General features: G+C 43.4%; 7 protein-coding genes and 2 long non-coding RNA genes across 12 annotated transcripts; 6 read left to right on the top strand and 3 right to left on the bottom strand.

The window, feature by feature from the left end:
* The first annotated feature begins 7,995 nt into the window (after window positions 1–7,995).
* LOC115171589 (calcium-binding mitochondrial carrier protein SCaMC-3-like) lies at window positions 7,996–31,546 on the top strand. Its single transcript, XM_029728564.1, has 10 exons — window positions 7,996–8,878; window positions 24,492–24,615; window positions 25,304–25,391; window positions 25,622–25,733; window positions 26,130–26,288; window positions 26,480–26,632; window positions 27,102–27,215; window positions 27,357–27,524; window positions 28,520–28,670; window positions 31,029–31,546. Exons 1-10 carry the CDS (start codon window positions 8,660–8,662, stop codon window positions 31,208–31,210), a joined length of 1,470 nt encoding a protein of 489 aa, XP_029584424.1. The 5' UTR covers window positions 7,996–8,659; the 3' UTR covers window positions 31,211–31,546.
* On the top strand, window positions 9,890–13,399 carry LOC115171590 (uncharacterized). Its single transcript, XR_003871222.1, has 2 exons — window positions 9,890–10,316; window positions 10,424–13,399. It is a non-coding gene; the product is annotated as an uncharacterized LOC115171590 (long non-coding RNA).
* A 13,456-nt stretch (window positions 31,547–45,002) lies between the features above and the next one.
* On the bottom strand, window positions 45,003–50,025 carry LOC115171588 (uncharacterized). The gene is made up of 2 exons (XR_003871221.1): window positions 49,888–50,025; window positions 45,003–45,309 (listed from the first exon to the last, which is right to left on the bottom strand). It is a non-coding gene; the product is annotated as an uncharacterized LOC115171588 (long non-coding RNA).
* On the top strand, window positions 49,161–65,219 carry LOC115171587 (pyridoxal-dependent decarboxylase domain-containing protein 1). 3 transcript variants are annotated; one of them, XM_029728562.1, is made up of 24 exons: window positions 49,161–49,329; window positions 50,987–51,063; window positions 51,227–51,295; window positions 51,442–51,522; window positions 52,090–52,236; window positions 52,312–52,501; window positions 52,653–52,721; window positions 57,082–57,160; window positions 57,686–57,770; window positions 57,881–57,929; window positions 58,057–58,158; window positions 58,365–58,490; window positions 58,598–58,648; window positions 60,313–60,373; window positions 60,571–60,641; window positions 60,716–60,821; window positions 61,122–61,293; window positions 61,476–61,594; window positions 61,738–61,859; window positions 62,043–62,135; window positions 62,253–62,349; window positions 62,444–62,542; window positions 62,684–62,895; window positions 63,214–65,219. In XM_029728562.1, exons 2-24 carry the CDS (start codon window positions 50,987–50,989, stop codon window positions 63,289–63,291), a joined length of 2,355 nt encoding a protein of 784 aa, XP_029584422.1. In that variant the 5' UTR covers window positions 49,161–49,329; the 3' UTR covers window positions 63,292–65,219. The 3 variants fall into 3 exon arrangements, with proteins under 3 accessions (XP_029584422.1, XP_029584420.1, XP_029584423.1); XM_029728560.1 differs by having other exon boundaries at window positions 52,087–52,236; XM_029728563.1 differs by having other exon boundaries at window positions 52,087–52,236; window positions 62,684–65,219.
* A 1,785-nt stretch (window positions 65,220–67,004) lies between these two features.
* Window positions 67,005–81,584, top strand: LOC115171585 (eukaryotic peptide chain release factor GTP-binding subunit ERF3A-like). The gene is made up of 14 exons (XM_029728558.1): window positions 67,005–67,463; window positions 69,442–69,489; window positions 74,128–74,376; window positions 74,766–74,799; window positions 74,948–75,025; window positions 75,127–75,307; window positions 75,537–75,691; window positions 75,983–76,123; window positions 76,361–76,454; window positions 76,770–76,850; window positions 77,133–77,306; window positions 77,441–77,530; window positions 77,676–77,844; window positions 80,740–81,584. Exons 1-14 carry the CDS (start codon window positions 67,271–67,273, stop codon window positions 80,790–80,792), a joined length of 1,740 nt encoding a protein of 579 aa, XP_029584418.1. The 5' UTR covers window positions 67,005–67,270; the 3' UTR covers window positions 80,793–81,584.
* A 591-nt stretch (window positions 81,585–82,175) lies between these two features.
* Window positions 82,176–84,113, top strand: LOC115171586 (uncharacterized). Its single transcript, XM_029728559.1, has 2 exons — window positions 82,176–82,481; window positions 82,760–84,113. The coding sequence occupies exons 1-2, from the start codon at window positions 82,479–82,481 to the stop codon at window positions 83,168–83,170; spliced, it is 414 nt and encodes a 137-aa protein (XP_029584419.1). The 5' UTR covers window positions 82,176–82,478; the 3' UTR covers window positions 83,171–84,113.
* A 20,276-nt stretch (window positions 84,114–104,389) lies between these two features.
* On the top strand, window positions 104,390–110,842 carry LOC115171583 (zinc-binding protein A33-like). 2 transcript variants are annotated; one of them, XM_029728556.1, is made up of 6 exons: window positions 104,390–104,753; window positions 107,425–107,520; window positions 107,676–107,906; window positions 108,050–108,072; window positions 109,131–109,249; window positions 109,403–110,842. In XM_029728556.1, exons 1-6 carry the CDS (start codon window positions 104,415–104,417, stop codon window positions 109,942–109,944), a joined length of 1,350 nt encoding a protein of 449 aa, XP_029584416.1. In that variant the 5' UTR covers window positions 104,390–104,414; the 3' UTR covers window positions 109,945–110,842. The 2 variants fall into 2 exon arrangements, with proteins under 2 accessions (XP_029584416.1, XP_029584415.1); XM_029728555.1 differs by lacking the exon at window positions 104,390–104,753 and adding an exon at window positions 105,808–106,485.
* slc27a1a (solute carrier family 27 member 1a) lies at window positions 110,836–123,011 on the bottom strand. Its single transcript, XM_029728554.1, has 13 exons — window positions 122,534–123,011; window positions 121,954–122,121; window positions 121,354–121,748; window positions 118,641–118,808; window positions 115,424–115,493; window positions 115,181–115,272; window positions 114,911–115,020; window positions 114,550–114,759; window positions 114,208–114,334; window positions 113,871–114,008; window positions 113,543–113,707; window positions 112,746–112,892; window positions 110,836–112,601 (listed from the first exon to the last, which is right to left on the bottom strand). Exons 2-13 carry the CDS (start codon window positions 122,118–122,120, stop codon window positions 112,444–112,446), a joined length of 1,947 nt encoding a protein of 648 aa, XP_029584414.1. The 5' UTR covers window position 122,121; window positions 122,534–123,011; the 3' UTR covers window positions 110,836–112,443.
* A 1,141-nt stretch (window positions 123,012–124,152) lies between these two features.
* Window positions 124,153–125,587, bottom strand: LOC115170704 (prostaglandin E2 receptor EP1 subtype-like). Its single transcript, XM_029726939.1, has 2 exons — window positions 124,670–125,587; window positions 124,153–124,416 (listed from the first exon to the last, which is right to left on the bottom strand). The coding sequence occupies exons 1-2, from the start codon at window positions 125,585–125,587 to the stop codon at window positions 124,153–124,155; spliced, it is 1,182 nt and encodes a 393-aa protein (XP_029582799.1).
* Between the last annotated feature and the right edge of the window lie 18,161 nt (window positions 125,588–143,748).

Raw genomic sequence — 143,748 nt, 5'->3', positions numbered from 1 at the left:
TAGCAATTTGTGAGTATGTTTTACATTCATGAGCTTGTTTTATAAATCATGAGCATGTTTTATATCAATTCATGCACACGTTTTAGTAATTCATGTGTATTTTTTATAATTCGTGAGTTTGTTTTATAAATATTGACACGTTTTATATCAATGGGGGCATGCTCGGTCCTTCTTTTCCTGTAGTCCACAATCATCTCCTTTGTCTTGATCACGTTGAGGGAGAGGTTGTTGTCCTTGTACCACACTCTCTGTCCTCCCAATAGGCTGTCTCGTCGTTGTCGGTAATCAGGCCTACCACTGTTGTGTCATCGGCAAACTTAATGATGGTGTTGGAGTTGTTTCTGGTCATGCAGTCATGAGTGAGCAGGGAGTAGAGGAGGGGACAGAGTCCCTGAGGGGCCCCCATGTTGAGGATCAGGGTGACAGATGTGTTGTTACCTACCCTTACCACCTTGGGGCAGCCCGTCAGGACGTCCAGGATCCAGTTGCAGAGGGAGGTGTTTAGTCCAAGGGTCCTTAGCTTAGTGATGAGCTTTGAGGGCACTATGGTTTTGAACGCTGAGCTGTAGTCAATGAATAGCATTCTCACATAGGTGTTCCTTTTGTCCAGGTGTGAAAGGGCAGTGTGGACTGCAATAGAGATTGCATCATCTGTGGATCTGTAGGTGCGGTATGCATATTGGAGTGGTTCTTGAGTTTCTGGGATAATGGTGTTGATGTGAGCCACGACCAGCCTTTCAAAGCATTTCATGGCTACAGACGTGAGTGCTACGGGTTGGTAGTCATTTAGGCAGTTTACCTTAGTGTTCTTGGGCACAGGGACTATGGTGGTCTGCTTGAAACATATTGGTATTACAGACTCAGACAGGGAGAGGTTGAAAATGTCAAAGAAGACACTTTCCAGTTGGTCAGCACATGCTCGGAGTACACGTCCTGGTAATCCGTCTGGCCCTGCGGCCTTGTGAATGTTGACCTGTTTAAAGGTCTTACTCACATTGGCTGCGGAGAGCGTGATCACACAGTCGTCCAGAACAGCGGATGCTCTCATGCATGTTTCACTGTTACTTGCCTCGAAGCGAGCATAGAAGTTATTTAGCTCGTCTGGTAGGCTCGTGTCACTGGGCAGCTCTCGGCTGTGCTTCCCTTTGTAGTCTGTAATAATTTATAGCCCGAGTCACTGGTGCTTCCTACTTTAATTTTTGCTTGTAAGCAGGAATCAGGAGGAATGAATTATGGTCAGATTTGCCAAATGGAGGGCAGGGGAGACCTTTGTACACGTCTCTGTGTGTGGAGTGAAGGTGGTCTAGAGTTTTTTTTCCTTCTGGTTGCACATTTAAGATGTTGATAGAAATTAGGTAAAACGGATTTAATTTCCCTGAATTAAAGTCCCTGCCCACTAGGAGTGCCACCTCTGGATGAGCATTTTCCTGTTTGCTTATGGCAAACAGAGTGCGGTTTTAGTGCCAGCCTCGGTCTGTGGTGGTATGTAGACAGCTACGAAAAATACAGATGAAAACTCTCTATGTAGATAGTGTGGTCTACAGGTTATCATTAGATATTCCATCCAAGGCGAGCAAAACCTTGAGACTTCCTTAGATATCGTGCACCAGCTGTTGTTTAGAAATATACATAGGCCGCCGCCCCGTGTCTTACCAGAGGCTGCTGTTCTATCCTGCCGATAGAGTGCATAACCCGCCAGCTGTATGTTAATAATGTCGTCGTTCAGCCGCGACTCGTGAAACATAAGATATTACATCTTTTAAATGTCCCGTTGATAGGATATAAGTACTTTCAGCCCATCCCATTTATTTTCCAGCGATTGAATGTTGGCTAACAGTACTGATGGCAAAGGCAGATTAGCCACTCGTCGCCTGATCCTCACAACGCACCCCAATCTCTTTCCGCTAAATCTCAGTTTCTTTCTCCAATGAATGACGGGGATGAGGGCTTGTTCGGGTGTTTGGAGTATGTCCTTCCAGTCCGACTCATTAAAGAAAAAGTATTCGTCCAATTCAAGGTGAGTAATCGCTGTTCTGATGTCCAGAAACTCTTTTCAGTCATAAGAGAAGGAAGCAGCAACATTATGTACAAAATAAGTTACAAACAATGCAAAACAACTAAAAAATAGCATGGTTGGTTAAGAGCCAATAAAACGGCAGCCATCCTCTCCGGCGCCATCTCATCTCAGGTAATTTACACAATAGGCTACAAACACACACATTCACTATAATGTCCCATGGACAGGCTCTTAAAAAGGACAGATGGCAACTGAATTCACAACAGTGTGACATGCCACGATATGTATATTGAACAAAAATAATAACGCAACATACAACAATTTCATTGATTTAACTGAGTTACAGTTCATATGAGGAAGTCAGTCAATTGAAATAAATGCATTAGGCCCTGCTCTATGGATTTCACATGACTTGGAATACAGATGTGCATCTATTGGTCACAGATACCTTATTTTTGTGCATTCAAATTTCCATCGATAAAATGCAATTGTGTTCGTAGTCCATAGTTTATGCCTGCCCATACCATAAACACACTGCCATCACGGGGAACTCTGTTCACAATGTTGACATCAGCAAACCGCTCACCCACACAACGTCATACAAGTGGTCTGCGGTTGTGAGGTCGGTTGGACGTACTGCCAAATTCTCTAAAACAACATTGGAGGCAGCTTATGGTAGAGAAATGAAAATTGTATTATCTGGCAACATCTCTGGTGGACACAGTTGGACGCTCCCTCAGAACTGGAGACATCTGTGGCATTGTGTTGTGTGACAAAACTGCACATTTTAGAGTGGCTTTTCATTGTCCCCAGCACAAGGTGCACCTGTTGGTTTGATTATCCTGTTTAATCAGCTTCTTGATATGCCACACCTATCAGGTGGATGGATTATCTTAGCAAAGGAGAAATGCTCACTAACAGGGATGTAAAGAAATTTGTGCACAAAGCTTGAGACAAATAAACTTTTTGTGCATTTCTGGGATATTTTATTTCAGCTCATGAATCATGGGACCAACACTTTACATGTTGCATTTATATTTTTGTTCAGTGTAGGTTACGGTTAAACAACTATAGCCCATACGTATAGGGATTTGGTTAAAAATAAATATTAAAATGATGGCAATGTTGACGATTATAATGACAAAAATAATTATAGTGATATTGATGATGACTGCAATAATGTTGGTGGTGATGATTTTGAGTCTGTGTGTCATTGTGTCTGTCTGTTCAGTTGGTAGTAATGTTGATGAATAGCGGTTACCCCTAGGAACCCCAAAATCAACACCACTCACCCTCCTGCTGACAGATGGCCAATCATCTAAAGCACCGTGAGATACCTTTATGTGTATGAACAGGAATGTTCTGTGTATGTGTGTGTGTGTGTCCATCCGCCCGTCTGTCCGTTTGTCTGTGTATACCGGTATGTTTGAATCTGTATTTGTATATGACCACATGCTAGCTGGCCGTTGCTGTAAAGCCCAGTGGGATGGCTTTATATACTATGGACCCAGGAGGTCATTGGAGTGTGGAGAGGTGTGCTGTGATCACACACTGGCTCACACTCTACATAGAAAGACAGAGAGCCATTCACTTTGTGTCCATGACAGCAAGATAAACAGAGAGAATGAATGAGAGGGAGAGGGAGAGAGAAAGCGATGGAAAAAGTAACATAAAAGGGGGAAAATAATAATGGAGACTCAAAAAGAGAAGGAGAGAGCAAGAAAGGGAGAGGAATATAGCAACTAACAATAAACGGAAGAACGTTATAATAAGTTTATAATAAATAAGTACTGTGAAGAAAGTGGACAGAGCAGTCAGAAGAACGAGAAGAGAATATCAGTTAGCATATTGCAGGCTAATCTGAGCAAGAGGAAGTCATAAAACACTACTCTGAGTAAATTAGGCTCAATGTAATAAAGCTAACTGTATTCATTCCATCATCTGCACACTGTTGGTTCTTGGCAGTTTGCCATACTTTAGGGACCCCCAAGAGGATTACAGTTGTAATTGCACTCACTTTCCAATCCAATCTCATTCAAATGCGGTTGCAGGCTGTTTACCAAATTTCTTGGAGCCAGGGAACCATGAAATACACTGAACAAATGTGCCTTGCCACAATTTAATCCTTAGCCACGAAGGATCTAGCCATGACCTGCTGTTTGATATGCAGATCCAAAGCACACTCTCTGCACGCCCACCACACAACCTGCGTGTGTGTGTGTGTGTGTGTGTGTGTGTGTGGGTGTGTGTGTGTGTGTGTGTGCGTGTGTATGTGAAAAAATGCGTGCGTGCGTGTCTGTGTCTGTGCATTTGACCAAACTCACCCCTGACAGCGTACAACAATCCACCTCAATGGCACCAGGGCAACCGAGAAAGCAATCAACGCTTGAGTCCAGTAAACGCCAAATTAAAAAATAGTTAGTTATATCCGCATGCATTGCTGCTCACCGAGGCGTGAGTCTGTTCTTTGGTGCTTCACTTCAGAGCAGCAGTCCTCAGCAGTCCTCACTCCTCATGGTGTAGTCGCGATCGTGGCGAAGCTCTATTCAGGTTTAGGATGAATCTCAACAGGCTAAAGTGGCTGCCTTTCCTCATCTCCTCCCTTTCATTTACACTGAATCTATGGACAGGATTGGTGAAAGCTTCTGTATATAATGGATGTCCACCAGGTATTTTCTCGCACCTGTTATGCACTTTCACCACAGTGCTGAGAAATATGACGAGGAGAGAAAGCCGCTATAGACAATTGAGATGCACAGAGTACATTTTAGTCATTTAGCTGACGCTCTTATCCAGAGCAACTTACAGTAGTGAATGCATACATTTAATTTCATTTCATACATAATTTTTTTTTTTCTGTGCTGGCTCCCGGTGGGAATCGAACCCACAACCCTGGTGTTGCAAACACCATGCTCTACCAACTGAGCTACAGGGAAGGAAAGGAGTTGAGGAGAGAAGGCCACTTGAGACTATTGAGATGTACCCTTGACTCTAGAGGGGGAGAAGGCCTTTGTTGTGGGACTGGAGAGTTGCCTCAGTGATGATGGAACACAACAAGTCAGTGCCAGTAAGGCCGACTGGTTTCCTGCTATCAACACAAGGCTGCTATTCATCACAGTTATCACACTGCTAAAGTATTGCAGTTGGTGAGGTTTCATTTTATTTTATCTGTAAGTCTACAGACTTACTTACATATTAGCTAGATTGTATCTGGTTTTCCTTGTTTCATCTTTTGCTCAGGTACACCAACTTAATACCAGCTGATCTTACAGCCTACACTCCTTGAAAAAAGGGTTCCAAAAGGGTTCTTTGGCTGTCTCCATAGGACAAACCTTTTTAGTTCCAGGTAGAACCTTTTTTGGTTCCGGCTGGAATCTTTTTGGGTTCCATGTCGAACCCTCTGTGAAAAGGGTTCGATATGGAACCCAAAAAGGTTCTAACTGGAACCAAAATGGTTGTACCTGGAATCGAAAGGGGTTCTCCAATGGGTTTTCCTATGGGGACAGCCGACTAACCCTTTCAGGTTCTAAATTGCACCTGTACAATCATAAAGTCTGGGATATTATAATATAGCAATATATGTCCCATACTCTAATACACTACTGTAGGATATAGTGAGACTTCATTTCACAGAGGCCCATGGTTTAATGGCTGTTCTGGTAAGGGAAGAGATCAGACAGGACTATGATAGGTGGCAGCTGCAGACAGTCATATCAAGCTGTTCACAAGGTGATACCCTCTATGCATGTGTGTGGGAGAGAAAGAGAGAGCGAGAGAGAGAGAGAGAGAGAGAGAAAAGGAGAGAGAGACGTAGAGAGAGAGCAGGAGGGAGTAAGAGAGAGACGGGGAGAGAGAGACGTAGAGAGAGAGCAGGAGGGAGCAAGAGAGAGACGGGGAGAGAGAGCAGGAGGGAGTAAGAGAGAGACCGGGAGAGAGAGATGTGGAGAGAGAGCAGGAGGGAGTAAGAGAGAGACGGGGAGAGAGAGCAGGAGGGAGTAAGAGAGAGACGGGGAGAGAGAGCAGGAGAGAGTAAGAGAGAGACGGGGAGAGAGAGCAGGAGGGAGTAAGAGAGAGACGGGGAGAGAGAGCAGGAGGGAGTAAGAGAGAGACGGGGAGAGAGAGACAGGGAGAGAGAGCAGGAGGGAGTAAGAGAGAGACGGGGAGAGAGAGACGGGGAGAGAGAGCAGGAGGGAGTAAGAGAGACACGGGGAGAGAGAGCAGGAGGGAGTAAGAGAGAGACGGGGAGAGAGAGATGTGGAGAGAGAGCAGGAGGGAGTAAGAGAGAGACGGGGAGAGAGAGATGTGGAGAGCAGTGGCGTGTCCAGGGGATGGCCTGAGTGGCCACGCCCCCCCACCTAAAATTTGATTGGCCCCCTCTGAATTGGTCACCTCTGAAAATATTTATACTTTCGATGAAGACGCACACCAACAGCAAGACTTGTCAATCTCACCAGAGAAAGCATTTCGCTACACCTGCAATAACATCTGCTAAACATGCGTATGTTACCAATAAAATTGTATTTGATTTTGAAACAGCGCCCCTCTATCTTAGTGTGTGCCCCATGTATATGATACTGTCTGGCCAAAAAGGGTGTGACAGGTCATATTCTTTTTGGCCCGACAGCATCAGATACATGGGCTACAGATACTATGACAGAGGAGAGCTGTTTGTCTCACCCGGATGCTTTCTCTGGTGAAATAGATTCAGCTTCTTGTGAACTGGTGGTAAATTATGAAACACGGATAGACAAGAATGATTAATAAGACGTTTTTCCCTTTTTTTATTGTTACATTTTTTGGGAATCCTGGCTTCCCTTGGCATCCATGAATACGTGCCCCTTTGTAGGCTGAATGTCATTACACTTATGGCGTTGTAATAATGTCCCTTACCATTCAAATGGCGTGTGCACAGTGCACTGGTCGGATGCTGGACTTATTTTGGAGTAGACTCATGTGAGCAGGTGACCTACTTAACCTGCCTTTTTAAGTGATTTGTTTGACTACATGTACATATTACCTCAATTACCTCAACTAACCGGTGCCCCCGCACATTGACTCTGTACCGGTACCCCCTGTATATAGCCTCGCATGTTATTTTACTGCTGCTGTTGAATTATTTGTATGCTAATACCCTTATATTTTAATGCAAACACTGTAACAATACTTTTGGAATTGATTTATGATTTATTTGAACAAGGAAATGTGCCTAAGCTGAAGTATTTAATGCGTTGAACCATCATAATTATATTGAAAATATCCACCTTGCATCGATTAAGGTTCAAAATGTTATGGCTCCACTAAACTGGGTCTGTGCCCCATCTTTGCCACCCCATTCAAAATATTCTGGACATGCCACTGGGAGGGAGGGAGAGAGGGAGAGGGAGAGGGGGAGAGGGGGAGAGAGAGAGAGAGAGAGAGAGAGAGAGAGAGAGAGAGAGAGAGAGAGAGAGAGAGAATCTTGTAGTCCACTTTGGTTTTATTGAGCTACTACTGGTCCATGTCAACATTTTTAGAACATGACATGAGCCTCCCTCCCACTGTCTCTGCATAATCTCTCATATCCCATGCATGCTGACCGGGCGGTTTCCGTCACAGTGCGCCAGATGCGCGTCACAGCGTGCAAACCCCATTATGTATCTATTAATACCCAATAAGAGCCTATCAATGGGTTCAATGGGGACAGGGCAGCCAACAGCATCCTTTACTTTCACTGTGAAAATGGAGATCACATTCATGTTCCTGCATCACAAATTCAGAATTCATTTGAATGAAATGTCAGTCAGGTGTTTAGGCCTAAGGATACTGTGGTAGGCTGTTGTGTGGTATAGACTAGATTACAATTACAGTTTGAGGGATTTGATGCTGGTGTTCGTGCGTGCGCGCGCGCGCGTGTGTGTCATATGAGCAGCTGAAATAATGATAGCGGCTATGTAATGGACAGAAGGAAGCATCATAATCTTACGAGAGAGGGGGAGGAGAGGATGGACCTGCAGAGGTGAAAGTAGATGATTTTTGTTAGGCTATTACTACTACAGCTACACCTAACCACGCTGTTCTAACATTCGAACCTTTCAAAGTAAAAGGGAACTCTTTCTCTCAGGAACACTCACACTCAAACACCGCATTGAGCGCCGGTATCCTACATGCGTGCACAAAGCTGTAGCTGTGGTAAAATATAACGAACACCGGGAGCTTGGTTCGCTTCGTTGCATGGGGGACTCACTGCATATCCAAAAGGCAGAGCCAGTCCCCTGACCAACAGACTAATTCATTTGAATTAGTTCATGGATTTAATCATCGCCGATGTCACGAGATACGTAACGGATACGGGACGGGGATTAATATTACAGGCACCGAGAGTTTACACCGCGCCCGGTGTACTGACATTCTCGGCAACGACTCGGTATATTAAACCGGTGCCTCGGTAACGAGACCGAGGGAGAACATCAGTTATTTCAGTAAGGCTATCGTGCCATTTCGATATACCATAGTTCCGGGATTTGAATAGGTACGCTATCGTAACGATACCCACTGGGAGTCATTAGAACAAAAAGCGCTCCTTCAATTTTTCCACGCCCGCTTCGCGGCAGCAGGTTGGGATAATAGCCACCACCACCAGGATTGCACAAGTCTCCCATTCACATGGGCGAAGGCAGGGCTCGGTTCTGCTTTGGTTGGACCCGGGCTCGCTGTCAAGACCAAGACAAAGGTGTGTCGGACCCTGGGAGGGAACCGGAAACGCGAGAGAGATGGGCCGAACTGTTCGACCAACTGGACCTCAATAAAGACGGTAAAGTCGACATCAACGAGCTGAGGATAGGACTCGCTGCCCGCGGTTTACTTCGCAGTGACGCGGAGGAGGTGAGAGGAATAGTGATGATGGGGGTATTCCCAATAGACATGTGTATCCCTTGACTTGCATGATACATTAATTGTGTGTGTGTTTGTTTGTTCTTGGCTGAGTAAGGAGTAAGACGATTATGTCCTGTCAAACAACACAAACTGATCATACAGTATGTATGACATAGGCCAGGGGTTCTTAAACTTTTATTTTCTGATAGCAAATTCATCAGGGACCCCCTCAAAATCAGAACACAACTCAGACTTTAGAGTGAGGTAAAACATTTTTTTTAAATAGCATACAATAAGTTTCATGACTGCTGCAGTGCATGCATGGCCAGACTAACCAATACTTCAGCCATGGAAAGCAAAATGTAAACAACAATTGGATGCAATACAATAAGTTTTTAGTTGAAAACTGGATCATTGATGGAGTACTGTGGATCCCTGTGAGCCTCCCAGGCCCTGTTGTGCGTCTAAGGGTATATTGTAGATTAATAATATTGCATTGTATTGTATTGCACCAACTTCTTCCACAGACCCCTTGGCCAAATTTGTGTACATTTGTGTAAACTGTTGGTGTGACAACTGTTCTACATTTCTTAACGTTTAATAAACAACACATTTTTTAAAATAGTTTTTCCGTTAAAGGTCCGGACAGTGAACATCATGTTTTCATAACATTTGAGGATATTTTGATGAAACCAGTGAAAAATTACTGTAGCTGGTACATTAAAGTTGATCATGAAGTTACTGGTCCCCTCCCCCATGTCAAACACTTGAATTCAGGGATTACTTCTGTCTTTATTTAACTAGGCAAGTCAGTTAAGAACATATTCTTATTCACAATGACGGCCTACCGGGGAACAGTGGCTTGTTCAGGAGCAGAACGACAGATGTTTATCTTGTCAGCTCAGGGATTCGATCCAGCAACCTTTCGGTTACTGGCCCAACGCTTTAACCACTATGCAATGTCAAGTAGGGCCGTAAATGTTATACACCAATGGTAGCGTCTTGTAATCTTAACTCATTTAAATATGTAACGCCTTAAAACCGCGATCACCTGTGCGCATCATACGGCTTTGTTTACAAACCATAAATAGCTCAAGTAGAACGTGGCAGAACGATACTGGTAACTTTTCATCTGTGTTGTAACTTATAGCTAGCAAGCTACTTACCATCCTGTCGGAAAAAAACACACTGTGTTGTGACTGGATGCCATAGGGATAATTTAACATTACACTATTTTCTGAAGAACGAAGACATCGGAAAGCAGTGGCTGCTTTTCATTTCTGGTGGACAGGATCATAACACCGGTGTGCAGTGCACAGTTCGAGCGAAGTTGATTTATTAATTGGGGAGAACATTTGATGTGTCTTGCCAGGAAGCTAATCGTGAAGATGGATGCTGAACCATCATTGACAGTGGATTAGTTTGTCTTGCATACACTGACCATAATGTAAGTATGAGTCTGACACGGTGGCTGTAACTGTGGCTACTTTGACGGTATATTTTCTGCAACACAGCTGATAGTCACTATATGGTTTTTGTTCTTCCATCACTAAGCCCCCTACATTGAGTCTGAGAACTGACAGCACACAGCTGATATGAAGGAATGTTGTCCACAAAAGGACTTCTGGTGTGTATAGTATTTGTAATTTACCCCTGAAAATTACATTATGCCATTCAATTATGTGGGTTGTTGTCTTATATTTGCTGTAGCTTGTGTTATTGGGGCTCTAATGATATACATTTTAGAAAATTCAACATCTACTCGGTTTGTACATCTTTCCAGGCAACCATGGCAGCAGGAATGCCATGATACAAAATCAGCTTTCCCAAGGCAAAGGGGGATATGCTGTAAAGCCTGTGAAGACAGACCAAATAAGGGGGATATGCTGTAAAGCCTGTGAAGACAGACCAAATAAGGGGGGATATGCTGTGAAGACAGACCAAATAAGGGGGATATGCTGTGAAGACAGACCAAATAAGGGGGGATATGCTGTAAAGCCTGTGAAGACAGACCAAATAAGGGGGGATATGCTGTGAAGCCTGTGAAGACAGACCAAATAAGGGGGGATATGCTGTGAAGACAGACCAAATAAGGGGGGATATGCTGTGAAGCCTGTGAAGACAGACCAAATAAGGGGGGATATGCTGTGAAGACAGACCAAATAAGGGGGGATATGCTGTGAAGACAGATCAAATAAGGGGGATATGCTGAAAAGCCTGTGAAGACAGACCAAATAAGGGGGGATATGCTGTGAAGCCTGTGAAGACAGACCAAATAAGGGGGGATATGCTGTGAAGACAGACCAAATAAGGGGGGATATGCTGAAAAGCCTGTGAAGACAGACCAAATAAGGGGGGATATGCTGTGAAGCCTGTGAAGACAGACCAAATAAGGGGGGATATGCTGTGAAGACAGATCAAATAAGGGGGGATATGCTGTGAAGACAGATCAAATAAGGGGGATATGCTGTGAAGCCTGTGAAGACAGACCAAATAAGGGGGATATGCTGTGAAGACAGATCAAATAAGGGGGGATATGCTGTGAAGACAGATCAAATAAGGGGGGATATGCTGTGAAGACAGATCAAATAAGGGGGGATATGCTGTGAAGACAGATCAAATAAGGGGGATATGCTGTGAAGACAGATCAAATAAGGGGGGATATGCTGTGAAGACAGATCAAATAAGGGGGGATATGCTGTAAAGCCTGTGAAGACAGACCAAATAAGGGGGGATATGCTGTAAAGCCTGTGAAGACAGACCAAATAAGGGGGGATATGCTGTGAAGACAGACCAAATAAGGGGGATATGCTGTGAAGACAGACCAAATAAGGGGGGATATGCTGTAAAGCCTGTGAAGACAGACCAAATAAGGGGGGATATGCTGTGAAGCCTGTGAAGACAGACCAAATAAGGGGGGATATGCTGTGAAGACAGACCAAATAAGGGGGGATATGCTGTGAAGCCTGTGAAGACAGACCAAATAAGGGGGGATATGCTGTGAAGACAGACCAAATAAGGGGGGATATGCTGTGAAGACAGATCAAATAAGGGGGATATGCTGAAAAGCCTGTGAAGACAGATCAAATAAGGGGGGATATGCTGAAAAGCCTGTGAAGACAGACCAAATAAGGGGGGATATGCTGTGAAGCCTGTGAAGACAGACCAAATAAGGGGGGATATGCTGTGAAGACAGACCAAATAAGGGGGGATATGCTGAAAAGCCTGTGAAGACAGACCAAATAAGGGGGGATATGCTGTGAAGCCTGTGAAGACAGACCAAATAAGGGGGGATATGCTGTGAAGACAGATCAAATAAGGGGGGATATGCTGTGAAGACAGATCAAATAAGGGGGATATGCTGTGAAGCCTGTGAAGACAGACCAAATAAGGGGGATATGCTGTGAAGACAGATCAAATAAGGGGGGATATGCTGTGAAGACAGATCAAATAAGGGGGGATATGCTGTGAAGACAGATCAAATAAGGGGGGATATGCTGTGAAGACAGATCAAATAAGGGGGATATGCTGTGAAGACAGATCAAATAAGGGGGGATATGCTGTGAAGACAGATCAAATAAGGGGGGATATGCTGTGAAGACAGATCAAATAAGGGGGGATATGCTGTGAAGACAGATCAAATAAGGGGGATATGCTGTGAAGCCTGTGAAGACAGACCCAACAATACTGTAAGTCATAATTATTCATTTCAAATCAATTGAGCATTTCAGGCACACACAATTTCCAATTACAAACATTGAAAAGTTCACTAAATATTGCATATTTCAAAATGAGTACTTCAAAAACACCAGAAAACACATTGTAGAATGAGTAGATCACTACATCAACAAAATTATAACTTCATAACTCAGAACAGTGAATAAAATGAAATTAATTTCACTACCCATTTAACAAACATTTCCCTTTTTGAAACACTTACAGGCTACGTAGACAGGTTCCTCTTCAACAAGGTCACCCTTGATCCAGTGCCGTATGTGGGGAAGATGTGTGAGCTGTCCATCCCAGAACTCCTGTCTGCCCAGTGTGAGAGGCCTGACAAGGAGGAGGCCATACCTGGATTTGTCTCCAGCTTCAATCTTCAGGGTGACTGAAGCCAAGTGGGTGACTGAAGCCAAGTGGGTGACTGAAGCCAGCTTGATTGAAGCGGGGTACATGGGTCCCCCACCTCTCCCGATCCCGTCCCATCAGTCTCTGTAGTTGGTTGCATTTCCCAAAGCCTAAGTAATTTACTTTTACATGATATGATATCACATTTTCTTTTATATAGTTTTTCTAACATTTGGACGGGAGATGAGAGTTACAAATTGTAAGAATCAATGGGGTGCTGTACACTGTAGGGCAGCCGGGTGCCTATATTGCGGCTTATGGCTATATATATTTTTTTTATGTCAAATGATGTCTCACCATTATTTCTCACCTTTATTTCTCATGAATGTCCATGTTGATCAATATTTCAGATATGCTTGCCTAATGTAAATGAACAAATAAATGTCTGATCAATACATACAATTCTGAACATATTGTCATTTATAATGCTAATGCAGAGCCACCAATCAATTATCCAGTACACTTATTGTATGCTGTTTTCATGTACATTCCCTTATGTCTTAGCTTCTAAGGGGACTCAGACTTGACTAATTCTGCTGAAGAAGAGTATCAGTGAACAGTATTTAGTTACAAAACAATAGAAATACAATTGTGTATTGCTGCTGTTTGACTGATATCTAACAGTCCATTATCAGCTCTGTTGAGAACATTTTGCAGAGAAAATGGGTTGAGGAATACTATTTAGGCTCAGATTGACATGTGGCCCATTGTTTACCTTGTTACCTGGCAACGACTACAAGGGTGTTTCAAAGAGCTGTCATTCAAGGCCAGCTCATGATATAAGCTCCCCGCCCACTCAGCCTGTTCTTTCAGGCTTCCTGATAGTTAGAGATGGGAGAAAGGGTACAATTTCTTCAATTCTGAGCATTTTAATAGTGTCAAAATATAATGGGTGATGTTTCGGTCATTCAAAGGCATTTTTAATGACGTACAGAGCACTTTATTATTATACATTTTTTAATTGAACCTTTATTTAACTAGGCAAGTCAGTTAAGAACAAACTCTTATTTACAATGACGGCCTACCCCGGCCAAACCCGGACAACGCTGGGCCAATTGTGTGCCACCCTATGGGACTTCCAATCACGGCTGGATGTGATACAGCCTGGATTCGAAACAGGGACTGTAGTAACGCCTCTTGCACTGAGATGCAGTGCCTTAGACCACTTTGCCACTCTGTGGCAAATCATTTGAAAGATGTATATCTCTTACTAACATTACAGAATTGTTGCATTAGGTACAGTATTTGAACAAAATGTTTTTTCCCTTTATGATGATGATCGGGACCTGTTAGTGGTAGTTTTGTAATAACAGCACTGTGATAAAAAAAAATATATAAAATACATTGTTTTTCTGGTAGGGATTTAAAAACAAATATTTATTAAAAAATTATGTAAAAAAAAATGGTTGATCTTGTCACGGACACCTTCAGTACCTAGTGGACTCCAGTTTGAGAAGCACTGACATAGGCAACTGTGTAGTTCCTGTGTTTACTATAAACAAGTATATTTGTTTATAGCCTACTAGTACAATGAACAGGAACTATAACCTGCTTCACTTATTCCGAGTGTATAGGCCTCTCATATCAAGTCTTCAACTGCCTGAGCTATGAGCTATGGTCCAGTCTAGCCGGTGTCTCAGTGCTCTATTTTGGCCCTGTGATGTCACAGGAGAAGCAGGCAGAGTGTTCTACAGGCAGTGAGAGGCATTTTACTACAGATATTAAAAGAGTTCCTTGGAAGAGAGTGCTCATTCAAATGTATTTATAATGCCCTTTTAACATCAGCAGTCGTCACAAAGTGCTTATACAGAAACCAATAGATGACCAGCAGGGTCAAATAATAATCACAGTGGTTATAGAGGGTGCAACAGGTCAGCACCTCAGGCATAAATGTCAGTTGGCTTTTCATAGCAGAGCATTTAGAGATTGAGAGAGAGAGAGAGGTCGAGGAGGGCGGGGGAGGGAGACGAATCAGCAGGTCCGGGACAAGGTAGCGCGTCCAATGAATAGGTCAGGGTTCCATAGCCACAGGCGGAACAGCAGAGATTGGATCAGCAGCACTGGATCAGTGCTCCATTACCCAGACATCTGGGACCTATTTCAAAACTCCACTGCTCTCTCTAACTCAAAACAACACAACATTAACCAGTGCGATTTTCACACATCCCTCCAACTCAAGTTGCCTGTCACCAGTGCTATCTAAAAACTCTATTGCTTCAACACAATACTGATGCATGCTTTTCTGATCTGCTTGTCCCAGTACATGACAGGAAAGCAACACTTTCCTGGATGACCTTAATATCAGTGTCTGGCGCACACGCATACACACACACACACACACACACACACACACACACACACACACACACACACACACACACACACACACACACACATCTTAACCTCAGTCTTCAAATCAAATTTTATTTGTAAAATGCTTTGTAAACAACAGGTGTAGACTAACTGTGAAATGCTTAGTTACAGGTCCTTTTCCAACAATGCAGAGAGAAAGAAAAAGTAGTAATAAATACACAATGAGTAACGATAACTTGGCTATGTACACGGGGTACCAGTACAGAGTCGATGTGCAGGGGTACGAGGTAATTGAAGTAGATGTGTACATATACTGTAACTAGGAATAAAGTGACAGATAATAAACAGAAGCAGCAATGTATGTGATGTGTCAAAAAAGTTAGTGCAAAAAGGGTCAATGCAGATAGTTAAATAGTTAATCAAATAGCTACCCGGACTAACTATTTATGGCTTGTGGGTAGAAGCTGTTCAGGGTCCTGTTGGTTCCAGACTTGGTGCATCGGTACCACTTTCCATGCGGTAGCAGAGAGAACAGTCTATGACGGTTGGCTGGAGTCTTTCTTTTACAGCCCTCCTCTGACACCGGGTATAGAGGTCCTGGATGGCAGGGAGCTCGGCCCCAGTGATGTACTGGGCCATTCGCACTTCCTTCTTTAGCGCCTTGTGGTCAGTTGCTGAGCAGTTGCCATACCAAGCGGTGATACAGCCAGTCAAGATGCTCTAAGTAGTGCAGCTGTCGAAGCTTTTGAGGATCTGACTGCCCATGCCAAATCTTTTCAGCCTCCTGAGGGGGAAGAGGTGTAGTTGTGCCCTCTTCACGACTGTGTTGGTGTGTGTGGATCATGATCCTTAGTGACATGGACACTGAGGAACTTGCAGCTTTCGACTCGCTCCACTACAGCCCTGTCGATGTGAACCGGGCGTGCTCGGCCCTCTGTTTCCTGTAGCCCACGATCAGCTCCTTTGTCTTGCTGACATTGAGGGAGAGTTTGTTGTCCTGGCACCACACTCCCAGGTCTCTGACTATAGGCTGTCTCATCGTCGTTGGGGATCACCGTCATGTCGTCGGGAAACTTAATGAGGGTGTGGGAGTCGTGAGTGGACATGCAGTCGTGGGTGAACAGGGAGTGGTGGATGTGTTGTTACCTACCCTCACCACCTGGGGGCGGCCCTTCAGGAAGTCCAGGATCCAGTTGCAGAGACAGGTGTCCAGTCCCAGGGTCCTTAGCTTAGTGATGAGCTTGGAGTTCACTATGGTGTTGAAGGCTGAGCTGTAGTCAGTTTATAGCATTCTCACATGGGTGTTCTTCTTGTCCAGGTGGGAAAGGGCAGTGTGGAGTGCAATAGAGACTCCCTGAGCTGTGCATCTGTTGGTGCGGTATACGGATTGGAGTGGGTCCAAGGTGTCTGGGATGATGGTGTTGATGTGAGACATGACCAGCCTTTCAAAGCATTTTATGGCTACAGATGTGAGTGCTACAGAGCGATAGTAATTTAGACAGGTTACAATGGCGTTCCTGGGCACAGGGACTATGGGGGTCCACTTGAAACATGTAGGTATTACAGACTGGGTCAGGGAGAGGTTGAAAATGTCAGTGGAGACACTTGCCAGCTGGTCAGCCCATGCTCTGAGTACATGTCCTGGTAATCCGTCTGGCCCTGCAGCCTTGTGAATGTTAACCTGTTTAAAGGTCTTACTCACATCGGCTACAGAGAGTGTGATCACAGTCGTCCGGAACAGCTGGTACACTCATGCATAGTTCAGTGTTGCTTGCCTCGAAGCGAGCATAGTTAGCTAGACTGGTAGGCTTGCGTCACTGGGTTTCGTACTAGGATTCGAACTTATCCCGACCAGAAGCCATGGATTACAGTCAACATCTGCACTGAGCTAAAGGCTAGAGCTGCCGCTTTCAAGGAGCGGGACACTAATCATGATGCTTATAAGAAATCCCGCTACGCCCTCCGATGAACCATCAAACAGGCAAGGCGTCAAAACAGGACTATGTACTTACGGTCACTGTGGGGATAATGTTGTCGATGCACTCATTAATGAAGCCGGTGACTGATGTGGTAAACTCCTCAATGCCATCAAATTAATCTCGGGACATAATTCAGTCTGTGCTAGCGAAACAGTCCTCTAGCTTAAAATGTCATCACCCGGGATTTGGGATACTACTGTGTCACTGCGCGTCTGCACAATGTCATGAGTTCAACTCAGCCTGGCTGGCAGAATGGCTGGATTTATGACTACTGAAGTCATCCCTTTTGCAGGACATTTTCCATTCAGTCCAGATAATATGGTTATGATAGTAGTTGACGATTGGGGATTTCTCTTCACATAAAATTCTATACACCTTGCATCTGTGGTGTGCATAAACCGATTAGAAAAGTCCCCCAGAGCCCAGTAGAGCCACAAAGCTCAGTAGAGCCACAGAGCCCAGTAGAGCCACAGAGCCCAGTAGAGCCACATAGCCCAGTAGAGCCACAGAGCCCAGTAGAGCCACATAGCCCAGTAGAGCCACATAGCCCAGTAGAGCCACATAGCACAGTAGAGCCACAGAGCCCAGTAGAGCCACATAGCCCAGTAGAGCCACATAGCCCAGTAGAGCCACATAGCCCAGTAGAGCCACAGAGCACAGTAGAGCCACAGAGCTCAGTAGAGCCACAGAGCTCAGTAGAGCCACAGAGCCCAGTAGAGCCACAGAGCCCAGTAGAGCCACAGAGCCCAGTAGAGCAAGAGAGCCTCGCCGGATTCAAGGGGTGTTTCTCAAAATGCATACTACCGTGCTCTGAGAACGTAAACTGGAGCACAGGAGGGTCGGCGTATGAGTCCAAATCAAAGTATGCGAAACGAAGCACAGAGGTCACTTCTCGAATACGTACTCTGTTTGTACATAATTTGAAGTATGCATCGATGCAAGCTTCAATGCAAAGTATGCACAGAAATGTGACGCAACCACGTAAAAAATGATGCAACATTTCTTGAAATCAATGGCGGCAGTTATTTGAGCTAAAGAGAGAAAATAAACGTGAACATTTTGTAATTATGTCATGGTGTAATTTTGGCCCAAATATATTTTGGCTGGTAAAAACATTTGAGTGGCTGGTAGATTTTTCCATCTACGCCTGACCCTTTCCTACCACACCGACTGGACTTTCATGGCCGGCAGTGACACATACAGTGCCTTCAGAAAGTATTCACAATCCTTAACTTTGTCTGCATTTTGTTGTGTTACAGCCTGAATTTAAAATGGATGAAATTGAGATTTTGTGTCACTGGCCTACACACAATACCCCATAATGTCAAAGTGGAATCATGTTCTTAGAAATTTTTACCAATTACTTAAAAATGAAAAGCTGAAATGTCTTGAATCAATAACTATTAAACCCGTTTGTTATGTCAAGCCTAAATAAGTTCAGGAGTAAAAATGTGCTTAACAAGTCACATAATAAGTTGCATGGACTTAGTCTGTATGCAAAAATAGTGTTTACATGATTTTTGAATGATTACCGCATCTCTATACCCCACACACACAATTATCTCTAAGGTCCCTCAGTCAAGCAGTGAATTTCAAACATTGATTCAACCACAAGACCAGGGAGGTTTTACAATGCCTCGCAAAGAAGGGCACCTATTGGTAGATGGGTAAAAAAAAGCAGACACTGAATAACCCTTTGAGCATGGTGAAGTTATTAATTACACATTGGATGGTGTATCAATACACACAGTCACTACATAGATACAGGCGTCCTTCCTAACTTAGTTGCTGAGAGGAAGGAAACCGCTCAGGGATTTCACCATGAGGCAAATGGTAAATTAAAAAAAGTTACAGAGTTTAATGGCTGTGACAGGTGTAAACTGAGGATGGATTGTCACGTCCTGACCCTTGTAAGAGGTCATTTGCCATAGTAGAGTGGTCAGGGCGTGACAGGTGGTTGTGTTGGGTGGTTTTGGGTTTTCTGTTTATATGTGGGGGTTTTCTAGTATTCTATTTCTATGTTTTGTTTTCCATGTTTTGGCTGGGTATGGTTTCCAATCAGAGGCAGGTGTCTTTCGTTGTCTCTGATTGGAAGCCATACTTAGGCAGCCTGTTTTCCTTTGGGGTTTGTGGGTAGTTGTTTTCCGTTCTAGTCTAGTGTACCTGACGGGACTGTGTTGGTCGTTTGTTATTTTGTCAAGTGTGTTCATTAAAGAGTTTGAAAATGAGCACTATCCACGCTGCGTCTTGGTCTCCATTTTACGACCCCTGTGACATGGATCAATAACATTGTAGTTACTCTACAATACTAACCTAAATGACAGAGTGAAAAGAAGGAAGCCTGTACAGAATAAAAATATAACAAAACATGCATCCTTTTTGAAATAAGGCACTAAAGTAAAACTGCAAAGAAATTGGCAAAGATATCAACTTTATGCCCTGAATACAAAGCATTAGGTTTGGCACAAATCCAACACAACACATAACTGAGTAGCACTCTTCACATTTTCAAGCATGGTGGTGGCTGCATTATGTTATGGGAATGCTTGTCATCGGCAAGGACTAGGGAGTTCTGAAATGGAATAGAGCCCTCACAAATACACATCGACTGGGATATTCTGTAATGATGTCAGTGATCACTGTGCAATTGCTTGTGTTAGAATTACAAAAATGACCAAAGCCAAACCCCGTTATATTTTTAAAATACATTTTAGACAGTTTGATAAGCAAGCGATCTTACATGATCTGTACCATAATATTGACAGAGTAAGTCTGATTCTGTCACGACTTCTGCCAAAGTCGATGCCTCTCCTTGTTCAGGCGGTGTTCGGCGGTCGACGTCACCGGTCTTCTAGCCATCATTGATCCATTTTTCATTTTCCATTGGTTTTGTCTTGTCTTCCTACACACCTGGTTCCAATCCCATTCATTACATGTTGTGTATTTAACCCTCTGTTTCCCCTCATGTCCTTGTCAGAGATTGTTTGTTCGAATTGCTCGTGTTTTACAGTGGGGGAAAAAAGTATTTGATCCCCTGCTGATTTTGTACATTTGCCCACTTACAAAGAAATGATCAGTCTATTATTTTAATAGTAATTTTATTTGAACAGTGAGAGACAGAATAACAACAAAAAAATCCAGAAAAAACGCATGTCAAAAATGTTATGAAATGATTTGCATTTTAATGAGGAAAATAAGTATTTGACCCCCTCTCAATCAGAAAGATTTGTTATAAGAAGTTTAGAATCAGTGGAAGGGACAGTCCCTGGTTTTCAGATAACTTGGCAGAATTAATTAGAAAGAGAAACATCACTTGGGCTCAAGCTAGACATACAATTGCTCCTGTTGACTGGGCCTCCTTCAGGACGCTAAGAAACAAATACACAGGATTGATCAGGAAGTCCAAATCATATTTCTATTTAAATGTAGTCACAGAGAACCTAAACAAACCTACCAAGTTCTGGATGCTAATCAAATCAGTGTCAGGTTCTAGTGTATCCTCTGACCTTCCTGACCATTTAATGATGGATTCTAATGAAGTGAAGGATAAAGCCCATATTGTAGGGGCTTTTAACAAGCACTTCATATCTGCTTGTTGAGTTTTTGATAATGGTGGTGCCCAGGCCTATAATGTAAGCTCTGTTACAGTCAACTATGATATAGGCCCTCATGTGAACCATTTTAACTTTGAGCCTGTTTCTTATACTGAGGTCTATAAAGCACTAAAGGCAATAGACATTACAAAGTCTGCAGGTCCAGACAACCTGGACCCCTACCTCTTAAAGATAGCAGCTGGTATTATTACTGAACCTGTGGCTCACATTTTCAACTTGAGTCTCTTGACCAATTACATACGCAGCATTTGGAAATCAGCTTATGTCCTCCCACTGCTAACGGGTGGAGATCCCTCAGATGCTAATAACTATCGTCCTATCTCTAAACTCTCTATCCTGGCCAAAGTCTATGAATCCCTAGTAAACTCACAGTTAAAAAACGTCTTAATTGAAAAGAACATACTGAGCGGGGTTCAGTCTGGCTTTAGATTGGGGCACAGCACCACAACTGCAGCTATGGCAGTGGCAAATGACATCATTAATGGACTTGATAAAAAGCAACATTGTGCTGCTCTGTTTGTGGATTTATCAAAGGCCTTTGATTCAGTTGACCATGAATTGTTGCTAGCTAGACTCAGAAACATTGGTCTCAGTGAAGGGGCAGTAAATTGGTTTAGGAACTATCTTTCTGACAGAACACAATGTGTATATACTGACAATCACAAGTCTAGCTTTCTTGAGATTAATAGAGGTGTGCCCCAGGGTTCCATTTTAGCTCCTGTGTTGTTCTCAATTTGTATTAATAATTTGGGAAATTGGATGCAACCAGCAAAGTTCCATCTATATGCAGATGTTACAGTCATATATTAATGTGCTCCTTCTCTGGTTCAGGCTGTTGAAGAGCTCCAGACTGCTTTTCAGTCACTGCAGGCCTCCCTTTATGGTCTCAAACTGGTCTTGAATATACAAAAAACTAAATTCATCACCTTTACCAGAGCTAGAACTCGGCCAGAGAACATTAGCATAGTCACATCTGGTGGCTTATCCATTGAAATTTGTTATCCTACAAATACCTAGGTATTTGGTTGGATGACAAGTTGTCCTTTAAAGTTCATGTGGATAATCTTGTGACAAAGCTTAAATTGAAATTGTGTTTTTATTTTCGTAAATGCTTGCTTCCCGCTTATGGCTAGAAAGAAGCTTGTTCACGCCACTTTTCTCTCTGTAATTGATTATGGTGACTTGTTGTATATGCATGCAACCTCCTCCGAGACTGGACTCTGTTTATCATGCATCCTTGCGCTTTATTACAAATGCCAAGTCACTCATCCACCATTGCACATTGTACCAAATGGTAGGTTGGACCTCACTTTATATGCGCAGAAAGATACATTTGTATGTGTTCATCTACAAAGCCCTTTTGGGTAAACTCCCTCTTTACCTCTGTAGTCTGGTCTCCTTCACCACCAGCAGTTACCATACCCGGTCTGCTAGGTGGTTGTTACTTAAAGTCCCCAGGACATTCACAGTATTAGACAAGACTGCCTTCTCTTCTTGTGCACCAGGTGCATGGAATAATCTACAATCCATGCTTCATCTAGATATGTTAGTGCCACTGAATGAATTTAAAATATTGATGGGATGTTACGGAGGAGTGTAAATGCTTTTATTAGGCTGGATCATGTTGTTGTATTGTTGTATGTTTTAATTCTTTAATGTATTGATTGTTTCTGCCTTCTTGGCCAAGTCTCCCTTGAAAAAGAGACTCTTGGTCTCAATGGGCTTTTCCTGGTTAAATAAAGGTTAAATAAAATTGAAAAAAGAGCTAAGCACAGGCAGAATCCTAAAGGAAAACCTGGTTCAGTCTACTTTCAAACAGACACTGGGAGGCAAATTCACTTTTCAGCGGGACAATAACCTAAAACACAAAGCCAAATATACACTGGAGTTGCAACATTGAATGTTTGTGAGTGGCTTAGTTACAGTTTTGACTTAAATTGGCGTGAAAATCTATTGCAAATATTGTACAATCCAGGTGTACCCAGAAAGACTCACAGCTGTAATCGCTGCCAAAGGTGATTCTAATATGAATTGATTCAGGGGTGTGTTTTTACTTTGTCATTATGGGGTATTGTATGTAGATATGTGAGAGAAAACAATCAATTTTATCAGTTTTGAATTCAGGCTGTAACACAACCAAATAAGTCAAAGGGTATGAATACTTTCTGAAGGCACTGTAGGTGATAGTGCACTTGCTTTAAGTAACACTCACACAGAAGCACACAGATAGCACTCCCCAGGTTACATCTAATCAGTCATTTAGGTTAGCATAAAGGAAATTAGCTTAGGAGATCACTCCACCAAACTCAGTAGTTTAGCTTAGCATCACTCCTTTCACATAGCATCATCCCTCCCCAGCCATGCAGCAGATTAGTTTAACATTATCTCCACACTCAAATAGTAGGCTAGTTTAGCTAAGCGTCATCACCCACAGCTGTGCTTGTCCTTCAAATCTCCTCTGGGAGTTTTCAGACACCACAGGCAATATCACTCTAGACCAGAATGTATTTGTCTGGGAATGCTTAAATAGACTTTGCTCTGATTATATTTGTGTCATGGAGGAGGGGGCCAATTCAAAGGCATACTTAAAGTTATACTTGTCATGTGTTATACAGACAGCTTCCATCAGCTACACTTGGAGTTACAATTCAAGCATTTATACCTGACAGAAAGTTGAAATGGTGAGGATAAGTGGCAGGATAAGTAGGATAGTCTCATTTGAATTTCATGAGAATATGCAAATCCTCCCCGCTATCTCATTAACAATGTCAAGGATTTTGTGGATTCTTGAACTGCTTATTCATCGTGGATGTATTCATTAAAAATACAAGACGGACAGACTCAGAAAGAACCCCTTGATAGGCTTAGACAAGATTCTGAAAACGTTGCTGCCAAGATTGAGCAAATCTCTCCTTTCCGTGTGATGTGTGTGTGTGTGTGTGTGTGTGTGTGTGTGTGTGTGTGTGTGTGTGTGTGTGTGTGTGTGTGTGTGTGTGTGTGTATTGGTCAAGTGCATTGGTTCAGGTCAGATTCCAGTATCACGTGATTGTTACTAAAGATTAACTGGACACTGGGCACAGGAGTGAAGCGGATTATGACGAGGTCAGAGTAGGGGTTTTCTCACTCTCGCTCTCTTGCTCTCTCTCTATACTATTCTCTCGCTCATTCTTTCTCACTCTTGTTCTCACTCTATTTTCTCTTTCTCTCTCTCTCTCTCTCTTTCTTCCCTTCTTCCTCTCCTTGTTTGAGGAAGCACTAGAGAGGATGAATATAGAACAGTTCTGCTGATTGTTTTATGTTTGCAGGTTATGACGAACCTTTTAAAGGTAATAACGATAGGCTTTGTTGTCATTTCTCACGCACTCCTTCCTGCTTCTTCCCTTCACTCCCTCCATTTATCTCTCACCCCCTCAAACTATCACCTTACCCTAAATCTCACCCCTGGCCCCAACCCACCCCACACTTTTTCACCTTGTCACATCCCCCTCAACCTCTCTCTCACCCCCTGTCCCCTACACTGTTTGACCCTTCACCCCCTCCCTATCTGCTATTTTTACCCCTCCTCTCACCCCAATCCTACTCCTGCAGATAGTGCGTGAGAGTGACACCAACCATGATGGCTTGCTGGACTTTGAGGAGTTCTCTCAGTACCTGTGGGCCCACGAGAAGGAACTGCGGCTCATGTTCCACACACTGGACCGCAACCATGACGGTCGGCATGGCCACCTCACTCACACACGCACATGCACACACATTTACATTTGACATTTTAGTCATTTAGCAGACATTCTTATCCAGAGCGACTTACAGTTAATGCATTCACACACAGAAAATAAGTATTTAAATAACATAAACTGGGTGGTTCGAGGCCTGAATGCTGATTGGCTGACAGCCGTGGTATATCAGACTGTATACCACGGGTATGACAAAACATATATTTTTACTGCTGTAATTAAGTTGGTAACCAGTTTAAAATATCCAGGCACTCCACGTTGTGTCGTGCTTAAGAACAGCCCTTAGCCGTGGTATATTGGCCATATACCACACCCCCTCGGGTCTTATTGCTTAAATAATCATGTATTTGAACCCAAGTCTGATCTAAACACACATAAGTAGACACATGTAGGAGGGCCATTTGGATACAATGTCCTTTCACTCACAAAACACTGTTTAAATTGTTCATACATGCACAGAGCATTCTATGTCACATTGCACTGGTATGGTAATTTATCCGAATGTGTGGTATGACTGCATGAATGGTATTTAGTATCATACCATATTAATGCATGTAGTTTACAGAGTAGCCACACACACACACATCACTGTGCTCTAACTGTACTGTATGCCTGTAGGTACATATTACATATTGTGGGCACTGATGGGATTCACTGTTTATGCAGGGCGCATTGATGTCGGGGAGATTCAACAATCACTGCACAACCTGGGACTGGAGGTGTCCACAGAACACGCCATCAAAATACTACAGAGGTGTGTGTGTGTTTATAAGCTTGTCTGTGTGTCTTTGTGTCTATGTGTGTGTGTGTGTGTGTGTGTGTGTGTGTGTGTGTGTGTGTGTGTGTGTGTGTGTGTGTGTGTGTGTGTGTGTGTGTGTGTGTGTGTGTGTGTGTGTGTGTGTGTGTGTGTGTGTGTGTGTGTGTGTGTGTCTGTCTGTGTGGGTGTATGTGGGTGTGTTGACACTGCTCTGTGTGTTCTCTCAGTATGGACAGGGACGGCACCATGACTATCAACTGGAATGAGTGGCGAGATCACTTCCTGTTTAACCCTCTTCACAACATGGAGGGCATCGCCCACTACTGGAAACACTCTCTGGTCAGTCGGTACTGCCTATCTATGCCTTCTATCTCTACACTCTCTGGTTTAGATCTTTGCTTGATATGAAGTAGCACAGATAGCATTACATGGAATTTTCAATTATTGATGTAATAAAATGTAATTACATAGTAACTGTAGAAACTAATAATTTAGCCAGTATCCTTTCATTACAAGTGTGGCCATTTTCTCAATCTATGTTTCTATAGTTACTCTTTAATTACATTTCATGTTATAGTTTACATAGTTTCAATTGTTTCTGATGCTTTATCCAGGAATTTTAGTTTGGAAACCTTAGAGAAGGGATCATGTAATTTACATTTGGTGAATACATTTGGTGAATATAGTTCTGGATGCCAATCAAGTTTATTGATTGGCATCTCTGTGATTTCTCAGATGTTTGACATCGGAGAGCACATGACAGTGCCGCCAGAGTTTTCCCAACAAGAGCGCCAGTCGGGGGTAGTGTGGAGGCAGCTGGTTGCCGGGGCGATGGCAGGGGCGGTGTCACGTACAGGAACCGCCCCCCTCGACCGTCTTAAGGTCTTCCTACAGGTGAAGGGTTACTGTTGTGTTTACTACAGGCTCAGAGGTTAGAGGTCAGTGCAGTGCTGATTAGTAGAATTAGGTGTGCTAGAGCAGGGCTGGAACAAAAGCCTGCACATCCAGTAGCTCTCCAGGAGGAGGGTTAGCCACCCCTGATGTACAGGATGTTATTAGAGTTACCGACCCTGCTGTCTCTCTAGGTGCATGGCTCCAGCTCTAGGGGGATCAATCTGTGGACAGGGCTGAGGGGGATGGTCCAGGAGGGGGGTGTACGAGCCCTCTGGAGGGGCAACGGCATCAACGTCCTCAAAATAGCCCCAGAGTCTGCCATCAAGTTCATGGCCTACGAACAGGTGAGGGAAGAGGACTGTACACACCTGTATACAAATGTGGATGTAAGAGGCACCAGAGGTTGATTTGGATTTATTACGGACCAATGTAAGGAGAACACTGATACACACATCTGTAAACAAGTTCTGGTGTATGGGGTAGTCATTGGTGAAGCATAGGAATGAAGGAGTCACACACCCACACTGAGGTGTGAAATGTTGCTCACACACACACTCTGTTTCTCACCCTGTCAGACACACCGTGTCTCTACGTGTTGTGTCTCTGACTCTCCTCCTCCACCCCAGTGTGACTCACGTATTCCCCCCTCACCCCCATCTCCCCCAATCTACACCTCCCCCTCACTTTGTATCCCCGCCTCTCCCACCTCCCACAATCTATCCCCCTCACCTCTTAATCCCTGTATATCCCTGCCTCTCTTCCACCTGCCTGTCTCTCCTCTCCCCCCTGTCTCCCCTGACTCCTCCATCTTAGATCAAGTGGTTGATCCGGGGCAGAAATGAAGCGGGTACTCTGCGGGTGCAGGAGAGGTTCATCGCTGGCTCTCTGGCTGGAGCCACCGCACAGACCATCATCTACCCTATGGAGGTGAGCGAGGGGAGACAGACCGACAGAAAGATAGACAGACTTTTAATTGAATAAAGAAACATAGGCCTTTTCTCAAATTTTCCTTCTCTTCCTTGCACACCCTCTCTCTTTCCCCTTTCTCCTCCCTCTCTCGCTCCCCAGGTGCTGAAGACTCGTCTGACCCTGAGGAAGACTGGCCAGTACTCTGGCATTGTAGACTGTGCCCGTCAGATCCTGAGGAAGGAGGGGGTGCGAGCCTTCTACAGGGGCTATGTGCCCAACACACTTGGCATCATACCATATGCTGGCATAGACCTGGCCGTCTATGAGGTGTGTGTGAGAAAGTGTGTGTGTGTGAGAGAGAGAGAGAGAGTAGGGCTGTCCCTGAAAAAAAAAAAAAATCTTGGTTGACCTTCGTTGAAATGTATAAACATATATTTTTCCATATATAGACACACCTTCATATGTTTTAATAAAATCAACTATATGCACTGAGTTTGTCTGATGCTTTAAGCGCACTGCTTGATGAAATAATTAAGACACACAAATGACTCAAGAGGGAGCCAGAGATCAAGATAACCAGAAGAAAAAATCTGTTCTCGACCCTCCTATTCCCGCTGCTGCTAGCCTTTGTAGATTCTGCCGGTACGCTCCTGAAGTTGCCGGTAATAGGATAGAGTGGTGGACTGTGCCATCCCCATGGCCTCCGCAAGTTTTAGTCCACTGAGACAGGCATGAGTCAGACAAGTGTCTCGTCTGACATAAAAAATGTCGACCAACAGCCTATTGACCAAGCAATCGACCAGTCAACTAAATGGGGTCAGCCCTGTGTGTGTGTGTGTGTGTGTGTGTGTGTGTGTGTGTGTGTGTGTGTGTGTGTGTGTGTGTGTGTGTGTGTGTGTGTGTGTGTGTGTGTGTGTGTGTGTGCGCGTGTGCGTGTGCGTGTGCGTGTGCGTGTGTGCCTGCCAGCTGTGTTTGATGTTTTCTGGGAAAGCTAAACCTCATCACTGGCCCTGTCCCTTGTACTCAAGGAAATGCCAGTCAGTATGTATGCTGCTGTTACTGTTGCCCAGCTCTCTCGTAAAAATGACTTTTATGTGTTTAAGTGAACTTTGAGTTTTACTTTTACTAGCAGTCAATGAGCCGTGGTTCTCTCCACTATGTCCTAATTTTTTTAACACAATAAAATATCTGTCAAATTAGCAATGTAGCCTATCTATCCCTTCTCTCCTCTTTCTCCTCTCTCTTTTCTCTCTGTTTATTTTTTCCTTCTCTTTTCTTTCCCCTTCTCTTCTCTCTCTTCCCCCTCCTCCTTTCCATCTCAGACTCTGAAGAATGCCTGGCTCCAGCGGTACAGTAAAGGCTCTGCTGACCCGGGGGTGTTGGTACTGCTGGGCTGTGGTACTGTGTCTAGTACCTGTGGACAACTAGCCTCCTACCCCCTGGCTCTCATTAGAACACGTATGCAGGCCCAGGGTGAGACTGGTGTTCAACTGAACTGCAATTACACCTTTTACCTTACTACATAACATAGATGATATTACATAGATAATATAAATTCTATTATATTCTATAACATAATCTATAACAAATTAATTACTACCTACTATGTCAACCTATTACCCTATATCTACAGTGCCTTCGGAAAGTATTCAGACGCCTTGACTTTATCCACATTTTGTTACTGTCACGTTCTGACCAGTAAAGGGGTCATTTGTTATGGTAGTTTGGTCAGGACGTGGCAGGGGGGTATTTGTTTTATGTGGTTCGGGGTGTGTGTTTATGTAGAGGGGTGTTTGGTTAGAGTTTCCGGAGTTTTGGTCTATGTTCTATGTTAGTGTATTTCTATGTTCAAGTCTAGTCTATCTATTTCTATGTTTAGTTAATTGGGATTGGGCCTTCAATTGGAGGCAGCTGTTCCTCGTTGCCTCTGATTGAAGGTCCTATGTATAAGGGTGTGTTTGTTATGGGAATTGTGGGAGGTTGTTTGTGCACTGCTATGTTTAGCCTGCATTACTGTTTAGCTGTTGTTCGTTTTTTCGTTTTATTGTTTTTGTATAGTGAGCGTCATAAAATAAAGATGAGCATTCACGTACCCACTGCATTTTGGTCCACTTCCTACGACGGCCATTACAGTTACGTTACAGCCTTATTCTAAAATGGATTTAATAAACAATTATCTTCAGCAATCTACACACAGTACCCCATAATGACAAAACAAAAACAGGTTGTTAGACATTTTAGCACATTTATTAAAAATAAGAAAACAGAAATACCTTATTTACATAAGTATTCAGACCCTTTGCTATGAGAATTGATGTTGAACTCAGGGGCATCATGTTTCCATTGATCATCCTTGAGGTGTTTCTACAACTTGATTGGAGCCCACCTGTGGTAAATTCAATTGATTGGACATGATTTGGAAAAGAACACACCTGTCTATATAAGGTCCCACAGTTGACAGTGCATGTCAGAGAAAAAAACAAGCCATGAGGTAGAAGAAATTGTCCGTAGAGCTCCGAGACAGGATTGCTTCGAGGCACAGATCTGGGGAAGGGTACCTAAACATTCCTGCAGCATTGAAGGTCTCCAAGAACACAGTGGCCTCCATCATTCTTAAATGGAAGAAGTTTGGAACCACCAAGACTGTTCCTAGAGCTGGCCGCCCGGCAAAACTGAGCAATCGGGGGAGAAGGGCCTTGGTCAGGAAGGTGACCAAGAACCCGATAGTCACTATGACAGAGCTCCAGAGTTCCTCTGTGGTGATGGGAGAACCTTCCAGAAGGACAACCATCTCTACAGCACTCCACCAATCAGGCCTTTATGGTGGATTGGCCAGATGGAAGCCACTCCTCAGTTAAAGGCACATGACAGCCCACTTGGAGTTTGCCAAAAGGCACCTATAGACTCTCAGACCATGAGAAACAAGATTCTCTAGTCTGATGAAACCAAGATTGAACTCTTTGGCCTGAATGCCAAGCGTCATGCCTGGAGGAAACCTGACACCATCCCTACGGTGAAGCAAGGTGGTGGCAGCATCATGCTGTGGGGATGTTTTTCAGCTGCAGGGATTGGGAGACTAGTCAGGATCGAGGCAAAGATTAACAGAGCCACGTACCGAGAGATCCTTGATGAAAACCTGTTTCAGAACGCTCAGGACCTCAGACTGGGGCTAAGGTTTACCTTCTAACAGGACAATGACCCAAAGCACACAGCCAAAACAATGCAAGTCTCTGAATGTCCTTGAGTGGCCCAGCCAGAGCCCGGACTTGAACCCGATCTAACATCTCTGGAGATACCTGAAAATAGCTGTTTAGCAAAGCTCCCCATCCAACCTGACAGAGCTTGAGAGCATCTGCAGAGAGGAATGGGAGAAACTCCCCAAATACAGGTTTACCAAGCTTGTAGCATCATACGCAAGAAGACACAATGCTGTAATCGCTGCCGAAGGTGCTTCAACAAAGTACTGAGTAAAGGGTCTGAATACTTATGTAAATGTGATATTTCTGTTTTTTATTTGTATAAATTAGCAACAATTTTTAAAAACCTGTTTTTGTTTTGTCATTATGGGGTATTGTGTGTAGATTGAGGAGGGAAAAAAAACAATTTAATCAATTTGAGAATAAGGCTGTAACGTAACAAAATGTGGGAAAAGTCAAGGGGTCTGAATACTTTACGAAGGCACTGTATTACTGTTCGGGCTATCCAAACAGAGTTGAATGCATTCAGTTGTACAACTGACTAGATATCCTCCTTTCCCCTATCTATTAATAGCTATCTAACGGATATAACTGAACAACAGACGTTTTCGCCTTCTTTCCCACTTTCCACCAGCCTCCACTGAGGGCGGGCCCAAGCTGTCCATGGTCGGTCAGTTCAAGCACATCATATCACATGACGGGGTACCTGGGCTCTACCGCGGCATCGCCCCCAACTTCCTGAAGGTCATTCCTGCTGTCAGTATCTCGTACGTGGTATACGAACACATGAAGAAGGCTCTGGGTGTGAAATCGTAGAGAGAGGAAGTGAGAGACAGAAGAAAGAGAGTGCATATCTTGGATTTCAAGATGGAGTGGAAGACAGCGGAGGATTGAGGGATAGAAGACAGATTGTCCACCCTTTTCATACACATTCAGTAAGCTTCCCGTTTACACCTAGCTAGACAGATATACTCACTGTTCGAATCTCTCAGCCCCTCATAACGCTGTACCGTCATTAAGACAGAGGGAAGAGTCTGCTATCAGGCTGAGCTGGTCTGTAAGAAACTGCTGTGTCCGAGACGGATTAGGACGAGGAGGTGTGAGGGGAATGAGAGAGAGAGAGAGAGAGAGAGAGAGAGAGAGAGAGAGAGAGAGAGAGAGAGAGAGAGAGAGAGAGAGAGAGAGAGAGAGAGAGAGTGTGTCTCGGCAGAATCTGGGCCCTTCTTCCTCTTTGTTTATGAGCTGTAAGCCCCATTATAGTCACATCTCCACAATAAGTCTGTGTGTTGCCCTCCAACCAAACACAGTGAAGCACACAGTACAGTTTGTATACCTATATGTAGGCACTTATCTAAAGTCAGTTTCATGTTTTGTGAATATAAAGTGATCTTCCTCCAATGACCTTGACATGTACTGTATATTCGCTCTTTACTACACAGCAGAATATGTGGGGTTGTTCCACAGTGTGCTGTTGCTAGAACACTACCAAGCCAAAGTACCCTACTCTTTATTTCAATATCTCAAAGAAGATTAGAATTGGATTACATGCACTATGTTTGTCTTCAGTTGCTATTCTCAAAAACGTACATTCTAATGGGAGAGTTTCTAAAGTTCTTAAACAAGGAAACTTTTTTGACGTTTACATGATGTACTGTATATTGATACAGTATGTATTTTTGTACATACTGAACACATTTGCAAGAGATACTTATACAGGGTCTTATACAGGGTTGTATACAGAGCTGTTCCTCCGACCTGGTCAATGAATGGCTTTGCACTTTTTAGAAAGGGAATGTTTCTCCCCTATTTCAAGTGGCGCTTATATACATACAGTCAGGTTCAAAATTATTGGCCCCCTTGATAAAGATGAGCAAAAAATACTAAATAATACACATTTTGAGTTATATTGTCTGCTCCAAAAGAATGTATACTAAGACAATTACTCAGAGGAAGAGATTATTTTTAAAGCTAGAATCCTAAAATAACAAAGCAGTCAACCAAACACTTTTTTGGTAAAAAGCTGAGGGAAGGGGCTGGAGAAATGTAGCCACTCTCAAATTCATAGACTGAGCTATGGATGCAAGGACTGACCATCAATGAGATGAAAATGATAGTTTTAACCATGTTTTGAGGCTCTACATTTATATTGTTTACAAACATTGGAGTAAAACAATCTTATATTTTGGGTTCTGATGGGGTACGACAGTTGAACTAAGCTCATGAGGCATTTATAAGTTATATTCTTCAATAATCAATGGATATATATCATTAATTTATAAGTCCAAAACTGGATGTAGCAACTAAGGATACTTGCTTTAACAAGTAAAAAAAACATTAAAAAAGAGGGTCAAATTTACTGCCACCCCTGTTTTCATTACCGTTCAATACCAAACCTTGCGAGGATAACGCCACTGAGCCTTTTTCTCAAATGTTTTGTGAGATTGGAGAACACATTGGGAGGGATCTTAGACCATTCCTCCATACCACTGGTTTTCAATGGGGTTCATGTCTGGAGACTGAGATGGCCATTGCAAAATGTTGATTTTGTGGTCAATTAACCATTTCTTTGTGGGTTATCTTCTTGCTGGAAGATCCACTTGCAGCTAGGTTTCAGCCTCCTGGCAGAGGCAACCACGTTTTTGGCTAAAATGTCCTGTACTGGGTAGAATTCATGATGTCGTTGACCTTAACAAGGGCCCCAGGACCATTGGTAGCAACATTGCCCCATAACATGAAATATCCACCACCATATTTTACAGTGGGTATGGGGTTATTTTCTGCATATGCATTCTTTCTTTCGACTCAAAATCCAGCACTGGTGTGCATGGCTAAAGAGTTATATTTTCATGTCGTCCAACAAATGTAAACGCCTGGAGTTTGTTAAATGGCATTGGCACTTGGATTTGAACCAGTGCTATGGTCAGATGATGTGAAAATAGAGATCTTTGGCCACGCACACCAGTGGTGGGTTTTGCATTGAAAGAAATATGCATATGCAGAAAATAACCCCTACCTACTTTAAAATGTGGTAGTGGGTCTTTCATGTTATGGGGCTATTTTGTTTCTGCTGGTCCTGGGGGATTCACACTTTCTGGCCTCAAGATCAGCATTATTGCCAGTTGTCTTGTCCTGGTAGTTAATAGATCAATTAATGTCAGTAATTGGCCAGAGAACTCACTCACCTGGTTTTCTAGGTCTGAATCAGTCCCTGATTAGCAGTGGTGGAAAAAGTACCCAATTTTCATACTTGAGTAAAAGTAAAGTGAAAGTCACCCAGTAAAATACTACTTGAGTAAAAATCCAAAAGTATTTGGTTTGAAATATACTTAAGTATCAAAAGTAAATGTAATTGCTAAAATATACTTAAGTATCAAAATTAAAGTATAAATAATTTTTTATTCCTTATATAAAGCAAATCAGACGGCGTCATTTTCCTCTTTTTTTATGGACAGCCAGGGGCATGCTCCAACACTCAGACATAATTTCCAAACAAAGCATGTGTTTAGTGAGTCCACCAGATCAGAGGCAGTAGGGATATTCTCTTGATAAGTGTGTGAATTAGACAATTTTCCTGTCCTGCTTTTGTGTTTCAGGGAAAATGTATGGAGTAAAAAGTACATCATTTTCTTTAGGAATGTAGTGAAGTAAAAGTAAAAGTTGTAAAAAATATAAATAGTAAAGTAAAGATACCCAAAAACACTACTTAAGTAGTACTTTCAAGTATTTTTACTTAATTACTTTACACCACTGATGATTAGAAGGACAGTTACCCATCTATGATGGGCTCCCGTGTGGCGCAGCGGTCTAAGGCACTGCATCTCAGTGCTAGAGGTGTTACTACAGACCCTGGTTCGATTCCAACTGGCTGTGATTGGGCGGTGCACAATTCGCCCAGTGTCATCCGGGTTTGGCTGGGGTAGGCCGTCATTGTAAATAAGAAATTGTTCTTAATTGTTCTTGCCTAGTTAAATAAATAAATGGGTGTCATAATCAGGAATTTCCTGCTCTTGGTGGAAGTGAATGTGCTGTAGGTTATCTCCCAGTCTGGAGTGCATGCTTAGTCCATGTTCTGTGTGTAATGGCTCCTGCATCATGTGAGGTAGTTAGATAAAGATCAGAAAGAATGGGCTCAGTTTGAGGCTTGGCCAACCCATTCTGTTGCGGATATTAAGAGAGTATGTTTGTCCTCCATGACACCATTGTGTTGTTTATTTATTTAGTAGGTTTTGCACTACAGTACAGTTTGTTTCCTAGCTAACTAACTCCTCACTATAGTGTGGACCTCATAATAGCGTATACTGAAAGCAGTAGGATGATTCATCCAGGAGGTATCTGACAGTGCCGCAAACCTTTCCATGACACCCTAATACAAACATTGGGGAAACCAATTACTTTATAGGCTGGATGAATGCTCCACAGAGATCTTAATCGGTTCTAGAATTATATGAATAGTAGCCAATTTTATGGGATTTTACATGTATATCTATGAAATGCCCATCATCATCATTATAATTTCATAGCCCAGGCAACATTTACTTTGACCGTAGTTTAATTTAGATTTAGAATGAGAAAGTAATTACCTTTAATTCTATGATAAGTTATGCGATTCATATAATTTTTCTACCCATACTCTGCCCTCGTTGTATTGGGATACAGTAATGGTCTCTATGATGGATGTCAATAGGTTTAAATTAGAGCAGGAAATTGAATAAGCTGCTTAAGTGTTGTTACATACTGATGAGCAAAGACCATAACATAGATTCTATCAGACATTGCTGCTGACATAGATTCACACGTGTCACACGTGTTATTTATCATTTGGAAGCCAATGACTTGCTTTCCCTGATGAGATTTCCACCATCATGTCCATCATGACTATTGAAAGCCATCTATTTGCCTAACTAACTGGTGATTCATTTTGAAATATCTTGTCTAAGCCTTTATATCTTTGCTGGCTCTTTGGCCAGAGTTGTATCACTTTTTAACAGGATGGGAAATACGTGAAAGGGAGGAGTTTTAGATAGTAGTTCCTTGAAATGAAATAGAAAGGGAATGAAAAGGGTAGATGAGAGAGAAGTTATTAAGAGATAACTGTAGACAGATGAGTGATGCATTTACTTGAAAAATACTGAAAGCAACTCCTGTATTTTGGATAAGAAATGAATTGAGCGTAACCTCCATAATAAACAAATGTAATATTGTAAAAAAAATGATATATTGTTAACATCGCAAGCTATGCTTGTGAATGCTTGCTTCATGGATATTGTAAGATCATATTTTCTTTCAAAATACTTTGAATGCTTGCTTGAATGCTTCTTAGTGTTGGGATGCCTTGAATTTGCAGAATATGTCATCGTAGAGCATGATTAGTACATGCTAGTATATTTTAAAAAACAGACTAAAACTGTATTTTATGTATTTAGACTGCTCTGTCTTTCATAATAATTATACTTATTAACACCCTTTATAAAACTGTGCAGTCTAACCCTCTTCTTTATAATATGATAATATACCGGTATGCCATTTATAAAGGCTACTGGTAGAAAACCCTTTCCGTTCAATGACTCGTCAACAGTCATTCCTGTTCAGTAACATCCATTTGTTCTCTCTCTGCACTTTATGAACAGCCATTAAGTAAAATTAGCCTTCACTCTGTTTTTATTGCATGAGTTGTAATTGCTTAATGACAGATAGTCTGTCATTGTTAATGTTCTCTGGAACTCTTGCAGTGATTAAGGCTGCTGCTCTGTTCACAAGTTTTGTGTTTACTTATCTTCCTAAATCTATATTATATTTACTTCATCTACAAACATATACAATATTTGCTGGATATATGTTTTGAATATAGCTGCTACCGCCCCCTACCTGCCTTTTTATTCTAAGTAATAATATTCACTATCTAATCGTCGTCTTCATAACAGACATCGATGCGGGCGTAAAAAATGGGAGACTAGCGAATGCACATTTTATTATTTTTTACATTGCTTGATATTTTGAGGGCTACTGTATTGTATAGAATTCGGGGGGTTGTTGGTTCTGTCTGGTATGAAACCAGCAACTCCCATGCTGGGCATGTACACTACTGTAGCTGCAGTGCCAATAGGACTAGCCCTCTTGGCAGTGGCCGTAGTATGTGTATCACAGGGTGGCTACAATATGTTTATTGAACTCTGCGTTACATATACTCTGCAAGTATTATGATCAGTATTATTTCTAAAATGATCTATTGTGTATGTGTAGAAAATGACACAGAACTGTAGTTATTGTCTATAGAAATGCATTGCCATGGCATAGTTGCTCGTATGGCCCTTTTATTTTCAAGACAATTGCTATTTACCTTGTCTGGTGATTGTGGTGGATTGGGTTGGCCCAAAATGCTATCTCTACAAATAAATACATGATTTCAGGATTTTATTGCATGAGGTGATGCCTGTGCATCTCTGATTGTATATATGCATTATATGTCAATAAGATGTACATACTCTTATTGAGGTACAGATACTGTAATTCTGAAATTGCTACAAATAAAGCTATTTTCAAGTCATTTTTCTTTGCAGTTGTTTTCATTTTCCATTCACTGTCTGTCAAACCTTTCCCACTTATAGGCCTGTATTCTATTGGCGTAATGAGAATGTTTAAACCTGCTGTATGTGCTCACCCACTGGGCAAACCACTTCATTTTTTATTTCACCTTTATTTAACCAGGTAGGCTAGTTGAGAACAAGTTCTCATTTACAACTGTGACCTGGCCAAGATAAAGCAAAGCAGTGCCACACAAACAACAACACAGAGTCATTTCTACGTGGAAAATGTGGGTATTTTTTGGATGAGATGTTGATCAATGAGATTTCAACCTTTATTGACCCACTCAAAAAAGTACATAATGCAAGTGATCAATGCTGTTCGAGATTCTGTGCAGATCAAATCAAATCAAATGTTATTTGTCACATACACATGGTTAGCAGATGTTAATGCTAGTGTAGCTAAATGCTTGTGCTTCTAGTTCCGACAATGCAGTAATATCCAACGAGTAATCTAACCTAACAATTTCACAACAATTACCTTATACACACACGTGTAAAGGAATGAATAAGAATATGTACATAAAATAATATATATGAATGAGTGATGGTCTAGCCTTCCCTGTAGCTCAGTTGGTAGAGCATGGTGTTTGCAACATCAGGGGTTGTGGGTTCGATTCCCACGGGGGGCCAGCACAGGAAAATAATTCTATGAAATGTATGCATTCACTACTGTAAGTCGCTCTGGATAAGAGCGTCTGCTAAATGACTAAAATGTAAATGTAATAGAACGGCATAGGCAAGATGCAGTGGATGGTATAGAGTACAGTATATACATATGAGATGAGTAATGTAGGATATGTAAACATATAAAAGTGCCATTGTTTAAAGTGGCTAGTGATACATTACATCAAGATGGCAAGATGCAGTAGATGATATAGAGCACAGTATATACATATGAGAAGAGTAATGTTGGGTATGTAAACATTATATGAAGTGGCATTGTTTAAAGTGGCTAGTGATACATTTATTACATACATTTTTCCATTATTAAAGTGGCTGGAGTTGAGTCAGTATGTTGGCAGCAGCCAATCAATGTTAGTGATGGCTGTTTAACAGTCTGATGGCCTTGAGATAGAAGCTGTTTTTCAGTCTCTCGGTCCCTGCTTTGATGCACCTGTACTGACCTCGCCTTCTGGATGATAGCGGGGTGAACAGTCAGTGGCTCGGGTGGTTGTTGTCCTTGTTGATCTTTTTGGCCTTCCTGTGACATCGGGTGGTGTAGGTGTCCTGGAGGGCAGGTAGTTTTCCCCCGGTGATGCGTTGTGCAGACCTCACTACCCTCTGGAGAGCCTTACGGTTATGGGCGGAGCAGTTGCCGTACCAGGTGGTGATACAGCCCGACAGGATGCTCTCGATTGTGCATCTGTAAAAGTTTGTGAGTGTTTTTGGTGACAAGCCGAATTTCTTCAGCCTCCTGAGGTTGAAGAGGCGCTGCTGCGCCTTCTTCACCACACTGTCTGTGGGGTTGGACCATTTCAGTTTGTCCGTGATGTGTACGCCGAGGAACTTTAAACTTTCTACCCTCTCCACTACTGTCCCATCGATGTGCATAGGGGGTGCGCCCTCTGCTGTTTCCTGAAGTCCACGATCATCTCCTTTGTTTTGTTGATGTTGAGTGTAAGGTTATTTTCCTGACACCACATTCCGAGGTCCCTTACCTCCTCCCTGTAGGCCGTCTCGTCGTTGTTGGTAATCAAGCCTACTTGATTGAAGATCTCCACCTCCGACCTTTGCCTGCCATCTTGAAATTCTATGATTACATAATAAGACTTTTATAGTTATAGTACCCTCAAAATGTGGCCATGGATGAGTTACTCATTTTAAGGTTGAATTAAAACTGTTACATTAGTCTGTATTACAAAAGTCCTATCGAATTGTGTTAGGTTGACAACGCAACCAAATATCAACCTTTAAAGGAGATGTATCTATGTCACGTTCTGAATCTTCAAATTCCCTGTCATAAAGGAGCCAAGGCGCAGCGGGCCGGTAATTGCACATCTTTATTGAAGGAAACCGAAACCAAAACAATAAACAGGTACGCAGCAAGAAACGTAACGCACTGTGCCGTACACACACAGAAATAACAATAACCCACAAACCCCAAAGGAAAACAGGCTGCCTAAGTATGGCTTCCAATCAGAGACAACGAAAGACACCTGCCTCTGATTGGAAACCATACCGGGCCAAACATGGAAAAACAACACATGGAAATAGAAAACTAGAACACTCCCACATAGAAACATAAAACCCAAAACCACCCAACCCAACCACCTGTCACGCCCTGACCGCTCTACTATGGCAAATTACCTCTTACAAGGGTCAGGACGTGACAATCTAATGCTTGGACAGTTACATATGAGCCACTGCCTTAATTCTAGTCTAATTTTGTAACGCCCTGGCCATAGAGATGGGTTTTTGTTCTTTATTTTGGTTAGGCCAGGGTGTTACATTGGGTGGGCGTTCTATGTTCCTTTCTCTATGTTTTTGTATTTCTTTGTTTTGGGCCGTGTGTGGCTCCCAATCAGGCACAGCTGAAGCTCGTTGTTGCTGATTGGGAGTCACACATAAGGAGCATGTTTTTCCTTTGGGTTTTGTGGGTAATTGTTTTCTGTTTAGTGTGTTCCTAACAGAACTGTTGCTAGTCATTTTTTGGTTTCTTTTGTATAGTGTTCGTTGATCATTAAAACCTTTTATGATGAACACTAACTCCGCTGCACCTTGGTCTCTCTCACACGACAGCCCTTACAAATTTACATTTTTTGTTAAGTTGGAGACGTGAATCCAAAATAATTTGTTAACTTATTGACAAGTTAATAGGCTATTTACTGTATTGAAAAAGTTATATTGTATTGTGTTTATCAACACAACCAAATATCAACATTTGGACTAAATCAAATCAAACTTTAAATGTCCTATTCTTTAACTTAGATATTTGGTTGAAATGGAGACGTGAATATTCATTATTAACTTGAAGATTAAATTTGACATCAACCAAAGCATCAAACACATGTATTGTCTATTTTTTGTTATAACCCTATATATAACCCTGGTTAGAATTGAAACAACAGCTGTTGATGACTTCACAAATTATATATAGGCCTAAATAGTATCATTGATGACTGATAGAGTATGTGTCACAACATCTACTGAAGGTGGCTCCTCTCCCTGTTCGGGTGGCGCACGGCGGTCATCGTTGCCGGCCTACTAGCTACCACCGATCCCCTTTTCATTTTCGTTTGGTTTTGGCTGTCTTGTGTTATCACATGTTTTGAGTTGAGTTCGTTAGTGGAGTATTTAGTCTAGCTTTCTAGGTTTAGGTTTGTGCGGGATTGTTTGTGTTTCCTGTCGTGGGGTTTTGGGGATTGTTCTCTCTTGTACTTTGTTGGAAGGACATTTATCCTGGGCTGTGTCCCGACTCTGTTGAGGTGGATTTTTTGTCTAGTTGGGTTTCCTTGTTCCCTGCCTAGTTATGGCAGTTTTGGACACGGGAAAATAAATACGTTCTACTACGCACCTTTGGTCTCCTGCGCCTGACTTCACCCCTCCCTCACTTCTAGTGCATCTTGACAGAATCCCGCACCAACACTATGGAGTCAGCAGGAGCGGAAGCGGCCCCACTCATCCATGGAGGAACGGGTCGCTCAACACACCACCATCCTACATCGCCTGGGAACAGCAATGGACCAAGTATTGGCGCGAATGGAGAGTTGGGAGAGAAGCGCTCTCCCCACCACACCTGCAGCTGCTCTACAACCTGCGCCCCTACCATCGCCGACTGCGCCCAGCCCCAGCGGGATTAAGCTTGCGCTCCCAAGGGAGAACGATGGGACGGCCGCTGGGTGTAAGGGGTTCCTGCTCCAGTTGGAGCTTTACCTGGCGACCGTCCGCCCTACCCCCTCGGGAGAGGAAAGCGTCAGCGTCCTCGTCTCCTGTCTCACGGGTAAAGCCCTAGAATGGGCCAACGCCATCTGGGAGGGTCCGGACTCTGCAAGGGACCATTACCCGGAGTTCACCCGCCACTTCCGTGCTGTGTTCGATCATCCACCGGAGGGCAAAGCGGCGGGTTAGCGGCTATTCCATTTAAGACAGGAGACGAGAAGTGCACAGGACTTCGCGCTGGAGTTCCGGACCCTGGCCGCTGGAGCGGGGTGGAATGAGAGGGTCCTGATGGATCATTATCGGTGTAGTCTTAGAGAAGACATCCGCAGGGAGCTGGCATGTAGGGACACTACACTGACACTGGACCAACTCATAGATCTGTCCATCAGATTGGACAACTTGCTGGCTGCCCGCGGGCGTCCCGATCAGGCCCTGTTCATTCCACCTCCCAGCACTCCTGCTCCAATGCCCATGGAGATAGGGGGTGCTGCAGCTAGGAAGACTGGAGGGGGGGTCTTCTCCTGCACCCACTGTGGTCGGAGAGGACACACTGCCGACAGGTGCTGGAGAAGCTCATCCGGGAGTCGAGAAGGCAGGCAGAGCACTACTCCGACACCTCAGGTGAGTCAGCACCAGACTCACCCAGAGCCCCCTGTCGGCCACATGCATGTATTGGTTTCTTTCCCTGAGTTTTCCCCTCATTCCCAGCATAAGGCGCTAGTCGATTCAGGCGCGGCTGGGAGTTTTATGGACCGTGGGGTCGCAACTAAGTTAGGGATTCCTTTGGTTCAGTTGGACCAACCCTTCCCCGTGCACGCCTTAGATAGTCGACCACTTGGGTCAGGGCTGGTCAAGGAAGCCACAGTTCTACTGGTCATGGTAACGCGGGTCATGAGGAGCGGATTAGCCTCTTTCTCATTGATTCCCCTGCGTTTCCGGTGGTGCTGGGGATTCCCTGGCTGGCCAATCACAATCCTAAGATTTCGTGGAGACAGAGGGCTCTTAAGGGGTGGTCAGTGGAGTGTTTCGGGCAGATGTGTAGGAGTTTCCATCGGTGCGACTACGGTGGAGAGTCCGGACCAAGTCTCTACCGTGCGCATTCCCTCAGAATATGCCGATTTTGCTATCGCCTTCAGTAAAACGAAAGCGACTCTATTACCACCTCATCGATGAGGAGATTGTGCGATAAACCTCCAGGTTAAAGCTGCACTTCCCAGGAGTCACGTATATCCCCTGTCCCAGGAGGAGACGGTGGCTATGGAGACATATGTCACTGAGTCCTTGAGGCAGGGATACATTCAGCCATCCAAATCACCTGTCTCCTCGAGCTTCTTTTTTGTGAAGAAGAAGAAGGAGGGAGGTTTGCATCCGTGCATTGACTATAGAGGTCTAAATTCCATCACAGTGGGTTTCAGTTACCCGCTACCTCGCATCGCTACGGTGGTAGAGTCATTTCACGGGGCATGCTTCTTCACAAAACTGGATCTCAGGAGCGCGTACAATTTGGTGCATATCCGAGATGGAGACGAGTGGAAGACTGCATTTAGTACCACATCTGGCCATTATGAGTACCTCGTCATGCCGTATGGGTTGAAGAATGCTCCAGCCATCTTCCAATCCTTTGTAGACGAGATTCTCCGAGACCTGCTTGGGAAGGGTGTGGTGGTGCACATCGATGACATTCTGATCTACTCCGCCACACGCGCCGCGCATGTGTCTCTAGTGCGTAAAGTGCTTGGGTGACTGTTGGAGCATGACCTGTACGTCAAGGCCGAGAAATGTGTGTTCTCAAACAAGCCGTCTCTTGTCTGGGGTATCGCATTTCCACATCTGGGGTGGTGATGGAATGTTTTGGCATTTCGGCCGTGCGTAATTGGCTGACTCCGACCACGGTTAAGGAGGTGCAGCGGTTCTGGGTTTGCCAATTACTACCGGAGGTTTATTCGGGGCTTTGGGCAGGTGGCGGCTCCCATTACCTCACTGATGAAGGGGGGGCCGGTGCGGTTGCGGTGATCGGCGGAGGCGGAGAGAGCTTTTGGTTAGCTGAAGACTCTGTTTACCGGTGCTCCTGTGCTGGCGCATCCGGACCCCTCTTTGCCATTCATAATGGAGGTGGACGCGTCCGAGGCTGGGGTTGGAGCCGTGCTGTCACAGTGCTCGGGCGCACCCCCGAATCTTTGCCCCTGTGCTTTCTTTTCTAGGAAGCTTAGTCCGGCGGAGCGTAACTATGATGTGAGGGACAGGGAGTTGCTGGCTGTGGTAAGGGCCCTGAATGTGTGGAGACATTGGCTTGAGGGGGCGCAACACCCTTTTCTCATCTGGACTGACCACCGTAATCTGGAGTACATCCGGGCAGCGAGGAGACTGAACCCTCGTCAAGCTTGATGGGCAATGTTTTTCACTAGATTCCCGTAACACTAAGGCCGACGCACTGTCTCGTCTCTATGATACCGAGGAACGGTCCATCGACCCCACTCCCATACTTCCGGCCTCCTGTCTGGTGGCACCGGTGGTCTGGGAGGTGGACGCGGACATCGAGCGGATGTTACAGTCAGAACCTACTCCACCTCAGTGTTCTGCAGGTCGGAAGTACATCCCGCTCCGTGTCCGCGATCGATTGATCAGATGGTCGCACATGCTACCCTCCTCGGGTCATCCAGGGATTGAGCAGACTGTGCGGGGTCTTAGAGGGAAGTACTGGTGGCCCACATTGGCGAGGGACGTGAGGTTCTATGTCTCCTCCTGTTCGGTATGCGCTCAGTGTAAGGCTCCTAGACACCTGCCTAGAGGGAAGCTACAGCCCCTCCCTGTTCCACAGCGGCCGCGGCCCCACCTGTCGGTGGATTTCCTCACAGATCTCCCTCCGTCTCAGGGGAACACCACGATCCTGGTCGTTGTCGATCGGTTCTCGAAGTCCTGCCGTCTCCTCCCTTTGCCCGGTCTTCCTACGGTCCTACAGACCGCGGAGGCCCTGTTTACTCACGTCTTCCGGCACTACTGGGTGCCTGAGGACATCGTTTCTGATCGGGGTCCTCAGTTTACGTCCCGGGTGTGGAGGGCGTTTATGGAGCGGCTGGGGGTTTCGGTCAGTTTGACCTCAGGTTTTCACCCCGAGAGTAATGGGCAGGTGGAGAGAATTAATCAGGATGTGGGCAGGTTTCTGCGGTCCTATTGCCAGGACCGGCCGGGAGAGTGGGCGAGGTTCGTGCCATGGGCCGAGATGGCTCAGAACTCTCTCCGCCACTCCTCTACTAACCTGTCGCCCTTTCAGTGCGTGTTGGGTTACTAGCCGGTCCTGGTGCCCTGGCATCAGAGCCAGACTGAGGCTCCCGCAGTGGAAGACTGGGTGCAGCGCTCAAAGGAAACCTGGAGAGCCGTCCAGGAATCCCTTAAACGAACTGGTGGACGGCAAAAGAAGAGCGCTGACCGCTGCCGCAGTGAGGCCCCCGTGTTCACACCGGGGGACAGGGTCTGGCTCTCGACCCGGAACCTGCCCCTCCGCCTGCCCTGCCGGAAGTTGGGTCCGCAGTTTGTGGGACCATTTAAAGTCCTGAGGACGATAAACGAGGTGTGTTATAGGTTACAGCTCCCCTCTTATTACCGTATTATCCCCTCGTTTCATGTGTCTCTCCTCAGGCCGGTGGTAGCTGGTCCACTGCAGGACGTTGAGGTGCGGGAGGTCCCTCCGCCCCCCCTGGACATCGGGGTGGCCCCGGCGTACACAGTCCGTTCCATCTTGGACTCTAGGCACCAGGTAGGGGCCTGCAGCACCTCGTGGATTGGGAGGGGTACGGTCCGGAGGAGAGGTGCTGGGTACCGGTGGAGGACATCCTGGACCCATCACTGTTGCGGGAGTTCCACAGCCTCCATCCGGATCGCCCTGTGCCTCGCCCTCCGGGTCGTCCTCGAGGCCAGTGTCGGCGCGCGTCGGGGGGGGGGGGGGGGGTACTGTCACAACGTCTACTGAAGGTGGCATTTCATCATCAAAACAACAGTTTAAGTTGATTACTTTTTGTAAAAAAATATATTTTCCACATAGATTCCACATCACAATATGTTGACAAATTACATTGAAACAATGTTGATTCAACCAGTTTGTGTCCAGTGGGCAGAATCAATACCTGATACATGTGAGGTTGAGAAAAGGTTATACAATACAGCTTTATTGCCCATATGTTACAGCAAACAACGAAAATTTCTGCTCTGTACAAGTATGTGTACATCACCACACATACAATTGAGATGAGCACAGGGTCAAGCTGCAGTGCAGCATCCCTGGATGGAGAGTGGGGTTAAGGACCATGCTCAAGGGCTCCACCGTAAGGGAATAGCTTGAGGATGTGAACCCAGCAACCCTCCAGTTGCCGGATCAATTCTTCCCTTCTTCCAGCACCCGGCCCGGGACACGAACTGAACACTTTTCGGCTACAGGTCCAACTCCCGCTGGGTTACCTATAACAGTTGAATGAACTTTGGTTCAACTGCATTTGCACGTTTTAACGGTGCAGCTATATACACTCCCCTACATATTTATTTGGACAGTGAAGCTAAAACACTTAAATTTTGCTCGAAACTCCAGCATTTTGGATTACAGATCAAATATCCTTTTATTTGAGGGTATTTTCAAACATATCTGTTTTACTGTTTTTACTGAATGCACTTTATGTATCTAGTCCCCTCCATTTGAAGGTGTCATAAGTATTTTGACAAATTCACTGATAATGTAATCAATTTACTCACATGTTTAATATTTGGTCCCATATTAGTAGGACGCAATGACTACATCAAGCTTGTGACTCTACCAACTTGTTCGATGGATTTGTAATTTGTTTTGGTTGTGTTTCAGATTATTTTGTGCCCAATAGAAATTAATGGTAAATAATGTATTGTGTCGTATTGGAGTCACTTTTATTGTAAATAAGAATATTATATGTTTCTGAACACTTCTACATTAATGTGGATGCTGCCATGATTACAGATAATCGGGAACATTGTACACTACCCACACACTCCCACTGACACTCCAACACACATACACACACTAAATACACTCAAAGACACAAACCCCACACGCATATTGACGCCACACATACACACACTACACATACACTGCTTCTACTCTGTTATTATCTATCTTGATTGCCTAGTCACTTTTACCCCAACCTAAATGTACATACACTATAGAGTGCATTCAGAAAGTATTCAGACCCCTTGACTTTTTCCACATTTTGCTACCGTTACAGCCTTATTTTAAAAGAGATGTTTAAAACATGTTTACCTCCTCAATCTACACACAGTACCCCATAATGACAAAGCAAAAACAGTTTTTAATATTTTTTTGCAAATGTATTACAAATAAAAAACTGAAATATCACATTTGCATAAGTATTCAGACCCTTTACTCAGTACTTTGTTGAAGCACTTTTGGCAGTGATTTCAGCCTTAGAGATGGTTGTCCTTCTGGAAGGTTCTCCCATCGCCACAGAGGAACTCTGGAGCTCTGTCAGAGGGACCATCGGGTTCTTGGTCACCTCCCTGACCAAGGCCCTTCTCCCCCAATTGCTCAGTTTGGCCGGGCGGCCAGCTCTAGGAACAGTCTTGGTGGTTCCAAACTTCTTCCATTTAAGAATGATGGAGGCCACTGTGTTCTTGGGGACCTTCACTTCAATGCTTCATACATTTTTTTGGTACCCTTCACCAGATCTGTGCTTCAACACAATCCTGTCTCGGAGCTCTACGGACAATTCCTTCGACCTCATGGCTTTTTTTTTTTCTCTGACATGCACTGTCAACTGTGGGATCTTATATAAATAGGTGTGTGCCTTTCCAAATCAGGTCCAATCAATTGAATTTAACACAGGTGGACTCCAATCAAGTTGTAGAAACATCTCAAGGATGATTCATGGAAACGCACCTGAGCTCAATTTCGAGTCTCATAGCAAAAGGTCTGAATACTTCTGAAAATAAGGTTTTTCTGTTTTTTTATATGTAATGCTTTTTCTAACATTTCAAAAAAATCTGTCATTATGGGGTATTGTGCGTAGATTCATGAAGAAAAATATATATTTTATCCATTTTAGAATAAGGCTGTAATGTAGCAAAATGTGGAAAAAGGTAAGGGGTTTGAATACTTTCCGAATGCACTGTATATACAAATGTATGTGGACACCCCATCAAATTAGTGGATTTGGCTTTTTCAGCCACACAGCCACGCAATCTCCATAGACAATCATTGGCAGTAGAATGGCCTTACTGGTCAGTGACTTTCAACATGGCACAGTCATAAGATGCCACCTTTCCAACAAGTAAGTTCGTAAAATGTCTTCCCTGCTAGAGCTGCTAAGGTCAACTGTAAGTGCTGTTATTGTGAAGTGGAAATGTCTAGGAGCAACAACTGGTCAGCCGTGAAGTGGTAGGCCACACAAGCTCACAGAGCGGGACCAACGAGTGCTGAAGCACGTAGTGCATAAAAATTGTCTGTCCTAAGTTGCAATGCTCACTACCAAGTTCCAAACTGCCTATGGAAGCAATGTCAGCACAATAACTGTTCGTCAGGAACTTCATGAACTGGGTTTCCATGGCCGAGCGGCCGCACACAAGCCTAAGATCACCATGCGCAATGCCAAGCTGGAATGGTGTAAAGCTCGCCGCCATTGTACACTTGAGCAGTGGAGACACATTCTCTGGAGTGATGAATCACGCTTCACCATCTGGCAGTCCAACGGACTAATCTGGGTTTGGCAGATGCCAGGAGAATGCTACCTGCCCGAATGCATAGTGCCAACTGTAAGGTTTGGTGGAGGAGGAATAATGGTCAGGGGCTATTTTTCATGGTTCGGGCTACGCCCCTTAGTTCCAGTGAAGGGGAATCTTAATGCTACAGCATGCAATGACATTCTAGACGATTCTGTGCTTCCAACTTTGTGACAACAGTTTGGGGAAGGCCCTTTCCTGTTTCAGCATGACAATGCCCCCTGGCCGAAAGCAAAGTCCATACAGAAATGGTTTGTCAAGATCGGTGTGGAAGAACTTGACTGGCCTGCACAGAGCCCTGATCTCAACCCCATCGAACATCTTTGGGATGAATTGGAACGCCAACTGTGAGCCAGGCCTAATCGCCCAACATCAGTGCCCGACCTCACTAATGCTCTTGTGGCTGAATGGAAGCAAGTCCCCGCAGCAATGTTCCAACATCTAGTGGAAAGCCTTCCCAGAAGAACGGAGGCTGTTCTTCTGGGAAACAGCAAAGGGGGGACCAACTCCATATTAATGCCCATGATTTTGGAATGAAATGTTTGACGAGCAGGTGTCCACATACTGTTGGTCATGTAGTGTACTTCTGGCACCTTCAAATGGGGGGACTTGACTCACAGTCCTTTCATTTCTAAACGGTAAAACAGATATTTATGAAAAAAACTCAAATAAATGATGACATTCTGTACTGTTGCCTCATGTTAAAATGTTTATCTCAAATTCAAAATGCTGCAGTATAGAGCCAAATTTACAGTCTCAGCATTACTGTCCAAATAATTACATAGTAATATAATTACATACACACATCCATATTCATTATTAGTCATCATCATCATATATTCTAGGGTACTACCATTGAGGTATAATAATAAGAACGTGTACTGCACTCTGGGAGAATCTCAATTGCATTTCTTTGATTCTTCACTTCCCCTCCCCTTTGACCTCATCCAATTGGGAGTGGTTTCCACTAGATAACACAAATCTGCTTTTTGGTCTTAATTTAAGGTTAGGCATAAAGGGTTTCTGTGTGTTTTTTTAATTTAACTAGGCAAGTCAGTTAAGAACAAGTTTTTATTTACAATGACGGCCTACCAGGAAACAGTGGGTTAACCGGCTTGTTCAGGGCAGAACGACAGATTTTTGCCTTGTATCGAATCCCTGAGCTGACAGCAATTTTTCAGTTGCTGGCCCATCACTCTAACCACTAGGCTACCCGCCATGGTTAAGGTTAAGTATAAAATCAGATTTCAAGAATATAAATTGTAAAATATAGCCAATTTTGACTGTTTTCTTCTCCCTCTGTTTGAATACATCCTAACTTCACTGAAATAATCACTTATCTGTCTATGATGGACTGGTGCATTATGCACTAGATGCCTTGCTTTCATCCAAATAGATCATTACTTCAATGAATGGAGGAATTAATTACTATGCTATTTCAAAGTATTACAGGGGCCCAATTTAAAAACCCTGCACGCCACTGTCTGCTAGTCAGCCAATCAAGATACACACAGCACCACATTGGTGGTGTAGCGATACGTCAGCTCTGCCAGCGTGGAATACGGAGCGCCAGTCCAGGAAGTTAAAATTTACAGGACTTAGCGGGATAACGAAGCTGTTCAGCCGTCAATATTATAATATTTCCCACGTCCATACAGAGTGGATAAGCGGCGTACCCTTGTCTCAAGCTTTTCAACTGTCTGAAGCCACCGCGTCAGGGTAAGCACAAACGAGCTGTCAATCTTGGTGTGGTCCAAGCGGTAACGCTAGGCAAACTATGGCTAGCAATGCTAGTTAGGCTAGCAGCACCAACAGCGGTAAACCTGCTGTCATTGCAAAGAATTACGCGGAACTAGATGTATTTCCTTTATTCACGCAATGCAATGCAATGCGGCATTTAACCCTTGCATTTCCTTGTTTTTTCATGGCTTATGTCGTCAATTAAGAAGCTGCCACCTTCCATTCATAAAACAGCTTATCATCGTGATGACGATGCTGCTAATTTGTTATGGGTGGTCACGGATAGCTGACTGACTCGCGCAGTTGCCGCGTTCAAACAACTGGGAACTCTGAAATCTCCGACTTCAGCGCCCCCAAGACAACTGAGAACGCGGGGGGGACAACGAGCTCCGACTGGGGAAATCGTTTTGAACTACAATTCCGATGCTGTGTTTTAACATTTAGAAAGGTCAATAATCATCGCTTTCAAACCGATTTTCGAAACATGCTGATATGTCCCTTTTTCATATCAGCAATAAAATAAAAATATACACTTACTTTTGCAGTTTTGCACATACGCACAAGATGTGTGTGTGCTTCCAGTCGACGAACTACACTTTCCACAGTTACGATTACACACAGATATTTGGAGCATGCTAGATGGCTATTTAGCATAGGTGGCCACCTATGTCTTCCGTAAACAAGTAATGCAACTTGGAGATATGGCTGTGTAGTATTTTCATTTGATATGGAAGATACGTATCTTATGTTTCCAAAACCCTACTGCAAGCGATGCGTGTTATAGAACAAGCGTCAGAGTTCTTAAACTCCCCTGGTCAGAACATACTTCAGTAGACAGTCAGAGTCATCATGCTCAAGTATGTTATTTATTGGTTGAAAGACAAATATTTAGGCAGATCATAAATATATTGAGTGGCATGTTGTAGAAGCAGAAAATCCGGTTTGATGAAATCAGCCAGGTAATCCAACTCTATCACATAACAGGTGTATCCATAACCACACCCATTATCATTTCAAACAGAAATTAGGGCCTTGAGGCACCACTGGTAATGAACAGAAGTTATAGTCAGACTGTATGTAACAGTGTAGGTTCCGTCCCTCTCTTCGCCCCAACCCGGGCTCGAACCAGGGACCCTTGCACACAACTGACACCCCACGAAGCATCGTTACCCATCGCGCCACAAAAGCCGCAAGGGGAAACCCTACTTCGTTGCAAGGGGAAACCCTACTTCAAGTCTCAGAGCGAGTGACGTCACTGATTGAAACGCTATTAGCGTGCACCACCACATCGGTTACATGTACTTACTTTCAACTGCTTCTCCAGTCGCCTGGAATTGGCAATAACATGAGCTAGACTATGGTAGAGTCTGTTACATCATGCCAATGTCAATATTTGACTAATGTTAACAATTAGATTGACCTCTGTCTACTATACCTCTGATCCACCTCAATGTGCAGTCCAATAGGTGACAGAGGAGGGTAGAGGGAGGATTAGTGTTAAATATAAGGCTTTAGGGGGAGAGAGAACTGGAAGATGTGTTTTTAGCTAGTCTCTGGCTCTGTCTAACTCTGAGATGGAATGAGGTATCCATCTGCTTTAGTGTCTTTTTGCTCAGTCTCTGACTTCTGACCGTAGATGATGGTCGACCCCACACTCGCTGAAATGGGCAAGAACCTCAACGAGGCCATGAAGATCTTGGAGGATGGCCGAAAGTAAGCTTTTATGAATTGGTGTTTGTTCATGAAGATGTATTGACGAGTATTACACTGGCTGTTAATGACACACATATCTTCACACATACTGTATGTTAACACAAGTCAGATGCACACACCTGAAGGACTTTCTGACTTGTTGGTTTTGTTTGTTTCTCTCCAGGGCATCAGAACCGGATGCAGATAGACGACAGTTCAGCAGGAGTAGTATCCCTGGACCCCTACAGGGAGAGTGAGTACAGCAGATACCCCCGTTTCTCACTCTCAATCTAGTATCTATCTTTGTCTCTCTCTCACACATACAAATGTGGATGGTATTTCACAGAAGCAATGAGTTCCCTCAAGCAACACGTTGTGTGTTTTGTTCCAAACTTCCAGTGGGCAGGATGTGGCCAGTATACTCCAGCTGGTCCAGAATCTCATGCATGAAGATGAGGAGGAAGACAAGCCAAGCCATCGGTAGGTCTGACATTAAAACACCACTACTGAGAGCATATGTCAGTTTGAAGGCCATCTTAGAATTTTCTTATCACTATAATAAGAATTTCCAAGTGAACAAAAAGAAGTCGTTGATAATATCAATAAAAAATCTATCCGGTTTATTAAAGTTGCAACAGGGAGACGCCTCCAGAACAGAGGCAGAGAAAATGTCTATCTGGCCTCTTGGAGACAGGCCCTTTATATTCTAATCAGACAGTGTTCTGTAAAAAACAGCCCAAGAGGCTTGTAGGAAGTCAAAACAAATTGCAGTGACATTGTCAGCTGCTACAGAATCACACCGTGTTTCACAGAATCCAGTAATAATCAGTGTCCTTGTACCTCTAGTCTGGCGTCAATCACTATCAACAGAACCTTGCACAAACAGAATGTGAAAACATATAAATATGCTAAGCATTGTGTTAATCATTCTTCACTGTATATGAACTTTATTCATCTTAAATATTCTCAATACAATCAGTATAATACAGTTTATCAACATCACGTCTTTGTGACCTCACTTCCTGTGCGTGTCTTGTCCCCCAGCAGGATGCAGAATGTCGGAGAGCAAGGTCACATGGCGTTGCTAGGACACAGCCTAGCAGCCTACATCTCCGTGCTGGACAGGGAGAGACTCAGGAAGCTGATCACACGCATCGCGTCTGACACAACACTCTGGCTCTGCAGACTTTTCAGGTGTGTCTGGGTCTGTCTGTCAAGTGCATGTGTGTGCTTGTTCCTGGTGCATTGCTAATTTTGATGTCCTGCCAGGTATGAGAGTGGCTCAGCATACTACCATGAAGATGACAGAGAGGGCCTGCTGAAGGTGTGTCGCCTGGTCATCAACACCCGCTATGAGGACTACTCCACAGAGGGCTACACCGTGCTCAACTCCAGACAGCCAGTCATTTACCAGAGCGCCACCTGCAGGCCTGGCCTGGGACAGCACCTCTGCAGCCAAGTAGGCGTAGAAGCAGGCATAGAAACGCATTGCGTATTCTTACATGAAGACACACACAGACCTTTTTGATATTACTTTAGAGTTATAAGAGCAGATATTTCAGAAGTTATTTGATGTAGATTGACTTTAACAGAAATCCTCTCTTCCTCAGCTGGGTCTGCCTCTGTCCAGCCTGTGCACCGTCCCCTGTAACACCATGTTTGGATCCCAGCACCAAATGGTAGATCAGCCTCATTTAGATAGGGCTCATACAATGTACACTACATTACCAAAAGTATGTGGACACCTCATTCCAAAATGATGGGCATTAGTATGGAGTTGGTCCCCCCCACTTTGCTACTATAACAGCCTCCACTCTTCTGGGAAGGCTTTCCATTAGATATTGGAACATTGCTGTGGGGACTTGCTTCCATTCAGCCACGAGCATTAGTGAGGTTGGACACTGATGTTGGGCGATTGGGCCTGGCTCGCAGTCGGTGTTCGATGGGGTTGAAGTCAGGGCTCTGTGCAGGCCAGTCAAGTTCTTCCACACCGAGCTCGACAAACCATTTCTGTATGGACCTCACTTTGTGCATGGGGGCGTTGTCATGCTGAAACAGGAAAGGGCCTTCCCCAAACTGTTTCCACAAAGTTGGAAGCACAGAATCGTCTAGAATGTCATTGTATGCTGTAGCTTTAAGATCTCCCTTCACTGGAATTAAGGGGCCTATCCCGAACCATGAAAAATAGCCCCTGACCATTATTCCTCCACCGAAGTTTACAGTTGGCACTATGCATTGGGGCAGGTAGTATGCTCCTGGCATCCTCCAACCCCAGATTTGTCCGTCAGACTGCCAGATGGGGAAGCGTGATTCATCACTCCAGAGAAGGCGGCGAGCTTTACACCACTCTAGCCGATGCTTGGCATTGCGCCTGGTGATCTTAGGCTTGTGTGCGGCTGCTCAGCTATGGAAACCCATTTCATGAAGTTCCTGACGAACAGTTATTGTGCTGACATTCCTTCCAGAGACAGTTTGGAACTTGGTAGTGTGTGTTGCAACCGAGGACAGATCATTTTACGAGCTACGCACTTCAACACTTGGTGGTCCTGTTCTGCAAGCTTGTGTGGCCTACCACTCAGCGGCTGAGCTGTTGTTGCTCCTAGACATTTCTACTTCACAATAACAGCACTTACAGTTGACCGGGATAGCTCTAGCAGGGCAGAAATTTGACAAACTGACTTGTTGGAAAGGTGGCATCCCATGATGGTGCCACGTTGAATGTCACTGAGCTCGATTTTATACACCTGCCAGGCCGAATCCACTAATTTGAAGTGTGTATGTGTGTATATATATATATATATATACACTTCAAATTAGTGGATTCGGCCTGGCAGGTGTATAAAATCGAGCTCAGTGACATTCAACGTGGTACCATCATGGGATGCCACCTATACTGCTCAAAAAAATAAAGGGAACACTTAAACAACACATCCTAGATCTGAATAAAATAAATAATATTTTTTCTTTACATAGTTGAATGTGCTGACAACAAAATCACACAAAAATAATCAATGGAAATCCAATTTATCAACACATGGAGGTCTGGATTTGGAGTCACACTCAAAATTAAAGTGGAAAACCACACTACAGGCTGATCCAACTTTGAAGTAATGTCCTTAAAACAAGTCAAAATGAGGCTCAGTAGTGTGTGTGGCCTCCACGTGCCTGTATGACCTCCCTACAACGCCTAGGCATGCTCCTGATGAGGTGGCGGATGGTCTCCTGAGGGATCTCCTCCCAGACCTGGACTAAAGCATCCGCCAACTCCTGGACAGTCTGTGGTGCAACGTGGCGTTGGTGGATGGAGCGAGACATGATGTCCCAGATGTGCTCAATTGGATTCAGGTCTGGGAAACGGGCGGGCCAGTCCATAGCATCAATGCCTTCCTCTTGCAGGAACTGCTGACACACTCCAGCCACATGAGGTCTAGCATTGTCTTGCATTAGGAGGAACCCAGGGCCAACCGCACCAGCATATGGTCTCACAAGGGGTCTGAGGATCTCATCTCGGTACCTAATGGCAGTCAGGCTACCTCTGGCGAGCACATGGAGGGCTGTGCGGCCCCCCAAAGAAATGCCACCCCACACCATGACTGACCCACCGCCAAACCGGTCATGCTGGAGGATGTTGCAGGCAGCAGAACGTTCTCCACGGCGTCTCCAGACTCTGTCACGTCTGTCACGTGCTTAGTGTGAACCTGCTTTCATCTGTGAAGAGCACAGGGCACCAGTGGCGAATTTGCCAATCTTGGTGTTCTCTGGCAAATGCCAAACGTCCTGCACGGTGTTGGGCTGTAAGCACAACCCCCACCTGTGGACGTCGGGCCCTCATACCACCCTCATGGAGTCTGTTTCTAACCGTTTCAGCAGACACATGCACATTTGTGGCCTGCTGGAGGTCATTTTGCAGGGCTCTGGCAGTGCTCCTCCTGCTCCTCCTTGCACAAAGGCGGAGGTAGCGGTCCTGCTGCTGGGTTGTTGCCCTCCTACGGCCTCCTCCACGTCTCCTGATGTACTGGCCTGTCTCCTGGTAGCGCCTCCATGCTCTGGACACTACGCTGACAGACACAGCAAACCTTCTTGCCACAGCTCGCATTGATGTGCCATCCTGGATGAGCTGCACTACCTGAGCCACTTGTGTGGGTTGTAGACTCCGTCTCATGCTACCACTAGAGTGAAAGCACCGCCAGCATTCAAAAGTGACCAAAACATCAGCCAGGAAGCATAGAGACTGAGAAGTGGTCTGTGGTCACCACCTGCAGAACCACTCCTTTATTGGGGGTGTCTTGCTAATTGCCTATAATTTCCACCTGTTGTCTATTCCATTTGCACAACAGCATGTGACATTTATTGTCAATCAGTGTTGCTTTCTAAGTGGACAGTTTGATATCACACAAGTGTGATTGACTTGGACTTGCATTGTGTTGTTTAAGTGTTCCCTTTATTTTTTTTAGCTATATATATTTATATATATCTCAGCAAAAAAAGAAACGTCCTCTCTCTGTCAACTGTTTATTTTCAACAAACTTAACATGTGTAAATATTTGTATGAACATAACAAGATTCAATAACTGAGACATAAACTGAACAAGTTCCATAGACATGTGACTAACAGAAATGGAATAATGTGTCCCTGAACAAAGGGGGGGTCAAAATCAGTATCTGGTGTGGCCACCAGCTGCATTAAGTACTGCGGTGCATTTCCTCCTCATGGACAGCACCAGATTTGCCAGTTCTTGCTGTGAGATGTTACCCCACCAAGGCACCTGCAAGTTCCTGGACATTTCTGGGGGGGGAATGGCCTTAGCCCTCACCCTCTGATCCAACAGGTCCCAGACGTGCTCAATGGGATTGAGATCCGGGCTCTTTGCTGGCCATGGCAGAACACTGACATTCCTGTCTTGCAGGAAATCACGCACAGAACAAGCAGTATGGCTGGTGGCATTGTCATGCTGGAGCGTCATGTCAGGATGAGCCTGCAGGAAGGGTAAAACATGAGGGAGGAGGATGTCTTCCCTGTAACGCACAGCGTTGAGATTGCCTGCAATGATGACAAGCTCAGTCCGATGATAATGTGACATACCGCCCCAGACCATGACGGACCCTCCACCTCCAAATCGGTCCCGCTCCAGAGTACAGGCCTCGGTGTAGCGCTCATTCCTTCGACGATGAATCCGACCATCACCCCTGGTGAGACAAAACCGCGACTCGTCAGTGAAGAGCACTTTTTTCCAGTCCTGTCTGGTCCAGCAATGGTGGGTTTGTGACCATAGGTGACGGTGATGTCTGGTGAGGACCTGCCTTACAACAGGCCTACAAGCCCTCTGTCCAGCCTCTCTCAGCCTATTGGGATAGTCTGAGCACTGATGGAGGGATTGTGCGTTCCTGGTGTAACTCGGGCAGTTGTTGTTGCCATCCTGTACCTGTCCCGCGGGTGTGATGTTCGGATGTACTGATCCTGTGCAGGTGTTGTTACACATGGTCTGCCACTGCAAGGACGATCAGCTGTCCGTCCTGTTTCCCTGTAGCGCTGTCTTAGGCGTCTCACAGTACAGACATTGCAATTTATTGCCCTGGCCACATCTGTAGTCCTCATGCCTCCTTGCAGCATGCCTAAGGCACGTTCACGCAGATGAGCAGGGACCCTGGGCATCTTTCTTTTGGTGTTTTTCAGAGTCAGTAGAAAGGCCTCTTTAGTGTCCTAAGTTTTCATAACTGTGACCTTAATTGTCTACCGTCTGTAAGCTGTTAGTGTCTTAACGACTGTTCCACAGGTGCATGTTCATTAATTGTTTATGGTTCATTGAACAAGCATGGGAAAGAGTGTTTAAACCCTTTACAATGAAGATCTGTGAAGTTATTTGGATTTTTACGAATTATCTTTGAAAGACAGGGTTCTGGAAAAGGGACGTTTCTTTTTTTTGTTGTTTATGTATTTAGGATACTGGGGTGCCTGTATGCGTACTACCTACCATACCACCCTGATTTTTTTTAAATGGAAAACAATATCTTTCTCCCTGGGTGTTTTGCTGTTTGCAGGACATTGCAATGCTGGACAAGCTGATCAGAGAGGATGTGGAGACTGGGAAGCTTCCATTGCTGTTGATCGCCAACGCTGGTCAGTGGGGAATTCTATCACCTTTTTAATACAAGAAGTGGCAAAGAACACACATCTACTCTTTAAAAGTGTTTTATTTTCTCCAAGGTTGTGTGCATATTGAAAAACCTAGCATGGTGACACACTTTTTAAAAAAATGTAACCTTTATTTAACTAGTCAGTTAATGAACAAATGTATTATTTACAATGACGGCCTACCAAAAGGCCTCGTGTGGGGACGGGGGCTGGGATAAAAAAAAAAAAATTTGTGTATGTGTACACACATCACAACAAGAGACAACGCAACACAGAGACCTAAGATAACACAGCATGGTAGCAACACAACATGACATCAACATGGTCGCAACACACAGGTTTACACCCTAAAGTGAAACAATGTTTACCCCTTGACCAACCAGGATGTTATTGTATGACTTACCTGGTCAAATAAATGTTAAATCAACATGTCAGTCCCTCTATCACTGACATATTGACCAAGACGTACTGCAGAGTGACTCAGAGCCTACTCACTGCCTGTGTTCCCAGGCACCCCTGGGGCGGGACACACAGACAAGCTGGGCCGTCTAAAGGAGCTGTGTGAACAGTATGGCATGTGGCTCCACATAGAAGGGTGGGTAACAACATTACACATACTTGTAATACTTCTAATATGTCTTTAATCAACCATATTGGAGGGGTTTGTAAATGCTTTATAACTGCTTGGTCTTTTCTGTCTCTCAGGGTCATCTTGGCCACCCTGGCTCTGGGGGAGGTCTCGTCCCCTGTGACGGTACGGATAGGATATGCTCTCCCATTCTGTGACCCTCAGAACTCTAAATGAATACACTCTAAGATGCCTGTATAGTACGGTAATGTCATATGTCTACTATGTGTCTTTGCCTCCTCCCTGTCCCCAGGCGGCCACCAGGAGTGACAGTATGACCCTGACTCTGGGTCCGTGGCTGGGCCTGCCTGCTGTCCCAGCTGTCACCCTCTACAGACACGAGGACCCAGCCCTGGTACACTTTCTCCTTCCTGTTCTCTCTTCTTTGGTTTCCCCTCTTAACTCTCTCCCTGTCTGTAGCTGTAGGGCCTTTAAACTTGCATCCTTCCTTCCTGCCTCCCTTGAAGTTACTAGAGATCTGATATGACTGGATTGGTGTAAGCTATGTGGTGGAATTTTTGGTTTCACTTATCCATTTGAGTTCTCTCTCTCCTGTCTTAGTCTCTGGCAGCCGGGTTGACCTCCAGTCAGCCAGTAGAGAAGCTGCGTGCCCTGCCTCTCTGGCTCTCCCTGCAGTACCTGGGCCATGATGGGATAGTGGAGAAGATTAGACACGCTGTAGAGCTCGTAAGTACTTTGGGTTAGTAATTAGCATGTGGGTTAGCGATCTGTATTAATTTATATCACCTTACTGCTAACAAACTGACCTATGTCGTATCTCTTTTTGTCTGTAGAGCCAACAGCTTCTGGAGAAACTGAAGAATCTGGCTTCCATAAAAACTTCAGTAGGTCTACAACTTGCTGTTTAACTATCTACTACTATTAATGTGTGTGGAAAGCATTTATGCATTGACTGTTCTAAGCAGTCATAAGCTGTTTATTGTATTTTATAGCGCACTATGGGTGTAAACGAAGGCACTATAAAGCCATTACACATAGGTGGGTCATATGATGAAGACCCCCAATATATGAGCTTTTGCTTGTTGAGTTTTAAGATCCGATAACTTAAGAAAACAATCATAAGATCACACTCAACTCTAACACATAACACACAGCTAAAGATGCAGGCGTCTGACGTCTGTTTTGTCATCAGGATGAGCTTGACTCAGATCTTTCGTGATGCTTTGACTATGGTAAAGAAACCGCACTGAGCCTCGTTAACAGAGACCTCCGTCATACTGTCGCAAAACAAAGACCTTATTCACAGGCATCAGCTCTGAGCAGATGGTGCCCTTTATATAATCTGAAACAGAGTGTGAATATGATTGACACATGTAGATGATATCGAGATCATTGGAACGGTGCAGTGCAGTAACTGCTAAAGCTGATCTGGTGAACAAGTGGAGTGTGTGAGTCTGGTTACTGTGTTGATGGTAGCTTTTAGTACCGTTTGTTGTAGTGAGTGTCGTGTGTAGGAAGTGTGTGTATACTGTAGATAGTGAGCTGTTGGGTTGCCTTGGTTACAGGGTGTGGTGTCTCTCTCTCGGATCCCGCCGATCTCAGGGGGCTCTCTACGGGACTTGCTGGGCTCTCTCATTCTGTCTATTGTAGGTGGGACCAACCCTCTTCCCCCTGCCTGCTCCCCCCTTTCTTTCTCTGTTTCACTCCGTACCTGACCATGTTTGTCCACCTGAATGCCCTGAAAGGCACTGTATTTGAGACACCGCTCAAATCGAGGGCACTCATTTGCTAAAACTGCAATCAGTCCACTTCCTGGTTCCTGTCCAATCATCCCTACAGGCATGTTTTAGGCACAGCAGGGAATATCCTGTCCCCCCACCACCACATCTTCACAGAATCCTGATGACTCTAAAGTTGAACTTTGGCCCAGGCGTCATCAAAGATGGACCTCACTGTGTTTACATAACTACCCTGTTTGGGTACAACAGTAACACTTCAACCAGTCAATCCTGCTATGGGTACTGGGTAGTACATACCCTTACTGTGAATTGTTAGAGGTGGGGAGAAATTACCAGAAGGAAAGAGTAGTGTCTTTTCTGTGCTGAGATTTTCTCCAAAACGAACATTTTCCCGACTCAATGATTTTATGTAGAAAGTATACACAGTACATACAATATAATGGTCAGTTGTGGATTTGTCGTAGGTTGTAAGAGTTAGTCATGTATATAAAGTCCATGGAGAACACAGCCATGTCCATTGTGAATGGAAGTCATAGTCATTGACATTTACGCCCAAACATTTAACTTTTTTTTTTTAAGTTGCATGATTTAACTATCTCCATGCAGACCAGTTTGACTGCTCAAACAGAGGATGTGTGTCACAAGCCCAGGCATCTCCATAGCATCACATCACACAGCTTCTCCGGCCCATTCTCACACAGTACACCTGTTTGCATGTTAATGACAACAGAGTTTTAAAGGTCAAAGGTTATGATCCTGGATGTGTGGAACCTCACCTGTGTGTCTGTCTCACCTTTCCTGTGCTGCAGGTGGAGGATGAGCTCAACTCTCCAGTAGTTGTGTTCAGGTTCTCCCAGGAGACCAGTGCAGGTGAGTGGTTAACACTACTCTTCCTGTTCCAACACATTTTCCTCAACTAACCAGGAACTCTTATTCAGCTACATCCAACTTACATCAAATTATGTAATAATGCATTCAAATGAGTATCGTATAAATGTAGTATGTATTTGAATTTGGCATGTTATATGTAATAGGTCATAATACTATGTCCTCTTCCCTCTACTCAGAATCGAGTGGTGGTTCTGTGGAGGGCTACTTTGCTGGAGAGAGAGAAGTGCTAGATTCCCTCAACAGATGGGTGAGCATTTGTATACATGTGTAATGAGTGAGACAATCTTGGTTGGTTGGTTGATTGATTGTGTCTGCCTGTAGCTGTGTGAGCGGTTGGCACAGCTGGTGCCCGCCAGCGGGGTAGACATAGTGGAGTTGGAGGACGAGGGCACCTGTGTCCGCTTCACCCCTCTTATGACCGCCGCAGGTAAAACACACACTCACCTGTAGGACACACACACACGCATCATAAGAAAGACACACACGCATCATAAGAAAGACACACACTCGCCTGTAAAATAAACATTCACATGTAAGACACACACTCACCTGTTAGACATACCATCATTTGTATTCCACACACTTACCTGTAGAGTTAATGAAGAACACCTGATCATCGTCAGTCAATCCACCCACCGTAGTGGGTGTTAGTCAGGCACAACTCTCCTTTTGTTGAGCCTGTAGCTGTTGACCTCTGAACTCTGCCCTCTGACCTGTTCCCTCCCAGCCCTGGGGACCCAGAGGTGTGACGTGGATCTGCTGGTGGAGCGGTTGACTGAGCTGCTTCCTGTGCTGAACTGTACGCTGCGTCTCAGACTGGACTTCAGAGAGGAGGTGTACCGCCACTCTGCCCTCAGTTACATAGAGGACCTCAGCTGGCCTGGCCTGGGAGCCGTCAGGTAGGAATATACTGTTATTCATTCAGTATTAGTATCATTAGTAGCTATGTAATTACCATTGTACCATTCCATTTCATAGTAAATACCTGGTCATTTCTGTACAGTAAAATAATGTGCAACTGCAACCAAAATGTTTTGTGTAAAGCAATGTGTCCACAAAATGATTGTGTGTATCCACTCAGGTATGAGCCGAGGATTGAGGAGCTGAACGACAGTAAGAGACAGCTGGAGGTGGAGAAGATCAACAGTGAGCTGCTGGTGAAACTAGGGGATCTGGACGCAGACCTCATCTTCTCCACCGGTCAGTACTGTGCCTGTCCACAGCACAGAGCTCCTTTTATCACATCTGAAATGCAAGATTTCATTCTTTCCCTCAATTCAAGGAATGATTCAGACCTGGTTCTGATTCTGCCTGCTTTACCTCTTCTCTCCCTCCATCCTCAGGCCTGGAGTTTGGACCCGAGAAGGACTGCATATTTATTGGCATGGCAACGGAGGACCTAGACGTGGCAGAGCTAGTGGATATGATAGCCGCCCTGGGGAGGGACATAGAGGAGAACGGCAGGGTAACGCTATCTCCTTCTACTCTGTTTACCTAAAGTCTGTCACTTCCTCCAACATGGCTGGTACTTCCAGATTATATAGATTTTTGATGATAAAATGTAATCAAAAATCTATGCAATACTACAATCCTATTGCATTGATTGAGTTGTAAATGACTTTTTTCTTCTGTCCCATCTTGTCACTAGCTATTAGAGAACATGACAGAGGTGGTGAGGAAAGGCATCCAGGAGGCAGAGCGCCAGCTCCAGAAAGACAACCAGGACAAACTCATGGAGGAGGTGTGTGTGTGTGTGCGCATTTTTGTATGTGTATGACATTAATCAATGCTTTGTATACATGCACATTTTATGGACTGATTTGTATTTAAAAAATTGCATCATCTCTCTCTCTCTCAGGGTGTGTTGAGACAGATTCCTCTGGTCGGCTCCGTGTTGAACTGGTTCTCTCCGTTCCAGAGCACTGTGAAGGGCAGAACCTTTAACCTGGCTGCAGGTACACAACTGTGTGTGTGTGTGTGCCTGCTCCTAGGTTGCTCCTGTACATCTGCATTCCGATGGTATAATAAGTGACTGTGTATTTCCCATAGGTTCCCTGGACTCTACAGAGCCCACCTACTCCATGAAGGCTCAGACAGGTGGGCTGGCGTCGCCAGAAACCCCTACCTCCTCTGCCAAGAGACTGCCAGGTATGGTCTCACAGAATCTATAGATGGGATGTTCTTTTGCAGTCATTCTCTTAAAATCAAGGGATGTATTTTATTTATTAAAAATACTGGAAATCTTAGACTACTATTCTCTGATTCCTCCTTTTCCTCCTCCACTTGCAGGACAGAGGCTGTTCCGGCGCGAGGGTGCGGGGGGCTCTGACTCCCACAGTGAGACCAGCTCCGTGGGCCAGGCTGAGGATCTCTCCAAGGAGAGGGTCCCACAACCCACCCCACCTTCCCCTGTCCCAGACGAGGCGGTTTCCGTGGCCCCTGAGAGCTCAAAGACCCCCCAGGTGCCGGCTGATCCCGAGCCCACGCAGGAGAATGGCGAGGTGGGTACACAGGAAGAGGAGGAGAGACAGCCTGAGGGCCAGGAGGCACCAGTGGAGGAGACAGGCAGATAGGACAGCCCCCAGGGCAGAGTTATTTGAAACCAGCTCTGAAAGGTTCCAGGCCAGTCCAACAGGTGTTGCAGAGCAGGGATTCATTCCATTCTCAAATGATTCTCCCTTGCCTCTTTTCTTGACAACTGTCTCCTTATAGATCTAAAGGGACTGGAAACTGGGATGAAAGATAATTAGACAGCAAAGGCTTCATTTAGCCTACCAGAAGGGTTGTCATTTTATCTCTACTTTATTCTTTCTTTCCAGTCCCTTGATGACTGGGAGAGGTCAAGGACAAAGGGAAGGAACCAGGATTTCAGAATGGAATCCAGCCTTAGTCTCTAGGGTTGTGTCTGACTGTCTGAGGACTCAATCATTGTGGGTTAATAAATAACTATGTAGGAGTAGGACCTAAGAACTCTGGTCAAGCAGGAACTACACCTGAGGCAGGGAGTCAAAGGTGAAGGGTCGTCTGAGGACTTCCTGGTTCATGGCCTCCACTCTACTTCAGTCGGTCTCGTCATGGCCCGGAGGTAAAACGGCTTATATGCAAGCCAAGTAATGTGTGACTAACACTGGAAATAAAACAATTTTAGTTTGTATGTAATGTATACACACCTATTTCTATCCACTCAATCGCCATCATGATCAGTAAAACCAGCTCCATATAGAGGGAAATGTAGCAGAAAAATGAAAGCATACTGTGATATGAATTGAACGAGAAAGAATACACACATCCACCTGCTTCTGATCTTTAAACACACCCACAGTATATGTGCACTACCCCAATAGACCCTCCACGGTTTGTCAAACACCCTTCTGTTAATTTTTGCACATACTTGGGTCTGATTGGTGTGTTTTTTTTTTTTAACAATGTAAATGTATGTTTTTAATAATAACATTTCCTTACATCCACAAGCAAAGTCTTGCTTAACATGCATTCTGAGGAAATACTTCTTTTTTTTTTTCTTTGCCAAAAAATATAGTGGCTGTAAGTTATGTTACTGTTTCCTGTGAGAAAGACATACTGTAGCCTAGTAGCTATTATAATGCCTAGACTGATGATAGCATATTTGCAGGTTAAATGATTTTGTTTCGATGCAGTTGTTTAAAAAAAAAATATATATATATATATATTCCATTTGTTCTGTCCATTATTACTGCACTACCTTATTTAATGTTGCACATAGTATGTGTTAATCAAAACCTTTTCAATTCATTTATTTTTATTCTCAAAATAAGTCTATAATTTGTTGCAATAACTACTTGGATGAAGAATTATGATTCCTGACTTGAAATGACACAACAATATTTCCGTCCTGCTTCCATTACAATCTCTATTTGATTTCACATACTGGTACCTTTTCTCTAAGCCCTTTGTCAAGGATCTGGATTTATGTTCCTTCCATACCATTGTCTTCAAAAGGGAGAAGTTATCTAGAGAATTTAACTATTCTCAACCTACAACTCTAAGGGGGTTTACGACATGTTTTGTACACAGTTGTAATTATTGAAATGATAGGTGTTACATTCTCGTTGCCCAATCATATTTCTGCTATGTAGTCATAAAAATTGGGAGAACTTTAATGACCTAGGGTGTCAGACTACTGACGTTACAATGACTTTGAAATGTGAATCATTTGCTTATAAAACTGCTTTTGTATCCACTGTACAACACTGTGCCGTTAGACATTTTTATATCCAAAGCAGACAGAATGGAATGAGCTTATACTTTTACGTTTTTCTTAACTTAGGATGTGCACTTAACTTGAAAATATAACCGTAATTGTTGTCTTCTGAATTTTATAGTATCAAGATGATCTTGGTTCACTGTACTCTGATATAATTTCCATTTGTTGTATATCTGTTTAATGTCATAAGGCTTTGTTATTATGTCTTTATCACCTTACTTTGAGGACATTGTTTTCATATTCATTAAAAATGTATGTACATGTTACTTTTTATTCTGCTCCTAATCAGCAATTCTGGTGCAATAATCTACTCATAGCAAAGGAGAAAAATAACTGATATTTAATGTTGAACTGGGAGCGTTATTTTTGATATACCATTAATTTAGTTTTCTGAAGTGAAAATATTGAATAGATTAATGTTTTAAGGACATAGGTGGTTGAAGTACTGCACTTGTCTCATTGAAGTTCAATGCCTGTTTCTCAAAGATGTCTGAAAAACACTGGTGAAATGTAATTTCATGGGATGGAAAGAGGGATATATTGAAGAATCCAATCAGCTTTATTAAAACATGATATAAAACAGGTTTGTGTTATCAATCATTTGCAGGGACTCTTGAATTTACAAGTCAAAGGTGTTAATCAAATTGTTAGTTACCAATTTATCAGTAATTCCACAGTCAACATCATTGAAATCCTGATTTAGTACCAATGTCAGGTTGATTTTTATGTATTTATTTGACCTTTTATTTAACCAGGTAGGCTAGTTGAGAACAAGTTCTCATTTGCAACTGCAACCTGGCCAAGATAAAGCATAGCAGTTAGACACACACAACACAGTTACACATGGAATTAACAAAACATACAATCAATAATACAGTAGAAAAAAAGAAAAAAAGTCCATATACAGTGACTGCAAATTATGTAAAATAAGGGAATTAAGGCAATAAATAGGCCATTGGTGGCAAAGTAATTACAATATGGCAATTAAACACAGGAATGGTAGATGTGTAAAAGATAGATGTGCAAGTAGAGATACTGGGGTGCAAAAGGAGCAGAATAAATAAATACAGTATGGGGATGAGGTATACAGATGGGCTATGAACAGGTGCAGTGATCTGTGAGCTGCTATGACAGCTGGTACTTAAAGCTAGTGAGGGAGATGGGGAATCTCCAGCTTCAGAGATTTTTGCAGTTCGTTCCAGTCATTGGCAGCAGAGAACTGGAAGGAAAGGCGACCAAAGGAGGAATTGGCTTTTGGGGGTGACCAGTGATGTGTTTCTCCCCGTCAGAAATAATCAATGGAAGCAGTATGGGGAATTAAAGAACCCAAATACACACTGCAATGCTCAAACTTTTTCCTCAATGTTATTTAGCCCTGCCTTCGTTGATGCAGTTTTGTGCTGCTGGAAATTTTGCTAGACATTGTCTCCCCCTAGTGGCAAAATTAGTACTTTGCACTAAGGCCTCAGCTGAACCTCAGCAGTGTCCATACAGAACAAAATTATAAATGCAACATGTAAAGTGTTGGTCCCATGTTTCATGAGCTGAAATAAAAGATCCCACAAATTATCCATACGCACAAAAACCTTAACTCTCACATTTTGTGCACAACATTTATTTACATCCCTGTTAGTGGGCATTTCTCATTTGCCAAAATAATCCGGTCACTTGACAGGTGTGGCATATCAAGAAGTAGGAGTATTTCTGTTTGTAATAAAGCCCTTTTGTTGGGAAAAACTCATTCTGGTTGGCTGGGCCTGGCTCCCCAGTCACGTTAAATCTATAAATGAGGGCCTAACGAATGTATTTCAATTGACTGACTCTATGAACAGTAACTCAGTAAACATGTTAATTGTTGCGTTTATTTTTTTTCAGTATGGTTCACGTTTATTTCGATGGGAATGAAAATGACCTAAACTTGCATATGTTTACCTATGTGAAAAGAACTGCAATGACATTAGATACCCACTGTCTGTCAATAGAGAAGGCCTACACTGGAAAGAACTCAGAAACTCACATACAGGCCTACACAAAAATATCCAATGATACAGTTTGTTGCAGATGCACTTCCTAGATGTTTGTGCGAGATGTTAATTTGAGGTAATGAAATTGAAGTTTAAACGGGATACGTGTGTTCTGTAAATAATTTTCAGTGTTCAGACTGGCCTTTGAGCGTCTCGTGCAACGTTTGCCGAATCGGAACTAAAAAATGTTGAACCTGCAAGATGGGTCAGCAACGTTGACGTAAAAAGTGTGCTTTCCGTGTGTATGGAAATGTAGTTTTCTCGCTTTCTCCATTACGTTCTTCCGAATAACGGCTACACCTGCAATGCACAGCATCTCCCAGTATGCAACTGGTTGTCGCTCCCATCGGTTGGGGAGAGTCAGCAGCACACGAGGACTTGCTGGGAGTGCTGAGTCGAATCTTGCTTTCGCGTATCCCTCTACCGAGAGAAACCGGCTATTTTATTGCAAGTAAATCGAACACATATTAGACATTAGAGGGGAAGTTTGATATATTTTCTCGGGTGACCTCAACAACGGGTTAATAATAGGGGCGGACACTAGCCAGTTCAGCAACTGCGTAACGCAAGTATTTATCCACCGTAGTGAACATCTAGTAAAGACCCACGATGGACCCGAGAGACGCTGCCCCTGATTCCTGGGAACAAGAGGATGATGTTGAGGCCCCGGTCGACGGGAAACTCGATTCCGAATTCGCCGCCCTCAACGTGAATGCCAAACCGTTTGTCCCCAACATAAATGCCGTCGAATTTGTCCCGTCCTTCTTTCAGAAAGGCCCCTCGGAAGATCCTGATTCCGGTGGTAAGTTCGCGGTCACTCACGTTTACGTTTAGCTAGATGGGTAGCTAGCTTGATAGCAAGTTAACTTAGTTAGCTAGATAACAAGCGCCACAACACACATGCGTCTACACTTTAGAGACCGCGTAAAGTAGCTAGTTAACGTTAAAGGCAAGCATTAGTTACTAAATTAACGGTATTTAGCTAGGCTAGTTAGTTAGCAACCGAACGTTAGTTTGTTAGTTAGCTGTTAGTTAGCTGTATTCGGTAGTTGATGGATTGTTAATGGCTTGTTAGTAGCTAATATTTTCGGGAGGTTTTAGCTAACTATAGAAACTTTGTTTTTAACCACTACTTACTAGCTAGTTGCCGATTAGCAAACGTAGCTTGCTTTTAGCCATCTGTCGCCGACAGTGTCTATAGTTACATACGTTAGCTAATATTAACCATATGTAAGGTTTTGGACATTCGAGGTTTTAGTTAACTAGGGAAAGTAGCAAACGTTATCATATTACCAAATGCTAGTTACTGGCATAACTAAGTTAACGTTAGTTAGCCAATCCTATGGCAGTCGTGTGACAATTGCGTACGTAACGTTGGTAAGACAAACTGTCCCACATTTGTTTTTTTACTGTCTGCGTGGGCTATGTAGTCATAAATGGCTAGCTAAGACATTCTTGGCAAATTGTGCTTTTTTTTTGGTCTATACCCTTCCCACAATGTAAATTAGAATTTCAAGATATGTACCCAACTAGCACTGTAGATAGAAAACTAGTAATTATTTGAACTGGTACAAACTTGCCCCTTATAAATTGCAAGACATGACAACTTTAGGAACTGGTAACTAGTGTTGACATTATTGGTGTGACGTGGACGATCTTACTTTACATACGGTCCATAAGTGGAAGATAAACTTGTGAACAAAGTGTCCCATTTGAGCAGACCAAGAAAGCAGAAATAACAAGTCAGAGCCATTCATACATGTTACTCTTACGTTTTGATGTAATGAAAATGAGCTGTGGCATGTTTTGGTCAGTTATTTTTTGCCAAATCCAATATGGAGGGGAATATGTAAGGTGCTTCATCTTGAAACATAAATTACCATCCTTTATAGAAAAACTCTTAGATTGTGGTGGTTATGCATTATCTATTAGGCAATACTAACTTGTAAGTCATGAGGGGATTGAAATCTAGCTATTTTCCCAGTCTGATATTTTTGACCTACAGCAGTTTTCTTATCCTTTAACCTCGGCTTGCCTGTACAGGCTTTCTGCTGTTGGACATCACCTATGTGTGTTTATACTAAAGATATTCAACCGCTCTTGAGGAAATTGTCTGCCCAGTAAAAGTATAGTAAACATTGAGCTGTTGGTGGGTTAACTTCTTCCGGTGGAGTGTTGTTGCGTATGGATGGGTTAGCTGACAATGTCACAAGTGGTTGACACTTCAATGGGGCAGAAGTCAGATGTTGTGGTTCTGGATGGCCAGGTGGCTACCAACAATGACAAGAAACTGCCATGTAAGGAATCGTGACTGTCAGCCAGTTTCATCTTGTTCTTGAGACCATGTCTTGTGTTTAGGTGTTTTAACTGATTCCATGTTAACTGAAATTTGCTAGCTAACCAAGAACTGTAACAATGTATTTGAGATCACAAATGCTGATTTTGCACCTTTTTTTTTTTCAATGAACATTAAAGAAATATAGTTGACATGTTGTCAACAATCTAAGCCAACCCGTATGCTTTGCCCCATAGTTGCGCAGGCTTTGGTTGTTGCTAAACAACCAACCTGTCTATAGTACATATTGCAAACCAGTTAACTGGGGGAACTGGTGTTGCAGTTTGTTGGCCTCATAAGAACTGTGTTAGTTGTGACCATTGTGGTAGACTGGAAGAGCGCTGGTCGGTAGATTTCACACCAATCCCACCTTACATTTTATTTGAAAAATGTCTGATGAAAGAAGCGTTAATGTGCATACGCTCTACCTCTTTTTTTTTTTTAGCGGAAGTTGAACCAGTTGTTGCCACCATGGAGGTCGCAGAAACTGCAGGTATGTATACGTGTGTGTTTTACACCTGTGGTCATTTTGCTCTGTTCAGCATTATCCATGAATAGCTTTGCTAGCATCACAATCTATGGGCCCAGCCTCTGGCCTCTAACAAAGACCTCCGTAAATCCTGTCAACCCACTGTTCAACGTCCACCAAAGCAACTGTCACTGGTATGAATCACTAATTGATGCTTGTGGGCCTCAGTCTTCTCAATTAGTAGTCACAAAGTTCTGACATGTATCTAGTACAGCTTCTAGAACACATTTTTTGTGCACATTCATTGTTACTGTGGAAGGGTTCTGTATGTCTCATTATGTGTAGATGACCACCAGTTGACTAGCTAATGTCTTGTTACATTATATTTAGACAAGAACCCACCTTCTCTATTATAAGTACAAATTAAGGTGTGTTGTAATGCCAGTGAATTCTGTGAGGGTGCTGTACTGTGTCATAATAAACAGATTGATGCTGGCTAGCTCTGTCTGCGCACATAGCTTTGGTGCAGACAAAGACCAAACTTGATGTCTGGTGTGGCAACTTGGTGCCTTATTCCATTTGGAGTGGCTGCAGTTCATCATTTTCTGCGAAACTGAAGTTTTGGACTAAAGATATTTCTGCGCATGTGCAGGATCCGCTGCGTGCTTTCCCCTCCGAGTCCTTTGAGCTACTGCTCAGTACTTGCTCACTCCTTGACTCCGCTGCCACTTGTTCGAAGAAACGTTGTTCTTTGTCTGCTGTAACAGTAATCAAAGCGAACATAAGCACGACACAACAGTCAGTAGTACGGGTGTAACGCTACAAAGATTCCTACTGAGCCGTTTGGTACAGGGACCTTGGTTCATTCCACACAGTGAACCTGAATGAATACATAAATACTAAAATAAAAATGCTAGGCCTGCGCTGCGTTGTATACCTCAAGTAAGTCAAAGTTGAAAAAAAAAAACATTTTGGGCTATTCCGTTAACAACTACAGCTTATGCGCATGTTGTAATCAAAACTCAAATCGTATTTGGCGCATTTCAATCTGTTCTTTTGTGAGGCGCAGCCGGGAACTAGTTTTGTACGATTGTGAGTGGTGTGTTCAAAAAACCAGGACCATTCTCTGTTGTTTAAATCTCCAGTTTGGAAACCTTTTTGCTTCCCAGAAGATTACAGCAGCAATGAACAGAGTATGTCGCCACTGATCAACAAAAGTGCCTATACAACTGCCAACGCCTCAAACATGACACATTTAAGCCGACTTCACCCCAGTATTCCTACCACTGGAGCAAGATGGAAATGCAGAACAGTAACTCTCCCCTCTGCATTCAAGCAACCCTTTGCAGCTGATTCTGCCACGGAAATTACAAGAGCGATAGCTATGTTTTATAGCTGCAGATATTTGCGCCCATTCTCGGTTGTTGAGAATAATAGGGGGTTTCATCACCTCGTGAAAGTGCTCAAGCCACATCATGAACTTTGCCCTCTCGCACCCGTTTCAGCAAACAGGTGTTAGTCCCCGCTCTATGTAAGCAAGCTAAAGTGGAAATTGTCAATTAATTGACCAATGCGCCCTGTGTTGCCCTTACTACAGATGGATGGACCACCCGGGCTACAGAGCTACTTCACTCTGACAGCCCATCACTTTACCCCGGAGTGGGAAATGAGAACTACTGTGCTACAGACACGCCTCACTCGAGTCACACGTGCGCATATTTTTCTTTGTAAGAAAACATTATAGCATAGGCCTACACAATGTTTGAGTCATGTTTACATATTGATTTCACACACACATTGCACTTTTATTTTAGTGTTGATGGGTAGTCGTGTTTTCATTTAAGAAAATACAAAGTGTTGGTATTCCTGATTGTGCTCTCATCAGGTATTATGACTCATGATCATATATGGAATTTGTAACTGTTGGCATTTAATTTTCCGCTTTACCGAACCATGACCCCAAAACTGCAATACCCACCTAACTGGGTTTGGTGAACCGTTACAACCCTTGTCAACAGCGATTTTAATATGCAAATGTTGGCTATTGGGAGGCAGAGTTCTTTATCAGTAAATATGTCGGCATAAATCGAAAGATTTCATCACAAAACTCTGATCGTTTTGTGCCAGTGCAAAGTGCAGACTACGTCTTGCTTGTGCTACAGCAATATCTGTTACAACAGACAGAGCCTTCATATATATTTTTGGAATGTTTGTTTCAATCAGCTTTCCAGAACTGAGGCAGAGACATGGGCTACATGTCAATCAAATTGGTTGAGGGTTCAGTAAAGTGTGAGTAAAGCATAGTTTATTTTACTTTTGTCTATTATCTACTTCACTTGCATTGGCAATGTTAACATATGTTTCCCAGGCCAATAAAGCCCCTTGAATTGAGTAAAGAGAGACTTGAGCGTGTGTGTGAAATAACATGTGCAGAACATGATTCGTTTTGAGAAGTTGGGGGCGGGGGTGGAAACTCTGTAATTGTAGCCTCTGCCTATTCCATTTTCCACTTTACCCCAGAGTGTGCACTCAACCTCATGGTGAAGTATAATTCAAGTTTTACCGATGAAACGGCTGCTTACCAACCATTTGATCTCTATCAGTTTCATGGGGATTTTCATTTAGATCTTGACTTCTACAGTTTGGAAGTAGCCTACAGTTGTCTAAAATGATGAACAGTAACCAGGTTTCCATCCAATTTTTTTATGCTAGTAAAGTACGTAAAAAATGTGGGGAACTTTCAAAATGTTGACAAAACTAACTATGCTAGACAATGTGGGATCTTTTTGTTGGCTTAACTGAATTCTATGAAATGTCGGTGGAAACACTTGTGCACAAATATTGATATAATAACCATCATAAACTTGGAGTCAGTCGATGACATGTTTGGTCCTCCCACTACGACTCGTTGGGAAAGCATGCGGTTTAGGCCTATTAGGCTACAGATGAAATAAGTTATGAACTTCACAGTGTGGTGAAAGTGCAAGCTGATGAGCTTGATGCTCTTTTCCTATAAATATTGAGGGTCTTATTCTGGTGACATGATGATCGATGCTTGGTTGCCGTTATGACAAATTTAAAATCTCGCTTTTTTGTCTCGCTTTTATATGTGCTCTTTAGCCAAAAGCATGCAGATAGCGCTGTTGGCTAGAGCGAACGTGCCAATTCCAAAGTTGGCACACGCTATATAATGCACATTTTTTGTGTGAGAAACCCATCAGTTGAAAATGTGAAGGAAACCCATTTAACTTGTACCGCAAAGGGTATTTTTATGTGCACTGTCATCACGCATAGGTACATTTGATGGAAACGCATCTCTGGTGGGGAAATGCGCATGTTGGTTTTTATACAGATTTGAGAATGTTAGCGTGAACCTGTGGACAATTGGATGGTAACCGAGCCAGTGAGTGAAGTTTAGAGCAGATGGTGTTAAGAAGCTGTAGCATAGCCTACCTTTGTGTTTAGTTTAAATCAAAGCACTTATTTTGAGTTTTGGACAAGAGTAACATAGTTATTATGTGATCTAGCACACATTAATTCAGCTTTGATCTAACTTTATTGAATGAGCACCATTCGTCTGAGTAGAGCAGAGACTGTGGGTAAAGTAGAGAATCGGACATGTGCAGAAGCTTCGGGACCTTTCGCTGTTGGGAAGAGGGGTCCAGAATGATCCCCAGCCACTCCATTCAATTAGTCTGACTTTTCCTGTGACTGGCAGGATGACTTCAGCATTCCTTACTGTTGAGGTCTTACATCATTTACATTAGGCTAAAAGTTGTGGATGTGCAGGATGGAAGAAAGGCTTGAAGTCCAGCCAAACATGTCCAGGCCCAGGCTGCCTTGGAGCACTCACTGACCTCTCTCTAACCAATATTCTACGGCAAGTGTTTCCTGGTCCTGGGGACCCAAAGGGGTAGACATTTTAGTTTTCCCCTAGCATTACACACCTGGTTCTACTGATTTAACTAATTTAACCTTTTTATTAAGTGGAATCAGGTGTGTAGTACCAAGTTAACTAAATGTGTACCCCTTTGGGTCCTCAGGACCAGGATTAAACACTACTGATTTCACTGTCTCATAGTTGGAATGATGAGCCATACTCTCCAAGTATCAGCATGGTCTGTCATCACTACTACGGTCTTTAAAGCCTGTAGGGTGCTGAATGGTTACACTATTTCGGGTGTTAAATGGCTTTTTCTGGAAATCAAAGAAGGAAAATTGTATCAATGTTATTGGAATGAACTCTGACCTTAAGCTCTAATGTTCTGTAGATTTGGCATTCTGTAGTTTTAGCTGTAAAATCTTGTCAAAACTGATGCCAGAAGTTTAGCTGTAGTAACCATTAACAAGCTTACTCGTAGAGCAATCCCCTCATGGCTAATTCATTGGCTCTAACTGTACTGTGAGTACTCTGCATCATTGCCAGCCTGTAGTGTAGCCCTAGTTTTCTCCTATGAATAGGAAATCTTTTCTCAAACTAATGACATTTATTTTATCTATCTAAACTAAAACATTTGTAGAGCAACTTAATTTACCAAATTCTTAGCTACGGTGGTAGGCTTTTTCACATCAGACCTGAGACCAGAGGAATCTATTTTCAAACTCAAATCATGAATACTTATTCCACACCACTAATGCTCTGTTCGGTTTGTCCCTGGTCAGCCCCGGTGGAGAACGGCGACTCTGAAATTACCACAGAGGAGACGTGGGACCTGAAAGGGGTGGAGCCAAATGAGGAAGAACCAGGAGGAGGGCCTGGTGGCAACGGGGGACCAATAGTTGTTGAGGAGATTCTGGAGGAGGAAGTCCTGGAGGAGGAGGAAGATGTGCCAATCATGCCTAAAGTGGTAGCCCTCCCACCAGACGCGCCCAAGAAGGAACATGTGAATGTGGTGTTCATCGGTCATGTTGGTGAGGGGGGGCACATCTGGTTGTTTCTTCCTCTTTTTCATGGCTATTGCAGTGGTTTCACATACTATCATTTAGGTGTGTGGGTCATCTCTGCATTGCTCTGTTATTTCTTGGGGTTTCATTTGATCCAATAAAACATGTTTATTGGCAGCCCTATATAACATCCATAGTGTATAGTTGTCACTGTCACACCTGGATTGCTGATTGGGGGGGTCTGTCAAAGAAACACATCTAGGGGAAACGATGTTATTGCCTTAATAGGAAACAGTGAAAAACCAGGCAATGTTTTGTATTTATTTTTCATTTAATCAGCCCTGTTACAAGGCTAGACGGCACAGGCCATTTTTATCTGCTCTCACCACTCCCTGTTGTCCCTCATCTCTCCCTAGATGCTGGCAAGTCTACCATCGGAGGACAAATCATGTGAGTATTTATCTTTCTGTTGTGGTTATGATTCATTCAGTCCAATGGGGCTTTTAACACCGGTTGAATTTCTCACCACCCCTCCACTCTTTGCTCCTTTCCCCCTCTCTTCATCAATCCCTCTGGTTATCCCCTTCTTCACTGGTAGGTATTTAACGGGCATGGTGGAGAAGAGAACTCTGGAGAAGTATGAAAGAGAAGCCAAGGAGAAGAACAGGGAAACATGGTGAGTTACTCTGCTTTTTACCAAAAAAATATATGAAATGGCATGACTAAAGCCTGTCAGTATAACAAGGGTTTAACCCCCTCCCTTCCTCTGTCTGCCAGGTACCTCTCCTGGGCTCTGGACACTAACCAGGAGGAGCGAGACAAGGGGAAGACTGTGGAGGTGGGCAGAGCGTACTTTGAAACTGAGAAAAAGCACTTTACCATCCTGGACGCGCCAGGCCACAAAAGCTTTGTGCCCAATATGATCGGAGGAGCGTCGCAAGCTGACCTGGCTGTGCTGGTGAGTCCATAGTGTAATGCTGTTGTGGCTGCAAATACCAAAATATCCAGTTGAGAGACCAAGATCTCTTGAAATGGTAAATGTAAACATTATAAAAATAACAATTTGAAATTAAGAAGGAACAATGATAAATACTTGTTTACTTGATCGTAAAATAAATTGTTTTGAAATCTACACAGCAATGTCATGGTTCCTTGAATGATTTTCAATGTGTATTTCTCCTGCCTAGGTGATCTCAGCCAGGAAGGGAGAGTTTGAGACGGGCTTTGAGAAGGGTGGACAGACACGGGAGCACGCCATGTTGGCCAAAACGGCGGGGGTGAAGCATCTGATCATCCTCGTCAACAAAATGGACGACCCCACAGTGAACTGGAGCCTAGAGAGGTGCGCAGTTACCACTTAGAGCACAGAAATGACATCAGGAAACTGGTAGTCATGAGTGCTTGCTTCAGTTTACATCAACATGAAAACACCCATTACAGACAAGATGATATAGTGATGGTCAAAGCCTAGGGTGGAATCCTTTGTTAATGTAGGGTCTTTGTAGAACTTTAACGGAAATCATGCATACATTGACATCATTACAAGATTTGCTCGAGAGTTTAACATTTATTCTCATGCATCTGAAATCCATCTCAACCCACAATTAATTTTTTCTTTAACCTGAAACCTCAGGTACGAAGAATGCAAGGAAAAACTAGTGCCATTTTTGAAGAAGGTTGGCTTCAACCCCAAGAAAGACATTCACTTCATGCCCTGCTCCGGCCTCACAGGAGCCAACCTCAAGGAGCCTGTTGAGTCGTGCACTTGGTATACGTGAGTATCACCAGCTTTTACACTGCTGTTCCTGGGCTGTGTTCACTAGGTACGAAACGGAGGAAAACAGTCCAAAATGGAGAGGTACTATCTGTTCTTGTCCAGTAAGAAACGCTCCTTCCTTCTCTGTTAACGAAGCCATGCCAAAGGTACTATGACGTTCAAGTGTGAATGGATTGAATATTCTCCTGACGCTACTGTCCTGACCTGTTTATCTCCTCTCTGTCTGTCTTCCAGGGGGTTACCATTCATTCCACATCTGGACAGTTTGCCAAACTTAAACAGAGCGAGCGACGGACCAGTCAGATTACCCATCGTAGACAAATACAAGGTGAAGACGACTACATTATAAAACCTTAATATTTTTATTCTATTGCCATAAATATGGCAACCAACTCATTATGTTTATTTAGATATGGTTGTCCTTTACATGACAGTATTTTGATGGTCAACAACTGTAGTGAGCCATGTCATTCGTACAGCCCACATCAGCAGCTACACTGTACATGTAACATCCTATTTCCTGGTAATAAAAAGCCTATTAAACAACACTAGTTTTTAAGCCTCTCACACTACTGTAAAATACCTTTTTCTGACTTGGGTTACTTAATCTGGCCTCTTTCTGCTGTTGTTCCCCACCCTATAGGACATGGGTACTGTCATCCTGGGGAAACTGGAGTCAGGGTCCATCAGTAAAGCACAGCAGCTTGTCATGATGCCAAACAGGGTAAGACATTCTCCAGCAGCCTGCCATGGAACATCCAATGCCCATCAGAGCAGTAGAGCTATAGCTAATCCTTGCTAATGGGGTGGCAAGTATCTTAAGCCAGAGTTGTTTAGTCATAGGTATTTTTTTCTCGTATTTTCCATTTGTCTGTGCCACATGGTATCTCCCTCTGTTGTTTTTTTTATTTTTTATCATAAAGGTGTTCGCTCCATCTCTTATTATGAATGTGTGTTAATGGCTGCGTATCTCTTCCATTTTTCCTCCTTCCATCCCTCCCTGTAGCACACAGTGGAGGTGTTGAGCCTGCTGAGTGATGACGTGGAGACAGATGATGCTTCTCCTGGAGAGAACCTGAAGCTGAGACTGAAGGGCATCGAGGAGGAGGAGATCCTGCCAGGCTTCATCCTCTGTAACGCTGAGAACCTCTGCCACTCTGGACGCACCTTTGACGCCCAGGTACGCCAGTCACCACGCCACCACAGATACTAAGGCGGTTGGAGTTGGACCGTAGTCCTGTCTGAATGTCGCCCTAATGACAAACATATTGGATTTATTGGTGTTTGTTTTTACTCAGTTTTGTGTTCTCACAGATTGTCATCATTGAACACAAGTCCATTATCTGCCCTGGTTACAATGCTGTCCTCCACATCCACACCTGCATTGAAGAAGTGCAAATTACGGTAAAGATACTGTCATAATGCCATAACTTACAGAAGGAACCATCTTAATTTTGAATCTGCAATGTATTCCTTTTGAACTGCACCTGACAAAGTGTTTTAAATACATGCCAGTATAGTTATTGTGATGGTTCCGCTCCACATCTAGGCCTTAATCTGTCTGGTAGACAAGAAGTCGGGAGAGAAAAGTAAGACGCGACCGCGCTTTGTGAAACAGGACCAGGTGTGCATTGCCCGTCTGCGCACCGCCGGAACCATCTGCCTTGAAACCTTCAAAGACTTCCCCCAGATGGGACGGTTCACCCTACGGGATGAAGGTACTTGCCTCTGCCATCACTGGGACTGTTAGTAGGCGGCAGGTAGCCTAGCGTTGAGCCAGTAAAGGAAATGTCTCGGTCGAATCCCCAAGCTGACTACTTGAAAAATGGTGATTTGCCCTTGAACAAGGCACTTACTCCTGATTACTTATGTAAGTCGCTCTGGATAAGAGCGTCTCTTGAATGATGAAAGTGTATATGTACGATTTTAGTAGTCCCTAAATGGCCATGCTGGAAGGAACAATGGTTTAAATGTAGTCCAAACTGAAACCAAGTTTAAAGTAGGGCTGGGTGATATACCGTATTTTATGATATACCGGTATTGATGCAGGGACCGACCGGTTTGGGTTTTTACTTCACCTTCTATACCGGTATTTGAATGTTTGGTTTGTTAAATGTGATACGCCATGTGTAATGTCAATTTTTATAGCTTACTTCGCAACTTGAGTCATCTCTCTCCGCGCCACTTTCCCCACAGACCTAGCCATGCCCCCTGTCACTCAAGGAGCGCGTTTGATGTTCCTTAACTTCTCTGGGCAAGGTGGGACGTGACCGTCCCACACTATTCAACAGCCAGTGAAATAGCATGGCGCGAAATACAAAACAGCAAAAATATCATAATTTCAATTTCTCAAACATACGACTATTTTACACCATTTTAAAGTTACACTTCTCCTTAATGTAACCACGTTGTCCGATTTTCAAAAAGGCTTTACAGCGAAAGCAAAACATTAGATTATGTTAGGAGAGTACATAGACAAAAATAACCACACAGCCATTTTCCAAGCAAGGATATATGTCACAAAAACCCAAAACACAGCTAAATGAAGCACTAACCTTTGACGATCTTCATCAGATGACACGCCTACGACATCATGTTACACAATACATGTATGTTTTGTTCGATGAAGTTCATATTTATATCCAAAAACAGCATTTTACATTGGCGCGTGATGTTCAGAAAATGTATTCCCACCAAAACATCCGGTGAATGACCACATCAATTTACAAAAATACTCCTCATAAACGTTGACAAAATACATAATTATTTTAAGAATTATAGATACAGTACTCCTTTATGCAACCGCTGTGTCAGATTTTAAAATAGCTTTTTGGCGAAAGCACATTTTTCAATATTCTGATTACATAGCTCGCAATCAAAGCAAGCTATACAGACACCCGCCAAGTTCTGGGGCAACCTAAACTCAGAATTAGTATTATAAATATTCTCTTACCTTTGCTGATCTTCATCAGAATGCACTCCCAGGACTGCTACTTCCACAATAAATGTTTTTGTTAGAAATAATACATATTTATGTCCAAATGCCTCCGTTTTGTTCGTGCGTTCAGAGCACTATCCAAAGACAGAGACAAAAAGTCAAAATGTTCCATTACCGTACTTAGAAGCATGTCAAACGCTGTTTAAAATCAATCTTTATGGTATTTTTAACGTAAAATTGTGATAATATTCCAACCGGACAATGGCGTATTCATTCAAGGAGAAAAAGAAGGAACGGCGCGCTCGCGTGACCGCGCATATCCAATCCCTTTGTCCACTCAGTAACTGAGCTCCTATTATCTGCCCAGTAACGGGAGAAAGCTGAAACTACTTTCTGAAGGCTTTTGACAGCCAATGGAAGCCTTAGGAAGTGCAACGTAACCCCACAGATACTGTAGTTTCGAAAGGGACTAGAAAGAACTACAATTCTCAGATCCTCCACTTCCTGGTTGACTTTCTCAGGTTTTTGCCTGCCATATGAGTTCTGTTATACTCAGACACCATTCAAACAGTTTTAGAAACTTCAGTGTTTTCTATCCAAATCTACTAATAATATGCATATTCTAGACGCTTGCGTCCCACGTAGCCCATAGAAGTTAAGTTATTTATTTTTTTGGATCTGTACTTTACTATTTTTATTTTTACTTCACTACATTCCTAAAGAAGAAAATATACTTTTTACTCCATACATTTTCCCTGACACCTAAAAGTACTCGTTACATTTTGAATGCTTGGCAGGACAGGACAATGGTCACATTCACGCACTTGTCAAGAGAATATCCCTGGTCATCTACTGCCTCTGATCTGGAGAACTCACTAAACACAAATGCTTTGTTTGTAAATTATTGTTGAGTGTTGGAGTGTGCCCCTGGCTATCCGTAAGCAAGAAAATGGTGCCGTCTGGTTTGCTTAATATAAGGAATTTTAAATTACTTTAACTTTTGATACTTAAGTACATTTTATCAATTACATTTACTTTTTATACTTAAGTATATTTAAAACCAAATACTTATACTTAAGTAGTATTTTACTGGGTGATTTTTACTTGGAGTAATTTTCTATTAACGTATCTTTTACTTTACTTTTACTCAAGTATGACAATTGGGTACTTTTTTCCCACCACTGCAATTGAGTGCAGGAGATGCAGAAATGATAAGTGCTGACATTTGTTTTGGTTGAAGTTAAATTGACAGTATAAAACAATCAGAATGGGGAAAGACTCATTGAAATCACTTAGAATGTATGTGTTGCCAACCTAGGATTACTCACTACTCATAAAGCAAATGTAGAACTTTTATTCAAAAACTAAAAACATTCATACCGCCAATTTTTTTTAAGTGCCGTGATAGAATATTTTGGTCATATTGCCCAGCCCTAGATTAAAGTCTTAGTGGTTGAGTTGCATTCGTGGTGAAAAAGTACTGTTGGTTGGGGAGTGGGGTAGAGCGGATGTGTCATTCATTGGGACCCTAAAGAGGGAGAAAGTCTGTAGGAGGGGGTCGGAGAGTGGAGGGGCTCCACTTATGAAGTTTTGATTTTAATTTAAAACTAGCCCATTTGGACATGAGTAGACCGGGGCTTTGCTGTTAACCTACGTCTCTGTGTCCTCTCCCCAGGTAAGACCATTGCCATTGGTAAGGTGTTGAAGCTCGTTGCTGAGAGGGACTGAAGCAGTTGCATGGGAGTCCCCGGTCACAGTCCGGCACCATGGTGGGGTGGGGGTGAAGAGTGGGGTCAGGGGTCATCGATGGGAACAGGCGGCGGTGACGGCAACTCTGCTCGCGGCCCTCCTCTCTTCTCTCCCCCCCTTGACCTGTCGATGATCAGCTTAAAAAACGTATCTGAAAAAGAAACCTGTTTTTAAGCAAATGGAAAAACGAGATCAAGTACACACGAGTCAGCTTTCTCATATTGAGAGCTCAGCTATGCCATTTTTGGGTTAGGCCCCACCCCCCAAACCCATTCCCTCACACCCCAACTCTGGTCTACTCATGACCATAACACAATGGTTTTCTCTTCCAGTTTTTTATTTTTATTATTTCTTCTTCCATCATTGAAAATTTACAATGGCAGCATTTATATCTGTAACCAGACGAGGACCAGGATTTGCTTGTAATACAGAAAAATATATTATTTACAAAAAAAGATGGTTTGAGAATTTAACAAGTTGAAACCAAAATGTTATTATCTTGGTTGTACAAAGGGTTGCAAATATCCACTAACTTCCCAAAATTCAGAATCGAGGGAATAGGTGGGAAATCTGGAATCTTCCAGCCAAGATTTCTGGAAAACCTGGGAATTTTGCTAAAATTAATGGATTTTTGCAACCCTAGTTGTACATGTCTCCCATTGCTTTTACCCACTTTTGGTTTCTCTTATATGGCGTTCTGGCAGTGTGCCTGAGCGCCTTCACATGTTATAAAAGGAAACTACTATGACAATAAATATAAAAATTGGAGAAGTGCTAGTTCTTTATTTGGGCTGTTTCACAGAAGTGTTTAACGTGAGAGGAAAAATATAATTAAGTTGACATGAAATTTGTCATTTAATCTTTATCATGCATACCAAAGATTCTTTACCCTGTTTGAAAGATGGAATTTAGTAGAGCTGTTTCATGGCAGAAGTGTGTTCGGGCAGTCCTTTTCAAAGCCTAAAATACTTCATTTCAACCCATACAGAATGTGCCCTACAGCTGGATATTTGCCTGTGTGTAATGACCACTTGTGTACCTTTTTGTACTCTTCTAAATTACATGACCAGCAGGTGGCGCCTCCTCTCCCTTTCAAGTTTTACTTGAATGGATATTGTTTTAATCACAGATCAATTTAATAAATCAAACATGACTTGTATTTACGCAAACCTAATTATCCATACACAACTGACATCTGGACCCAATTAGAATGTGTCTATAATACTCTCCCATACCATAAATTACCCATTCTCCATAAGCATCATGCCCTTTTCAAACTTAAATTCTATCAATTTGTAGCATTCAAATGTACAATATTTATTTTATTTGTAGAATTTGGCCATCAGGCCCCACCAGAAACAATCCTGATGGCATCTTAGAAAGAATATTGTGCTGTTCCATTTTCCCATAATACATAGCCTAAAATGCCATGTGGGGAGAATATACTGTATGTCAACAGGGCACAAACTGGAGCAAAGCAGAGATTGTCATGACATGGTGGAGGGACACAGAGCGGGATAGGGAACTACAGGGTGGGGTCACTGTTCTGTGTGGGTGTGGCTTTGGCCATAGTAGTGGTTTTGACAGTAGTCGTCAGAGGAGCAGCCAGCCAGCCTCTGACCAACACTGGGCAAAGAGCAAGAGACAACACAGGCGAAACGCCTAATGGTAAGTGAGGATATCGTTTTTTTTTATGATTTTGAATTAAATTGAAGACTGCAGGATTTGATAAAATATACAAATGGGATGGAATTTCTTTTTCCATGTAGTTTTATTGCAATTTTAGCAAGTCAAATGAGATCTGAAATAGTGAGTTCTGCAATGACAGATTGGTTGATAAAATAGTAAACCGTACATCTCTGAATGCATGTCTGTGAAGTACCAGTGATTGATAAAGTCCTATACTTTTAAGTGGTGTCTGTTCTGATCTGGTATCCCTTCCTCAGCACAACCCAAGGATGCAATCCACAGTGTTCACCGTGTCAGACATGGATCGTAAAACCAGCCGCACCAGCACCAACCATGAGACCCGGGACACTGAAGCAACGACCCCACTGAACCTTGTCCCTGACGGGGTCACTCTGGGCACTAACATCCCCTGCTGGTACTACTTCACCAGGCCCATCCTGGCCATCCTTATCGGCGGAGTGCTGTTCGGCTTGGGCACGGCCCTCTCTCTGCTCTACTTTACCCAGGTGGGGAACGTGCCCTACCTGCTGGGTCCTGTGTTCCTTTCTGTGGGGCTCATGTTCCTGGTCACGGGGCTGGTGTGGGTGCCCGTGGTGAAACAGAGACTAGAGCACAATGCTCTGACCAAGGTCAATGGCAAGGCGCTTCAGGTGCACGAACAGCACTGAAGAGCCATGGACTCAAGCTAAAACTATGTTGTTTTGTACTGTAGAGTAGGTCAACTGTGTTAGTGGGGTTTTCTCCCAACATAATTCTGAAAAGCACACTTTCTAAAAGATGTATAAATGTATGAGGAGGCAAGTGTAACATAACAGATGGATTTGTATTTATTTAACCTTTATTTATGCAGGTTAGTCTTCATATAGATTCCATTTTGTAAGAGAGACCTCTGTGAAATGCACTGTTTATCTTCTGTATGTAGCTGTCCTCTATCTAGGGCCTAATACAAATATGGGATTGAATGACCTCGTCCTGTAAAAGGGAACATCATGTGATTGCTCTGTTGGAGGGCTTTAACATGATCGGAACATGGCCCTGCTGCTGCGGCCCAGGCTATCCCATCTGTCTGTCTGATTGTGATCTGTAATAGTTGTTGTTTTTCCACCATAAGCAACTGTTTTCCTTGTAGCTGCTGTTGTAGTGGATTGCTAAATCCTTCAGAAACAGGATTACAGAGTCAGAAAATTCTACCGGACATTATTATAGCTGATTGTTGAAGTCATGATGGACAGTTGGACACTGAGTGGTAGTGGGTGCACCCTCGCTCTGTCCCTCAATACTGCTACTGGATTAAATAATATAACCTTTTATGTTTCTGGGTCAAAAAGGATGTGTCCATCTGGTCAAAAGCAAAACATTTTTTAAAGGAGGTGGGGCCAGTGGGATTTGAATTCGGTCTAAGTTAGCCAAAATGTTTACATTTTTACCTAAACTTGAGATGTTAGTTTTACATTGTTTTGTGCATTTGTTCATTCAATCATTCATGTAGGCTACTGATTCCATTAATATCCAACATTGTGAGAGCAGCACCCTTTATCTTCTTTCTAAATGTGTCATTTTATTTATGAACATAATGCAGCAATTGTGTAATGAATAAAAAATTAGATTTGATTTAGTCTTTCATTTTCAATGTACAGTAATAAATTGTATGGGGGCACATGTTTTTCTGTACAAAAGACCACAAGGTGGCAATAGGCCTACACGCCATCACTTAGGAGTCAGGTGAGAGGTTGGGTGTATCACATTATACTGAGGCTGCAGACAGGCAGTCCAAATCAGATCTTTTTTTTCTACTAATTGGCCAATCAGATCAGCTCTGAAAAAGATCTGTGAAAAGATCTGAGGGGATTGGTCAAACGAGTAATTAGTGGAAAAAAGATCAGAATATGGCTGCCTGTGTAAACACAGCCTTAGAGGCTTTTGTCTGTCATTACTGTTTTAATTTATAGAAAAAATCTGGATGTGAATAGATTTCTGCCATTGTTCTTGTAGAAATGAGGGAGAGAAACATGTCATGAGTCAAATGTTGTCCAGAATGTCATTCCACAGGTGAAAGGAATATCATGATGCTTGTGAACAGACATTAGTGTGCCATGTTTGGCGTCTCTCTGCATATTGGACTGATGACCGATATCTAGAAAATCAGAACCATAATGGCTCCTTTCTACAGTGCATGTCACACATGTCCTACCTCCTTTGCAGTATTAATATGGCTGGTGTCATGCCAGTATCCCGTCTACCCAGCCCTCCCTCACCTGTCTACGGCTACCACGCCCCACCTCTCCCTGTGCTGTGACACAGGAAAACATGAATAGGGGCGAGCTTCCTCACCTGTCTCACCTTACCTGTTCAAACAAACGGCTCCGTTTGAAACTCGACCCCAACCGAATTCCACCAGGAAACCAACCGCAAATGATAGTTAAAAAAGAAAAGGTGGTCTAAACCAAGTATTTGTTAGGCCTCTATCTCCAAGCCAATTTAGAGGCATGGAGCCGACGTACCGCGGTCTAGGGCGCTGTTCCTGCGCCTTTTGGTTGGCAGTGTCCTTCGACATATTCGGGCTGCTCGTTCTTTTGATCGGTGTTTTTGCGGACATATTCTTTTATGACTTTTTAATCTACGCCGGGGCAATCATCATCTTCCTCAGCCTCGTCTGGTGGGTGTTCTGGTACACGGGCAACATCGAGGTCCCCCCGGAGGAGCTGGAGGATGACGTCGGGCTCTTGAAGAAGGAGCGGGGCATCGCAGGTGCGGTGAGGCGGTTATCCAGCCGTCTCTCCAACAGTGTCAGGAACTCTCTGCGGCGGAATGGAGGCCGCGGGGTCGCGAGAAGGGCAGGGACCGGGCTGTCTACGACTCACATGAGGGATGCCCAACAGCAACCGAAGCCCCCGCCTGTCGTATTGGCGATGGGGCCGCTTGATGAGGACATGCACACAGTGTCTGCATCCGTGGACGCTGACATACCTGTCCCGCACACAGCTACAGAGACCTCGGCCATATGATGCGCAATGCGCACAAGGTTAGCATATTTCCAATCAGTCATTAAGCCATTTAGGCTATAGCCTAGGGATACATTTTGTTATTGGACAGGCCTAATTTTAATTAAACGTGCATAGATTATAGGTTTTATAGGCCAACTTCATTCTAGGCTATTGTTTTTGCTTGATAATAGCCCACAACTTTGATCCACAATTCAGTAGGCTATAATGTTCCTTATAATAAAATGAAATTACAATGTGTTTCAGTGAATGAGGAAAGAAACTGTGTGATCTAGTGGAAACAGACTTCCTTTATCTTTCTGTTAACCATTAACGCCATTGAATGGCAGTGCACGCCTAAAGACAAGCCCTGTTCAAACAATAAAACTGTTTCTGAGAGGGCGAAATAGAGCTGCTGCTACATGAAACAAAGAAACGTAGGTTGACCAGGAATTGTCTGTTGACCAGGAATTGTCTATCTTAGGAGTTAGGACACATTTTGACATCGATCTAAACTGATGTAAGCTACAGTATGACTGTATGTTGCAACTATGACATCATGAAGTGACTATATATTTTGTCCAACTGAAGTTAGAGGCTTGGCAGCACTGAGCCCAATAAGGACATTTCACTTGTCCATCTCACAATGTTTACAAGTACATTTCGTTTTTAATATTGTCCTATGGGCTTTTTTTCTTTGAAACATTTCATTTTTAAAATCAAATTATGCTCCTCAGTGAGGACTTTTTGTTTGTTTTATGTTCATTTTGTGAATAATTTGTGAATACTTTGTGGATAATTGATGCAATACTTTGATAATACAGAGATTTTTTTCTAGCAAATATGTCAGACTTTCATTTTTAGGACTAAGTGCTACTGAGAAGGTGTTTGTTGTGAACTTGACCTGGCACATGTATTCTACATCCCCGTCCACAGTGGTGATAAGCAATATTAACGACCTTTGTACACTATGGATTTCCATACCTTTATTTATACAGACATTACTTTTGTATGTCCATACGGCTGCCTCATCATGCTTTATGATTCCCAAGGTGAAAACAAAACATTTTACCTGTTTGTATTTCCAACCGACAATTCTCAGATTTTTGCCAAACACAGTACCTACACATTGACTAGAGTAACATATGAGTGTTACTGTGTGGTGACAACACTTTGATTATCTACAATAGGCTAGCTTAGACCTTGACACTTTGTTACTCCACACAATAAAGTATGGGAGTGGTGTACTGTATTATGGTTTTGAGCTTCAGCCAGGGTCCTTTTATCACATTGACAGTGATTATATGAGGAACTGCAATGTTATTTTGAATGGATGAGAGGTACTACAGATGTAGGATCTTAATTTGATCACCCGGTTGCAGGAGAACTTTCCTGGTTTAAAAAGGCTTCTGAAGTTTGTAATTTCCACTTTGAAATGTCAAAGTTGTCCATTAATTATAGTCCACATAACAATTCACATTTCTTGTTGCTGCAGGATTATTTTCCTGCTGTAGCAAACTGGCTCAAATTAAGATCCTACATCTGTAGGCTACCCTGCCAAATTTCAGGTGGCTGAAATTGTGGACATTTTACATATACTATACATACATGATAGACTTGTATGAAGAAATAATCACACAGATCTCAAATCATTAGTCACCAAACAAATTATCAATCAAACAAACGCTTTGTCAGTCAGCAACAGTGGCGACCTGTCATTCAGGGCAGGTGGTGCTTTTGAGCCCCACATTTTTAGCCAAAAAAAAGCGTTTTTTTTGGAGGGGGGGTTGACTATTTTGGTATTAATACGTGTGACATATCAGTTTGCAAACAATGTAAAAAAAAATCAAAAATCATAATATTAATTGAGTTAATAAAGCCGCATACAAACATGGTCTATTTTTTGCTCTCTTAAGTAAGGCAGCTCCAAAATGCAGGTGTTTCAGCCTAGCTCAGTGCTTTCTGTGGTGGTGGGGCAGCCAGTGGAAAATACGGAGCGTAGGGGTTGGCAGTGTTCTCTAGTTGCGGCTTAATTTGCTCAGTGTTCTGTCACTCATGGGGACACTACGTCACCGCAACTCTAAGCCCCTTGGGTGCTGCCATAGAGTTATATTAGAACTGCCCATCCAAGAAGGCTCAAGGTCATTGGCCACAGATAAAATGATGTCAAATCATGTTATATCTACAGTAGCTTTGAATGGACTGATCATATCAACATCATACTTTGAAAATCTTAGCTAGCAGTCATCATCATGAATCAAGTCGACAATCTACAGGGAAATCCTTTTTAATCCTTGTCATTTGAAGATAAATAATAGATAAAAATGTATCGGTACTCATCGGCCATTGGACATAAACACTACACATCAAGTTGGAAATCGCAAATTCAACAATGGTTTGGAAGGAATCAGTGGCTAACTGCAAGCATTGGAAAGCAATCACTAGCCTGCTATTCTGTGGAGTGGCTGTGTGGTCCCAAGTCTGGGTTTAAGGTTCTATTTTCCAAGCTTAAAATGATAAACATTCAGCATTGGCCATGCTGTCAATCCAGCATGATTTCTGCCGTGCTCAAAACAACTGTTAACTCGGAACTGAGAAATCTGACTTCAGTGAGTTAAAGACAACTGGAAACTCGGGGGAAAAACAAGTGCCAACTGGGAAAATACGTTTTGAACGGTCATCCAACTCAGAATTGTAAGTCGGGAACTCAGGCCTCTTTCTAGAGCTACAACCTGAAGATTCCTGACGTCATCATGATTCAACCTTGTTTTTTCTGAGTTCCCAGTTGTCTTGAGAGCACCATAAATCCAGAGAATGCCAGACTTTGATTACAAAATTTGCCCACAAATGACCGCCGCGCCACCTTCCTGTTCAAGTGAGCACAGCACAACAAGGTGAGTCCAAAAATGTCTTGTATGCTTCTGCATAAATTATGTAATATGCCAGGGAGATATGTATACTGTAGCTAAGAAAGTAATACTAAGTGTATGTTGTGTAGTAAGCTGTTAGTAACCCATGTGCCTCACCCTAATAATTTGGTCCATTTTCCCCTCTTAATTTTGCCTACTGTTCTGACTTGGTGGTACACATGTAGCCTATAACCTGTTTTAGAGAAATGTAATCATCGAATATTGGAAGAGCTTTCATTGTCTGCTTATATGCCCCCTTTATTTATCCTATGGTTCTGACTTGTTGTACAGGGAGAACACTGTAAGAACGGCCCATGTTCTGAATTCTGTCGCTGTACATTTCAAAAGTGCTCAACAAATAGTTATACTACGTCCGTCCTAGCTCGCTCACTAATGTCTTAATCGAAATTACGGATTGCCTCTTATCCACTTGTTGTCCCCTTATGCCATAGTTTGTACATCTCAGTAGAAACCACATTTGTTTAAGCAAGTCAGCCATATCAGCTATGTTTTTTTAAAAGGCAGTAAATGAGGCTGAATGAAATGTTTAGCTGTCAGACAAGGCTCAGCTGATAGCCAGGTGTAGCAGTGGTAAGGTGTTGGGACTGCTGTTTGGACTCTGCTGTTGGGACAGATTTATGTAGGTCCTAACAGTTTGTGGGCTCAAGAAGAGGAAATGTGTTCAACAAGAGGCAATTATGCTAAGCTTTGGTATGGATTTCCCCTTCCTGTAACTATATCTGGCCTGCCAGCCATGTACATACCATACATACAGTGCCTTCGGAAAGTATTCAGACCCCTTGACTTTTTCCCCATTTTGTTACATTACAGCCTTATTCTAAAATTGATTAAATAGTTTTTTTCCCTCATCAATCCACACACAATACCTCATAATGGCAAAGCAAAAACAGGTTTTTAGAAATTGTTGCACATTTATATATATATATATTTTTTTATTTATTTATTTATTTATTACATTTACATAAGTATTCAGACCCTTTACTCAGTACTTTGTTGAAGCAGCTTTGGCAGCGATTACAGCCTTGAGTCTTCTGTATTTGGGGAGTTTCTCCCATTCTTCTCTGCAGATCCTCTTAAGCTCTGTCAGGTTGGATGGGGAGCGTTGCTGCATAGCTATTTTCAGGTCTCTCCAGAGATGTTCGATCGGGTTCAAGTCTGAGCTCTGGCTGGGCCACTTAAGGACATTCAGAGACTTGTCCCGAAGCCACTCCTGCATTGTCTTGGCTGGTCGTTGTCCTGTTGGAAGGTAAACCTTTGCCCCAGTCTGAGGTCCTGAGTGCTCTGGAGCAGGTTTTCATCAAGGATCTCTCTGTGCTTTGCTCCGTTCATCTTTCCCTCGATCCTGACTAGTCTCCCAGTTTCTGCCGCTGAAAAACATTCCCACAGCATGATGCTGCCACCATTATGCTTAACTGTAGGGATGGTGCCAGGTTTCGTCCAGACGTTACACTTGGCATTCAGACCAAAGAGTTCAATCTTGGTTTCATCAGACAAAACAATCTTGTTTCTCATGGTCTGAGAGTCTTATGCTGCCTTTTAACAAACTACAAGCGGGCTGTCATGTGCCTTTTACTGAGAAGTGGCTTCCGTCTGGCCACTCTACCATAACGTCCTGATAAGTGGAGTGTTGCAGAGATGGTTGTCCTTCTGGAAGATTCTCCCATCTCCACAGAGGCACTCTGGAGCTCTGTCAGAGTAACCATTGGGTTCTTGGTCACTTCCCTGACCAAGGCCCTTCTCCTCCAATTGCTCAGTTTGGCCAGGCAGCCAGCTCTAGGAAGAGTCTTGGCAGTTCCAAACTTCTTCCATTTAAGAATGATGGAGGTTGTAAAAACATTGTAAAAACATCTCAAGTTATAAAAACATATCAATGATGATCAATGGAAACAGGATGCACCTGAGCTCAATTTCGAGTCTCATAGCAAAGGGTCTGAATACTTATGTAAATAAGGTATTTCAGTTTTTGATTTGTAATACATTTGCAAACATTTCTGAAAACTATTTAATCCATTTTAGAATAAGGCTGTAACGTAACAAAAAGTGGAAAAAGTCAAGGGTTTTGAATACTTTCCTAATGCACTGTACAGCTGCAATATCAGTGGCTGCAATTTCTGCAAACCCTGTCTGGAGGAGTTCTGGGAGCAGCATGGCTCAGAAAAAGGTCCTTCCCACTTAAAAAAAATACTACACTACACACTGTAGTATCCCTTGATCATGTGTAGGATTTAGCATATCATTTTGTAGTATACTGTTGAATAAACCAAGATGGCGTAGCAGTGCAGACGTGTTTTGTTCGTCCTCTCGTGTACTTTTGTATTTTTTGTCTATTTTTGTATATATTTCAATTTTATTTTCAGTGTCTTTTCCATTTTAATTCAATTATACCTTCCGGTAACCTGCCTCACCCAATGCGATACGGAACTGCTATTATTTTTAATTTTTAGACCTTATAGCAAGAACCACCTAGCCATCAGAAGCTAACCAGCTACAAGCTATTTTATCATTGTTAGCCACTGCTAGCGGCCTTTACCTTCTGCACAGATACCAGACCTTTTTTTAGCCTGGATAATACTCGCCAGCCTACCAGAATCGGACTGTCTTTCCACTACAACGCCGGATTCCTGACGTAATCCTAGGAATATTACTCCTGATCTTCACTGCAAGCTAGCACCCACCGAGTTACCTAGCACTGAAGCTATCCCTGAGGCCCACCTCCCGGCCTACTCTGTTGTTCACCCGGACTCCACCCAAACACGGCTAGAACCCACTACTCCACCAGATCCTCGCCGTAAGCTCTGGACCTTGGCACCGGATCACCGCTGCTACCGAGTGGCTATAGTGGCTAATTCCCCTGCCCCGAAGCTAGCACCAGTTAGCCGTGAGCCAGGCGCATCTCCCGGCTAGCAAACTAAATTACTACAACTACAATACCTATTTCGCCATCTGGCTTGGATCCTTTGTCGACACGGCGCCCCGCCGCACCACCACAACTGGTCTGCCGATGAATACTCCATCCTCTGTGCCTTCAACCTGCCTCCATCGGACGTCGGAGCAGACGCTTCTACTAGCCCCGGGCTACTAACTTTAAACGCCGTGTCGCACACGTGCTAGCGTAGTAGCGATTACTCCACGGCTTCCCTGTACCATCTATTGCTGCCCCCTGGACCCTATGATCACTTGGCTACATAGCTGATGCCTGCTGGACTGTCCATTAATCACGGTACTCCATTCTGTTTATTTTTTGTTTATCTGTTGGCCCCAGCCTCGAACTCAGGCTCTGTCTGTAGTTGACCCTCTCTGCCCAGTCATCGCCATTTTACCTGTTGTAGTGTTAGCTGATCAGCTGTTGCTGTCTCACCCATTGTTGTCTAGCTAGCTCTCCCAATCAACACCTATGATTACTTTATACCTCGCTGTTTGTCTCTCTCAAATGTCAATATGCCTTGTACACTGTTGTTTAAGTTAGTTATCATTGTTTTAGTTTACAATGGAGCCCCTAGTTCCACTCATCATACCTCTGATGCCTCCTTTGTCCCACCTCCGACACATGCGGTGACCTCCCCCATTATAACCAGCATGTCCAGAGATACAACCTCTCTTATCATCACTCAGTGCCTGGGCTTACCTCCGCTGTACCCGCACCCCACCATACCCCGTCTGCACATTATGCCCTGAATCCATTCTACCACGCCCATAAATCTGCTCCTTTTATTCTTTGTCCCGAACGCTCTAGGCGACCAGTTTTGATATCCTTTAGCCGTACCCTCATCCTACTCCTCCTCTGTTCCTCGGGTGATGTGGAGGTAAACCCAGGCTCTGCGTGTCCCCAGGCACCCTCATTTGTTGACTTCTGTGATTGAAAAAGCCTTGGTTTCATGCATGTCAACATCAGAAGCCTCCTCCCTAAGTTTGTTTTACTCACTGCTTTAGCACACTCCGCCAACCCTGATGTCCTTGCCGTGTCTGAATCCTGGCTTAGGAAGGCCACCAAAAATTCGGAGATTTCCATACCCAACTACAACTTTTTCCGTCAAGATAGAACTGCCAAAGGGGGAGGAGTTGCAATCTACAGCAGAGATAGCCTGCAAAGTTCTGTCATACTTTCCAGGTCTATACCCAAACAGTTCGAACTTCTAATTTTAAAAATTAATCTCTCCAGAAATAAGTCTCTCACTGTTGCCGCCTGCTATCGACCCCCCCTCTGCTCCCAGCTGTGCCCTGGACACCATTTGTGAATTGATCACCCCCCATCTAGTCTCAGAGTTCGTTCTGTTAGGTGACCTAAACTGGGAAATGCTTAACACCCCAGCAGTCCTACAATCTAAGCTAGATGCCCTCAATCTCACACAAATCATCAAGGATCCTACCAGGTACAACCCTAAATCCGTAAACCCGGGCACCCTCATAGACATTATCCTGACCAACTTGCCCTCCAAATACACCTGCGCTGTTTTCAATCAGGATCTCAGCGATCACTGCCTCATTGCCTGTATCCGCTATGGGTCCGCGGTCAAAAGACCACCCCTCATCACTGTCAAACGCTCCCTAAAACACTTCTGCGAGCAGGCCTTTCTAATCAACCTGGCCCGGGTATCCTGGAAGGATATTGACCTCATCCCGTCAGTCGAAGATGCTTGGTCAATCTTTAAAAGTAATTTCCTCACCATCTTAGATAAGCATGCCCCGTTCAAAAAATGCAGAACTAAGAACAGATATAGCCCTTGGTTAACTCCAGACCTGACTGCCCTTGACCAGCACAAAAACATCCTGTGGCGGACTGCAATAGCATCGAAAAGTCCCCGCGATATGCAACTGTTCAGGGAAGTCAGGAACCAATACACGCAGTCAGTCAGGAAAGCAAAGGCTAGCTTTTCAAACAGAAATTTGCATCCTGTAGCTCTAACTCCAAAACGTTTTGGGACACTGTGAAGTCTATGGAGAACAAGAGCACCTCCTCCCAGCTGCCCACTGCACTGAGGCTAGGTAACACGGTCACCACCGATAAATCCATGTTAATTGAACATTTCAATAAGTATTTCTCAACGGCTGGCCATGCCTTCCTCCTGGCTACTCCAACCCCTGCCAACAGCTCCGCCCCCCCGCAGCTACTCGCCCAAGCCTCCCCAGCTTCTCCCTCACCCAAATCCAGATAGCCGATGTTCTGAAAGAGCTGCAAAACCTGGACCCGTACAAATCAGCTGGGCTAGACAATCTGGACCCTCTCTATCTAAAACTATCCACCGCCATTGTTGTAACCCCTATTACCAGCCTGTTCAACCTCTCTTTCGTATCGTCCGAGATCCCTAAAGATTGGAAAGCTGCCGCGGTCATCCCCCTCTTCAAAGGGGGTGACACCCTAGATCCAAACTATTACAGACCTATTTCCATCCTGCCCTGCCTATCTAAAGTCTTCGAAAGCCAAGTTAATAAACAGATCACTGACCATTTCAAATCCCACCGTACCTTCTCCACTGTGCAATCCGGTTTCCGAGCCGGTCACGGGTGCACCTCAGCCACGCTCAAGGTACTAAACGATATCATAACCGCCATCGATAAAAGACAGTACTGGGCAGCAGTCTTCATCGACCTGGCCAAGGCTTTCGACTCTGTCAATCACCATATTCTTATTGGCAGACTCAATAGCCTTGGTTTTTCTAATGACTGCCTCGCCTGGTTCACCAACTACTTTGCAGACAGAGTTCAATGTGTCAAATTGGAGGGCATGTTGTCCGGACCTCTGGCAGTCTCTATGGGGGTACCACAGGGTTCAATTCTCGGGCCGACTCTTTTCTCTGTATATATCAATGATGTCGCTCTTGCTGCGGGCGATTCCCTGATCCACCTCTACGCAGACGACACCATTCTGTATACTTCTGGCCCTTCCTTGGACACTGTGCTAACAAACCTCCAAACGAGCTTCAATGCCTTACAACACTCCTTCTGTGGCCTCCAACTGCTCTTAAACGCTAGTAAAATCAAATGCATGCTTTTCAACCGTTCGCTGCCCGCACCTGCCCGCCCGGCTAGCATCACCACCCTGGACGGTTCCGACCTAGAATATGTGGACAACTATAAATACCTAGGTGTCTGGCTAGACTGTAAACTCTCCTTCCAGACTCATGTCAAACATCTCCAATCCAAAATCAAATCTAGAATCGGATTTCTATTTCGCAACAAAGCCTCCTTCACTCACGCCGCCAAACTTACCCTAGTAAAACTGACTATCCTACCGATCCTCGACTTCAGCAATGTCATCTACAAAATAGCTTCCATTACTCTACTCAGCAAACTGGATGCAGTCTATCACAGTGCAATCCGTTTTGTTACCAAATCACCTTATACCACCCACCACTATGACCTGTATGCTCTAGTCGGCTGGCCCTCGCTACATATTCGTCGCCAGACTCTCTGGCTCCAGGTCATCTATAAGTCTATGCTAGGTAAAGCTCCGCCTTATCTCAGTTCACTGGTCACGATAACACCCACCCGCAGCACACGTTCCAGCAGGTATTTCTCACTGATCATCCCCAAAGCCAACACCTCATTTGGCCGCCTTTCCTTCCAGTTCTCTGCTGCCAGTGACTGGAACGAATTGCAAAAATTGCTGAAGTTGGAGACTTTTATTTCCCTCACCAACTTTAAACATCAGCTACCTGAGGTGCTAACCGATCGCTGCAGCTGTACACAGTCCATCTGTAAATTGCCCACCCAATCTACCTACCTCATCCCCATACTGTTTTTATTTTATTTACTTTTCTGCTCTTTTGCACACCAGTATTTCTATTTGCACATCATCATATGCTCATTTATCACTCCAGTGTTAATCTGCTAAATTGTAATTATTCGCTCCTATGGCCTATTTATTGCCTACCTCCTCATGCATTTTGCACACACTGTATATAGACTTTCTTTTTTTATACTGTGTCATTGACTTGTTTTATTGTGTTATTGGCTTGTTTATTGTTTACTCCATGTGTAACTCTGTGTTGTTGTCTGTGTCACACTGCTTTGCTTTATCTTGGCCAGGTCGCAGTTGTAAATGAGAACTTGTTCTCAACTTGTCTACCTGGTTAAATAAAGGTGAAATAAAAAATGGTCACATCCTGACCATAGAAAGCTTTTATTTTCTATGGTAGAGTAGGTCGGGGCGTGACATGGGGTTTTGTCTAGTTATTTTATGTCTATGTTGATTCTAGTTTCTTTTTTCTATGTTGTTTTTTTTGGTCTAGTTTATGTATTTCTATGTGGGGTTCTAGTTTCTGTATTTCTATGTTGTTGTTTTTTGGGATGATCTCCAATTAGAGGCAGCTGGTCATCGTTGTCTCTAATTGGGGATCATATTTAAGTTGTTGTTTTGTGGGAGATTATTTTGAGGTAGTGTATGTTTCACCTCTTCGTCACAGTGTTTTATTTTGTTTAGTAGTAAGCATCCAGCCAGGACGGGTTGTGCCAGCTCTACTCTCGAGACCTCTGGTGCGCCTCCACGGCACAGTATATCCTGTACCTGCGCCACGCACCCAGCCTCCATTGAGTCAATCCAGCCTGGTACGCCTTGTGCCTGCTCCTCGCACTTGCCCTGAGGTGCGTGTCACCAGTCTGGCACCACCTGTGCCAGCCCCACGCATCAGGCCTCCAGTGCGCCTTCCCAGTCCAGAGCTTCCGGCGACAGTTCCCAGTTCAGAGCTTCCAGCGACAGTTCCCAGTCCAGAGCTTCCGGCAACAGTTCCCAGTCCAGAGCTTCCGGCGACAGTTCCCAGTCCAGAGCTTCCGGCGACAGTTCCCAGTCCAGGACCTCCTGAGACGGCCTACAGTCCAGAACCTCCTGAGACGGCCCACAGTCCGGAACCTCCTGAGACGGCCCACAGTCCGGAACCTCCAGCGACGGCCCACAGTCCGGAACCTCCAGCGACGGCCCCCAGTCCGGAGTCTCCAGCGTAGGTCCGCAGTCCGGAGTCTCCAGCGGCGGTCCGCAGTCCAGAGCCTCCGGCGATGATCCACGGTCCGGTGACACAAAACCGGAGCCACCTCCTATGCTGGCGGATAAGCAGGATGTGAGGGTTCTTCGTCCCGCACCAGAACCGCCTCCGATGCAGAAGGATCCACGGGATGTGAAGGTTCTTCGTCCTGCAACAGAGCCGCCACCGACATTAGACACTCACCCTAACCCTCCCTGTTTTTTTTTTTGTTGTTTAAGGTTGTGCGTTCGGAGTCCGCACCTTTGGGGGGGTACTGTCACGTCCTGACCATAGAAAGCTTTTATTTTCTATGGTAGAGTAGGTCAGGGCGTGACAGAAGGTTTTGTCTAGTTATTTTATGTCTATGTTGGTTCTAGTTTATTTTTTCTATGTTGGGGTTTTTGTCTAGTTTATATATTTCTATGTGGAGTTCTAGTTTCTGTATTTCTATGTTTTTTGGGGGGATGATCTCCTATTAGAGGCAGCTTGTCATCGTTGTCTCTAATTGGGGATCATATTTAAGTTGTTGTTTTTCCCACTAGGTTTTGTGGGAGATTATTTTGAGGTAGTGTATGTTTCACCTCTTCGTCACGGTTTGTTATTTTGTTTAGTAGTTTATTTGTATGTCTTGCATAGTTTTACAGTTATAATAAAATGTGGAACGATACACACGCTGCGCCTTGGTCTCCTTCGTACGACAACCGTGACAACAGTGCACAAAAAAGACTACAATTTTTATACTATAGTAAATACTACAGTATTTCATTTGTATAGACCCTGCACATTCCCCTCTCCCATATCCCAGTATGTGGAACTCGTAAGTGAAAAGCCTACATGCCAAGTATAGACTTTCTATCTATCCTTTTGTTATGGAAGATTTGCTCTTTTAGTGTTCCTCAAGAAGAAGCCTCCACTTCTATGTCAAAGATAATAAAACAAAAACACTTTAGCACTACTATCAAACCCTGATCTGAATCACCTGACACCCCCCTCCTGGTGTCGCCCATTTTCCCCATTATCCCCTGTGTATTTATACCTGTGTTTTCTGTCTGTCTGTGCTAGTTCGTCTTGTTTGCCAAGTCATCCAGCGGTTTTCTCCTAGCGCCGTTTTTCCCCCAGTCTCTGTTTTTCCTCATCCTCCTGGTTCTGACCCTTGTCTGTCCTGACGCTGAGCCTGCCTGCCTGACCATTCTGCCTGCCCCTGACCTCGAGCCTGCCTGCCTCCCTGTACCATTTTGGACTCTGACCTGGTTATGAACTTATGCCTGTCCCCGACCTGCCTTTTGCCCCTTGGACTATAAAAGATATCAGAGCTCAAACCATCTGCCTCCTGTGCCTGCGTCTGGGTCTCGCCTTGTGTCGTTATAACTACAGTGAATAATATAGTATATACTCTTTTTTTACTACAGTATTTATACTATAATAAACTGTAAATACTACATTAGTCTGCAAAAACACTACAGTGAATACTATAGTATTCCTACCATAGTATACACTATAGTACTTTTTCAGGGGAAGTGTGCCGTATTTTACTACTTAATGTAGATGTTTGAAAGAATTCTATGGGCCAGGAAAAGTGTAGTCCATGGTTTGGTTTTCTTTAAATAGGCACTACAAACAAGCCTCTGCTAGCTAAAAGTCAATGGGACTGATACGGGCAAACATGCAGTTTTCTAAACTGTATCGCTTAATCAAGTGAAATCAACTCAATTATGTTGTTTGACATTAGTTAGGGGATTTGTCAATAATACATAAATAAGGTTGCATGGTTGCCCCTATCACTTCCATAGATTTTTAGCTAGCTGTGGTGGATAATGTTAGCTGAAGTTTGTTGCGGCTGTTTAAAGAAAACCTAATCATGAATTGCCGTTTCTCCTGGCCCATAGACTACTTTAACAATACATATTTTTTTGGCAAATACCATACCAAAACAAGCAACCTACTGTACAACGGTCTCTTTTTTGTTGGTGGCCCACTCTTTGATGGTATGCACGTCTTACACAGCGTGACTTTAAAGTTGGTCTCTTCAGTCAGCTATATTGTACTTTGGGTGAACAACCATAAGTTGGGTCAGTTGAATGTCTGTTATTGGATGGCTTTGTGTGTGTTTGTGGGGCGGAAGGGGGTGGGCAGGTCTGTGTGTAGGTTTGTCTGTAGGTCTGTCTGTGTGTGTGAGAGAGAGCTATAGAGATGTGGAGAGAGAGATAGAGAGGGGGAGAGAGAGATGGAGAGAGAGAATCAGTATCTGGGAATCAGTACCTGGGAATAAGAAGGGACGTGCATGCACCTCTTCAGAGGGGTCATCCAATGTAAAATTGTTCTCAGTTGAATTATACTTTTTCTGTGAAGTGATAATGTTCTGTTCATGTGTAGATAAAAAAATTGTTGCGCAAATGACCTGTTCACTTGTGGATTCCCCCTTCTCCCATTCAATGCCACATTCAATAACACTGGATTTACCATGTCTGAGGCAACTGCAGCCTGTTATAGACACATGCATGCAGTAAAGAGCTGTACATTCAACTCCAGCTCTGAGGTAGAATGGAGGCTAAAACTCTCCAGGAACACGTGTTTCCTGCTGTGCTGTATGTAGTGAGGTCTTCACTGTCCCATTGGACCTCAGCTGCCAGACCTGTGGCTGTAGCTTCTGCATACCCTGTCTGGATGAGTTCTGGGAGCAGCAGGGTTCTGAAGTATGTCCTATGTGCATCATCAAAAGACCTCCTCAGAAACCTCCACAGAGAAAGTGTGAGGAACATTGGATCAAACTGTCACTCTTCTGTGTCACAGACTTGCTGCCTATCTTTTCTGAGTGTCCTCTAACAGGGCAGTATGTAGACCACAGGGTGTACCCCATTAAAGAGGCTCTGGAGGACTGCAAGGTATGCTTAAAGGAGTAGTTTGTTATGGTCTGTTTCACAGATATCTGAATATCCTTAAAGGATAAGTTCAGTATTTTACAACTTAATGTTAGATGGTTCCTTAACCTGAAAGTAGTACATGGGCTTAGAGAAACCACAATCTATGGTGCAAACTTGAGCCACCGCTAGATGGGACTGATGGGGCAACTGTGCAATATTCTACATTTCAAAGTCAAATCAACTGAAATAAACTCCATGACTTAATTTGATGTTACTTTAAGGTGATTTGGTCAAAAAAACTTTAGAAATTATGCTGTTGCCCCAATCATTCTATTGAATTTTAGCTAGCGGTGGCTAATCTTAGCTGAAGTTTGTAGTGACTGTTTAATGAAACTCAAACCATGGACTATAGTTTCTCCTGGCTAATAGACTACTTTCAGGGTTAGGAACCATCTAACATTAAGTTGTAAAATAGCCTAAATATAAGGCTATTTATGTCTCATGCATGATTTATTCAACATTTTGAGTACCTTAAAAGTTTGGGCAGTAACACCCAGTTTTTAACCTCAGCCGCCATTCCTCCTTGGGTCAGTGTGAAGTCGGTCACTCATGTCAGTCTCTTCAGTCAGCTATATTGTAGGGTGGGATGAACCACCATATGTGGGCTCAGTTGATTGTTTACATTTACATTTACATTTAAGTCATTTAGCAGACGCTCTTATCCAGAGCGACTTACAAATTGGTGCATTCACCTTATGATATCCAGTGGAACAACCACTTTACAATAGTACATCTATATCTTTTAAGGGGGGGGTTTAGAAGGATTACTTTATCCTATCCTAGGTATTCCTTAAAGAGGTGGGGTTTCAGGTGTCTCCGGAAGGTGGTGATTGACTCCGCTGTCCTGGCGTCGTGAGGGAGCTTGTTCCACCATTGGTGTGCCAGAGCAGCGAACAGTTTTGACTGGGCTGAGCGGGAACTGTACTTCCTCAGAGGTAGGGAGGCGAGCAGGCCAGAGGTGGATGCACGCAGTGCCCTTGTTTGGGTGTAGGGCCTGATCAGAGCCTGAAGGTACGGAGGTGCCGTTCCCCTCACAGCTCCGTAGGCAAGCACCATGGTCTTGTAGCGGATGCGAGCTTCAACTGGAAGCCAGTGGAGAGAGCGGAGGAGCAGGGTGACGTGAGAGAACTTGGGAAGGTTGAACACCAGACGGGCTGCGGCGTTCTGGATGAGTTGTAGGGGTTTAATGGCACAGGCAGGGAGCCCAGCCAACAGCGAGTTGCAGTAATCCAGACGGGAGATGACAAGTGCCTGGATTAGGACCTGCGCCGCTTCCTGTGTGAGGCAGGGTCGTACTCTGCGAATGTTGTAGAGCATGAACCTACAGGATCGGGTCACCGCCTTGATGTTAGTTGAGAACGACAGGGTGTTGTCCAGGATCACGCCAAGGTTCTTAGCACTCTGGGAGGAGGACACAATGGAGTTGTCAACCGTGATGGCGAGATCATGGAACGGGCAGTCCTTCCCCGGGAGGAAGAGCAGCTCCGTCTTGCCGAGGTTCAGCTTGAGGTGGTGATCCGTCATCCACATTGATATGTCTGCCAGACATGCAGAGATGCGATTCGCCACCTGGTTATCAGAAGGGGGAAAGGAGAAGATTAATTGTGCGTCGTCTGCATAGCAATGATAGGAGAGACCATGTGAGGATATGACAGAGCCAAGTGACTTGGTGTATAGCGAGAATAGGAGAGGGCCTAGAACAGAGCCCTGGGGGACACCAGTGGTGAGAGCACGTGGTGCGGAGACAGATTCTCGCCAGGCCACCTGGTAGGACCTGTCAGGTAGGACGCAATCCAAGCGTGGGCCGCGCTGGAGATGCCCAACTCGGAGAGTGTGGAGAGGAGGATCTGATGGTTCACAGTATCAAAGGCAGCCGATAGGTCTAGAAGGATGAGAGCAGAGGAGAGAGAGTTAGCTTTAGCAGTGCGGAGCGCCTCCGTGACACAGAGAAGAGCAGTCTCAGTTGAATGACCAGTCTTGAAACCTGACTGATTTGGATCAAGAAGGTCATTCTGAGAGAGATAGCAGGAGAGCTGGCCAAGGACGGCACGTTCAAGAGTTTTGGAGAGAAAAGAAAGAAGGGATACTGGTCTGTAGTTGTTGACATCGGAGGGATTGAGTGTAGGTTTTTTCAGAAGGGGTGCAACTCTCGCTCTCTTGAAGACGGAAGGGATCGGATGTCGTCGACCTTCTTTTCAAAATGGTTGACGAAGTCATCCGCAGAGAGGGAGGAGGGGGGGGAGGGGGAGGAGGATTCAGGAGGGAGGAGAAGGTGGCAAGGAGCTTCCTAGGGTTAGAGGCAGATGCTTGGAATTTAGAGTGGTAGAAAGTGGCTTTAGCAGCAGAGACAGAAGAGGAAAATGTAGAGAGGAGGGAGTGAAAGGATGCCAGGTCCGCTGGGAGGCGAGTTTTCCTCCATTTCCGCTCGGCTGCCCGGAGCCCTGTTCTGTGAGCTCGCAATGAGTCGTCGAGCCACGGATCAGGAGGGGAGGACCGAGCCGGCCTGGAGGATAGGGGACATAGAGAGTCAAAGGATGCAGAAAGGGAGGAGAGGAGGGTTGAGGAGGCAGAATCAGGAGATAGGTTGGAGAAGGTTTGAGCAGAGGGAAGAGATGATAGGATGGAAGATTGTCTCTGTCATTGGATGGCTGTGTGGGTGTATATGTCAGTAGTACCTGGGAATCAGAAGCGTCCCAGTGTCAGTGCTGGTGTACATTTGCATAGTAGCTGGAGTCCATCATTGAAGAGTCTCTGTACTTACTTCATGCTGCTCTTCAGAGGGGTCATTCTGTCAGGGAAATTGATCTCAGTTGATTTTTTTGTTGTACTTTTTACCCTTTTTTCTCCCCAATTTTTGTGATATACAATTGGTAGTTACAGTCTTGTCCCATTGCTGCAACTCTCGTATGGACTTGGGAGAGGCGAAGGTCGAGAGCCACGCGTCCTCTGAAACACGACCCTGCCAAGCCGCACTGCTTCTTGACACACTGCTTGCTTAACCTGGAAGCCAGCCGCACCAATGTGTCAGAGGAAACACTGGCGACAAGGAGTCGCTAGAGCATGATGGAACAAGGACATCCCGGCCGGCCAAACCCTTCTCTAACTCGGACGATGCTGGGTCAATTGTGCACCCCCTCATGGGTCTCCCTGTCGAGGCCGGCTACGACACAGCCTGGGATCAAACCCGGATCTGTAGTGATGCCTCTAGCACCGCGATGCAGTGCCTTAGACCGCTGCGCCACTCTGGAGGCCCTCAGTTGATTTCGAAATTTTGTCTGAGGTGATAATATTCTTCTCAAAAGGTAGTTAATTATAATCACGAATGATAATAATTTTCCAGTTCAGGTTCTCTTTTGGCACAAATTACAGTGGCTTGCGAAAGTATTCACTCCCTTGGTATTTTTCCTATTTTGTTGCCTTACAACCTGGAATTAAAATAGATTTTTGGGGGATTTGAATCATTTGATTTACACAACATGCCTACCACTTTGAAGATGCTAAATATATTTTCTTGTGAAACAAACTATTCACCCCCCCCCAAGTCAATACTTTGTATAGCCATCTTTTGCAGCAATTACAGCTGCAAGTCTTTTGGGGTAGGTCTCTATAAGCTTGGCACATCAAGCCACTGGGATTTTTGCCAATTCTTCAAGGCAAAACTGTTCCAGCTCCTTCAAGTTGGATGGGTTCCGCTGGTCTACAGCAATCTTTAAGTCATGCCACAGATTCTCAATTGGATTGAGGTCTGGGCTTTGACTAGGCCATTCCAAGACATTTAAGTGTTTCCCCATAAACCACTCGAGTGTTGCTTTAGCAGTATGCTTAGGGTCATTGTCCTGCTGGAAGGTGAACCTCCTTCCCAGTCTCAAATCTCTGGAAGACAGAAACAGGTTTCCTTCAAGAATTTCCCTGTATTTAGTGCCAGCCATCATTCCTTCAATTCTGACCAGTTTCCCAGTCCCTGCCGATGAAAAACATCCCCACAGCATGATGCTGCCACCACCATGCTTCACTTTGGGGATGGTTTTCTCAGGGTGATGAGAGGTGTTGGGTTTGCACCAGACAGAGCGTTTTCCTTGATGGCCAAAAAGCTCAATTTTAGTCTAATCTGACCAGAGTAGCTTCTTCCATATGTTTGGGGAGTCTCCCACATGCCTTTTGGCAAACACCAAATGCTTATTTTTTTTCTTTAAGCAAAGTCTTTTTTCTGGCCACTCTTCTGTAAAGCCCAGCTCTGTGGAGTGTACGGCTTAAAGTGGTCCTATGGACAGATACTCCAATCTCCACTGTGGAGCTTTGCTTCTCCTTCAGGGTTATCTTTGGTCTCTATGTTGCCTCTCTGATTAATGCCCTCCTTGCCTGATCCGTGAATTTTGGTGGGCGGCCCTCTCTTGGCAGGTTTGTTGTGGTGCCATATTCTTTCCATTTCAAAAAAATTGATTTAGTGGTGCTACGTGGGATGTTCAAAGTTTCTGATATTTTTTATAACCCAACCCTGATCTGTACTTCTTCACAACTTTGTCCCTGACCTGTTTGGAGAGCTCCTTGGTCTTCATGGTGCCGCTTGCTTGGTGGTGCCCCTTGCTTAGTGGTGTTGCAGACTCTGGGGCCTGTCATAACAGGTGTATATATACACAGATCATGTGACACTTAGATTGCACACAGGTGGACTTTATTTAACTAATTATGTGACTTCTGAAGGTAATTGGTTGCTTCCAGATCTTATTTAGGGTCTTCATAGCAAAGGGGGTGAATACATATGCACGCACCACTTTTCCGTTTTACATTTTTTTAAAACAAGTCATTTTTTTCATTTCACTTCACCAATTTTGACTATTTTGTGTATGTCCAGTACATGAAATCCAAATAAAAATCAATTTAAATGACAGTTTGTAATGCAACAAAATAGGAAAAATGCCAAGGGGGATGAATACTTTTGCAAGGCACTGTAGATATTCACTTGGGCTGCTATTCAATGTCACTATAAAATTCACACTTGATTTACAAAGCTTGGAGTAAAATAAACGTCAGAGGGGCGAAGGCTCACAGGCCAGCGTAACCATATCTGAGCCACTGCGGCCTATTATAGATGCATACCGGAGTCCAGCTCTAGCTCTGTGGGAGAATGGAGGCCAAAGCTTCCACTCTCCTGGAGGATGATGATCTCTCCTGTGCTGTATGTAGAAAGGTCTTCTCTGTTCCCGTGGTTCTCAGCTGTCATACCTGTGGCTGTAGCTTCTGCAATCTCTGTCTGGATGAGTTCTGGGAGCAGCAGGGTTCTGAAATATGTCCTCTGTGCATTATCGACTACCCTGGAGGTCCTCAGAGAACGTGTGAGGAACACAGGGACAAACTGAAGATCTTCTGTGTCACAGACCTGCAGCCTATCTGTGATTATCATTGGTCAGTTGACCATAAGGATCACAAAGTGTACCCAATAGCTGAGGCAGTGGTGGACTGCAAGGTAAGCCGCGACAGCAAATCTATTTAGTGTTTAAATCTATTCCCAGTGCAGGAGTTGATCCTTGTGGGCTAACTCCCACTACCCAAACTATTAGGTTAATATAATAATAGTTTCGGCAACCAGAATGCACATTCAGCTAAATGCCACTAAACTTTAATGACTTCGTCCCCAATAAATAGTCCCTAAGTTTGCCCAAAAGTGTTGCTGTTTTGATGTTCCTCTTCTAAAACCCATGATTCTGATTTGAATGAGAGCGTCAGGCACCAGAAAGCTGGACAGAACAACAAAATGAATACATTAAAGGGATAGTTTACTTTTTTTTAAAGTTTGGCTTATTTTCAACTTTCCTAGGGTGTTGTTGTTTCCACCAAACGGTTTTAAATGAGCTTGCTGGTTATTTAGTAACATCCAGAAACAACAACACCCTAGGTTGAAAATTAGATCAACCTTTTAAAAAGCAAACTATCCTTTTAAGACATTATAGGTCTTACAAATGCATTACAACCACCGCATAATGAATTATACCTGTAGGCTTTGGGTAAAGTGTTACCAACAAATGCAGGTTAGTAACTTACAGTGACTTAAATTGACTTATTTAGGACAAAATAAAAAAAGAGTAAATTATGGCCCGTTTGTACAACAATTTAGCATTTTAATACATCTTGGACCCTGGGCTGTTTTTAGGACAGGGATTTGTCAAATGTTAGACCCAGCACTTAGTCAAGGCTAAGTTGGACTGTGGAAAACTTTGCAGGGGTCAGTGGAGGGGTATTTTCTTACCCTCCTCCCTCCCACCTAATACATTCTCTCCATCTATTAATACTCACCATCTTCCCATCTTTTCTTGGTTATTGTGTTTCTTCCCAGACATCCCAGATGGACCGTATCATTCTTATGGAATACGCTGGCCCCACCAGTCTTGTGACTTTTTAAATGATCAAATGATTATTGCATCACCCTCATCAAAATGTTATTGGCTGTATAAGGCAGACCCCCTTGCATCATCACTCTGACGTGCCAATCTCCCCCCTTTCCAACAACACTGATCTCAGAACACTGCGTCAAGGAAATGGGACTATCACTCGCTCTCTGGTCTTCCTTCAAAGATATCTGGTGGATAGCTGTGATTTATCATGCAGTGGGAGGTGTTTATTTGCATATCCACTACTCAAGCCGATGGAAGCCCTATGGACATATTCATTTCCTTTAAGCATTAAAGTTTAACTGAGGTAGACCCCAGAGAACCCCGGCAACAGCGGTGGGAGGAGCACAGTAACCTTATCTGACCCTGCTGCTGCTCCAGCCCTGTTTTAAAAACCTGACAGGCAGAATGGCGTCCAGGCACCGCGAAGACAATCTCTCCTGCCCCCTCTGTGGAATTATCTTCAACCAGCCCGTTGTGCTCTCCTGCAGACACAGGTTCTGTAAAACATGCCTTCAAGACAGCTGGAGTACCCAGGATGGTGAGGACGACTGCCACTTCTGCCCTCTATGCTGGAGACGTTCCTCCATGAATGAGATTGTGGTAAACACCATTCTGGAGAAGACCTGCGAGTCCTTCAAGAAGGAGATGACCAGCAGGAATAACCCTATGGTGTGTAAGGAACACGGAGAGACACTCTCACTCTTCTGTCTGGACGATCTGCAGCCCATCTGTGTTGCGTGCCAGACGTCGGTGGTACACAAGGGGCACAGGCTCTACCCCATTGGGGAAGGTGCACACGACTGTAAGGTAGGCGAGCACAACCTTGGTTGTCTTCACCGTGCTGTCAGTGTCACTGTCACCGAATGTGTCTCTCATCAGCCATACCCTCGCTCTTAACTTTGCTTGTCAGAGGGAAACTAACTTTCATCTGTACGTTCAGTCTCATCTAACCTCCAGCTGCCATCCTTTACCGCCCGCATTGTCAAATAACTTGCACAAAACTTTCACAAGTTGCTAAACCAGCAGCACTTCTTTCATCATGAAAAGGAATATATTACTTTTTTAGTTTTTTGTTTGACAGTTTTGTTTTGTAAAAACGTGTGTGTTATAGAAACCATCTTTGACACAGTGGGATGGTTAACAGGGGGGTTTGGAAAAGTTGAACATTCTTTTAATAGATTCATATGTTGGGTTGGTCGATGCTTGGGCCCCTGGGAGGAATGAAACCAGATCCCAGGTCTCTCAAGTGTACCCCTCTACATTCCCCTCCTCCCCTGGCCCACCAGCTGTCTTTGACCCTGTTTTAGGAACAAGAAACATTTTAATGTTAGAATTTAATACTCAAAGACAACATCAACAGAGCATGGATCATGAGCTCAGTGTGCCTCAATGCAGAAAACTCAATGTCCAAACTTTCTACATTGCTCTGGCACATTGACTTTCTGAATCTGTGTGTAGTCTTTTGTTTCATCATCGTCTCCACCCTCTCTGTCACTCAGTCACATGATCCAGACTCTATTAATGTTGCCGTGGCATTACCTAGGTCCAGCTATCAATTGATTTGGATCTTCCAGTCAAGGAGGTATTGGGAACTTTTACACATGCAGCTGAATGCTGTGATTGGGCTGCGATGCAGCGGTACCTGACTGATGAAACCAACACATTGTGCTGTTGACAGCCTGGCTTATGGCCAGCCTGACCCTGTAGTATGTGTTAAAGTGTAAATATCTTGCCATTACATTCCAGGAGGAACTCAAGACTGCATTGACCCCATTGAAGGAGAAGCTGCAGCTGTTCAAGAAGGCTATGGTCGTCTGTGATCAAACGGCAGAGCACATCAAGGTGGGGTATTGTATTTCTAGCACTTTAGAAAGATTTTGATGGTGTCCTATCTGGATCAATACATCTTCTAATGCTCATGGAACACATCATCAGTAATGTAACCTGGGTTCATTGAGTGTTTCAGGTCTTTCATGTCTAAACATGTCTAATTCCAGAACCAGGTTGAGCATACTGAAAGGCAGATAAAGGATGAGTTTGAAACCCTTCACCAGTTCCTGAGAGATGAGGAGGCAGCCAGATTGAATGTTCTGAAGGCAGAGGAGGATCAAAAGAGTCTGCTTCTAAAGGAGAAGATTGAGGAGATGTCCAACGAACTGACGTCCCTCTCAAACACCATCAGAACCGTAGAGCAAGAGATGAGGTCTCAGGACATCCCATTCTTACAGGTATACACAGTATGAAGTTAAACCCTACTTACAGTACAAAGGGAATTCCCATAGCAAAATAAAGACTAAAATATAGAAACATAACATGCATGTGGAATATTGTAGCTGTCCATCTAAAAGTGATACATTTACTTGCTTTTCAGAACTACAAGGATATCATCAAGAGGTAAGTAGAGTCAGGAATAGCCATTCGTTTGACCCATGGGTTGATGTCATGAGCTAACAGAGGCAAAATACAAAAAATAGACAGAGACCCATACTGCCTCACTATTGTGTGCCCATAATATACTGATGAAAACAGTCATCTAACTAGTGAATGTGGCAGACACATCTAAGGCTAATGTGTGTTTCCAGATTCAATTATTATCTTAACTTAGGCCTAGAATCAATCAGATCGATCTTTAACCAGCGATAGCCGACACCTGCATTGCTGATGGTTTGGCGGTATCGGAGGTGTAGCTGTGTTGGAGCTGTCAGAATGGTGAGCAGATGCTCTTGATCACAGTCACACCCCTCCCACTCACGTTGAAAGTTTAAAATGAGAAAGTTTAGGCAATATAGAAATAATGACACTCAAATAGAAAATCATAAAACTAAATAATAACGATTTGTATCAGCCTAATTGAGGTGTAGATTACATCTCAAACTCCAGTATTCGAAATTGTAAACAAGGCGACTCCGTGCAGCCAACAGCAATGTCCACTTTAGGTATAATGCCAGGAGCCGCTTGTGTATTTGACAGCTCTAACACAGTTCCACCTCCGACACCACCAAAACAACCGCTATGCGGATGTCGGCTTAAGCGTAACTGATTGAAAAGAGCCTTTAAAGGTAGACTCAGCGATATGACGCAGGTGCACAAAGTAAACAGCATACAATAACTAAGAGCGTTGAAGAGCGAGGGTAAACTTAGCTGTTTTGGTCCCTACCACGCTCTAACAGCATGAAGCAAACCCATGCACACATAGATACTCTGTATGGCTGTGTGAAAGTCTTGCATCTCGCTCATCGCAATATCTGCGGTGCTGCTCGTGGCAATGTCATTTCACTGAGTCTACCTTTTTAATAAAAACAGATCATCATGTTAAAATTAACTTTACTTTGACACAAAATAGCAATAAATATGATACAATCCATCATACATCAATTTCATGGTAAAAGAATATATATTTTCGTTGGTATAATAGACAGGATATGACTCATCACTGAATGTCGTCATTCCAGAACCTGGCATATGCCGCTGGATCCAAAGATGATTCCTGGAACTCTGATTGATGTGGCAAAGCACCTGGGTTCTGTAAAGTTCAACATCTGGGACAAGATGAAGAGCATCATTCAATATAGTGAGTATTAATCAAATATGAGTTAGTAGAAGTGACTGTACTGTTTCCTCACAGGAAATAAAGTGTTTCCATATAATTAATTTAATCTCAGTTCTGCCTTCTCGATCATCTCTGTCTTCCATTTGAGGCTCATCTCTTCTCCTCTCTCCCCAGCTCCTGTGACTCTGGACCCCAACACAGCCGCTAGCTGCTTCATCCTGTCTGAGGATCTGACCGTGGTCCAGTGCTGCTCCCAGGTCTTCAAGCTCCCAAACAACCCCGAGAGGTTTGACATCAGCGCTGAGTTACTGGGCTCTGAGGGGTTCTGCTCTGGCCGCCACAGCTGGGAGGTAGAGGTAAAGGCTAACACGTACTGGGTGGTAGGCGTGGCCAGCGAGTCCATCAACAGGAAGGGCAAGCACGTGCTGACGCCAGCCGAGGGCTTCTGGACTATACGCTTCCGCAACGGCGAGCACAAGGCGTGCACGGCACCGTGGGCACCCTTGACCATGATGAGGAAGGAGCCCCAGGTCATCAGGGTGGTGTTGGACATGGACAGGGGCAAGGTGACCTTCTTTGACCCCCGGGAGAGGACACCCCTCTATACGTTTACAGACGTCATCTCACCCCGGGTGTTTCCTTACTTCTGCACGGCCTGTAAGGAACACCCACTGAGACTGCTGCCCGTCCGGCTGTCTGCTGCTGTGGAGCTCTAGAGGGCTCCATGGGGGTTCATTACTAACAAGCAGTGGAGGCTCAGTTACTTACAGATAGATCCAGTTGAGTTTACTACCTAGTCTTAGATGATGGAGGCTGATCACTTGGAAGGGCCAGTCTGGAATAAAGCATGTATGATATATGAATATCGGATGCTAGGTGCCCCTATTATTATTATTTTTACTACTTTGTGAATATCAATTTTGTGAATATCAATTATGTCTTATGTTTGTGAGTATTATGTGTCTACAGATGATATACACTGAGTATACCAAACATTAGGAACAACTTCCTAATATTCTTGTGTGCTCAGAACAGCCTCAATTTGTCAGGGCATGGACTCTACAAAGTGTAGAAAGCATTCCACAGGGATGCTGGCTCATGTTGAATCCAATGCTTCCCACAGCTCTGTGAGGGTGGCTAGATATCCTTTGGGTGATGGATCATTCTTGATATACACAGGAAACTGTTGAGCGTGAAACACCCAGCAGCTTTGAAGTTCTAAACATACTCAAACCGGTGCCACTGGCACCTACTACCATACCCCATTTATCTTGCCCATTCACTCTCTGAATAGCACATATACACAATTGTCACAAGGCATAAAAGTCTTTCTTTAACCCATCTCCTCCCCTTCATCTACACTGATTGAAGTGGATTTAACAAGTGATATACATAAGGCATCATAGCTTCACCTGGTCAGTCTGTCATGGAAAGAGTAGGTGTTCCTATTGTTTTGGACAGTCAGCGTACATGTTGACTTGAAAAGTAGCAAGTCTTGAAATAGGTAGACCTGAAACTAGTTAACAGCCCTAAAAAGGTACAAGTTTGTCCTAGAATGTCAGAGCCCTTATAACTCTGTTCTGAATCACAAAATAAAATAACACTGGTGTCTTTTACAAACCTTTATTTTTGAGTTACACCTAAACAAATGTATGAAAATGGAGAGCTAGATTAATGTTCACAATCAATTCTATCTACAATATTACTCTGAAAAATTGCTTTATTACATAATAGGGCAGCCATTATCACTGAAAGATTTTCAAGATATTGTTTAAATAGTGTTCTCTCATATGTATTGGAGTTCCTTAGTCAGGTTAAGCATCAAACCCCAATAGTTCCAGGACACACAGGGCTTCCACAGGGCTTCCACAGGGCACCCACAGGGCTTCCACAGGGTTCCCACAGGGTTCCCACAAGGCACAGAATATCAATGTGTGTGAACCCGAGTGGTCAGTCAGTGCATATCATCCATTACTTCAAACATGTTACGTAATCGGGTTTAGTTTTACATTTAAAAAAAGTAATCTCACAATGGAAACTCCTACGGTTAGATAGTGTTTGGAATAAGAGGCATGTTCAGCTGCAGCATGTTCTATCATACTACTAACACACAGGTAGCAACACCTCATCCAACATGGACACTCAAGTATTGCTAAATACCTGTTCAGTATTTTGTTCTTTACATAATAACACACTACTATTACAAGGTTGGGAGCAAATAGCCTGGAACACAATCTTCTTCAAGAGACTGGTCTCTCAACGACTGTGGTATATTCAGTCCCAGCTCTCATCTCTTTTACACTCTCATTGTAACAAACAGACAAATGCTGTCATTGTAACAGACGTCCTGGTTTCAAGTGAAAACTTGCTGTACTCTATGTGCATTGTAGTGTTGAAGGCTTGAACGTTTTCATTTGGCTAAACTAAGAAACACAAATGAAGAAGTAAAATGGGGGAAAAAGCCCTCATCCAAGCTTGTCCTTGGATATTATTGATACAGTGTTAAAACATGGTTTTGTAACAGTACTAAGGTTTCCCTATTGATTGATCAGTAGCTCTTCGGTCCCCAGATCTGACTAGATCCAGGGAGCTGGTGTAGGGACAAACACTGATACATGGAGACTTCAGCAATAACACTACTTAAAGCCTGCAGGTGTAATGCTTTATAACGTGTTCTAAGCACAGATGAGCCTTTATAATAAGGCTTATCATATGTTATTTTTCACAACATATGAAAATATCAACCGACAAAAAATTGCCGGATGTTTAGACAGGATCATTATGAGTTGATAAGACATGATAAGGGGTCATGCATGCTTATGACAAGTCTTACACTGCATTAGAACGGCATGATAAGGCTTTTCCACTCCAGCATATCACAGTCTCCAGTATCTGACACCTTGACAGTCACTTTCCTAAAGCCGGGTGTGCACTACATGACTTTCAAAATCCTAACATGGCTGAGCCTCTTGCACTAAACGACCATCTTTCCTGTAGTATTTTGTTGTCTTGCCAACGTAGTGGTGCCACACTAAACCATGTGGCACAGACAGGGGTCACACACTACAACATTCCTCACTTGGTCGTGAGGATTGTCCATACCTACGTGTCTCGCGAAAACAGTTATGTGGTTAGATTTAACGTAGCTATAACAAGCTGTGGCTCAAAGCAGCCTCATAAACGTGTTGTGTAAACCCAGCTTAAAGTAGTCCATCTCATAGAGCCATTCTACCCTCCACTATAGCACTGTGTAGGTCCTCATTCACAGCCTCATAACGCCCTGCTCTGGAGTTCAAAAAGTAGATCTGGTCGGTTGATAAGCGTGGATCGTATCCCTCCCTCTGCAACCGGGTCTTCTGGATTTTAAAGGTACCTAGGAGGAAAACAAAGAAAATAGGTCATTAATATATTTGATTATTTCTTGGAATGAGCATTAGATGCTTCATGCAAGGCCTTATAAAAAATACAATTGATCAATATTTCACATTAGAATTAGCCTTGTGTCCAGTCCACTCACCTGTGGTGTCTACTTGTGGGGAGATGCGTAGGAACACGGGGCGGGCGTAAGGAGGCAGGGCCTGTTGGACCTCTCGCAGGAACGCGTCACAGTCAAATGTCCCTGTTGGGTCTGCGATGGCAGCCATCCCTGCCTTCCCTTCCACATCTACGGAGAGACAAACATTTCACAACACCATGCTGCAAAGGGCCAAAGACAAGTCTTCCTAAACACCCTGTTGACTGGTCGATTTTTACATTTATTTAACAGGGACAATGCTGTCAAATCAACATTTAAAAAGGCCCAATTCAGCTGTTTTTACATCAATATCAAATCATTTCTGGGTAACAATTAAGTACAATAGTGATATTTTTCCATTAAAATTTAAAAAAATAGTTTTTTGCTAAAGAAAAGCTATTTCTCAAGCAAGAATTTTGCCTGGGAGTGGTTTGAGTGGATAGGAGACAACTGAAAACTAGCTGTTACTGGCAGAGAAGTTTGGAACTCTTATTGGTCGATTAACTAGAATTACCACCTGGTGATGATACCAGGCAAGCCGAAACACCACTCAGGCAAAACCTGCTGATTAGAAGTTCCTGTGTAGATTATATTTTCAACCAGCAACTATCAGGAAATAGCACTGGTCATTTTGTTAACACTTTTACAGAGTTTGTTTCATCAGCTGTACAATGATACGAAACACAGGGAAAACAGAATTTTGACTGCAATGGGCCTTTAAGTGGAGAGTAACTCCTGGTTTCACCTCCTGTCACTATCATACATGTAACATGGTGCACATAATGTGAACTTCATCTGACCTGGTACAGCTACCCCATACACAGCCACATCGGCCTGGCCCAGCAGACCACTCAGTGTTCCCTCCACCTCGGTGGTGGAGACGTTCTCTCCTCTCCAGCGGAACGTGTCCCCACTGCGGTCCCGGAAGTACATGTAGCCCAGCTCATCCATCACCAACACATCCCCTGGGAGGAGGTAGAGAGAGGTGAGTTGATTACACATTACATTGTGGTAAAGATAATGAAAAGATAAGGACGGATATAAAAGCATTAATTCCAAGTATGATAATCGAAGTAAACATTAAATCCATAATTATTGTTTAATCACACTAAGGGCCTATGGGTTTACCTGACAGATATGCCGAGTCATTTTTCTTGAAGACGTTGTTGGCGATCTTCTTCCTGGTGGCGTCCTGGTTGGAGTAGCCATCAAACCTCCGTAGCGGGTCCTGTTGGTTGATCCTTCCCACCAGCAGCCCTGGCTCCCCTGAAGAGAGGAGTCGTACATGGAGAGGTCAATCTATCCAAGTGTAGTTATGAATCCCTTTTTACATACATTTTTCACAACATGCTTTACAGTTACCCAGGTTAACATTCACACACAGAGTTGGTTTTGTAAAAGTCCTATATTTATCGATATCGTGTCTAAAAATGTAGATTTTTGATATCGGTGCCCATTTACTTACCAGGACGGCAGGGCACACACAGGCCGTGCCTGTCCCTCACCAGCTCAGTGGTCTCCTCATCCACTTTCATGAGGCGGATTGGGTACACATTGGGCAGGATGCGGCTGTTGAACCCACAAGCTCCCACCTTGTCAGTGGAGAAGACATAAAAAGTATTTGATACCACAGGAAGATCCTTTTATGTAAATAAGAAATAATAATGGCCCAAGAATAGATCCTTGAGGTACACCACATTGTATTGCGGCTCTATAAAAGTCGCAGTCTTCAGCAAAAATATATTGCTCTCTATTATTTACATAATTGTTGATTGAGGCAGTTGACAACATTGCCCATGACCCCTACCTTGCCGTCCATGTTGGCGATGCTACAGTTGCATTCGGTGGCTCCGTAGAACTCCCCAACCTGTGCCACCCCAAAGCGCTCAGTGAAGGCCTCCCAGACACTAGGGCGCAGCCCATTCCCCACCGCCAGGCGAACCCGGTGACCCTTCTCAGATGGCCGCACCGGCTGGGACAGCAGGTAGCGACAGATCTCCCCTATGTACTGCACCACCTAGTGGACGGATGGGGAACAGCGTAGACATCAGATTTAAATTCAATGCGGTTTTCAATCAAAACGCTTATAGCTGTACATCGACCACTCAAGAGTCAGGATGTTCTTCCTATGCTCATAGAAAAGGATACATAAGCTTTTTTCTACTTACAGTGCAGTTGTGCTTGATGCAATCTTCCCAGAAGCGACTGGCTGAGAATTTCTTCTTCACCACCACAGTGAGTCCATTGATGAGACACTGGCCTACACCCATGATGTTACCTGTACAGGAGAGGAACATTGGACAGCCAGTGAGGGTGACAGGTTGAGGAGGAGAATTAGGACCACACTGTCAGACCAAACCAAATGACTCCTGAAAGACAGTGGAAGGTGGTGGGACAGAAGCAAAAGATGGAGAGATGAATGAAGAGAAGACACACACCTGCAGAGTGGTAGAGGGGAAGGCAGTCGTAGATGATGTCATCCTGGCGCATGCGGAAAGCATGGTATCCAAAAGCAGCGATACGGTAATACCTGAAGATAGAACAATACAAAAAGGATTCAATAATCAAAAACATGAATGCAGTGGGTGCTAAGCTATAGCATTGGGAATCATCATACGCAGAAACACACTAGACAAGTGTATCGCTGCTGGATATTAGGATGCTGAGACTGAGAGACTCACCGACTGTGCACCACTATGGCAGCTTTAGGGAGTCCTGTGGTGCCTGAGGTGTATATATAGAACAGACGATCTGTTGAGGTTGGTGGTTGTGGGGGAGGATGGAGAGAGGAGAGAGAGAGGAAAGGGTGAAGAGAAGGAGAGGGTGAAGAGAGGGACAGGGGGGAAATGGGAGGGTGGAGGAAGGATAAAAGGAAGGGAGGGAAGGATGGAGAGAGGAAGGGAAGGTTAAATAACATGACTGAAACAACACATTCTATTTACAACAGTGAGACTGACAATCACAACCAGAGAGACAAGTGGTAACTGGTACCCACGCAAACCAAGATGCGGACACCCACTCACACTGTCCTCACACCACATCTAAACGAGAGCACAGAGACCCCAGATAGCCCATTTAGCAAAACCCCTGCATCTCCATAACACTCTCTGGGATGGCCAGTTCACTGACTGGGCTGCCCACTGATACGCCTGAGATTGACTAAGAAATACCCAACAGAAAGTTTCCCAAACCTCTCCTTGAGTACTCCCTGCCTGTTCCACTTATTCAATTTATTCCCGTTCTAGTACACCTGATAAAAATAAATAAATATATACAGTTGAAGTCGGAAGTTTACATACACTTAGGTTGGAGTCATTAAAACTCATTTTTCAACCACTCCACAAATTTCTTGTTAACAAACTGTAGTTTTGGCAAGTCGGTTAGGACATCTACTTTGTGCATGACACAAGTAATTTTCCCAACAATTGTTTACAGACAGATTATTTCACTTATAATTCACTGTATCACAATTCCAGTGGGTCAGAAGTTTGCATACACTAAAATTGACTGTGCCTTTAAACAGCTTGGCAAATTCCAGAAAATGTCATGGCTTTAGAAGCTTCTGATAGGCTAATTGACATAATTTGAGTCAATTGGAGGTGTACCTGTGGATGTATTTCAAGGCCTACCTTCAAACTCAGTGCCCCTTTGCTTGACATCATGGGAAAATCAAAATAAATCAGCCAAGACATCAGAATTTGTTTTGTAAACCTCCACCCACAAGTCTGGTTCATCCTTGGGAGCAATTTCCAAACACCTGAAGGTACCACGTTCATCTGTACAAACAATAGTACACAAGTATAAACATCATGGGACCACGCAGCCATCATACCGCTCAGGAAAAAGACGCATTCTGTCTCCTACAGATAAACGTACTTTGGTGCGAAAAGTGCAAATCAATCCCAGAACAACAGCAAAGGATCTTGTGAAGATGCTGGAGGAAACAGGTACAAAAGTATCTATATCCACAGTAAAACGAGTTCTATATCGGCATAACCTGAAAGGCCGCTCAGCAAGGAAGAAGCCACTGCTCCAAAACCGCCATAAAAAAGCCAGACTACAGTTTGCAACTACACATGGGGACAGAGATGGTACTTTTTGGAGAAATGTCCTCTGGTCTAATGAAACAAAAATAGAACTGTTTGGCCATAATGACCATCTTTATGTTTGGAGGAAAAAGCGGGAGGCTTGCAAGCTGAAGAACACCATCCCAATCGTGAAGCACGGGGGTGGCAGCATCATGTTGTGGGGGTACTTTGCTGCAGGAGGGACTTGTACACTTCACAAAAGATGGCATCATGCGGTAGGAAAATTATGTGGATATATTGAAGCAACATCTCAAGACATCAGTCAGGAATTTAAAGCTTGGTCGCAAATGGGTCTTCCAAATGGACAATGACCCCAAGCATACTTCCAAAGTTGTGGCAAAATAGCTGAAGGACAACAAAGTCAAGGTATTGAAGTTGCCATCACAAAGCCCAGAGCTCAATCCTATAGAAAATATGTGGGCAGAACTGAAAAATCGTGTGCGAGCAAGGAGTCCTACAAACTTGACTCAGTTACACCAGCTCTGTCAGGAGAAATGGGACAAAATTCACCCAACTTAATGTGGGAAGCTTGTGGAAGGCTACCCGAAACGTTTGACCCAAGTTAAACAATTTAAAGGCAATGCTAAGAAATACTAATTGAGTGTATGTAAACTTCTGACCCACTGAGAATGTGATGAAAGAAATAAAAGCTGAAATAAATCATTCTCTCTACTATTATTCTGACATTTCACATTCTTAAAATGAAGTGGTGATCCTAACTGACCTAAGACAGGGAATTTTTACTAGGATTAAATGTTCGGAATTGTGAAAAACTGAGTTTAAATGCATTTGGCTAAGGTGCATGTAAACTTCCGACCTCAACTGTATATGTAACCTTTATTTAACTAGGCAAGTCGGTTAAGAACAAATTCTTATTTACAATGATGGCCTAACCCCCATACCCTCCCCTAACCCGGACGACACTGGGCCAATTGTGCGCTGCCCTATGGGACTCCCGATCACGGCCCTGGGAACGAACCAGGGTCTGCAGTAACGCCTCTAGCACCGCAATGCAGCGCCTTAGACCGCTGCGCCACTCAGGAGGCCTGATACATCTAATCAAGGGCTTGATGATTAGTTGACAGGTTAAATCAGGTACGCTAGTACTGGAATAAATAAAATACATGGAATTGGCTGAGGGTATGTGAGGAGAAGTTAATTTGCCGCGGAGATAAGTTCATACTAACAACACATGATTTACTCAAAGCTCAGCTGACACCTGGAGCTGTCAATCAAAGCCACATCTGCCCTAGATTGAATCTGTGACACGGATACCAAAAAATAACCAGGACTGAGTAGAATACAAAATCACCAGGAAATTGGGATGGATCAATCATCTTAGGGAAAGAGCTTCCAATTTAGTCTTGGTAATTACAGCTCTTTGTCTGAGTGAGACAGTGAGTGACAAGGAAAAGTGACTGAACTGTTTTATTTCACTTGAAAAAGTGAGGATGACAGTGGAATATTCATGTGGAAAACACTCCATGCATACAGATCCATTTTTTTTCATGTGGGCTCATTTTACCCGTCAGCTCTGACCTACTAAGCTGTCAATGTGAGATGGGTATTAGCAGATAGTTGTGGACTCCAGCTAAACTGTTTTACATATGGCAAGATACATTTTATCTTGTTGGAGACGGCCAGAGATTGTGAGGTATATGTTACCTTGGCAGCAAGAGAGCATAGTAGTGTGTAGTATTATGATGTTATACACAATATTACATTCTGAAATGCTTCAAAATAAGTGTCCAGCCACAGGTTATAGGAGACTGGATGAACAATAAGATGTGAGGGGAAGGAGGACACTCACCATTGAAGCTCTTGGGTGGGATGCAGGGAGGAGGGGGCAGTGTAGGGGCCGAAGCCAGAATATAGTCCAGATTCTGGGCAGCCAGGGAGGCCAGACAGTCTACACTGAGCTCTCCTGTACAAAACCGCACCATCGACGGGCTCAGGGATGAGCTCACCTCCAACATGGCTGAGGAAACAAAGAAAGAGAGGAGGGAGAGAGATAGGAGTGCGAGAAATAGAGGCAGAGATATGAGGCAGAGAGAAAGGGGGAGAAAGAAATAAGGGAGAGAGATGGAGGGATAGAATAGGAATAGAAGAGGGATAGGGAGAGTACAGGGATAGAGGAGGGAGAGAGAAGATGGAGAGGGGTGGGAGAGGTATAGAGGAGGAATAGAAGAGGGAGAGAAGAGTTGAGGGATAGAAGACAGAGAGTAGAGGAGTGAGCCACAGGATATTTCAGAAGGGGACTTTCACTGGGAGAGTGAATACAGAATTGAAAGGTAGTTATCGATTAACTACCTGGTCAAGGGAAGAGACAAATCATAATTACAAGAAAGATAGCGCACTGATGCATTATGCATAGAATGTTGACAATAAAAGTGCAACAAAACAAATGAGCAGACAGAACATCACTGTTGACCCACCCTGACAGAATCAACAGACAGAACTCAGATGGAATATTGGAACAGACCATCAGAAAAAAATTGTTGGAACGCTTTATAATGATAGTTAGATGTCTGAAATAAGCAGACGTAAGACTGTTGCCAGACAGTTGACCCACCCAGATGTACAGAGACAGAATTCTGAGATGGAATATTGCAACAGGCCATCAGAACATTGGAAATTATCTTTGGAATGCTTGCAAGAAAAAGCCTGCATTGACTGATTTAGGACCAGTTTTGCCTTTTAAATCATAATGAATAAGAGGAGTGACCCGATCCTTGATCAGCACTCGTACTCTGAGACGCTTTGTGAATACAGACCCCAAACCCCACATTTCCCCAGCTCTGAATCCCACCTACCACTAGAGGTCGACCGATTAATCGGAATGGCCCATTAATTAGGGCTGATTTCCAGTTTTCATAACAATCTGTCATCGGTATTTTTGGACACCGATTAGACGTTTTTTTTTTCTTTCCATTTTTTTTCTCACTTTTTTTTTAAACTCCTTTATTTAACTAGGCAAGTCAGTTAAGAACACATTCTTATTTTCAATGACGGCCTAGGAACGGTGGGTTAACTGCCTTGTTCAGGGACAGACGACAGATTTTTACCTTGTCAGCTTGGGGATTCAATCTTGCAACCTTACGGTTAACTTGTCCAACGCTCTAACCACCTGCTTTACATTGCACTCCATGAGGAGCCTGCCTGTTATGCGAATGCAGTAAGAAGCCAAGGTAAGTTGCTAGCTAGTATTAAACTTATCTTATAAAAAACAATCAATCAATCATAATCGCTAGTTAACTACACATGGTTGATGATATTACTAGTTTATCTAGCCTGTCCTGCGTTGCATATAATCGATGCGGATGTGCATTCGTGAAAAAGGACTGTCATTGCTCCAACGTGTACCTAACCATAAACAATGTCTTTCTTAAAATCAATACACCAAGTATATATTTTTAAACCTGCATATTTAGCTAAAGGAAATCCAGAGTCAGGGTATATGCAACAGTTTGGGCCGCCTGGCTCGTTGCGAACTAATTTGCCAGAATTTTATGTAATTATGACATAACATTGAAGGTTGTGCAATGTAACAGGAATATTTAGACTTAGGGATGCCACCCGTTAGATAAAATACGGAACGGTTCCGTATTTCACTGAAAGAAAAAAACGTTTTGTTTTCGAGATGATAGTTTCCGGATTCCACCATATTAAATGACCTAAGGCTCGTATATCTGTGTGTTATTATGTTATAATTAAGTCTATGATTTGATAGAGCAGTCTGACTGAGCGGTGGTAGGCACCAGCAGGCTCGTAAGCATTCATTCAAACAGCACTTTCGTGCCTTTTGCCAGCAGCTCTTTGCAATGCTTCAAGCATTGCGCTGTTTATGACTTCAAGCCTGTCAACTCCCAAGATTAGGCTGGTGTAACTGATGTGAAATGGCAAGCTAGTTAGCCGGGTGCGCGCTAATAGCATTTCAAACGTCACTCGCTCTGAGACTTGGAGTAGTTGTTCCCCTTGCTCTGCATGGGTAACGCTGCTTCGAGGGTGGCTGTTGTCGATGTGTTCCTGGTTCGAGCCCAGGTAGGAGCAAGGAGAGGGACGGAAGCTATACTGTTACACTGGCAATACTAAAGTGCCTATAAGAACATCCAATAGTCAAAGGTATATGAAATACAAATCGTATAGAGAGAAATAGCCCTATAATTCCTATAACCTAAAACATCTTACCTGGGAATATTGAAGACTCATGTTAAAAGGAACCCCCAGCTTTCATATGTTCTCATGTTCTGAGCAAGGAACTTAAACGTTAGCTTTCTTACATGGCACATATTGCACTTTTTTCTCCAACACTTTGTTTTTGCATTATTTAAACCAAATTGAACATGTTTCATTATTTATTTGAAGCTAAATTGATTTTATTGATGTATTATATTAAGTTAAAATAAGTGTTCATTCAGTATTGTTGTAATTGTCATTATTACAAATAAAAAAATTATGTTTTTTGGTCCTCCAATAAATCGGTATCGGCGTTGAAAAATCATAATCGGTCGACCTCTACCTACCACCAGCCAGCTCGGCTCCGAACACGATCCCTCTGGACGCAGACACTCCAACACAGTGCAGGAGAGCGTCCCTCTGCAGGTTGAAGTTGATGAGTGCTGCCTCCACCCCCACCTTGGCCAGGCCCAGCCAGAGGGCCACCTGCAAGGGCCGGCTCTCCATGAAGAGGGCCACCACATCCCCCGGGGCCCAGCCCTGGGCCAGAGCCCATTGGGCCACAGCGTTAGACAGAAGGTCCAGCTGGGTGAAGGTCCACGTCTCTCCTGTGGCATCGTAGATGAGGGCGGGTTTATTTGGGTGCTGCTTCACCGTCTGGGCAAAGATGGAGGGGATATTGGAGTTGCGTCGTAGGTGGTGCCACAAGGCTATCTTGACTCGTAACAACACATAAAGGCCACTGGAAGGAGTACAGAGAGGGAGATTAGGGAGAGAATGTTACTATTTTACCATTACCTATAGTGATGATGACTAACTAGTAAAAGTTACATTTCCTGAAGAAAATGTGTGTGCCTGCTTCAGCAGTCTAAATGTTTTTTGTTTTTTTTGGTAGTAGAAGTTGACGCAAGCACACTACATATTCTTAACAAATTAAAGGCACTCACTTTAGGTCTCTTTTGGCAGTACGGACTACGATGTAGAGGTACTTCCAACCACCTGTGCCCAGAAAGACCCCGAAGCCTGCTGCTAAGCTCCAGGACCAGGGGACCCCGAAGAGACGCAGCAGACCCAGCGATCCCAGAGACAAAGAGGCACTCGCTGCATTGCGCATCCTAGCAGTGGAGGAGAGGAGTTTCAAAGGGTTATAAGGGTGGGATAAGTGAGGGAGAGAGACAGGCCTTCAGCATGGTGTTAAAATGTAATGGCAGAGGGGTAAGGATAGAGGGTGTGCAACACGTGGCAGTGGAGGACAGAGAGCTAAGAGTGCTTTAGGACCAGTCTCTCTTATTAAAATGACTAACTTGACTGTAAATGACTACCTAACTTGACTAATTTCAACAGTGAAAATGTAAATATGTGTAATGAATTAAAATTAAATGCGAGGTAGCCTCGACCTTATAGGATTACATACTGTATAGTTGGTGTTTGAACCGTGATTTATTTGTTTTAGGCAGGCTAGTTCAAGTGCACCGTGCAAATCATATAATACAGCGTTGCCTACAGAGCGTAGGCCTAGTCTCTTACCTATGATCATACACGATCCGACGACGAACTATTTGAGAGCGATGTCCCTAACCTTTCACCTAGTAACCGAGTATTCTACAATACGTTCAATAGCGCTTTAGCCACTACCAAGCTTGTATACAAATTAGAATCGCCACCACACGCTGTTGAGTTCGTTGCAAGGATAACATTTATCTTTTGAAATATTGCTACATTAATACGTATCTAAATGTTACAACAGTTTGACAGTTTAACTGTCACCGCACCAAATTGCTATCAGAACAACGCCTGTCATGTAACAATGCATCAAATACATACCCTACGCGCTCTAAAGAATTCCGAAACAGATTCACTAAATGATGGAATGACTAGACAGTTAATGGATACTTATCTATTTGCAGTAGCCGAAATATAAGAAGCACAGTACTATGTACTCCATATTGAATGTTATTGCATTGCGACGACCACCAACAGCACCGCCCTAATAGTATCGTCCTTTCTCTGTGAACTCAGCCATTTGCTCCTCATCGAATTACCGACTCAATCCCATTGGCCGATGTTATGATGACGAAGGGGAATCCGCCTCTTGACCCGCCCGTTTCAGGTTCACTTCATCCAGTTGACCAATGACTGCAAGTGTTGCTACATATTGAGAATATTAAATCACATTCAGACAAATACTGTGTACTGTATACAGATATCCTATTGAAACGATATATGTGTGTGATGCAAAAAGCCCTGCTCTATTCTCTACTTTGCCATACAGAGGCTCTCAGGTAGGTTATACTTTCGTTATGAGTCAAATAGTTTTGACTTCTACAGTAGCCTAATTCGTTCTACAAATGTTGAAATGAAACTTTATGAAGGAGCAGCTATTTATTTTGAATCACAATGAAGCAATTCCATGCGGCCATTTAAAGTAAACATAAACATTACAGTCTGGTGGGTTACAACAAAGACGATCTGCTATATTGACAAGATAGTCAAGTGGCCGCTCTAACAATGGAAATACATGTCCACAAAGATGGAAAGCAGGTGCGGGAGGCGAGATCAGGTGGGACCATTCTAGCCAATGAGAGGGCAGAAAAAGCGTGTGAACAACAGGCATAACTCTGATATAAAGTACTTTTTTCAAAGTTGCCGAAATACCACGTGTAACAACCTAACTATTACAAAACGTATATTCGATCAAATAAGCCTCACGTAGCAAATTAGCAATTAAATTTTTTTGTTGACCAAATTTGACACTCTCATTGGCGATTCAAAAATTCCTCACTTCGTGGTCTTATTTTCATGGAAAGATTTTGGGCGGAGTAAACCCTGTCGCTTTGCCTCTTCTTCACTGTTTAGAAGCATTTCAACACAAATACAGTAGTACAAATTAGAGACTGATACGCTTGCAGGTGTTTACAGGTCACCAAACTAAATGAAACATCTCTATGTGTTTATGAGTTGACTATCCCATGATTGCCAACTGCTCTTCTGCTATGAGTATATGTCCACATTCTTGTACTGTAGGCCTATGCATCGATGTGCAGCATCTCAAACCTGTTTCACTTGGTGTTTTAAGTTCTCTCTTCACTCAGTTCATCACAGAGAGCGTATCCACAAATGGGAATATCTTTACACACGTTCATGGGTCAGTGTAGTCCAATTCCCTGTCTGCGTGAGGCTGTAGTGCAGGAGCTGCTCTGTGTCGGGGTGGACCTGGAGTCTGACTGGAGGATGCGGAAGACCCTGCGCAGCACAGCCCGTCTGAGCAGGATGTAGACCCAGGGGTCTAGGATCTGGTTCCAGGTGGCCATGCGGAGGCCCAACAGAACCAGCCTCTCTGACTGACGTACCGTGTGGCTGGAGCCTCGCCCGCCGCGGCAGAACTGACCCACCAGCAGAGAGATGGAGATCTGGTGATGGTGGACAGAAAAGCCACTATGTTAGGGACATAAAAGACACTGTGGGTCACTGAAAGGCACACTGTATATGAGACAGGCCTGAATCAATGAGGTGAATATGTTGTAATCTACTATTAATTTTAGAAACACTTGTGTGTCTGTGTTTAAACAAGCAAAAGCCTTGTCTACGATAAGCAGGCTACCAATGTTAAACCATCTACAGTAAAAACAAGGTCAAATGTTAGTGGAGGCTCTAGCTACTCACTAGAAACGGGCTCCAGCACACACAGGACACCATCGTGATCATTGTCAACTGGGCCATCATCTCTACATCCAGCGAGCGTAGGGGAGAGGAGGAGGTTCTTCCATATCGTCCAGGTGCTGCTGTAGTGTTTGTCCTGATGCCCTGGGAGCTGAGCCTGGCCTGCAGCAGTGCCAGCCCGCTCAGGGTGTTACAAATCAGGGAGAGGCTGAGCGCCGTGAGCCCCAGGCCGGAGAAGGTGAGGGCCAGGCTGGCGTCAGCCATGGAGAGCGGCCCGTGGACTGTCAGAAAGCACCAGGTACCAGGGAATTGGGTTGTGTAACTACCCACATCCACCAGGGGGAGCCCGGCCAGCAGCAGGGCCAAGGAGGACAGCAGGAGGACAACCAGACGCATGTGGGCCACCGTGATCAGGGCAGAGTGGAGGAGGGGCTGGGTAATGCCCATACAACGCTCCACGGCCATGGCACTGCCCAGTAATAGAGGGCACAGGCCGAAGAACACCAAGCTGGCACCGAACAGTTGGCAGAACATCCCGGCAGGCTCGGTGGTGTCACGCATTCCTGCAGCCACCCTGTGCCTCCGACTCCGACCCAGGTGCAGATGGAGGGCAAAGGCACCAGGGATCAAATTACCAGCCAGGTCGGTTAGCAGTAGAGCCCCCACTAACAGCAGGAACGGAGCTTTGGCCCGTTGTCTGAAGCGTACATAGGACTTGGCCAGGATGCCCAGGGCGCTTAGGTTGGAAAGGCCACCCAGGGTCATGGTGAAACAGGACAATCCAAAGGAAGGAGGGTTGATGGGGGGTGGCAGTGTGGTGGCATTCAGGGTCTGGATGGATGGACAGGGGCAGGAGGAGAAGTTGAGCTCTGGGAGGTGGTAGAGGACAGAGGGAGAGGAGAGGGCAGAGACTGTAGCCATGATGTCATAGAGGAGCAAGGAGTATTCAGCTTCAATGCCATCTGCAAAGAATGAGAGATATTAAGTCGAAGATTGGTTCAAACGTTTATAAGCAAACAGTACTTGCGTATTAGATCTATGTAATCCAGCCTGGTCTCATAGACTAGACGTAACATAGTACATGTAAATCCAGGGCACACAAATTTGTATCACATGTTACGTTTGGTATGGGTACATAAGACAGATGATTACTTAAGTTGGGGTGGATGAGTGCGTGTATAACGCAAATGTCTAGCAACCCAAAGGTTGCGAGTTTGAATCTCATCACGGACAACTTTAGCATTTTAGCTAATTAGTAACTTTTCAACTACTTACTACTTTTTACCTACTTTGCAACTACTTAGCATGTTAGCTAACCATGCCCCTAACCATAGTCCTTTTAGCTAACCCTTCCCCTAACCCTAACCTTAACCCTTTAACCTAACTCCTAAACTTAACCCTACCCCTAACCCCTAACCTAGCTAACGTTAGCCACCTAGCTAGAATTCATAACATATCATACTTTTAGCAAAGTCATAACATTGTCCCTTTTGCAAATTTGTGACATAATACGAATTGTAATTCGTAACATATCATACGAAATGGGTGATGGACATCAACAAATTAATGCTACCATATGAAACTTAACATATACTAAATGGAGTGTCATGGATTTACGTGCAGAATTATACGAAATGCTCTGAGACCAGATTGTGTAATCAGTTGTAATGGGACAGGGATGAGTACTGTCGTGACTTTAATAGAGACAATTTGAGAATCTGAGAGTCATACTTACATAAGGCCATTGAACAGTTAAAAATAAATTATGTTGAATTGTCAAAATGAAATGTCTCTCCGAAGGGAAATTAATTTTCTGCATGACTACAACTTAGTACTAATTTAATTTAACAAAACTCCTAGATATCTCAAGTGCACCTGTGTGATTACAAGCATTGTATGCTTCACTTTGAGGAGGCACATTGAGTGATTATAATAGTGACAGGTGGTCTGTGTAAGACTCTTGAGGATTTTGCATTAGAACAGACCCTGATTGCACTGAAAAGTCTGTAATGAGACTAATGGGAATTTGCCTGGCTCTTTCTTTGCCTCTGTGCCCTTTCAGGAACCATATCCAAACACTTACAGTGCCTTCGGAAAGTACTCAGACCACAATTTGTTATGTTACAGCCTTATTCTAAAATTGATTACATTTTTCCCCCTCATCTTTTTTGTACACACAATACCCCAAAATGACAAAGCAAGAACAGGTTTTTTGAATTTTTTGCTAATTTATTATAAATAAAAAATGGACATATCATATTTACATAAGAATTCAAACCCTTTACTCAGTACTTTGTTGAAGCACCTTTGGCAGCGATTACAGCCTCAAGTCTTCTTGGGTATGACGCTACAAGCTTGGCACACCTGTATTTTGGGAGTTTCTCTCATTCTTTTCTGCAGATGCTCTCAAGCTCTGTCAGTTTGGATGGGGAACATCGCTGCACAGTTATTTTCCAGAGATGTTTGATTGGGTTCAAGTCCGGGCACTGGCTAGAGACTTGTCCCGATGCCCCTCTCTCCCGATTGCTCAGTTTGTCCAGCTGGCCAGCTCTAGGAAGAGTCTTGGTGGTTCCAAACTTCTTCCATTTAAGGATGATGGAGGCCACTGTCTTCTTGGGGACCTTCAATGCGGCAGGCGTTTTTTGGTATACTTCCCCAGATCTGTGCCTCAACACAATCCTGTCTCAGAGCTCTACGGACAGTTCCTTCAACCTCGTGGTTTGGTTTTTGCTCTAACATGCACTGTCAACTGTGGGACCTTATATAGACAGGTGTGTGCCTTTACAAATAATGTACAATCAATTAAATTTACCACAGGTGGACTACGGAGTCCTGGACTTTCTGACGGGCCGCCCCCATCTCCACTTCGCTGACCCTCAACACTGGGGCCCCACAAGGGTGCGTGCTCAGCCCCCTCTTGTACTCCCTGTTCACCCACGACTGCATGGCCATGCACACCTCCAAGTCAATCATCACGTTTGCAGACGACACAACAGTAGTGGGCTTGATTACCAACAACGATGAGACAGCCTACAGGGAGGAGGTGAGGGCACTCGGAGGGTGGTGTCAGGAAAACAACCTCTCACTCAACGTCAACAAAACAAAGAAGATGATCATGGACTTCAGGAAACAGCAGAGGGTGCACCACACTATCCACATCGAAGGGACAGCAGTGGAGAAGGTGTAAAGTTTTAAGTTCCTCGGCGTACACATCAATGACACACTGAAAATGTCCACCCACACAGACAGTGTGGTGAAGAAGGCACAACTGCGCCTCTTCAACCTCAGGAGGCTGAAGAAATGTGGCTTGTCACCCAAAACCCTGACAAACTTTTACAGATGCACAATCAAGAGCATCCTGTCGGGCTGTATCTCAGCCAGGTATGGCAACTGCACCGCCCTCAACTGCAACGCTCTCCAGAGGGTGGTGCGGTCTGCACAACGCATCACCAGGGGCAAACTATCTGCCCTCCATGACACCTACAGCACCTGATGTCACAGAAAGGCCAAAAGATCATCATGGACATCAACCACCCGAGCCACTGCTTGTTCACACCGCTACCATCCAGAAGGTGAGGTCAGTACAGGTGCATCAAAGCTGAGACGAGAGACTGTAAAACAACTTCTATCTCAAGGCCATGAGACTGCTAAACAGCAATCACTTACTCAAAGAGGCTGCTGTCTACATTGAGACTCAATCACTGGCCACTTTAATAAATGGATCACTAGTCACTTTATACAATGCCACTTAATAATGCCACATTAATAATGTTTACATATCTTACATTACTCATATCACGTGTCATGACGTTGGCCTGTGGGTAAGGTTTATGACCCCCCCATAAATACCTTTCTCCCTTCCCCTCTCTTTCTGACCCTACTGAAGGACTGCTGTCCTGAAGGACTGCTGTCCTGTTAAATATAGAGTCTGGGAACATCAAACAAATGGGGAAAGGAACCATATTTTGGTAATAAAACCAGTTGGAAATATGCTTTGGAACGTAATGAGTATGGATGTCAGTTCGGTTGTCATCTGAGACATTATGACTGATGACAGGACGACATAAACTGTACCTGGGAAAGTATACACCCTCTAGTTATCAGAGTCACATGGAATTGTTATGCAATTGAAATGATTGATATTGAAATTGTTTGTTAGGAGATTAAATGTAATTTTAGCTTCCAAATGAGAGAATTGGGTTTTCATAAGGAAAGTGCCCTGCTTGATCAGTGGCCCACCCCTGTGAAGAGACAGGGGTTATAAACGATGAAACACATCCTTCCCCCTCTCCACTATATAAGCCTTTGACGAAAAGATAACCACATGTTCCAGTACGTGAGGTCTGCAGCCTCTACGTTAGAAGGACACACGTCAAGTACAGAACTAAGCCAACCTCGGCGTGAGCTTTGGTGGCGAATGGTATGAACTTTGAGCTTATTCACTACAGAAGTGATACTTCCTAGCCGTTGAGTTAGCAGCGGCCGCTGTAGACGTGGGCTAGGAAAGCACGGACGACGGATCCAGTCTAACAAACAGACGAAGATACCACCACGTATCCAATTTACCACCAGAGACATTCTTCCGAGGACAGGAAGATCTGTTGGCCAACCCGGCCAACATCTACGACCAATCTACCGAAGCGCAGCTCAGAGTAAATATTTATTGCATTTTCCTTTTCCAAATGGGCGGTAATTTAGAATGCATAAGATAATGTATTTACGATAGCATAGCTGCTGTTTGTGGTTCCTAAGTCTTCCCGCTCTTTCATTCAAGCCCAACCCCCTTTCCTTTGTGTAACCAGCCATCATACAGGTTCCGTCCACCGGGACGTTTTCTGTATGACATCATTTGTATTCTGTGTATTTGTAATTCTGTGTGATTAGTTTAGGTATTTAGTAAATAAATAATTCAACCCAATTTTGTATTACTGATTGAACTTGTTAGCCAGGGTTCGTGAAGATAGCCAAGAATTTACAACTTTCATTATGAGACTGAAAATAAGATAAGGGTTAATATTGACTGCTATCGATGTAAAATATTACTAAGTATTTTAAGAGTTTATTCGGAAGATAACAGCTCTATAAACGTTCTTCCGTGGTGCCCCGACTTTCTAGTTAATTACATTTACATGATTAGCTTAATCAGGTAATATTAATTACAGAGAAAGAATTTTATAGGTTAGCATGTCATATCACTTAATCCGGCATAGCCAAAGACACGACACATGTATATACTGTATTTTATACCATCTTTTGCACCTTGCCTATGCCTCTCGGCCATCGCTCATCCATATACTTATATATACATATTCTCATTCACCCCTTTTAGATTTGTGTGTATTAGGTAGTTGTTGGGGAATTGTTAGATTACTTGTTAGATATTACTGCACTGTCGGAACTAGAAGCACAAGCATTTCGCTACACTCACATTAACATCTGTTAACCATGTGTATGTGACAAATAACATTTGATTTGATTTGAATGCACTATGTATGCATGGTTACACACACCAGGCATGCACGCACACACATCGAACCCGATAACTTCAAGCCTCCCCTCAAATCTCTGCCTTAGTGTCACTCTGCACTCTCCAGGCATACATATCCCTTTTTCCAAGGTCCTCCAAGAGCACAGCTTCTGTATTTGTCATGACAGAAATGACACATAACAAGACCCATGGGGCACCCTGGGAGCAGATAGCCGTGTGAATGGGTGATGATTACTCATCATCACAGAACTGAGTACTAGTTACGTGGTTTGGCTGATAAAAAAGAAAGACAGAAAGTCGCACACTCTAAATACTGTATGCTCCCAACAATTGAATGGGTAAACCTAATAACCAAGGATGATTTTTTGGGGCAGATTTTTGTGACAGCTGCTTTTGCTGAATAGTTACAGGCCAACAGACTGGTTTGTGGAGGTTGTTTTCAGTCCTTGCTTTGTGTATGCTTAGTCCTTGAGTAATGGTAGTCCTTTCCTGCACAACCTAGTCTCTTGCAGGGAGCATCGGGTCACATTAATTAATTGATAGACAAGTTAGAGAGATTGTTTCCGTTTAATATTATTTCACAATTGTGTTAATACACATACCTTTGAAGCCCAATGTTGCATTTTTGCAACGTTTCCAGAAAATTGTTCTACAAACTTAAATACATTATTTTCATTATCAGAGGCCTATTAAAAGTATTTCTGAAGGGCAATAATTTGCATATATTTTTATTTTATTTGGATATATGCTTGGGTCTCAACGGGTTAAAGAAAGAGAGTGAAAAACAGATTGCTTACAGGGCACTTCTGAGCAGCTCAGAACAGAAAATATATGCAGGGTTATTGCTCTGTGCCCGTAGTCAACACTTGAATGAGAAAATTACTGATCTCATCACTGAACATGGCCAGCACTCAAGTCTTCATTCATTTCCTCTACAGTCTGCTAGTATAGCTGCCCAATCAACTTCAGCCATGCTTGCCTGACAGAGGATAATGATGTTTCACACTCATGAGCCAGCTCTTTTCAAACAGCAAATTACAACCATCCATCCTTACCTTTCCTTCCTTCTGCTGGGATAAAATTACACCTGGCACAATACAGCAAAATTACATCTCCAGGTGGGCATGGGAATAATCAGTAGCTTTGTAAACTTGCTGGATAGCTTTTTTTTCACTGTACTCCTTTATCCTTCTTTCTATCTGCTGCAGTTTTTTGCACCCTCTCTGTCACTCCCCTCTCCCCTTCTTTAAGAGGCTTCCTTGCCAATGAAGGTATATTCATGGAGGAACCAAGGCGAATATAAAGCTGCACATTTCAACTTGAGAGAGTAAGTAAAACTGACAAAGAACCTCCCTGATTATAAGACCACAGGCTTCATGTTAGTAGAGGCAGGGCAGTGACAATGACCTAAGACGAGCCATTAGTCGTCATGTCATCTGAAGTGAATACATTACATTTCCCCTTGATTCTCCTTACTGCGTTGTGCTCCTGTTTGAATCACAGAACACAAGTGCTCCCTATCAAAACTAACTGCAGATGCAAACATGCTATAACAACTGCAAACACATCTCCTCCCCTCACAAACTTGAGAAGAGCTATACAAGCTAAAATACATATGAAACAGATGGGGGTTCAAATATTATTTAGGGTATTTCACTTACTTTCAAAGACATTTTGAAGTAACTATTTTGATATTTTTTATTTGAAAATATAAGTAGTTGAATATTGGAATGTACACTAGCCAAAAAATTAAGGGAACACTTAAACAACACAATGTAAGTCCAAGTCAATCACACTTCTGTGAAATCAAACTGTCCACTTAGGAAGCAACACTGATTGACAATAAATTTCACATGCTGTTGTGCAAATGGAATAGACAACAGGTGGAAATTATAGGCAATTAGCAAGACACCCCCAATAAAGGAGTGGTTCTGCAGGTGGGGACCACAGACCACTTCTCAGTTCCTATGCTTCCTGGCTGATGTTTTGGTCACTTTTGAATGCTGGCGGTGCTTTCATTCTAGTGGTAGCATGAGACGGAGTCTACAACCCACACAAGTGGCTCAGGTAGTGCAGCTCATCCAGGATGGCACATCAATGCGAGCTGTGGCAAGAAGGTTTGCTGTGTCTGTCAGCGTAGTGTCCAGAGCATCGAGGCGCTACCAGGAGACAGGCCAGTACATCAGGAGACGTGGAGGAGGCCGTAGGAGGGCAACAGCCCAGCAGCAGGACCGCTAACTCCGCCTTTGTGCAAGGAGGAGCAGGAGAAGCACTGCCAGAGCCCTGCAAAATGACCTCCAGCAGGCCACAAATGTGCATGTGTCTGCTCAAACGGTCAGAAACAGACTCCATGAGGGTGGTATGAGGGCCCGACGTCCACAGGTGGGGGTTGTGCTTACAGCTCAACACCGTGCAGGACGTTTGGCATTTGCCAGAGAACACCAAGATTGGCAAATTCGACACTGGCGCCCTGTGCTCTTCACAGATGAAACCAGGTTCACACTGAGCACGTGACAGACGTGACAGAGTCTGGAGACACCGTGGAGAATGTTCTGCTGCCTGCAACATCCTCCAGCATGACCGGTTTGGCGGTGGGTCAGTCATGGTGTGGGGTGGCATTTCTTTGGGGGGCCGCACAGCCCTCCATGTGCTCGCCAGAGGTAGCCTGACTGCCATTAGGTACCGAGATGAGATCCTCAGACCCCTTGTGAGACCATATGCTGGTGCGGTTGGCCCTGGGTTCCTCCTAATGCAAGACAATGCTAGACCTCATGTGGCTGGAGTGTGTCAGCAGTTCCTGCAAGAGGAAGGCATTGATGCTATGGACTGGCCCGCCCGTTCCCCAGACCTGAATCCAATTGAGCACTTCTGGGACATCATGTCTCGCTCCATCCACCAACCCCACGTTGCACCACAGACTGTCCAGGAGTTGGCGGATGCTTTAGTCCAGGTCTGGGAGGAGATCCCTCAGGAGACCATCCACCACCTCATCAGGAGCATGCCCAGGCATTGTAGGGAGGTCATACAGGCACGTGGAGGCCACACACACTACTGAGCCTCATTTTTACTTGTTTTAAGGACATTACATCAAAGTTGGATCAGCCTGTAGTGTGGTTTTCCACTTTAAATTTGAGTGTGACTCCAAATCCAGACCTCCATGGGTTGATAAATTGGATTTCCATTGATTATTTTGGTGTGATTTTGTTGTCAGCACATTCAACTATGTAAAGAAAAAAGTATTTAATAAGATTATTTCTTTCATTCAGATCTAGGATGTGTTGTTTAAGTGTTCCCTTTATTTTTTTGAGCAGTATATTTAGAAATACACTATCTAATTAACATAATACAAAAATCCACATAAAAATCCTTACATTTAAGGTAGAAATATCTGTTATTTTGCATGTCTCAATCCACCACATCCGCCAATGTTGTCCTTCCGCATCTGCAGTGGAAAGTGGCAGAGCTACAGCGCTGTTTGTCAGACCAGGAGACATCCCTAAAAGGGGTCTTCTCACGAAACCGTCTGTAGCTTCTGAACCGTTTGGGCTACAAACTAATATGACTTCACTGTGGAAAGAGGAGACTCTTCCATACAAATTCATGGAAGTATGGAGGTAGTTTTGTGCCAACAAAAATAAGGGATTAAATATGTGTCCAAAAAAACAGATATCTCCTAGATATAAGACAGACACTTCAAAACCATATTTCTTATGATTTATCTTTTTACTCTCTTTTCTTTCATTTTTGAATGTGTTATTCAATGCGTTTCTATGAGCTATAGTAGTAAAGGCCAAATTCAATATTTTATCAAATCATTTTTTATATATATTTTATATATACTTTCTACAATTCTAAATCAAATAGCTAAATGATCCATAGTATAACCATCTTAAAACAATTCCATATGTTAGCTTAGTAACCCCCCCACCCCTATTTTGATTGATGAGATGACATAATCAATTAGAACCTAATTGTGGCATAGCTAATTAAAATAATTGAACCAATGTAAGTAATTGAACCAATGTTTTGAATATTTTATTAAGCAATTGCATGCCTAGTGCCAACATGATTATTCCTGAGTTAATCACACTTACCTTACACAATCAGTCGGGCATGGTTCTTCATATGAAAGTCACTTTGTGGAATGATACAGAATGCAGGATTGATGGATGAGGTGCGAAGGTCTTACCCATCCGATACCCAAATCAGCCTCTCTTGTCTGCAGCTGTGCCAGCGTGAGTCTGTCAAACTCAATTCTGCAGGCAGATGAGCACCATCTCTTCTCTCATTACCATAGTCCAGTCACTGAGACACTCATTGTGACACTCATTTCCTCTCTTTCTCTCTGAGTCTAGATCTCCTCTCGCTCTCCACTCTCTCTCCCCCTTCCCAACCCCCCCTCTCTGACTCTTCTGTCACTTTTATCTGATCTTCGCCTGCAGGACTTGCATAATCTTCTCTCTTAGCCCCTCTCTGGGTGTCTGAGCCCTCCTACTGTCCATCTATTTATAATTCTCACATATTTTCTCATGTTTTCTCTTTATCACAGACATCATCACCAGGATGTTCTGCCTAATAAAGTCTCTGGTCTGTCTGTGATAACGATTATAAGTACCAGCTGGGCTGCAGGGGGTCAGATGTGTGGCTGTGTGGTCCTGTCACCTTTTTGCCTCCACTAATAATTCTAATTGGTTTCAGTATAAAAAGGTTGTCAAGTAACATATTAGATACATTTTTCATTCCAGTCTCTTATTAGCCGCTCAGGCAATTTTCTAAGATATAATACCATTTAGGGAAGAATACAGATTTGTTTTAATGGTAATATTTTTGTTGTTTCACAGTAGTACTTTGTGAGGAGAAAAGTTCAAAGCTAAAAGAGCTTCTTCATGGAAAATTTGATTGGTAGATATTAGATAATTGGTAGACAATTACATTTCAAAAGGAACTGTAGAGCACCCATATTTAAACGTTTTCATGAAGTATAAAGTATCAGATAAAACAATTTGCAAACATTCAAAACCATCTTCAGACCATTTACTAGACAGGACAGATTTATTTGTATTTATTTTTCAACGTAAAATCTAAAAAGGTTTTGTTAATTTCTTTACAGGTCTGGTAGGTAACACAAAGATAAGGCAAGGTACCAACACCACTGTTCAACACCATAGTACACTCAAAGCTCATCACTAAGCTAAGGATCCTGGGACTAAACACCTCCCTCTACAACTGGATCCTGGACTTCCTGACGGGCCGCCCCCAGGTGGTGAGGGTAGGTAGCAACACATCTGCCACAATGATCCTCAACACTGGAGCCCCCCAAGGGTGCGTGCTCAGTCCCCTCCTGTACACCCTGTTCACCCACGATTGCATGGCCAGGCACGACTCCAACACCATCATGAAGTTTGCAGAGAACACAACAATGGTAGGCCTGATAACCGACAACGACGAGACAGCCTATAGGGAGGAGGTCAGAGACCTGGCCGGGTGGTGCCAGAATAACAACCTATCCCTCAACGTAACCAAGACTAAGGAGATGATTGTGGACTACAGGAAAAGGAGGACCGAGTATGCCCCCATTCTCATCGACGAGGCTGTAGTGGATCAGGTTGAGAGCTTCAAGTTCCTCAGTGTCCACATCACCAACAAACTAGAATGGTCCAAACACACCAAGACAGCCGTGAAGAGGGCACGACAAAGCCTATTCCCCCTCAGGAAACTAAAAAGATTTGGGATTGGTCCTGAGATCCTCAAAAGGTTCTACAGCTGCAACATCGAGAGCATCCTGACGGATTGCATCACTGCCTGGTACGGCAATTGCTCGGCCTCCTACCGCAAGGCACTACAGAGTGTAGTGCGTATGGCCCAGTACATCACCAGGGCTAAGCTGCCTGCCATCCAGGACCTCTACACCAGGCGGTGTCAGAGGAAGGCCCTAAAAATTGTCAAAGACCCCAGCCATATCCCTTTGGTCTCCTTTCCAGAGTTTTAACAGAGCCCTGCTTAGATTTTATATTTGTCACTGACTACCACCAATGTGCTATCATGAGAATGATTATTGAGAGATCTCTTAATAACTAAATAGATTCACTGTTGCTATCAAAGTCATTCAAAGGGTAGGTTTAACAGAGCAAATTAAATGTAACCATACTTCATAAAGCATAATCATCAATGATACTATTTAGGCCTATAGCATTTGTGAAGTCATCAACAACTATTGTTTGAATTCAAACCAGGTTTCAACTAAAACTAGACAATACATATAGGCGTAGGGTTTCAAGCATTGGTTGATTTCAAATTGAATCTACGAGTTAATATTTAACATTTTGGATACATGTCTTCATCTCAACCAAAAATCTAATGTAGCCCTTTTCCTGCAGCCAAATGACCAAATCACCCTCTAGTGGCCTCATGGGTGGAATGTTATTGATATTTTATTAAACATAAACAATTTTTAAAGTCCGAAAATCTGGTGTTTCTTTCTCAAACCGTTTGTTATATTTCAGTCTTCTGTGATGTACAGTTGAAGTCGGAAGTTTACATACACTTAGGTTGGAGTCATTCAAACTTGTTTTTCAATCACTCCACAAATTTCTTGTTAACAAACTATAGTTTTGGCAAGTCGGTTAGGACATCTACTTTGTGCAGTACACAAGTAATTTTTCAAACAATTGATTACAGACAGATTATTTTACTTATAATTCACTGTATCACAATTCCAGTGGGTCAGAAGTTTACATACACTAAGTTGACTGTGCCTTTAAACAGCTTGGAAAATTGCAGAAAATTAAGTCATGGTTTTTAGAAGCTTCTGATAGGCTAATTGACAGTCATTTTAGTCAATTGGAAATGTACCTGTGGATGTATTTCAAGGCCTACCTTCAAACTCTTTGATTGACGTCATGGGAAAATCAAAAGAAATCAGCCAAGACCTCAGAAAAAAAATGTAGACCTCCACAAGTCTGGTACATCCTTGGGAGCAATTTCCAAATGCCTGAAGGTACCACGTTCATCTGTACAAACAATAGTACACAAGTATAAACACCATGGGACCACGCAGCCATCATACTGCTCCGGAAGGAGATGCGTTCTGTCTCCTAGAGATGAACGTGCAAATCAATCCCAGAACAACAGCAAAGGACCTTGTGAAGATGCTGGAGGAAACAGGTACAAAAGTATCTATATCCACAGTAAAACGAGTCCTATATCGGCATAACCTGAAAGGCCGCTCAGCAAGGAAGAAGCCACTGCTCAAAAACCGCCATAAAAAAGACAGACTACGGTTTGCAACTGCACATGGGGACAAAGATCATACTTTTTGGAGAAATGTTCTCTGATCTGACGAAACAAAAATAGAACTGTTTGGCCATAATGACCATCGTTATGTTTGGAGGAAAAAGGGGGAGGCTTGCAAGCCGAAGAACACCATCCCAACCGTGAAGTACAGGGGTGGCAGCATCATGTTGTGGGGGTGCTTTGCTGCAGGAGGGACTGGTGCACTTCACAAATAAATGGCATCATGAGGCAGGAAAATTATGTGGATATATTGAAGCAACATCTCAAGACATCAGTGTCATGACGTTGGCCTGATGAGGGAGGTTTATGACCCCCATAAATACCTTTCCCCTTTTCTCTCTCTCTACTCCATAGAGTTGACTCTTGTAAAGCCTTTGTTAACATTGAGAGAGAGTCTGGTGACATCAAAAGATGGGAAACGGAACCATATTTTGGTAATCCAACCAGTTGAAAATATGCGTTGGGACTTAATGAATATGACGTCAGTTCAGTTGGCGTCTGAGAAATGATTACTGATGATAGGACGACATAAACTGTATCTTGGAAAAACTACACATTCTAGTTAACAGATTCACATGGAATTTTTGTGCAATTTAAATGTTTACATGTGAAACTATTTGTCAAAACATGAAATGTAATTTTTAGCTTCTTAATGAGAGAACGGTTTGTCAGAAGAACACCACTCTGCTCACTCAGAGGCCCCGCCCAAGTGAACAGACATGGGATGTAAACTATGAAACACGCCCTTCTTTCACCACTATATAAACCCGTTGACGAAAATGTAACTTCCTTTTCCAAGGACGTGTGGACTTGAGGTCCCCACGTTGAAAGGACAAAGACCACCTACAGAACTAAGCCAACCTCAGCAAGAACCTAACGAAATTAGCATTGAATTTCAACGTGAAGGTGACGACCTACACGCCGGAAGGATGAGTTTCGACTATACCAGCCAGAATATAGCATCAGCTAAAAGTATGGCAACTTAGTATGAACTTTGAACTCTTTTTCACTAAAGAAGTGATACCTCCTAGCCGTTGCGTTAGCGCAGAAACTGTAGACGTGGGCTAGGAGAGGACGGACAGAGTATCTGACGACGGTACTACCAAATATCCGTTCTACCACCAGACATTCTTCAAAGGACAACCCGGTCTACTATCTACGACCAATCTACCGAAGCGCAGCTCAGAGTAAATATTTCTTGCATTTCCTTTTTTAAATGGGTGGTAATTTAGAATGCATAAGATACTGTATTTACGATAGCATAGCTTCTCCCTTTGTTACTCAGTCTTCCCTCTCTTTCATTCAAAACCCAACCCCCTTTCGTTGTGTAACCGGCCGTCATATCTGTTCCGTCCACTAGGGATGTTTTCCTTCATGACATAATTTGTAATCAATGTATGATCCATTCTGTGTAGATGTAATTCTGTGTGATTATTTAGGTATTTAGTAAATAAAATAAAAAATAAAATAATGTATTGCTGATTCAACTTGTTAGCCAGGGTTCGTGAAGATAACCAAGAATTTACAACTTTCAGATGAGACTAAATAAAGTGACGATTGAATATTGACTGCTATTGATGTAAAAGATTACTAGGTCTTTAAGAGTTTATTCGGAAGATAGCAGCTCTATAAACATTCTTTCGTGGTGCCCTGACTTTCTAGTTAATTACGTTTACCTGATTAGCTTAGTCAGGTAATATTAATTACAGAGAAATGATTTAATAGCATGTCATATCACTTAATCCGGCATAGCCAAAGACATATCAGTCAGGAAGTTAAAGCTTGGTCGCAAATGGGTCTTCCAAATGGACAATTACCCCAAGCATACTTCCAAAGTTGTGGCAAAATGGCTAAAGGACAACAGTCAAGGTATTGGAGTGGCCATCACAAAGCCCTGACCTCAATCCCATAGAAAATTTGTGGGCAGAACTGAAAAAGTGTGTGCGAGCAAGGAGGCCTACAAACCTGACTCAGTTACACCAGCTCTGTCAGGAGGAATGGGTTGAAATTCACCCAACTTATTGTGGGAAGGCTACCCAAAATGTTTGACCCAAGTTAAACAATTTAAAGGCAATGCTACCAAATACTAATTGAGTGTACGTAAACTTCTGACCCACTGGGAATGTGATGTTAGAAATAAAAGCTGAAATAAATAATTCTCTCTACTATTATTTTGACATTTCACATTCTTAAAATAAAGTGGTTATCCTAACTGACCTAAGACAAGGACTTTTTACTAGGATTAAATGTCAGGAATTGTGAAAAACTGAGTTTTAAATGTATTTGGCTAAGGTGTATGTAAACTTCTGACTTCAACTGTATATAATGTGTAATTTTGGGAGGCAAACTCAAAATGGAATACATTTCAACTCTTTATCTGGCATTTTTTTAAGAGCATAACTAAAGTAGATTTGTTTAAGACTATTAAGAAATACACTGTGTGACCCTGATTCAACACACTGCAGTAAAAGTTTCAAGCATAGGACTAAACCAAATCAAATGTCACGTCTGTCTGAAGAAGGGGACCAAAGCGCAGCATGTGTATCGGTCCACATTTTATTTAAACTGTGAAACTATGCAAGACAAACAAATAAACTACTATACAAAATAACAAACCGTGACGAAGAGGTGAAACATACACTACCTCAAAATACAATCTCCCACAAACCCAGGTGGGAAAAACAACTACTTAAGTATGATCTCCAATTCGAGACAACGATGACCAGCTGCCTCTAATTGGAGATCATCCCAAAAGAAAAATATAGAAGTACAGAAACAAGAACATGACAACATAGAAAATCTAAACTAGACACAACCCCGTCACGCCCTGACCTACTCTACCATAGAAAATAAAAGCTTCTATGGTCAGGACGTGACATCAATGTTGATTTAAAGTGCATTAAAAGTTTGATTTGATTTGGTCCTATTCTTTCACTTAGATTTTTTGTTGAGATGGAGACGTGAATCAAATGTATGTATTATTAATTAATAAAGCCAGACCAAGTCAGTGGCACAGAAAATACATCTCCTTTAAATGTTGATATTTGGTTGCGTTGACAACCAAACACAATTCAGTATGTAATACAGTAAATAGCCTATTAACTTGTTAACAAATTATATGTTGGATTCACGTCTCCAACTAAACCAAAAATAAAAGTTCAAGAATAGCCAGTGGCTCAGATGAAACTATCCAAGCATTAGATAGATCTCCTTTAGCCTAAATGTTTATATTTGGTTGCATTGTCAACCAACCCAAACACAATTCAATATTACTTTTGCAATACAGTAAATTGCCGAAAATTAAGGCTATCTTACAAACTAATGTACCAGTATTTATTCAACCTTAAAATTAGTAATATTCATGGACACATTTTGAGGTTACTGTAACTATAAATGTCTTATGTAATCATAGAGAGGGTGCATGTTCAAGATAGTACGCGAAGGTTGCAGGTCTGTGGAGATCTTCACAATTGTTATAATAATCTGTGCAAAATCTCAAACAGCATTGATCACTTGCACTATATATTTTTTATGTAATCTGAACTGCAATCCAGGTCATTTGGTTGCGCTATTAGATGAAAGACAGTGATAACACTTTAAGTTGTTTTATAAATACAAAATATATGACATTGTATTTTGAACTTTGTTGTTATTTAAGTGGTTGAAACCACATTGATAACAGATTTTGATGACAACTACACCAAAAACCAAACATGGTTTTTCAATTGGAATTTTGTTGTGCTTTTAGATGGTTGAAAGCATAGTGAATACACATTGGGAATTCAACAAACTTCTGGCTGTCTTTTTGAGTGGGTGAATAAAGGTTGAAATCTCATGGATCAAGGTTTCAACCAAATGTTACCCAAATTTCCACGTTGAAATTACGAAGGTATGCCCAGTGGGGGGATTGTGTTCCATCTGAGCAGATGAAGAGTATTAACAGCAGAGAGAGGGAAGGAAGGACACTCTCCTTCTGCTTCTATATTCCTATCCATCTTTTGCTCTGTATGGGACTCCTGGCCAGGTGAATAGCACTAACACAAAGGGCAGTTGGAGTTGGAGAGAGGGATAGAGGAGGATTGGAGAGAAGGGAAAATACAGGGAGAGGAGAGAAAGTTGGGGTTGCAGGCTTTGATAATGACCTTCATTCAAGGATTTATATATACACTCTAGAAGACTGACAGGGGGCACTGTTTTGAGCCTACACGCCTCCATCTTGGCACTCCCCCACCATTGTAACCAATATTTTGTAAGCTAAAGAAATTCATTTATTTGTCTTGTTTTTGCCATGTTTATTATATTATAGACACCTTAATGCATACTTTTAGATTATATTATGTGAGCTAAACATAAACATTTAAAATTGTAAAAATATGTTAATGAATTTTCCTTAAAGTATCCTTTTTAGAAAGTACTGTACTTACTGTCCCCACTACAACAACAAAAATACTGAAAACCTTTTCCTGCAGTCTGACCAAAACCCTTTTCCAAAACCCTTTTCCTGACCAAGACCCTATAGTGACCTCGTGGGTGGAAAGTTATTAATATTTTTCATGACTTAATAATGAATAAACATTATTTCAAAAATCCCGCCTGAAAACCGGTTTTTATGTCATTGTATTAACATTTTGGCTACGAATAAATAGACTTCTAGAAAAATATTCTGCGCAGAACATATGCACGCACATTCGATTTATACAGCCTTTGACCTTTACAACAATGTATAACATGTCCTATTCGGTTGAAGTATTACGACATAGCAGACATAGCATGTATGGGTATCCCTCCCTATGCAGTGATTTAGCATGTGCCTCTCACACAACACAGTATTGCACACGGTTTGTATGCTGTGCTTTTGTATCTATCTGGTAAACAATTGGATAGGTCTTTGTCATTCAACAGCATCATATTCAGTCTATCCTTATTTGAGTCACATATACATGGCCAGTACTGCCCATCCCCCACCAAAATGCATTGACCCTGACAGTTGCTGTTGAGCATGGAGGCTTGTTTTGGTGGAAGACGCATTCAAGCAAGAAAGGGATGGCCTTATTTTGCTGGGTAGACACTTGTAAGTAGCAACGTTGGATATGTTTATTGATTATTGGTGTTATTGTTATAGCTAGAATGTGTAGTTATTGCTATAAATGTTAGTTACATAGTGCATTCAGGATTCATAGAACACCATTGTAGCCGGTAACATAAGACACATTATAATGCAAACACAAAGTTCAGATTAAAATATATTATATAACAAAATACGTGTGACATGTAAATATGGAATTCTGTCAGCTCTGTTTATGACATTTCTTTTGGTCACAGAAAATGTATAACTTTATTGCCGGAGAAAATTGAACTCAAGATGCTAGTCTGCCAAGAGACTCAACTAGCAATTCCATTACTTCCTGTAATTTGCGCTTGCGCACTGAAGATTCAGGCAGAAATCAATGGAAAATGGTCACGTTCTAAGCTACAGGAAGTAATGTTATTTTGAGTAAAAGTTGAGTATCATGTTTTTCTATTTAGTGTAGCTCGCCCAAGTCGGAGAATCTTCTATCAACTACTTTCCATTCCCTGTGCACTGTCATAAGCGATATAAACAACAAAGTAAATCACAAAAAACATATTTATTTCAGCCTGTACAATGTGAATTGTTCAATAGCATAAGCAGTTTGATGCATGTTTTATTGGAAACAAGTTGCTGTGATAATGTTAGGCCTATCTGTCTTAGGGCTGGCTAAGGCTACCACACATTTTGGGGCTGTTTTGGTACCGCTGGTCCTGGGGCCCTTGTTAAAGGTCAACGGCATCATGAACTCTACAAGTACCAGGACATTTAAGTCAAAAACCTAGTTGCCTCTGCCAGCAGGCTGAAATTTGGCGGCAAGTGGATCTTCCAGCAAGACGATGACCCCAAGCACACATCAAAATCTACAAAGAAATGGTTAATTGGCCACAAAATGTAAATTTTGCAATGGCCATCTCAGTCTCTGGACTTGAACCACATTGAACACCTTTGTTTTGAATTGAAGAGGGCAGTCCATAAGTGCAGACCGAAGGACATCAAGGATCTGGAAAGATTCTGTATGGAAGAATAGTCTAAGATCCCTCCCAATGTGTTCTCCAATATCATAAAACATTATAAAAAGGCTAAGCACCATTATCCTCGCAAGGGGATTTTTTATTTATTTATTTCACCTTTATTTAACCAGGTAGGCCAGTTGAGAATAAGTTCTCATTTACAACTGTGGTCTGGCCAAGATAAATCAAAGCAGTGCGACACAAACAACACAGAGTTACA

Source organism: Salmo trutta, chromosome 32 (assembly GCF_901001165.1).
Source record: "Salmo trutta chromosome 32, fSalTru1.1, whole genome shotgun sequence".
NCBI lineage: Eukaryota > Metazoa > Chordata > Actinopteri > Salmoniformes > Salmonidae > Salmo > Salmo trutta.
The sequence above is the reverse complement of the archived record's forward strand: the minus strand, read 5'-3'. Positions and strand labels throughout refer to the sequence as shown.

Coding starts and splice junctions, on each gene's coding strand:
- LOC115171589 (XM_029728564.1), top strand. CDS start 8,660: ATGGGCGAAGGCAGGGCTCGGTTCTGCTTTGGTTGGACCCGGGCTCGC. Junction 24,616..25,303: donor ACTGGACCGCAACCATGACG/GTCGGCATGGCC, acceptor CTGTTTATGCAG/GGCGCATTGATGTCGGGGAG. Junction 27,216..27,356: donor CCATCATCTACCCTATGGAG/GTGAGCGAGGGG, acceptor CTCGCTCCCCAG/GTGCTGAAGACTCGTCTGAC.
- LOC115171587 (XM_029728560.1), top strand. CDS start 50,987: ATGATGGTCGACCCCACACTCGCTGAAATGGGCAAGAACCTCAACGAG. Junction 52,237..52,311: donor TGGCTCTGCAGACTTTTCAG/GTGTGTCTGGGT, acceptor ATGTCCTGCCAG/GTATGAGAGTGGCTCAGCAT. Junction 58,649..60,312: donor TGGCTTCCATAAAAACTTCA/GTAGGTCTACAA, acceptor CCTGTGCTGCAG/GTGGAGGATGAGCTCAACTC.
- LOC115171585 (XM_029728558.1), top strand. CDS start 67,271: ATGGACCCGAGAGACGCTGCCCCTGATTCCTGGGAACAAGAGGATGAT. Junction 74,800..74,947: donor ACCATCGGAGGACAAATCAT/GTGAGTATTTAT, acceptor CTTCACTGGTAG/GTATTTAACGGGCATGGTGG. Junction 75,308..75,536: donor AAGCTGACCTGGCTGTGCTG/GTGAGTCCATAG, acceptor TCTCCTGCCTAG/GTGATCTCAGCCAGGAAGGG.
- LOC115171583 (XM_029728555.1), top strand. CDS start 106,084: ATGGCGTCCAGGCACCGCGAAGACAATCTCTCCTGCCCCCTCTGTGGA. Junction 108,073..109,130: donor TACAAGGATATCATCAAGAG/GTAAGTAGAGTC, acceptor TCGTCATTCCAG/AACCTGGCATATGCCGCTGG. Junction 109,250..109,402: donor GAAGAGCATCATTCAATATA/GTGAGTATTAAT, acceptor CTCTCTCCCCAG/CTCCTGTGACTCTGGACCCC.
- slc27a1a (XM_029728554.1), bottom strand. CDS start 122,120: ATGCGCAATGCAGCGAGTGCCTCTTTGTCTCTGGGATCGCTGGGTCTG. Junction 115,273..115,423: donor GCCATAGTGGTGCACAGTCG/GTGAGTCTCTCA, acceptor TTCTATCTTCAG/GTATTACCGTATCGCTGCTT. Junction 115,021..115,180: donor TCCCCTCTACCACTCTGCAG/GTGTGTGTCTTC, acceptor TCTCCTGTACAG/GTAACATCATGGGTGTAGGC.
- LOC115170704 (XM_029726939.1), bottom strand. CDS start 125,587: ATGGCTACAGTCTCTGCCCTCTCCTCTCCCTCTGTCCTCTACCACCTC. Junction 124,417..124,669: donor TGTGCTGGAGCCCGTTTCTA/GTGAGTAGCTAG, acceptor CACCATCACCAG/ATCTCCATCTCTCTGCTGGT.